This window comes from Tinamus guttatus, unplaced genomic scaffold (genome assembly GCF_059628265.1).
Source record: "Tinamus guttatus ecotype Peru unplaced genomic scaffold, ASM5962826v1 Tinamus_guttatus_pri_ptg000134l, whole genome shotgun sequence".
Taxonomy (NCBI): Eukaryota; Metazoa; Chordata; class Aves; order Tinamiformes; family Tinamidae; genus Tinamus; species Tinamus guttatus.
The window spans coordinates 512554-656732 of NW_028288668.1; the positions used below are offsets into that span (position 1 = coordinate 512554).

A 144179-nucleotide genomic window follows, 5' to 3' on the forward strand; every position below is an offset into this window, starting at 1 on the left:
GGCCTTGCAGAAAGGCACCTCTTGAGGGCATAATCCTGGGAAAACTGTCTTCTCTTTCCACAAGACGATTTCCTGCCCTGCCCCTTCCTCTGCTTACTGCTTACTTTCACCCACAATGGATTTAATGCTGGTGGCCTGAAACCTCTGGAAAGAGCTGAGCAGGAGAAAAGGATGTGCCAAACCAGACTTTACATGAGCATGAGGGGCGAGAGAAAAAAAAAAATCTAGTTCAAAAAGGCCGGGGCTCTTTCTTAGATTCTTCTGCACCGTACTGGTTAGAGCATAGCTCAATATCTGCATCTTGGCTAAAACCAGTGATTAACTCTATGTGCTTTCTCCAGCCCTTTTAACTTACGTTGGTTTTGATAAGACAGTTTGGGCTTGACCCTAGCAGTTAAGTGATGATGGTGTAAGTTGAAACATAGGAAGTTTAACCTCCATGTGAGGAAGCACTTCTTTCCTGTGAGGGTGACAGAGCCCTGGAACAGGCTGCCCAGAGAGACTGTGGAGTCTCCTCCTCTGGAGATCTTCCAAAGCCGCCTGGATGCCACCCTGTGCCACGTGCTCTGGGTGTCCCTGCTGGAGCAGGGGGGTTGGACTAGATGATCTCTAGAGGTCCCTTCCAACCTCAGCCATTCTGTGATTTTTTTTGTGATGATGCAGCACCAGTGAAAATGTTCTGTAATATCCTGCAAGAGGTCTTAAAGCTGTACGTTAGCATCTCCCTCTGTGTCTGCACAGGTTGCATTAAAAGGTAAGTAAGTTTTACAAACAAGGGGAATGATGGGCTCTTTGCATAATACAGACAGTATAGTTAAACTCATAGTCTCCCTGGGTAAATCATGATTAATTTAAGCTTAGGTACTGGTATACGGCTGCTCACTGTGCTCGAGAGTCTCCTGAATGTGACCTCCTATCAAACAGCTGCAAACACGTAACGTGGGAGGCAAGTATGCGCAGGGTCACTAGAAAAAATAAGCCAGCAGCCCCCGCTTTTTGAGTTATTAAACTAACTGTTACCTTTTTCTAAGCTCAGAATACTCTCAGTCACCTCCATGGTAAGTAACGTTAAAAAAACGATCACTCTTAATAATTAGCTTTCAGTTCCCTAATTATTCATAACAATATACTAGTTTTGCAAAGAGAAAAACATAACTGACTACAAAATTATTCACAACACACCAGTACTGTTTTTTGTTTTTTTAATAAAGGCTAATTAAGCAATTAATGCTCTAATACAAACACTTAGGAATTGATTTCTAAAAAATTTTCTATAGAACCCAGTTTCTCCTCCTCCACAGCTATTTATTATTTTGATAGCTGACAAGGAAAAAAAATGCCAGTCCAACTTCAAATGGCCACCTCAGCACTGGAATGCAAAGAAAGAGATTTCAAAGAAACACTCTTTTTTTTTTTTAAAAACATTTGCAGGCATTTAATCAAGTATATAAAATTTTAGTCTAGAAAAATAAGTATGGATTGTATATAGTTACTGTGCTTGCAGACCGAAGAGGGCAAAGCACCACTCAAATGGCACAAGTATGCTGAAAAAGGCAGATGAGATTATTTCTTAGAACTGTTGATTTTGCTTTTTTTTTTTTTTTTTCCTTTCTCAATCTTTTAGTCTAAATAGGTGGAGAAAAATACTGTAACTAGAACAGGAAGGGGAAGTCTAGTTGCTGGCCAGGGACTGATGAATAGGAGGCTGGAAGCAGCGCACGTGCTCCACGGGGGTGCTCTCTCCATCGCCAGACTTCAAATACTTGTCCAAAATAGCGATTATTTCATCATTCAAAATCTGGAACTTGCGAATTCTCTCAACCATCTTCTTCAAAGGCTGCAAGCATAAAAAAAAAAAAAAAGAATTAATTTACAGACAAAAAGCTTTAGTCAAAAAAATACACATCAAATGCTGTTATCTCACCCCTCACCACAACGTTATGTTCCCCTTCCACTGCTAATCTAGTGAAAAACAATGTAAAAAAATGCAGCAAGTATTCTGGTTTTTGATAGCGCTGCTTTTTGTACCCAAAAGGGCAATTTAGAGCAACCTTGTCCTATTCGGATGCATGTATGTGAGATGGGAAGTGTTAAGAAAATACCAAGCAAAAATTAACTGCTTCAAGCTCCAGCAGTAGGGCTTCATTTTCTCCTCAACGCCCCGGTGCTTTAATTTTCAACCTTCCACCCAGAAAGTGAGCGCCAGGAGCTGCAGTGCAGCTGCTCTCAAACAAGTCTTTTTTGCCATTGCTCCTGCAGTGAACGCAGAAGAGGCGTTTCCAACGTACCACGTTTTTTATGACCTCATCTTTGCCGTCGTGCTTTTGCACTTTGAGCAGGTGGTAGCAGAAGTCGAGCACGTCGAAGCGCCGCTGCTGCCCCAGCAGCACGATGATCATGCAGCCAGCCCAGTGCAGGCCGTCTCCAAAGCACTGCCTGCAAGAGACAAACACAGAGAGGCTGCATCTCCCCTGTTTTTCTCAAAAGCGTATCCATAGGAAATGCTGAATGCATCAGCCATTATGCTAAAATACATGCATGTGTCACCCTAGAATATGCTAGATGTTAACCTGTGACATCTCCAATAGATAGAGCTCTTTCTGCAGATAGTGCAAGTGCTACAAATAAATACTTAACAACATAGGGCTCCCCTCACCTGATTTTATATGAGTTACAGTTACTCCAAAAATATTTACTTCCCATCAGTCTCCATCAGCATCACCATTACAAAAGAACACCAAGCAGCAGTTTATCACCACTGCGCTCTCTTGGGCTGCAGAGATCAAAGGCAGCAGAAGTCCTAGGTTGCTGCCTCCATAACTGGGCAGGGAAAAGCACGTTACAGCGCAATGCTTTTTTCAGAAACAAGGATTTGCTAAAAACTAACAAAACTCAGAACAAAACTGCCGTGCTAACGCCTAAATGCTCATTCTTGCTCTTAACTCTCACAAGGAAATATCTGCAATAACTATGTGCCCACACTCTCAGCGTCCCGAGCGCGTTCGCCACCCCGAGGCACGTGCCAGGACCTCCCTGTCCCGGTGTCACGTGTTACGTGCAGGAACTACTCCAAGTAGCTGCCCCTCGTCTCTACGGATGCAGCGGTCCCGGTGCTCCGGCAGCGCCTCCCGCGGGGCTGCCCGGAGCTCCGGCGCCTGCGGGACCCGGCGCTCTCCCACGGCGGGAAAGCCGGAGCGGGCGGGAGGCGCGCGCGGCGGGGCCACCTACTCCACGGTGAACTCGTGCGTGCCCACGGGGATGCAGTAGACGAACTGCATGGCGCTCCAGAGGCGGTGGAACTCCACGCACTCGTCCACGTGCATGACGCCGTTGCTGGGCAGGGGCCCGCGCCAGATGGGGTCGTCCAGGAAGGAGCGGATCCTCGTCAGGATGACCTCGAACATGGAGAGGCCGCAGCAGAGGCGCTCCTTGGTCAGCAGGTCCCCCTCGCGCGCGATGGCGATTTGCTGGGGGTGAGAGGGAGGGAGAGGAGGAGGGAGAGAGGATGTTCACGTTGGGCATCGTCCTTCCAGGGAAATTCAGTTAAAATGACAGCTCAAAGAGTGTCTGGTTTATTGGCCGAGAGAAAAGGAACAGTATCTTACAAAAAATCGTTATGCCCCACACAAAGAACCATTACTCTTAGTGCACTAGGAACCCACAGGTTGCCTCTTGCTTTTTACGCTGAGGGAATCACCTAATATACATAAACATTAACATTTTCCCCAAAACATATCACCAAATATTCTAAATATATTCTCACATATTCTAAAATGTGGCGCTCTAGCACCTCTCCTGAATGCACATATCCAATACAAATCTTTTTACATGAACAACTCCGATGTGCAGGTTGAAACTCTGACACAGGCAACAGCAACACGCGAAAAATCGGGGGTTTTAGTGCTCAGAAATTTCCCGGACTGTCTCCGACACGAATGGGTCGTATTTACCTGGGGGGTTCCCAATCTCTCAATGAGAGGAACTAGGTGCAGCGGAGCGTACTTTGACTCTAGTCTCTTCATTTTAGCATCAAGTCTTTCACCCTCTGAAAGCAAAAAGGAAGAAAAACAGAGCCCTCTTTCATTGAATTGGTAGCTTACTTCATTTTTATAAATTGGAATTAATGGAAAAAATCCTTATTTTAATAGAAATTTTATTCAGTATGGAATAAAACTGGGCAGGCTGATATTTTAAGAGGCAATTTCCGCCCTAAGTAGCTGGTTACCCTTCAATATGCTTTTAGAAAAATACATAATTGAAAGATTACATTGTGCCTGCAAACAAAAAGAATTCAAGGATTTGTAGTGGGATACGTTAAATTAATTAACTGGATTGATGACAGAAAACAATACCCTCTTATGCTGCTGCTAATGCCTTTGACTCCCACTTGTGCTAAGCCAACTAAATTATCCTAATCGTACCCCAAACGCTTGACTCCATACAGCGGGCTCTAATGAGGACGGAATTTGCGTAGAGCAACAAAAGCTGCTCCAGAAAGCAGCTGGCACCACCTCGTCGCTGGCAAGCAGGGGATGTTCCCTGCTCCCTGTGCACTCCGGTTGAGGGAAAAAGCACGTGGAAAGTGAGCCTGGAGGAGCCTGGTGCTTGCTGCTGGCTCCAGAGGAGCCTCCAGACGCCTCTTGTGACCAAGTCTGCCCAGTGCCATGGAAAAGCGTGAGCGCCCAACGCCTCCCGCTGCTGCGCGTCGCACCAGGCAGCCCCTCGCCCCGGTCACTGCACTCGTGACGCCCGCCTGGCGCTGGGCACGCGCTCTGCCGCCCACCCCCGCGGCCCTCTAAGGAGTGTCTGGGAGGGAGAGGTCCCTGTGGAAAACCCCACAGCAGCGGCAGTGGGAGGGAGGGCGAGCGGGAGGCGGTGCCGCGGGAAGGGGGTTCCCTCCGCCCGTACCTTTGACGTGAACCCTCGGCAGGATGTTCTGGAAGGGCGCCGCGTGCAGCAGGTCACACACCTCCTCGAGCGACTGCAACGGGAAGGAAACGAGAGGCGCTTAGGCACAAACACCCCCTGAGTGCCACAGGTACCCGAGGGGCGACTGTGCAGGGGCAGCCAGGAGGCCGCGGTCGCAAGGGCAGAGGGCAGCAGCCCCCGGGGCCAGAGCCACGCGGCCGCCCCATGCACTGCCCCGCGCCGCTTCCCAAGGCTCCTGGATGTCAGCAGCTCCCCCTGCATTCACACCCAGCTCCAGCAGCTTCCCCCCACCCTCAGCTGCGGGTCTTAAGGGGCGGGATATTGGTCAGCAGGCCGAGTTGAGAGGGGGCGATGTCAGCGTGGAGGCAGCAGACGCTCTGGCGCAGGCAGCAGGGGCACGCAGGCCAGGACTCGCTGCTCGCATGTTCTCACCGTGCCCACGAGCCCTTGGAACATCACCCAGCAAACGGGGCCGAGACGCATGAGGGCAACAGCGAGTGGCCCGTGCGGAGCCAGGCCAATCCTCACCGGGACGGCAGAGACGTCGTCTCGGGCCCCTGCCTGAGGCACGTGCAGGGGAACCACGAACACAGCCCTGTGCTCCGTTTGGTCTGGGAGCACCAGCCGCTGCCTGTGTTAGAGGGGACCAGGGACAGAAGGGGAGGCCCCTCGCCAGGCAGGGGCTGGTACGAGGAGCGCCGCCACGACGGTGTCCGGAAGGGCCCCGCGGGGCCGGGGCGCCCGGGGGCTGGCAGGGCCTGCGCCACCCGGCTCCGCGCCGCCACCTCGCTGCTCTCCAGGGCGTCCGTGACCCCAGTGCTGAGCGTCGCCGCGCCGCCGTCTCCCGGCCCTCCCACACCCACCGAAACCCGGCCAGGCCTGCCGAAGCCAAGGAAAGGGCCCCGAGGAGCAGTCCGTCTTCAGCATCTTATCCGACACTGACAGTTCTAATACTCCCTGGGAAAGGGGGAGCCTTATATTCACATTTATTTGGGTGCAACTTTATTTGTTTGGCCCCGGGCAGCCTGCAGAGGTTGGAAGGGACCTTGAGAGACCATCTAGTCCAACCCCTGCTCATGCAAGGACACCTGGAGCACACGGCACAGGGTGGCATCTACGCGGGATCCATCGGATGGTCGCGTGCATCCGAGCTGGCTCCCTCGAGCCGGCCCCAGGAAGGAGGACAGCGTGCTCGTCGGCCCACCCGGCCCTCAGCGAGCACCAAGCAGCACAGGAAGGAGAAATCACAAGCGCGGCCGACTTGTGCGAACAGGAGATTGCAAAGACGAGACAGAAGAGCAGGAGAACACGGCAGCAGGGGGAACGGGCGGCCATGGCCCTGCGCCCATGGGAGCGGGCGGCTCTGCAAGGCGAGGGCAGAGCCAGGCCCCGGGAAGCAGCGGGAAAGCTGCAGGTGCCCTCACAGGCTGCTCCCACTCGGGGAGATGCTGCAGGCCTGGCACAAGAGCCGCCAGCAGCAGGCACCCTCCTGGGAACGGGGAGACCTAGGAAATCCCCGTGAGCTCTGCCAAGGCTCAGGGGACAACCTGACGGGGTGGGACGAGCCGGGCTGGGAGGGTCCCGCAACGGAGGCACAACTCGGTGACAGGAGCCCCGCTGTCACCCTTGGTGGGGCTGAAAGGAAGGCAGGGGAGGGCAAATCAGTCATGTTGGGAATGCCTAAAACTGTAGAAAAGAATACTGAGGGGCACGTAGGAGGGTGACGACGAGAGCGCGAGGGCAGCAGCCCGGTGGAAGCAGGGGGCTCCACACCCACACCCCCTCCGCTACAGCAACAGGAAAAACAACGTAAAGATTTGCTGCATCCTGGAAGGGCGCGTGCAGAGATGCTATTAGCTGAGTCTCCACTGCCTACACATGTCCCCTTCCCCGCGCTGCAGGTACCGGCCGGCCCAGCTGCGGGCCTGGCCCTGCAGGACAGGTAACCTGCCATCAGCTCCCGGCTGCCCCTCTTCCCTGGGACACTTCAGACAGGGCGCAGGCAGCCCAAGAAGATAAGGAACCAGGGAAGAGGGGGCCGGCAGGAGGCTGCAGCCTCCAGGAGAATCCAGAGCCCGTGGGAGGCTGCAGGAGGCTGCTCAGCGGGGACGGTTTCCTCAGCCATCCGTACACCTCCACGAGCAAACCTGACTGTGCCGCCCCTGCTACTCGCGACGCTGGGGACCAAAAACCAGGAGCCCTCTCTGAGACGCCGTGTGGTTTTAACGCAGCACCTACCAGGCTCTGTTCAATGAGCAGGCAGAAGAGCACAGCGTTCCCCACCTCCCGCAGGTTCTGGAAACACACGGTCTTCAGCTCTGCGTATTCAACAATGTCCTTCAGCTGATGGTGAAAAAATTCCAAGATACCTGAAATCAAGACAGGAGAGTGAATCTTGGGAGCCGGAAAGTAATTCTTCTGGTGGTATTCACATCATTTTATTTACTAACTTGAAAATGCAGGAAAAACAGAAAAAGATTCTGGTCATGTGGATAGCAGTCATACAGATTTGGACTACTTTCTCTTGCTGTCACAAAAACACATAAGTTTTGTAACTAATTTGATTATCCAAAGCTTTCAAGGAACACACATTAAGTACACTGCACCTGAGCACAGGAAACCAAGGGTGTGAGTTTACAGTCCTTTCTTTATGTCTCAACATGAGATCCTCTTTTTCACTTACACACAGGCAGCCTCCAGGAAATTGGATGGGGCAGTATTTAAATGCATCAAACCCAGGAGGTTCTTAGACGCCGAGCCAGCGGCGCGGGGACCTTAGCAGCTCAGGGAGCCATGCGGAACAGAGCGCCCAGGCTCCCCGTCCTGGGAACGGCCGTTGCTGTACGGAGTTAGAAAACAACCTCCAGAAAGCAGGGGGACAGACTAGGGCCCCTATCCGCTATTAGGACCTGTTGCAGGCCCAGACTCTTGATTCTATTTCAGTCTCGCAACCTGTCGCGCCGCCCGGCGCACTCGGCTCCCAGCTGCTATTTTTCAAGCAGGAAACAGAGCCAGCAAGGAGCTGAAGAGAGAGAGAACGTGGGGGACCCTGTTAACGCCACAGATGCTCACGGACACTCTGAAAAATATCCAACAACTAAGTACAGAAACCCCAAGGCAAACGCTGCTGGCACAGACGTTATGTACTGACGAGCACCTCCCAAGCAAGAGCGGAGCTTCCACCCACCCTGCTGCATTCTCAGCTCTCCCTCCTCACCCTGCAGAGCAACAGCCCCCAGACCCTTGGTTAAAAAGCCCAACCCGGGAATGCCGAGGTGCAGGCAGCCTCTACAGGGACACGGACAGGTCCCAGTCACGGAGACTGGAGTGACAGGGCGCAGAGAACTACCAGAGAACAGCAGTAGATCTCACAACTTTCCTGCTTTTTACAGCTTATTTCTGCCAGCATTTTGTTTCACGCACCTTCCATCTGCTTCCATAAGTCAGTCACTTTTAAAAAGCAACCCAAAACCTCAGAGCTGGTGAACAAAGAAAATACACAGGGCAGAATTCATGAACGGTACTAACCTACGTACGGCAGCTTCCTTTACAGTGAATTAAGAGGTCCTGTGGCTAAGTCTCCACAGGACCACATCCAAAGCAGGGCTGTATTTAAAACAAGTGAGAGGGGCAGAGGGGAGAGGAAACATGAATCCCGCCGACGCTGCCCGCCCTGGACTCGGCCCACGAGCGCCGTCTCCGCAGAACATGAGACTCCTGCGTCCACGCGAGAAGGCAGCAGCCCAGACACACAAACATAACGTAGGGGCTGCAGCTATGCCAAGGAAATCCCCCAAATTCAACGGAGGAACTTGGAAACTCTCAGTGAAGGAAGGAGCCATGCAGCTAACCCACACACTTCTCTGGAAAGCCACAAAACATTAAATTTAGTAACACAGCACATCAGTGAAGTGCGTGGCAAGGGGACACGGCGCCTGCTTTGCCACATCTCAAAGAACTATTTTATTTGTCAATAAAGAAGCGTCAGCAACGAGTCTTTCCATATGAATTCAGCAGTGATAAATTCTAAACTCGACGTTATTCCGTAGTTTACCGTAAGTGCCTCAACGGGAGGCCGCAGAGTAACGGCGACAGGTCCGCGGTAAGGAGCGCTCGCGGGCCTGGGTTCCTCGACAGGAAACTGCGTGTGGAAGGGAGCAGGTCGCAGAGCCCCCAGCAGCCTCCCCCCAGCGCCGGGCACGGAGCCGCTCCGCGCGGCAGCACCGGGATGCTCCGCACGGCTGCAGAGCTGCCGGGAAGCGGAGGCCTCGGGCCCGCGTTTGGAAGGGGAGGTTGAAAAGGCAGGGGGAAAAAAGAAGAAGAAAGTCACGTGAATTATTTCATGCTGGCAAGAACAAGGAAAGAGGCACTGGGAGAGGTCAGCTCATTAGGCTTTTCCATGTGCCCACATGCGACGGTTACACTGCTTAAGTCCTCCCCCTGTATCTTCCTGTCAGTGAAAAGTCTTCCAAAGCTAGAGAGAAAGGTCTCCTAAGGATCAAGTGCCAGAAGTCAAGTCAGATGCTGCCTTCGTCCCAAGACCGGATGCCCTTCTGGAAGCAGAAGGGCATTGAGTTATCCTGAGCTTGAAAAGCTTTGCTCTTCAAAACTGCCCTGTGCCAACTGCCCCAGTGCTCTACGTGCAGGGGGCACGTGAAGGTGAGCTGGGAATGGAAAGCAGAGGAGAAGATGAAAAAGGAGATAAGAAACAGACTCCCAGCACCGAAAACGAGGCTCCTGATCCTGCAAACGTTTAAGCAGCGGCCAAGCTCGACTTGGAGGAACAGTGCCCTGCTTGTTCCCTTGAGAACAGCACAAAATCACCCAGGTTCTTTAACACCGACAGAAGCCGCACAACACCAGGATCTGAAAGCATCTACCTATTACAAATTTAAAACGTGTTTTAAGCATTCTCCTAAAAACAATAAAATCCATTAGCATACTTAGGGTCCAATTCGTTGTGGAAAATTTTATACACAGATGAAGATGTTCCAGCACAACCTGCTCACACACTCAAAGGTGCATCTTCAGGAGCATCCAGGGATAGTTTAAGGATGAATGTGGCAGTGTTTTCAAAGCAAAACCTAACGGGCACGTACAGCAGGGCCAGAGGCAGTGTCATCTGTTGTTCTGGTGAACACACCACGAACTACGTATTCAAGCTTTGATTGTGCCAACAGGAGGTAGGGCCTCTGCTAGAACAAAAAGCCATTTTAGTTCCTTCCCTCTTTAACAGAGTCAACAGAACCACTCCAAAATACACTCTGAAATTCCTTTGGAAAGCTCCTTACGGTACTACAGGGCATGGCTTCAGGTAGGGAACTGCCCCTCTCTGCTTGCACTTGGGCTGCCCTACCCAGGGCTGCTGACCACCTTCATGCATCTCTACACGAATACCTGGTTATATTGGTTCTGTTGGCTGAAGACAAACATTAACTTTAGCAATCTGACAGAAAGAGAAGCAAAAAAGCAGCAGTCTACAGTTTAAGAAAGATAGGAAGATAAAGAGTTAAACTACAACAAATCATGCTTGAGAAGGAAGGATACTGCTTATAAACTGTGATTTCCTCCCCGAAAAGTTTGGACAATGCTGAAAAGAGCACCCTAAGCGCAGAGTAGCAGGACTATCTGTACCAGGAAACAGGAGATGTCCAGAAAATCCTTATCTCACCATACCTTCTTTGGACGTAGAAATAAGAATAAAGAGCAGGAAGGTCTATAGGACAAAAAACATTTCACGTGAACGAGGAAAGCCCCAGGTCACAGGAGCAAAGAGAAGGAGGTCCCTTTTGCTCTTCTCCTGCAGCCACTGCCATCATGACTATTATCACTGCTTGGAAAATCTGACACCTTGTGTCCCCCGCACAGTTGTTCCAAACACCAGTCCCAATATTGCCCTAGTTCTGCTTGGAAAAAACCCTTGATTTACTGGCAGAGCAGCTGAAAGTTTGCAGAACCACCTGGGAAAGTGGTGATGGTCTCAGAGATGCCACTGAAGGCATGAAGGGCTCCCCTTGGCACAGACACAGGGCCAAGGTGTCACTAAGGCTTCAGCAAGGGCCCCCCAGTGACGCTGGAGAAGTGCACATTTGGGAAAAGCTAGATAGACGTAAAAAAGCCCAGAAAAAAAAAGTGTCTCAGAAAACTTAGTTTAATTTAATTGCATGCAGGCTTCTGCCTCCTCATAATTGAATTGGTGGGTGAAATTTGTAAATGGCGGAATTAGCTGCATATGCACAGCACTCAAAGCCAAATGAATCAAGGCTTTTTGCTCCTTCTCTCTCAGAGAAAGCAATTTTAATTAAATCCGTCTATTCCTGCAGAAGGGATAAGGTTAGGTGCAAGAATAACCCAATATATAATCCCTATTTCTGATTTGCACATCTCAGTGGAAACAAATGCTGCTCATATAAAATAGATCTAGTAAAGTATGGAGGATTAATAAAGGATTTCACCCCACCTCTGCTTCCAAAATCCTGTCTCGGTGGTACTCCCAGAGCGGATGCCAGGTTGCAGCTGTGCAGTCTGCACACTGGCTAACTGAGGAAGCCAGACCAATCAACACACGGAGACACGAAACTGGCTGGGTCTCTTTGCTTTGGTCACCTTTCATTTTCTATAAAACAATCTCAGTTTACACCTACAGACACAAATCAAACACGTTCCAAAGCTCAAAATAGTTCTGGTACCTACCCAAAAGATCAGGGCAAAAAATGGCTATTAATTATAAGCCTAAACTTTAAGGAGGAAGAAAAAAAAAGAAAGGCAGCCTGGTTGTGTTACGATTCCTTTTCTGCATAGCACTGCCTGACTCTGCTTGGGCAGTGAAGGTTGCACTGGACATCTCCAGAGCTCCCTTCCAACCTCAGCGTCTGTTATCTGTGACACCAATTTGACCATTCTTTTCAACAGAAACATTTGTAATATTTAAGGATACACCTGTACCTAGGAGTGGTGCCCACAGAGCCTGTGCACTATACTTACTTTGCTTGAAAGAAATAGTCTATTGGTTTTCATATCTACTATATTGTTTACTGCCCTTTCAAGATCATCTAGGCTTTTGTTTTATGAAAACACCATTTAAGCTTCATCACTGCTTTGCTGACAGTAAACTGGGATTACTTCCTTTAAGCACTGACATTGAGGGCTACCTCCAAAGTCACTGGCATTCCTCAGCTTGCCTTTTATTCCTGCAGCCGAGTGGCACGTTCCAAGTATCAAAGCAGCCGGAAGCAAATACGGGAGGGGAAGCTTCAGAGAGCAGTGCCATTTCCCCCGAGTGCAGCGTAAGCACATGCTGTTTCACAAGATCGTAGTCTGGTTTAAGGTACGTTCTGCCCTGCACCAGCCATTTGCTCACTTCCCTTCAAAAAGGAGAAACTGGGAGATGCTGTACTCCAAAACAAACAAATAAACAAAAGGAAAGGCAACTGAGTTACTTTTTCTCCTAGCTTGTACCTCGATGAGCTCAGGGGTTCTCTTTAAAAGCTCCCTCCGGGGGGTGACGCAGTGATGGCATCACCCAAACCTCAGCCCCACAAACTCACTTCCTCCTCGTGTCCAAAGAGACTCCAGGCTGACAGGGCGCAAAGCACTTCTGCTTATCAAAGGCAGCAAGGCTGTAGTCAGACACTAGAAAAATATCAGCAGAAAACGTTACCTCCGAGATGAAATTTCATGCTTAAGCACTCGTAGGCCAATACCCTTCTAAGAGCTTCAGAGACCACGCAAGGCCCTTTTAAAAACCCCTGTATTTGCTGTATTTTTAGACAAACGTCTTCATGATTACAGGATGAGCGAGATCCCCCCTGCTTCCGGAGGATTGCTATGGCAACCGGCCCACCGGGGAGCCGGAGTCGGGAACACGGCAGGGCCTCGCGGAGCAGCGTCCCGTGGAGCAGCGTCCCGAGGAGCAGCGTCCCGAGGAGCAGCGCCCCGAGGATCAGCTCACCGAGGAGCAGCTCACCAAGGAGCAGCGCCCCGAGGAGCAGCGCCCCGCGGAGCAGCTCACCGAGGAGCAGCGCCCCGAGGAGCAGCTCACCGAGGAGCAGCGCCCCGAGGAGCAGCGTCCCGAGGAGCAGCTCACCGAGGAGCAGCGCCCCGAGGAGCAGCGCCCCGAGGAGCAGCGTCCCGAGGAGCAGCACACCGAGGAGCAGCGTCCCGAGGAGCAGCGCCCCGAGGAGCAGCGCCCCGAGGAGCAGCGTCCCGAGGAGCAGCTCACCGAGGAGCAGCGCCCCGAGGAGCAGCGCCCCGAGGAGCAGCGCCCCGCGGAGCAGCGCCCCACGGAGCAGCTCACCGAGGAGCAGCGCCCCGAGGAGCAGCGCCCCGAGGAGCAGCGCCCCACGGAGCAGCTCACCGAGGAGCAGCGCCCCGAGGAGCAGCACACCGAGGAGCAGCTCACCGAGGAGCAGCGCCCCGAGAAGCAGCGCCCCGAGAAGCAGCGCCCCGAGGAGCAGCTCCCCGAGGAGCAGCGCCCCGAGGAGCAGCGTCCCGAGGAGCAGCGCCCCGAGGAGCAGCGTCCTGAGTAGCAGCGCCCCGCGGAGCAGCGTCCTGAGGAGCAGCGCCCCGAGGTGCAGCGCCCCGAGGAGCAGCGCCCCGCGGAGCAGCACACCGAGGAGCAGCACACCGAGGAGCAGCGTCCCGAGGAGCAGCACACCGAGGAGCAGCGCCCCGCGGAGCAGCGCCCCGAGGTGCAGCTCACCGAGGAGCAGCGCCCCGAGGAGCAGCGCCCCGAGGAGCAGCGGCGCCTCCCCGCGACGGCCCGGGACGAGCGCGCGCGGCCGGCCGGAGCAGCCGTCGGCTTCGCTTTCGCACCGCCGGGCGAGTGAGCCAGAACGAGCGTGCTGCACAGGGGAGCGTGGCACGCGGAGACAGGGCGGCAGTGAAAACGAAGCAGCGGTTAGAGCCCTCCCTTAACGCGCCACATGAGGGCCGTGGTCTCCAGCGTGTGCCATCGAAGGGAACATTGTCCTTCGTCAGCCAGAGCTACGCCAAGGGCAGGCACCTCCGTGCCAGAAAGGCTCCAGACACAGCAACTCTGCTCTTCAGTGGCGTCAGAGGGATGAAAACGCACTGAACTTCCACGGCTGCCTTCTTTTAGTATCCTTAAAGGCTGGCTCTCCCACCGCTTGGAAGAGAAGCTCTGGGAAGATGTTTAAGAATGGGAAAAACATCTGTGTCAAGACAAAACCGCTGTCAGGAACAGAGGCAGCAGAGGAGCACAAAAGGAGGTGGTTTTTGTTCTTGAGATCCATTCCAACTCTACTGCTTTGATCTACAAGATCTAACAGCAAGAACTACTCTCATCTCTCAGTACTGTAGCATCTAGCATGTGGGATTTCTTTTGTAAGCGTAAATATAAGGCCAAAGTAATTTGCAATCTCTGCCAAACAGGAAACTGATGGAGGATTTTAAAAAGGTTTAGATCCTGCAGCAAGACCCGATCCTCAGGTCTTGTCTCAAATCTGTGAAGGCTGCCATTGCACAAGTAAGTTCCCCTTTCCTCTAGGAGAGATTGCCTTGAAACCTCAGGAGAAAGCACCTGCCTGGATCCCTGGGAATCTCCTGCCAAATGCCCTGTCCTTACAGGTGAGAAGTCCTGGCAAAGGACTATGAGCTTGCTAATTCTTGCAGGTAAGATTCCTGCAGCATGGCAGCCCCTGGCGATGCATCCTCTGTATTTTAGAGTACCTACTGCTTTTGGGTCAAGCCTTAAGGGGTACACAAAAACTTCAGATTGATTACTTTTATGTGGATAACCACCATGATTCATCCATTTCTATGCTCCAGGGAGCAAAAGAGGAAGGAAGCACTTAGCAAGTCCTTGATTGCGTTTAAGATTGGTAATGAATGTCAAGCAAGCTGTGAGAAGCAGAAAAAAACAGCCTTATTCCAGTTGGAGTGGCATTTAATAAACCTAAGAGACTCTGGGAAAAAAAGGAAAAAAAAGAGACACTCGAGAGGTGGGTGGCACATGGAAGGATTAATTTGTGTTAATTAGAAGTTGCGGAGGAGGAATATTTTGCGGGGTGGGGGGGCAGTTTTGAAATTTCAGAGAACAACGTGATAAATACTAATTGGCAATCATTTCTCTGTAGTGGCAACCAGCTTTCCAAGTCATTTCTTCTTCTGCAAGTGTCACACCTCCTGTTAAGTGGCTAAGATGCTCCTGCACAAGCCTCAGGCATCACCACTCTGGCAGGACCAGTCTGCCCCCACCAGCAGTATCACTCCTTCTATCTTGTGGCTGATAAGGGTAAAAGAGGGAGTTAAGATTTTTTTCCCCCTCAGAGAACTAAGGTTATCTAAATTACAGAGATTTAAATAATCTGCAATGAGAAGCTGCCTTGCAGAGAGAAAGCTCGACATGGTTATGAGCAAGACTAGAAATAGAAACTAATGTGAAAAATCCCAGCTCATAATCAATTATATCATAACGCTGTCATGCACAGATGTCACCCTTTTATTTGCCCTCAGCACGCAAGTTTTAAAAATTTCCAGTCCTTTCCAAAAGCCCAACACTTAATCATTCCTGTTATAAGGCTTACATTAAACATGAACTAACCTGGAGAACCATATTCATGTCTCGGTAACCTACAGATTTTAGGCATCACTTCCATGAGAGTCTTGACATACTGAAGAATCGTCCCTTGCAGCTAAGAGAAAACAGGTGTTTATTAAATTAGTGTTAATCATCTCAGAGACTTTACAACAAATTGTATTCAGACAGCATGAACAGGTTCTAAAGATCCTGCATATCACACTGTCAAGCAGCATTTTTAAAGGGGAAACTTTGAAAAAGAAAAAAACTTGCATTTTTACTTCATATAGCATTAGCTGCTTTTTGCTACAGAAAAATCACAACTACTGCCGGGAAGAAAAAAAGAAATACAAGGAGTTACGTATTTTATTGCAGGAAATATCATCTCTGTTGTCTAACCAATCTTTAACTTGTTTTCGTAAAGAAAGCTGCATTTGAGTGTTTTCAAAAGCTGCAGGACAAAAATCCTCAGCATTAGACATGTCTGTACCCGGTCAAACTGCCTATGCCAAATTATCTTGAATGAAGGTATTTAATTTGCTGTGCACCCCACAAGCCCACCCAACCAACCTTCCTGTCAAAATCTGCTGAAAGCATCTGTGTTTGCATCTTTCCTCTATGACTGTATCACAGGATCCCCTTAAGCAGCCCTCACCCTTTCCAGCATTTTAAAAGTTTACTTCGAATACTGTGGTAAAATTGTAATTTTTGTGTCTGAAGTGAGAATATTAATGCTAGAGCTGTAAGGTTTGATTATTTTCATCATATTTTCCTTTCAGGGAGGAGTAGGGAGGAGACCATTTCTGTAGCTTAAATTGAATTTTTAAGTGTAATTACATGATGACTGCATACGTAAGTATGGATAATACAGTGAACAAATAGTCCTGCAGTCTCCTCCTAAAAGTCCCTTGTACTCCAAGCCCCATCCTTCTCCTTCAGGAGCCCATTTCTAACACCAGATACACCAGACCATATGAGTAACTTGTTCACCACTTGGTCTGAGCTCTCTCCCAAATAAGCTTGATGGCATCCACTGCTGGATCAAGCACAGAGATTAGACCTTCCTTGTTATTAAGGGTCATCTGTCAATGACAGTATTAGTGAAAGCTCTGAAGTTAGAAAAGGCAGAAAACACTTCAGCTGTTCTCAAAAAAAACAAAGTAAATTTATCAGTAAAACTTTTAAGTAGAAGTGAACTCACTTGAAGCTCTTTTACCTGTCCAGAGAAGTTTACCAAGGATTTTCCAGCACAGCCCTGCACGGATTCAATTCATCTTCAAAACAGAAACTGAGACTTTCCAAACACTGCACGGATCACCCAGGCACTTGCTCTACTGCTTTCTGAAGATTTTGGGTTCTCTCAGCCATAGCTTATATCGAACTTAAGGGAAGTCATGTCTCAGTGAGTATTATCTGTGTCTTATTTTACTTAGAAACCTAAATTTTACATGTCATAAGACAATTCCTATCAAAAGTCACATAAGCAGAAAATGAAATACAGTCCACATACCAGGCTCTTGACAACTTTCAGCAGCTCCTCCATTACTACAGCAATGCCCTGATAGCCAAGAAGCCTACAGATGACTTTAAAGTGAGGCGGGCCAACGAAATTCCTGTAGTTGCTGTAGATGCTGGAATAGGCCAGATTCAAAGCCTAAAAAGGAGAGAAACAGATCTGATTAATGACAATTTCATCTGATCGCATCCTTATAGGAAACTCAAACAAGCAGTATTTTAAAATATGTCAAAAAATAAAAAATGGAAAAACAGCTTTATATTTTGCTGTTACATAGCTTCGCCTTTTCAAGTAAGAAATTCCAACGAAAATCTCAATTTTAGCAAGAACCACTTGTGAATAATTTTTGTTCACCAGCCATATTTCCCTCCTAGTATTTGTCAAGCCACGAACATTTCCTCTATTTCATATTCTTCTGCTTACACAAGTAGAAAGGGACAAAAGTAGTCCAGGCCAATGTTTAGATTTCTAAATTTACAACAAAGCCCCTCAGCTTATACAGCCCTCCCTCTTCATGTACAAAACATTTTCAAATAAATGACTTCACTTTTCATTTCATGACAGCCCTTTTAATTCCCTGAAGACTCAACTAAACGAAAATAGGCTTCTGCAGTGACTCCTCCCAGCACCTAATTAAGAAGGATCTCGCTTGCTCAAACCCCATTGCTGTCCAGGGGATCAAAGCAAACCTGGGCCTGGCAGGGAGCCTCTTGGAAATTATTCTGGAGCTGAATATATAGACCCAGGTGCTGGGCCATGTTATTATTTCTTCAAAGGGAGTGAAACGGTGCAGGCTGATGCTGCGGATGGATTGAGAAACTGGCTGCCTAAGTTGGGGATTAAAGGGGAGCGTGCTAACTTAACGTGCACCATTTGTGCAATGGGTCATTCTCCAAAAGCCCTGAAAGTTATTTTTAAAAGGGAATCTTGTCAACCTCCCTTGTAGAAGGCTCTGCCGCATTTCCTTTTCTTTTCCACGGTTATCATCATCTCTAATACGAGTACACAAGGCTACGAGACCTTCAACTCAGACGTCAGCTGTGACGCACAGAACTTCCCTTCATCAGTATCCAGGGAGAAGAGCACTGATTTTCTCTCCAGCGCGGATCCTACCCCAGTTACCCATGCAAGCCAGAACTAGATAGCTGTAATACGTACCACATGGCACCGAGCGAAGAAACTACTAGGAATTTAAGCCATGAAATTCTACCAAGCTCTTAAGAGTATTTTTGTCTTATAAAATAAAGGGATTTACAACGTGTGTGGGGGGCAAAGAATGGGAACTGTATCTTGGGCTGGCAGAGCGCTGCCAGCAGGACGAGGGAAGCGACCCGGCTCCGGGCTCCCAGCAGCAGATGGACAAGGTGCTGCAGGAGCAAGCGCAACCGAGGGCCACGAGGGCCACCGAGGGCCAGAGCCTCTCTCACGAGAGGAAAGGCCGAGAGAGCAGCGACTGCTCGGCCTAGAGACGAGGCCACCCAGGGCACCTTGGCAGGGTGGTGAAGTATCTGCAGGGAAGGTGCCGAGGGGATGGGCCAGACTCTTCTCCATGGTGCCCAATGACGGGACGAGAGGACGTGGCCCTGGGCAAGGCGCTCCAGGAGACCGTGCCCAAGCAGGATGTTTGCACCACATGAGCTCCAGAGGTGCCTTCCTGCTTCAGCCTTTCTGTTACGCCGCGAAATCCGTTCTAAGGATGGTGCACTTGTGTTGATTCTGCAGGGACATGATGTTTTGAAATTCTCAGCCATCTTTCCTGGGAACAGAAACTGAAATAGCTGTTTGGGAGATGATGAGAACCCATACGTGACGCCACGGCCTTGCTATGAGATCAGAGCTGACCAAGTGGCTAAATGCCAGACAAATACACCTGGCTGACTGCCTAAAGCTGCAGTCCCTCAAGTACAACATGTATTTATATAGCCTTCTGTTCACAGAAATGGTTCTGGGCTATCAAATGGGAAGAGAACTGGTAAAACCTATGAAAAAAATGTGTGGATGCCTTGTTATACTGAGAATTTTATAAAGTTACCCATGAAAGATGAGATTTCATCTTTTGCTTTTGGTGTTTCAACAGGCAACACAATACAACAAATGTATCCAAACCACCTATGCCAGCTACAGAAAGTTATAGTGTAAAGAGTATTTTACTCCAACAAATTAAAGAAATTTCCTGGCCTGAGTTCTTCTCATTCTACTACAACACAGATTAAGCGAAGGGGATGCCCCTTCACATACCAAAATTTGTCATAGAAAAGGAAACCCTTAAATCGCTACTTCAGCATAAAAAGTTCCCCAAACACAACAACAACTTGATGAATCTAAAATAAAAATTAAAAAAAAAAATCTTTCGTTAAAGTAACGTTACTGGGGAAGCATCTAAAAAGGTCTACCTGTGTAAACACTGGATTAGCAGAGCTTTATGAACAGTGATAGAGGATTTAAAAAACCACCAGCACAAGCCATCACTGCCTGCCCCCCATGACACCCAGAAACATAAAGCTCTCAGGGAAGGAGCCACTGACAGGGCTGGTGGGGAGCGAGGGAAGGAAAAGGAGAGCGAGCTGGCTATTTTTTAAGCTGTGCTTGCTCCCTCCCCTGCTTAAAAGAAAAAAAAAAAGACCTAGTTGCTAGTTGCTGATGTCACCGAAGTGCTAACATTAATCACTCACAGCATCACTGGCACACACAGAGCAGCACGTAGCGGGGATGCTGCAGCAGTACCGCGTCCAACAGGAGGTGAGTGAGAGGGGAGGAGAGGGACACTGTTTCCTCTAGGATTTTCTCTGGAAGCCAGGGCACCTTTAGGCCAGACGTGTCCCTGCACAAACAAGAGCAGAAGGGACAGAGCAGCCCCGCCAGCAGCAGCACCGCAGGGAGACACCGCGCACTGAGAACTCGGTCGAGGGAATCCGAGGGGAAACAAAAATATCGAGCGAACTGGCCAACACAGACCATGAAGGAAGCACCTAACGCAGAAAAGGAGAGGAAATCTGGTGTTTATTTCGTTTTCAGGGCAGCGCCACATGAAAATTCTGTTCTGAATTCTCCATCAGCAAGTGAAGGTGAGTACTGACTTTATCATCTATAAAATACCAAACGTGTTTCCCAAACATTAACTTGCCAATAATCACACATCCTCTAGCAATTTATGTTTCAGAATAAACAAAAATAGTCTTACTCTTACTTATTTAAAATCCAGACACTCTCTAACTCTATTTACGAAATGCTGTGAAGATGAGAGTATTACCATTTTTAGACAGTATCAGGAAGTGTTCCATAGGAAAAAAAAATATATATATATTTAAGTTTAAGTAGTCAGGACCTCTCAGATAAGAAGAGAAAGACAAACAAGAAAGCAGGTGTTCAGCTCTACTGGTCTACTAATGTGGCCCACTTTTAACATCTACACAAGCTGGTGTCAAAATGTGTCTGTCTAACAAGTTTATCTGACAGCAAACTCAATTCCTTTACACTGCTGCTCACCATAGGATTAGACAGACAGTCTCTACCTGGATCACTCTCATCTAAGATTTTATATTGTAATGAAAATGCACATACATATTTTTCTCACCGCTTCCCAGAAAGGGTAATCCAAAAGCCATAAGCAACATTTTCACATATAAATATCACCGAATTATTAATAACACAATATGACTACCAAGATCCTACTCAAATAACACAGATTTTGCCAGCTTTCTTTCTAGTTTAAGCACACTGATATTGTTCCAGAATATGTTATGAACAAATTGGATCAGCTTCCTTTATCAGAGAAAAATTCCATATTTGATTGTTAAGCCAGGAGACTTAACATCTTAACACTGATGATAAAAAACAAAAAAGTTATAATGAGTTACATAATTTCATAAACAATGAAATACTGTGTTACTGCTGCGGGCATTTATGTTCATTAAAAAGTAGGGAATCTTCACAGCGGAAAAAAAACTTGCATAGCTGTACCACTAGAAATAGAATTAAACCAGAAGAGAACCAGAATAACTTGCTTTTATATGCTTTTGAAAGACTTACGTTTGCATCAAAAGAAAAAAAAAACCCACACACCAAAATCAAATCTACTGTTTCTTGTTTTGTTATCAAACAAGAGTTTTAATTGTCTACTGAAGTCAAAGTGAGCCTTTTGTTCTGTAAAGGAAGATATTCATAACACAAGCGTTTAGGGAATTATAGAAAATAGGTATTTTCCTTGCACTATTTATAGTGGTAATAGGAAATGATAATTTCAAAACACTAATACTAAAATACTAGTATTAGATTTATTACAAGGAGTATTAGATTCATGCCTGATCATCTGGGTCAAAACCCAGGACTTTATCAAAATTTATCCCTAAGTACTGCACTCCTGCTGCCTCTCACTTGCTAATTAACAAAAGGAAATTCACTGTCTCAAAGCAAACTTCGAGATTACTGAGATTATTACGCAACTAAAAATACTAAGAATACTTAAGACTTTAGAATGACTCAGGCTTAAGCACAGGAGAAAAACCTTTCAAAAAAAAGAAAGGGAAGAAACACTTCTCAACACACTCATTAGGATGGAACTAGGAACTAGTTGGATAGGTAATCTGTCTGTCTTTAATACAAACCCAAAACAGAGAGTTTTTCAATTCAATTTAGAATTTAATGTCATTCTTCTCATGAGGGCTTGGATCAAAATTTTGTTAAATACTAAGTTTTCCCATTTAAAATGTTTATGTTATTAAACCAATTATTCCTACGTTGCTCCAAAGAGAGACTTATTAAAGCATCCCTCTCAGCTTCTGAACATTTGCTTTTTTTCCTGCGAATTCCTTAAGATAAAAACAGCCACCGACTTCATCCTAGGGATTGTACCAAGCGCGTTCGCAGGCGGGATGGCGAAAGAGGCAGATCTGGGGCGGGTCGGGGGGCTCCCCGTCCGTCCCGAGGGCGCGACGGCTCTCGGGGAGGCAGCTCCTCGGCTCCACGGGACGCGCCTCCCCTCATGGGGACGAGACGCACGCGGACACCTTGAGAGGCAGCAGCGCCTGCTCAGTTCCTGTCAGCATTTCCTTTAAATTGGAAAGAACTACGCTCCAGGCTTCTATCAACAGCCAACTCCTGTTTTTACAGAGCAGTGCCACAGGTAGGAGCGCACTTTCCTAACGAGCCCTGTCTCTCGGTTACAGAGCGCTACCGCTGAAGACCCACGAACCCCCTGAGGCGACGCCGCGGCCTCGCCGCTCCGAGGACACCGCTGCTCGCAAAGCGGCATCGCGATGGCGATAACCATCCAGAACGTCACGGGAAACACAGCCGTGGTGATCTGGCCCAAAATGGCCAGCTGCGCCGACAGCTTCTACAGCGTCATGTACCACCCCAACTGGAACAGCGTGCTGTCCAGCTACTCGCGGAAGAGCTTCCACAAGGAAGAGAGGGTGCCCACGAGCCGCTCCTCGTTCGTCTTGGAGAACCTCACCCCGCTCACAACGTATATTCTGTGCGTGACCTGCCAGTCTGCCAGCCCCTCCAGGGACCAGTGCAGAACTTTCCACACGCTGCAAGCAGACGCGGCCTCCGCGAGCAGCACCAAGAAGGAGCTGGCGCTGGGCATCTGGCTCACGAGCAGCGTCCTGCTCCTCGTCATCGCCGCCATCCTCCTCTACGGCTGCCTGCACCTGCTGTGCCGCAGGAGGCGGGAGCACCCACAGGCACCAAACAGGGCCTCGGAAGAGGGCGACGGTGGGAAGACGTGGGCCAAAAGCGCAGCGCAGGAGCTGGGCGCGCAAAGCCAGACCATGCGAGACACTGAGGGGACGAATCCCGGGGGCATCCAGCTGGCCACGATAATAGAGAATCCCTTAGCTTGCCAGGAGCCCATCGTGCGGGCTTCCAAAAGCCAGGAAGCGGTGCCGACCACAGGACAGTTTTCTGCCATGGACTAGAAATCTTTTAGTAGGAAGCTGGTTCACCACAGACAACGTCCCAGCTACTTCAAACTTCGTGGAGTGTTTCCTCTTTCCTCAGCTCGCACTGAGGAGCTCTCGTTGAACTCCTTGAACATCCCCATCTCCACACCTGTAATCCTCACGTCTCTTTCCAACAACCCATGCAGAGCCAGAGGTACTCAGAAGTGAAGGGTAGCGATTCCCAGGAAGCGAGTACTCCAGTTGCATCTTGTTACTAAGAAAAGCAAAGCATTTAGCAAGATTTTCAGAGGACTTTTTGGTTGCTTTTCTTTACTCTAAAACAATGAATGATCATAATACCAAATGAAAACCGGGAAAATATTTGTATTAAGACAAATTAAAATTGAACTGAATTTTTCAGACGGGAACCCAGACTGCTATTCTACAGGCAGCTAAAAACTACCCCGAGGATGAAGCTTTACCCATATGACTTTTATTCCCTTGTTTCAGCTTGCTTCCCAAACTGCACAATTTCCCAACTACAGTGCTCTCCACAGTTCCCATTTCAAACTAGTTCAGTCACAGTACGTAAGCTAAACTCATCAACATTTTAATGGTGTACTTTCATCTGTCTTTGAATATCCCCTCCGTCTAAAAATATATTAAAGGAAAGGTCTCTCTAAGGACACTTCTAACTAAACTAAGGCAATATCCTGGGTGATCTTTGCAACCTTTCACACCCACCACGAGCCAACTTCTGCACCACAGGGGAGAGAGTCCCTATAGAAGAAGGGAGCCCAGGGAAGCAGCTCCCAGTGCTTCTCTCCTTCTCTTTTACTTGTAATAGGGGACCTCACTCATCATCTGCAGATTTCTGTGCAGGCATAAAGTGACTTTTGTATGATTTAGGGCAAGGAAGTAAGAACATGTTGAAACACATTTTATTTTTAGAATAATCAAACTTGCTAATCATTTAACCTTGCCCTGATCATTTTGACAAAGTACCAAGAGAGGCCCCGAGACAGAAATCTGTTCACCCTCACAAAATCATGTGTCTTGTCTGGCTCATATGTACGAGACACCCATTTTTAAATCTCTTAGTTGCATTTGTATTCCATAAAAATGTACTAAGTCTTAGTATCACTGTATCATAGGCTATTTCTAAAAACAAATATATACTATGACTGCATGCATTTTAAATTGCTATTAACAAGAACATGTACTTCAAGTCAGCTCATTATAGTAACGAAGGACGGAGAACTGCTATTTCGACAGCTGCTGTGGGTCCTCACTGTGTTCTGGAGACCAAAGCACGTGCGGGCAGCTTTGGTAGGAGAGCCCCTGCTCAAATATTTCACAGGAGGCAGTAGGTATTTTCAGCTACTGCATTTTAGCAACATTTCCCACTGTTTGTCACTGGCTTCTACTGTCGCATTGCTAGAAATACATAAGCTGACCTAACTTTGATTCGTTTTCATTACTTTTTTTTTCCTATTAGGATAGATAAGATGCACAGAACAGAATTTATTAGAAAACATGTAAAAAATGTTCAATTGTATCAAGTAAGCATTCATGGGCTTGCCAACCCTACACAGCATTTCCTCCAGCTGACTTCTTGGGGGGCTTTTTTGTCTTTTACATCCTTCTTCAATAAACTGTAAAGATGAAAAAGGATTTACTATGTTTTCAAATGAATGTATCCTGCTTTCAAATTAATGTATCCTGTGAAACTGTTTTTCAGAAATACTGAAAAAGAATCACTTCAGAACATGATGCTAATGCTACAGATTTACTTGGAGAGGGGGGAGAAGGATAGAAAAAACATGTTTTAAAATCATCTTGCAATCAAACTGCAACATTTCTCTGACTAGCATATCATAAAAGAGATAAAAGGTAAACGTATAGAGCCAAGAGACTTAAAAACTCCCATTTCTTAGGCACCTAGAAGATATTATTCTTTTTTTTTCCACTTCTTAATGTGGGGTTTTAGGCAGCTCAATGCACCCATTCGTGTATTACTCAAACAGTCATATATACCACTCTGAGAAGTCAAGGAGCAGTTTGAGGCAATTCAGCTCCCTGATTTATTGTTATAGACACAAAACAAGCACATGTACAGAAACACACTTGTATGTATCATCCTGAGAAGGCAAGAAGCTATAGTGGAAGCGTTCCCAAGGATGAGATTTAGCTCATCTAAACATAAAGCTGAATTCCATCCAAGGAATTTACTGTGCACTACTTAGATAAATATTTGTATCATTTTACAAGCAATGACTGTCTTGAAGCCACTGTAAAATAGCAATATATAAAAAGTGTCATTTAGGGGCTTGCATTAGTTTTGAAGAGCTGATGTGATTGCACACACACAGCTACAGGATTCTCCTCCTATCTTGCTCAGAAAGTTTTATTATAGATTCCTAAAGGTCCAGACTCGAGGTTATGGAATTGCCTCACACCTTTCCATTAGCCTCCAGCCTCAGGTTCGTCTCGGCAATCCAGCATTCCAGGTACCCCACTCTCCACTTTTAGCTGATCTAATAAAGGGTGAGCAGTTCAAGCAACAACTGAACGGTTAACAAGAGTTAACGTAGTGCAACACAGTGCAAACTGCTGTTAGTACATACACCAGCACTAGATAAAAATCATCACATTCACATTGAAAAGCAGTCTTTTGATTTTTTTTCCACAGAATGAGTTAGCATCCCAAAATGTGGAAGACATTCAAACATGAAAATGTTGTATAAGCCAGAAAGCAAGTTCTTAAGCTGTCAGTCTACAAAACGTCAGTAAAAAACAGGTACTTTATTAACAGGCAAAGTTAGTTTCAAATCTCCAAAAGGGACTCTTTTTTACACACACATTACAAAGCATTTTATTCATCCACCCACTATCGCCTTCTCCTCTATAATCAAACTGCAATCTCCATTCATTATTAATCCTACACACATTTCAGGAAAGTACACGCATTTCAATGACCATGCTCAAAAAGCTCTCAAAAAATTCCGGCTCATTTAAGAGCCTGGCAGGTTTTTGCGGGCAGAGTTACAGAATCACAGAACGGCTGAGGTTGGAAGGGACCTCTAGAGATCATTTAGTCCAACCCCCCTGCTCCAGCAGGGACACCCAGAGCACGTGGCACAGGGTGGCATCCAGGCGGGTTTTGAAGATCTCCAGAGAAGGAGACTCCACAGCCTCTCTGGGCAGCCTGTCCCAGGGCTCTGTCACCCTCACAGGAAAGAAGTGCTTCCTCATATGCAGCAGAAACTTTCTGTGTTTCAATTTGTACCCATTACCCCTTGTCCTATCTGACACCTCTGCTCCAAATTATCCAATTCTCCTTTGCAGAATTAACTTCTCCTGACAGCCAGGAGAAATTCGCATCAGCAGCCTTCTGTTTTGCTAACAAGATAATGATACTGCTCGGAAAAATTTACTTAGAGAACAGGGAAATCCACGTTCTGCAGAACATGCATACAAATTAACACAGAAGAAACGCCTTGATTCACTTAGAAATGTTTGATATTACGTGAAGTCTTTGAGATCAAAGCTAGGTTTTTCTTTAAGTACTCTTAAGTAACACATCGCTTGTACAAAAATTCTGCAGAGAAAGTATTTAACCATTATAATCCCAAACTCGAATATACGACTGCACACGTGCAAAGGAAACCACAACGTCTTTATCTAATGATATACGATCAATACCTTGGACACCTCAAAGAGTTCAAGAACTTAAAAAAGATAATACAATAAAACAAAACAAAACAAACAAAAACACACGCACACAGCTACTGCATAAACCACTGTTATCCAGACACAAGGCAATTCAACACAGGAACAGCTGAAGGACTCAGATAATACAGAGAGTGGATGCATTCAGTGAGAAGCCTGGGCGGACAGTGCACAGAACATTAGAAGCACATACTGGAATTTCTAACCTCTGTCGGGTAAGAATTACAGGTCAACTCATTACTTGTTATATACGTTGAAAATGTCCTCTTAAAGTTCTACTCAAGATATTCTCAGTTCCAAAGTACACTAGGCTCAAGCACAAAAGTACAAAGAATATTTGGCAATACAGAAATAATCAGTTACAGAAGTTGCAGAATTGCTTCTGGGAACAGATTGTTGCTGGTCATGGCAATACAAAAGTAATCAGATTTCTGAAAATGTACAGCTTACAGAGTAAAGGCTACTAAATTTATTTTAATAATGTAACCTGACTGATGCAAAAAGGTTCCCTAGTTAATCCTCTCCCACTTACACTGCTGTATCACCACTTAGACAAATTAAGGTAGCAATCTCTACCAAATTCTGTGGATTTTTTTTTTGCTCTTTACGCTGCATCTGCTGAGTTCCTGAAATAGTAAAGAATACAATAACACTAATGTAAAAAAAGCTTTCCTATAATTTAATGTTCCCTAGCTATAGGAGAAGAATTATATAAACCCTAATGACAGTACCAAAAATAATTTATTAGCTTTCCACATTAAGAAATATGAATCTTTTCCATCTCCTTTACATTTCAAAGGCAAAGACCTTCTACTGTAGCAATAGATATATTAGAACTGAGATTTTTAACTTGTGAGCTAGCTCTTCAGCTCTTCCAAACACTAGCTAGCTGGGCAAATTACTTAACACAGTTTGCATTGTGAAAGTAGGATATGATATGTAGGAAAAAACAAACAAAAACAGTAGGATGAGATTTAAGCATATTATCATAGGAAGTAGATAATGAAGTTGATGGCATAGTCTACTTGTGCAAGTTACAGCTAGTGTTGGGTCCTATAATCATTTAAAGCTGTTTTTTTCTTTTTTTTTTCTGCCAACATTTCTCTAATCACTTTCCCTCCCTGACATTCAAAAGAACAGATCAAAATTAGAGTGCTATTTCTTGTTAAATACTCTGAAATGATTTGCTCAAGATACCATTGATGCTTTTTTCCTGATGAGTATTTCTGACTGGATATTAAAAATGCAGATCTATTCGTGCTACGCCTTTGGCTGTTGTTAAAACTCAGCTATTCAATTCCTAAGCTTAAAGAAATAAATCTGAAATAATCAGGGAGAAAAAGTCTTCTTCTCCAACCTCCAGTACTACACACAGTTCTCCAACCTCCAGTACTACACACAGGAACACAGCTTTGGTCCTGTAAATACCTGCTAATTTTCCTCACTTGGATAGTCCAATTAAAACTCCTTAAGTCTATTTTCTTGGGCTAAGTTCTCCCACAACTTACCACCATTATTTGTCACTTTCCAACTTCAGTTTTGGGTTGGCCTTAACCATACAGTTCACAGCTACAAATGAGGAGAGCTGGATGCCATTGCTGCCTCTTATATTTACTTCTGCAGAAAACTTCCCTTAAGGTTGTAGGCACTTGTAATCTCAGAGGAGGACAGATGATGCTAATGCAGCAGAGGAGACTGCCAGGAGGCCAAGTTCATCAGTCCCACTTTGAGACCCTCCAGTTGAAGATGGCAAAATAATGCTAAATTTTCTTTAAAATAATTTAAGAAGCTTAGTATTTGAATGATAGCTTAGGGATGGTCAGAATCTATGTTCCTTTCAAAGTGAGATTACATTTGACGCAGTTTTTCCTATTTATTCTGCTTTTCCTGCCGCCACAGCCCTCAGCACCGTAACGAGGGTGCAGCTGCTTCCACGACGGCCTCTCGCTCTGCCCTCGCCAGCTAATTCCAGTCTGTGCATTTCTAGGAGCCAGTTCTGCCACCATCAGCAACTGTGCAGTGCAAGGGGCTTGAAAGAAGGACCTATTTCTAGCAGTGTCAGATAAGACATAACATCTAACCAACCATTTGCACTTTGGCTGGAACATATGGTAATGTTCAGAGCAAAGTCAGAAAAGAGAGCATATGCCGATTCTGGAATACTCTCAATTAAGTAATTAAGCCCGTCACTGGTAATAACTTTCATATCTCCCACAATCTCTCTAATTAAAAAGACACCTTTTAAGATGTGCAAGCCACAAGCATAAAGGAATAAAATCCAACCTTCGATCCGTAGAGATACTGGGGCTGTGCATTGGGCTGCTTGTCTCTCTGAAACTCCTGAGAAAAGGGTAGCACAGTTCGAACAAATCTATAAAAACAAAAGAAAAGATCAATTAACTTGGTAGTAGGTGTGCACCTAATGCATCTAACCCGACATAACAGTGCTTTTATCAGCATATTAAAAAAAATATTGAGAAGGCCAATTTGAGAAAGGAAAGCACATCAGCCTGCATGGCCCCAAAACCCAGATGCAAACAGAATCCAGCTCTCCCTCGCTCACTGGCACGCTGTTCTTCCCAGCTGTGTGCAGGGTCCCAAGTAGTTCTCATCTCTAGCCTAGCTTTGCCCAGCAAAAGGAGAAACAACCAACAAAACTATTATAGTGGCGCATCAGGGAGAGGGAGGAAGTTCCTTGAAGTTCCAAACTTAAATCCTTAAGGATGAACAGCACCTACAAAGAAGTGATATGTCCATTTAAGGTCATTTTACAAAGAATATCACAACAGGATTTTCCTTCAGGCTAATTCCTGCACATAATTAAGATTAAGAGTATAACTCTCCTACCAAAATTAGTCTTAGTAAAATCTCACCATACTTAAGGGTGAACACGTACCACCACAAACCGTGTTGAGTGAACAGCTTTACACCTGTGTAGTGTAAGAGACAGGATGGTATGAGAACTACAGAGATGCAGAGTACTGCAAAAGACAGGATCAAACAGCCCTCTCCACAGTGAGTTCTCTGAGAGTCTGAAAAACAGTGTTCGAGTAAAACTCTGCACATTCCAATATTCTAATGAACAGGGTGTACCAACCCGGGCCTCTTGTATTGCCCGTTAATTTTGTATAATTTACATTTCACATTTCACCCAAACCTGCACCAAAGTTATAGCTGTTAACAATTGTGCCCACTGGACTTCAAGTTCTATTTCTGAGTAATCTGAATAATTCTTGGGAGATTTTACAGCTTCAGGAGAGGATTTTCTGTATTTGTTTAACAGTTTTAGCTGTCATTTATACACTATTTTATCCCTGTCTTCAAGATAATTTGTTCTTCTTATTTTTAATCATTGTTGATAAACTTGCAGCAATTTACCCATTGTAATCAAACGTGCATTATAAAGACGAAGCAGATGCAAAGTTTGGTAAGGCAGCAGGCTTTTCAGCAGTGATTGCTAAAACATTACACTAGCTCCCCAAAAAAGGTATTTTGGGGATCAAATCAAATTTGATGGTATTGCTGTAAGGGCTGCCAGAAAGCTTACAGTGAAGCTGAGAATGGTTGAGGCTGGAAGACACTTCTGGAGATCGTCTTGTCCAGCCCCCTTTCTCAAGCAGGGCCATCTACAACACATTGCACAGAACTGCATCCAGGTGGGCTTTGAACATCTCTAAGGATGAGGATATCACAGCCTCTCCGGGCAACCTGTTCCAGGGCTCTGTCACCCTCACAGTAATGAAGTTTTCCACATATTCAGGCAAAATTTCCTGTGCTTCAGTTTGTGCCTGTTGCCTCTTGTCCTGTCACTGGGCACCACTGAAAATAGTGTGGTCTCATCCTCTTGGCATCCTCCCAAATATTTCAACACCCAGCACATTTCAGTACTTCTGTATGGAAAAATCCTCAGCCTCTGAACAAAACCTGAAGGCTTTGTACACGCCTGAACTCTCTACGAATGTCTGAAATCAGCCACTGCAAGCACGCTTGGGGAAAAAGAAAGCTTCAAAAGTTACCGGGCACCAGGCAAGCTGACAGAAACATTAACTTTAAAGGAATGACCATTACACATAGGCTCCAGTTAAATTTAAAAATAAATAAATAAATCTGGGACCTTAATCCCTGCCTCTGCTTTCCAGCTTTTCTTTTTGCACCTCCCCAGAGCTCCCCGAGGAGCTTGCTCAAGGCAGCAGTCTGTGTAACAAGCATGCCTAGGAATGGTGCGCCGACTGTCTTTCCTCTTCCAGCAAAAATGCCCGTGGGCACCATATGGTGGCTGTACAAACACATAATCCTCTCACCACGCTGCCGTTTCAAGTGCGTCAGGGACCCGCTTTGGGCTGAAATTCCATGATGAAACACGTCAGGCTGCACACACGGTGCAGATGTTGCCTAAGATACGCCCCCCGCTTTATCATTCCTTTAATTAAGTATCCTGAATTAATCATCCCACAAGCTCGAAGCTCAGCCTAACTCACACTGAGCGTGTGTTCTTTACAAGTCAGCAAGAGGCAGCGCGCCGCAGCGGGACAGGCCACAGCGTCACATACACTTTGTCTTAAGGCACTGCCCACTGTCTGTGTGGGCAGGATGAGCGCAGATTCAACCGTTTTGGTACCCACTGGACATCCTTCATTAAAGCTGCCAGGTGACACATGGACATTTGATCAAAATGTTTCTTTTTATATTATGACTAGGCGATTCTTAACGCAGCACACTGCATGTTCTAATGTGCATCTCTACACATGTTGATAATACTCAACATGCAAAGAGGCTTCTTCAAAAATATATCAGTATGCTGTGCAGAGTGATTCAGGCAATGAAAAGCTTTTGCAGTAAAGTTCTCGCTCAAAAAGTCATTTTTTCTGCAGACAGAATCGGAGATCTAAAATGCAACACTGCCAGCACAGCTCACATGAGACAGGGAAAACCGTCCAAAGAGACAGAGAAAGGTAAGGACATTGGTCCTCCTTTTCCTAGCGTCCAATATTCAATACCACTGCACTGTCACTTCACCAAAATCCAAGCAAAAACTGATTGTAACACAAACCCTCAAAACTGAGCACAAAGCAAGAAGTCCAGAAATACAAAGTGCCAAGCACTGTGCCTTCCGCTGCTTCAGATTTTAGATTCTCACTCTCTTCTCTTTCCATCATTCCCTCTCCATAAGCACCACAACAGTAGGATTGAAGGACCCCTGGAACACTGAAGGGGCCTGGAACAAAACTCTCTTTTTCCTGACCTGCTCTGTCTTTCTGCTACCACCAGCCAAATAAAACAAGCAAAGCTTCAGAACAAAGAGACTAAGTTTCAAACACAGCACTAGTATCTGAGGAAACATATAACCTAAAATATAATTTATGCCTTCACTGAATGAGCACTGCAGATTTATGAGTCTTCTCTGTGCCTAAAAGGAGAGGAAATGCTTTGAAGTCACTCTTGCCTTTCTCTAGCTGATGAAGGCTCAGTTATGTCCAATTGATATGTGTGACAGACCCAGAAGGTCTACGGACATGGAAGACAGCAATAATGCAAATAAAATCCCATTCAACACACAGAGAGCTCTTCCCTTACACTGTAAGCCATCCTTTTTCTTCACATGAACACAGAATGTTCATGTGGAGAACCACAGAATCAAGAGAAATGTGATTTTATTTCCATCATCTCACAGCTGAAGATCTTGCTTACTAATTCTTGTTTACTTCCTGACACCCACTTGGCAATGGTTTTGGACACACTTTGTTTTCCAGCGCATCATAGCTACAACATTTAAATATCATAACACTTTGATGATGAGGTTACATTGGACTTCTTCCATAGAAAAATAATAGGCTTTCATACACCTGACAGTAAATCGACTCATTCTTCTTTGTTTCAAACAAAGCATAAGTAGTAAATACGCCAAATGAGTGGAGATGACCTTGGCCAGTGTTTGCTAGGAAAGGAGTTGCAGGAAAGTCAGAGAACAGCTGCCAACAAAAGGCTGCCAGGCTGACCTGTTAGTGGATCCATTGTAGCAGTAGTTTGGAAGGAAATCATAATTGAGTTCCCAGAAGACGTGAAGGGTGATTCTTCCATATGGGGCTGACACATTGTGATTAGCTTCTCTGAACATGGCATCAAAGCTGTCCAAGGTCATATACCGACTCAGAAGCTTGTGAGTCATTTTGTTTATCTCTATCAAGCCATCCAGCTCCTACAAAAAATAAAGAAAAAAAAAGAAAATCAAGCAGTTCATTTAATGCAGAGGAGAATCAAGAGAAAGTAGATAAATACCTTGTCCACTTCTAACTCGAGAAAAGAGTGAGAACCTATGATCTAAACTACACATTATCAGTGATTTCTGTTCACTTAGCCACATGCCAGGAAAATCGTGCACATTACAAAGAAAAACTACATTTAAACACTTCAAAGACAAACACCAAGCACTCAAGAGTCATGAAGATCCATAGTCCTGCCCAGCTCTGCAGGCCAATATTTGTTTTATGTTCCGTAAAGAAGGAAATCAACAAAGACACTTAAAGCAGCTACTGCATTACAAAATCTTACAGGTGAAAGACACGCTAAAGTAAGACCAATGGTAAAAGTTCTTGCTCAATTTTTGCCTTTTTTCACTCACACTGATCAGAATGACTATCTTTTGTCCTTTTTGACTGCCTATTTATTTGTCAAATATAGGCTGCCTGGAAATCAAATTTGCTCATTAACATTTTAATCAGGAAACTAACTCCAAAAGACATGTTGGCATTGCCCAGATGCTCTCCCTCCACAGGTGTGAGTCAGACCTCATTTCTTTACAAAAAAAAAATTCATTATTTTGTCAGTTCTAGAAAACCAAGCTGCTTGGTCAAATAAACTCATTTAATTCTACCAGGCACAGGGCTATCTTGTTTTGGTCTGTAACTTATATTTAAAAGCCCAAGTAAAAGTTGGCTTAAAAAATATATAAAACACCCCAGAATCAATAAATCCCATTACACTCTATAATGGCAAGAGAGGATTTGCCAGTCGAATTTACAGAGTAGTTGAAGCTGGATAACTACACTGCAAAGGAATTTCTTTTGCCAGAATTAGCTGCTTCGCCAGTAAGGGGTTTGGTCAGTCCAGACTTAGTAAATGAGACAAACTTCAGCCATGTTACTTGATTTCACACTTAAGGAAAAACAAAAAGCAAATAGAAGATTTGGGTTTTTTTGTTTGTTTGTTTTAAAGAATATAAGCAATCTTTTTAAGATTGCTTCATTCTTTTCCATTTGCGTATATTTAACTAAGCCTTGGAACAAAACAAATTGCAAATGGGCACATTAGTCATTCAGCCTTGTCTCCCTTCAGAAGAAGGGAATGACTCTCCATCTATTCATTAGAGAATAGTTGTATAGTCCAGAAAAAAAAAAAACAATAGAACTTGTTTGCTTCTGTTAAAAATGAGCACAGCTTTATAGTGCAAAACGACGAGTCTAGGTGTCAGTCAACCTCAATGAAAACAAAATCTTGCAGTCAAATAAAAAAGAAAAGTAGTAGCGCTCCAGAGCGGCACCGTCCCCGCCTGCTCTCTGGGACAGCAGCAACACGAGACTCACCACAATGGAGGTCAAATCCTCGCTCTCGAAGCGGCCGATTGCCAGCTCCATGGATCGATACATGGCTGCTGAAATCCGCTGCGTGATTAGTCGGTTCAAGTCTATTGACCTGCCAAGAAGCTGAAGGAAAACATTTATGAAGTTTCGAAGCGGATGTCAAGGTACGAGACCAGCTGCACAAAAAGGCGAGATTTCACATGCTAAGAGCCTCAGACGTGGTGCAATGGCATTTCAAGTACCCCAAAACAGAGCAGCTGGATAAAATCTCCACGAAAAAATACGGTACTGCATTTTACACTCCAAGGATTATAAAAAGAAAGTCGTAAAATTACGTGTTGCATTTACATCCAAGTATTTCTATCACCATTTTATGCTCCTCTGTCATTGTGCTGACAATTTTTAAAACACCATTTAAAAAATAGATAAAAATAAATCATCAGACAGACAATACTACCACATGTGACATTCCTATTTGGCTTGTGTGTGCTTAACCACAAAAGATACTCATTCACATTAAAAAAGGATCTTTCCAACTCGTTGTTCTTTCATAAGACAAAAAGAAATCTATCCCAAATATCAGCTATGCTGCTTAGATGACAGACTATAAAGAATACAAACTGCCTTGCATATTTACATAAATCAACAAAAAATTGCAGAGCAACTCAAAAGCAAAGTTGCTCACCTGCACGTGTCTCTGTTTCAGCAGCGTTTCGTAGCGGTTGGACTGCAGTAACTGAATGGTTGCTCCCTGGTTCTTGCATTCTGAACGCAACCGTTTATCCAGCAGCAGACTGTTAAGAGAGGAAAAAGGTGCTTAAATCACATTAAACAGCAAATGGGAAAAGAAATACACCAATAAAAGTTCTCACTATAGGAACAGCTACCTGCCAGCCATTGCCTTGTAGTATGCAAATATTTGGTCCGCCAGCTTGTAGACAAATTGATCAAAACACAGGTTTACCTTGAGGAAGAAAAAAAGTGTTTAGAGCTACTTAACACTAAAAGAGGGAGCTTCTTCAAGACTTCTATTGCTTAGCAAAAATAATTCAGGAAGTTAACACATGTTAATTTTCCAGCCCCTCCCACAGGATGATGACATTCAGTCTTCAGCTTTGGTGTAAAGGGTTTCACAGATCTATTTCCTCACAAGGTATCACCTAGAGTTGCCAGTCTTTTGTCTGTCCTCTCAGTTTTTTCGTAATCACCATGCGCTCCGAATCTCTCATAATAAGTCTTTGACTTCAGCATAGTTTTCACGTTCAAGCACAGACTATTTTCCCCCAGTAGGTAAGGTTACTTTACCTCTGCTTCAATTTCATCATACAGGAACTGCTTCTTAAACTTGGTAAGAGCGTAATGAGCACTGTCATTATAAAGGTCCAAAGAATACAGAACATACCTGAATAAAAAAGAACAGAAGGAGTTACCCACAGAAACTACAGTTTTTCAAGATGCTACGGTCAACAGATTGTGAGTTTGGCAATATTCTGAGCTACGTTTCATGCAAACAAGATTTTTTTTGGTTTGGGTTTGTAAAAAGGAGTAACTCTTGCTCCTTTAAGTCAGTCTTTTGATAGTTCATAAATTTGTGTAGATAATTTGTAGTGTGAAACTTGTTTTCCAGCTGTAGCTTTCCATCAAATGGAAATATGCTCTTACTACTATGGATTGTATTTGGTATCTTTGTTAGCAAGGAGGTGTACTGAAAAACAAACCTAGAAGAACTGATCCAAGGAACAACATATTTGGCTGCTGCAGTGACACTTTAAGCTTGAGAATTCTTGAAATCAGCAAACCTAAGCTGAGAACGCTCAGAGTGACTGCTTGGTGAAACCAACTAAAGCAGCAACATCATAATGTGCAGTGGCCATCATGCAGAATATTTATTCAGTGGAAGAGCACAAGTAGGTCTCTTACTCCATCATTGATGCCTCTTTGGTCTCCAAAATATGGTCCGTCAGAATCCAAGGCATGGACATCTCAATGGGAAACTGGATTCTTCTGCCCATGGTCAGCTCTAAGAAGAATTCCCTGAACCACAACTGAGACAGATCACAGCACTGCTGCAAGGTTTCTTCCCGAAAAAAAATAAGACAGAATTACACTTCTTGAAGAGGCACGTTAAGAAAAATACATTTGTGATTTTGATGATGTATTGCGAAACAAACAAAAAAAAAAGCGGGCGTGAATCACCAGAGCTATGCATAGGCCACGTGTGAACCAAATTCAAAATGTAAAGACCATGACATTTTTCAACTAATCCTGAACTCCATGTTGGTCCCCAAAGTGGTGTCTTATTACAGAAAATACTGTCTAAGTAGAAGAGACCACCCATTGCATGTAAAAAAAACCCTGCAAACACCATCACAGGAGGATTTCTAGCTTAGTTTCTCATTTGGAGCTGTGAAAGCTGTCTCTTGAGCTTGTGAGGTAGCAAGCCATGGAGACAAGATTTACTGGATCCATCAGTGCTATCTATCCTTCAGGAGGACTCCCTACATTCCTGTTGATTAGATGGGAAGGAAACGAGATACAGATTCATGAAGGCAGGGTTAGAACAAGACATTTCTAGGGGCACTGTCAAGGATGCAGAAATGTTCTTCCCATCTCTCTAGCAAACACTGGACTCAAGCCTTCTTTTGCAGAATGCTTGAGAATCAAAACAGGAATGAGCTTTTTGCATTAGGATCTTCTGAAAAAATCAAAGTGCTGTTTGCAAGTGTCATTATAACTGAAATTAAAAGGCTCCCCCTTCTTTGAGGGTTTAGGAGTCCAGTAACGAAACAAAAATGAAAGACAACACAGCATGGTGATGACAAAGACTAGACACATTCAATGTCAGTAGGTGAATTCTTTAGGACAGCATGTTTCCGATTACAATTAACTGAATAGTAAGAGTGGTGAAATGACATCAAATTTATCACAACAGAGAATTTGTTTCCTCTGTACTTAAAATGAAAACAACCACCTCCCCTCCAAAAAAAAACAAAAACACGATGATTCCCTTTTAAAATTTTTCAGTGTGTATGAGCTTATCTGTCCCCTGCATATAAATACATACATTAAAATATATTAAAAAAACGGAGGAAACAATATGAAATTCGACCCACTATAAACAAACATACAAAAAGGCAAAATAAAATTCCCATCACAATATGGAATATCACGTCTCAGAAAACGTTTGGACAGACCAAGACTTTTGATAAGAAAACCACAGGTAAGTTGACTTAGGCAATCGGAAACATTTCCCAGGTCGTGTTAGAGGTGTTAGGACATGCTAAGCTGGACACTGATCATCTATGATATGTATCTTACCACTGAAATTTATCAAATGAGTGTAGAAGAAAGACTCGCGATGGAATTTTTCTATGTCCAATATGGTGGGCCCCTCAAGGCTACTTCTCAAGGTTTTCTTGGAACCACTTTTGTCAGCAATGAGGGACTCTAACATAGTTCTCACCATGTAAAGCTGTATCATTAAAGGAGACAATCGTGGTGGAAAGGGAGGGGAAAAAGGAAAATACACATGGTACATTAGTTGAGCGACACCGAGCATTACTATCAGTAAGCGACTGCTCCGCTTCAAACTGAGAACTGGCCCCGCGTGGCCACGAGCCTCTGAGGCGACAGCGCCAGCCGACGCAGCAGCACAGCGGCCTACCCGTGCCGAGGGCACCTCCAGCACACCACTTGCATTGGAACAGTTCACATCACCGCAAAAGTAAGAGTAATAAGTAATGTCTTACCACCAAAGTTTAAAAGAGGCGGATAGATGTAGGACTGCCTCAGAAACTTGTGTGTCACATGCAAGAGCTTTTCCAGTCCCAGAGACTTGAGCTGCTTCAACAGCTCGGCAGAGTTCAAGGACTCTGTCATAGTGCGAACCATGTAGAGCTAAAAACCAACAGACAGGGGCAGGCAGGGGAGAGAGAATCCGTTAATAACAACACACGGGTAAATAAGGAACGGGAAAGAGAAGCACAGAAAATGTGTTAGTTTGTTAAAAATGAAAAGCAGTATAGCAAGCTTGCAGAGGAAGATATACCCTTCTGAAACAGAAAGGTTTCTTCTCACGGAATTATTATTCTGAGCCAGAGCTCTTCCAAGGGAATGGAAAAGTCCCCACTGATTCAGAAAATGCTGAAGGAGACTCTTGGCTCTTTGCTTCCCAAACTATTTCAAGACTATTCCCAAGTATGACCAACTCATAAGCAGCCCTTTTAGAACTGCAGGGAATGTTGTCTAGCATGGATGTATTTGACCTCCCTTCTTCCTCTCAGCCAAGACACACAAGTTTGCCAGCCCAAGAGCAGAAAAGGAAGACAGATCTGTGCGCTCCAGCTTGCTGCAGCCACTGAAACAAAGCCCTCAATCATACCAAGGACAGAAGAAACACATTGGTGGTATATTAAAAAAAAGGCTTTTTGCACAAAATTAAAATCAAAGTAATTTTTTCAACTCCCAAAACATTGTCTTCATTAAACTCATCTTAGTGCAAGTCAAGCAATACTATTACTCAAGATTATTATCCAATACGTCCGCTCCCCACATATCTTAAGTATTACAATATTTTATTGACAAATAACAGTTGCCTTCAATTTTTCATTCAAAATATTCAGTAACTTATTTTCCTCAGTTAAACTACAAATACAGGACCATACACTCATCGAAAAATATATATATAAAGAAAATAAAAAATTGAATTATATAGAGGAAGTAAGAATGAACATATAGGTACAGGATTTCAATGACTATTTCAGAAAACATACTTGAAATACCTGTTCTTTTAGAAGAAAATTAGATCTTTAAAAACAGTTTTGTCATTCATTATTGAATAATAAGACGGATTGTATCAGAACTCATATTTTATAGGCAGGAATTTAAATTTTAAATCTAATCTAAAATTAAGTAGACATCTACTGATCTATGGGATTTAACCAAAACCAATCCATCAGACACACCAGAGAGTGCCTAGAAGGAGATGAGACTAAAAATAAATCAAAGAGTCCAGAAATTCTTTTGAAAGATGTTAGCTCAATATATTTCCTCCGAGTTAATCAAATTAAAGAGTTGGAACACTTGGAAATATTTTGCATTTGAGCAGCAAGTGACAGCAGCCCAGACAGCAGATTACGATTAAGTATATATAATTTTGCAAATGTAAATCTAATCAAAGCAGATTTTGAAGTTTCCTCAAAGATTGGTTGAAGATTCCTTAAGACAGTTCAAGTCACAAAAATGCAGTAATCACTGACAGGCATCACCACCATCAGACAGGAAAATACCTGAGTACTGGAGGGTCCCACTGCGCGCCGTGGCACTTTGATGTCAAAGCCGCTTTTGGGGTCTTTTTCTCCCCTCAGAGCTGGGTCATTGAACGGTTCATGACCTGCCTCCCAGTCACAGACCGTCTTGCGGATGGCCTGCAAAACACTGAACACAACCCACGCTGCTCAGTGCTCTGCTCATCCCAGCATATTGGTAAGGGTTGCTTTATCCTGACTGTTCTTCCACAAGAGCAGCAGCTCCGTATCAGCACGCTCATAGCTCAGGATAACTCAGGGAAACCACCATCTATTTCACCAATGGCTCCTAAAGCGCTACATCTGCAACGATAATGATTGCTCTGCACCATTTCAGCTAAAGGACAGTCCAAAATCCTTCTCCTTAGTCAAAGAGAAGCTGATGGCTGGGACTGGCTCATCAAAAGGCAAAAGGCAAAATTTACGTGTCAAGAATTCACCCTCTGAGAGTCTTCTGCAAGTGTATCAGGTCATTTTGTACCCCCTAAGCCACAAAAAGCAGATTATTTAATCAAACTAGGAAGAGATGATTTGGGCTTGCAGTAGAATTTCTTATCAGCTGAAATTTCTAAAAACGACATCATAATTCTAACTTCAAGTACTGAACTGGACTTCAGACACTCATCAGCAACACAGTCACATCCTGAAGCTGAATGAAAACAACATCTGGTACCAAATCCAAACAGAGATGAAAGCAGTATTTTTCCCTATTTCATGAAACACCCTCTTTCATACCCACAAGACTCCACACTGCAGTGAATTTGTATAAAAAATATAGCTGGAACAACAGTAAAAAGACTCTCCTTGCAATTTTAATAGTTGGAACAATTTGCTTATCTTTATGATGAGCTGTATGTGACAGCCAAAGAATTTAGCAATAGCCTAACAGTCAATGACCCTAAGAGCCTTGCAGTGAAACATGGGATTAAACTAATGCTAAGCATGTGAAAATTAAAAGTGTGGGAACACAAAAACAAGCTCATGAATGACACCAACGAGGGCAAGTAGACAAAGCATTTAGAAGAGAAGTATAAGGCTGATAAGCCAAAAGTAGGAGTTGAGAAACAAGGGCAGAAACAATGTTATGAGATGCAAGGAGAGGAAACACAGAATTGTAGGAGGTAGGCAATACCACCTTTCCTTAAAATAAAAATACTACTCTTTCTTTAAATATTTTAGTACTTACCTTTTCTTAAAATAGAAATAAATAATGGACAACACAAAAGTTCCTGAGGGGGGATATGCTATCTTGCTCAAGACTACTCAAACTGTCTCACAGTAACCATCCTGGCATCCATTCATTTTTGACTCCCGGTTTTAGACTTTTTTGACTTCCAATACATATTCAAGAAAGACTCCAAGTGCCAGACAGACTAATGATGGAGGGCAGACTTAAGAGTCAAAAATTAATAAATGTGCAATAATGTACCAAGCTTAGTAGGATTTAGGGCACACAGTATAGGAGAAGATGAAACAATAATATTACCTCTGAATGACATTTTTCTTCTTTTTAATGGCTTGTCTTAACGGCTCTCTAAGTGTAACTTGGGCAAAGTCCTGCAGAGCTGCATAAATGGTGTGGCGAATGGCATGATTGAAGACACTTTCCATCCTTCCCATCAGCACCTGAAGACCTTTGATCATGGCAATCACCTGAAAAAAAAAGAAAAAAAAGAAAAAAGCAAGTGTGCCTTTATCTAAATACAGATAATGAAAAAAGGGGAATTTAACAAGTTCAATAAAAGATAAGGTCAAAGGAGGCTCGTTTTCTTGTGTCCCTTCTATACTGAACAGAAGAAAATATCCTCCTTCTAAGCCAGTACAGCACACAGTACCTTTTCCCACTGAGTACGAGAAAACGATTACAGAGAATGCTCTCCATTATATAGAATTAGCATTGAGAAAATGCCCACAAGAAAAGATTTATCTTACCTCAACCAAAGCAAATTTCTCCTCACTAGTATAATTGTATCTTGTTGCTCTTTCATACTCTTCTGCATTGTCAGGACAATCTTTATTAGAGTATTTGTCAGTTGGGTGTACCAGCTTCCAGGAATACTGCAGTTCATAGAGCAAAATGGGAGAGAATGGAAAGAAACATGCCTGAGAAACACAAGAACACTGACACAGTATACATTCTGAATACAAACAACTTCCTTATAAAAATTCCAATGTGGTCAAGAATATCTGAAAAATATGATCTGGGAGTATTCTCAAAAAGTTATGAAACTACAGTCTAATATAAATGCCAGGCTCAGTAATTTGCCTAACAAATCTTCTTGAAAGACAGATACTCTGTATTGGCTCAAACATTGTAATTCACACTCGGTAATGCACTTCAGGATATCTCTTCTGCTGAGGCAAGGTCCTCAAAGAAAGTCCATTCTGGAACTGAGAGGATAAAAGCAGAGCCAAGAATTGTATCTTGCTATAGAGATACACTAAAGTAGAACATTGCCACTGAAGAGAGTCTCAATACAGTAATTTGTAAAGAGATAAATAACAGGAGCGAGATTGGGAAGTGTAGCGGTCCGAAACAGAGAGCAGCAACATCTCTTAAGAAACAGAAAAGGAGAACAAGATTTACACCATAAAACACATTGTTGATTGAAACAGGAGAAACTATTACTCATCTGCTAGCTTTTAGAAGAGGCAGTTAAAAACACACAACAGGGATGTTGTGAAGGCCTAGCTATGCCTTCTGTGATGACAGACTCAAGCACTGCTCCCTCAGATGCCAGAGGCAAGGCAGGAAGAAGCCTGGCTTCTCCACTCATACAACACATGATCTGTCTTCCTCTCTTCTGGATCATGTTTTGGTGCAGGTTATGAAATGCTGCATTTATCTAAGTGTCTGAGACATGAAAAGGATTTTTCTCACTCTAAGTCTTAAGCAATTGCATACTGAAAAAAACAGGCACTTTTCTAACTGCCTCCTGTTTTTAAAATAGACTATTGAAATTAAAATACACAGAAACGAGACAAAAAATGTATTTCCTCTCCCTCTGCTCTGTTTTCTTATACCCATATTTAATTTCCTCATGACTCACCTAATCTTAAGCCAATGGGGAACTCACTAAGCAAGCACGCCTGAACACAGCCATCTGCCCGCTACTACATCACCTCCCTTCGGACTGTGTGCTCCTATGGATATTGCTAACAGAACAAAATTTAAAACAACTTTTCAGGGAAAATAAATTAAGTCCTATATCTACAAAATGAATGGCCCAAGAGCTCAACAGCAAAATAAAAATATGTGGTCCGTGTTCACAGACAGATGATCACCTATCCGTTAAATACAACAGGTTGAATATACAGCATGAGTTCGTGCCTGCTACTGTGTCTTCGAAACAGCACTGCTACCCAAATCGTGCTCAGCCTTTACTCAGACAACATACCACTTCCATGACGTGCGCGCTCCACTGAGAGAGAAGCTGCAGCCCTTGCAGGGAGAGATCAAAGAGCTTCCGATACTCCGCGTCCGTCTTCTGGGCCTCCTGGCGCCCAGAGCCCGTCACCACCTACCAGGTTATTGAGCAAAGACATCAGAACACGCCGTGCCCTGCACCTAGAGCCAAACTTCCACACGGCTCTCCAGAAAGCACTGAAACAGCATCATACATCATTGCCCACCTATAATACATTAATATCAGGTTTTTCTGCTAAAACTTATACAGTTAAAAATGCACAATTTTGGTCTAGAGATCAAAAGCACCAGTAGCCTTGATCAACAAAATGTTATTGCAGTTCAAAACAAGCCACCACTTATATACAATGTACTGTGTGTGTGTGTGTGTGTGTGTGTACACAAACATTCAAACTTTCTTAACTATGTTCTTAACACTCAGTTTTGTCTGAAGTGTTACAAGCACACACTTGGAATAAGGGCTAGACAACCTCTTACGACAGGGTCGGGCAGAAGCTCTGGCATATATAAGTAGAGGAATACTGCAATTCGTATCATGTACTAAAGATTCATATTTTAAATTGAAAGATCATAAAAATCATGCAGAGACTGGGCACCAACTCTGCAGTTAGTTCTTCTTGATTTGGATGGTCAAGTGTTGTTGTTACTTGCTCTTCAGATATTTAACAGCAGCAGCTGCTCTATCACACAAGCCCAACAGGCAGAAACAGCTCTAATCCCACACACCTCACTGTTGCTGTAACGAGCCAGTTCTGAAATGAAACGCATATGGTCCTCTCTGATCTGGATCATTTGCTCACATATATTATATTGGGGACTGCTGCTGGAAGACGTGCATGTCCATCTGTTTCAGAAGATGGAAAAAAAAAAGCAAAAAAAAAACACCTGAGTGAGTCTAGGCAATAAACAGTACAACTGGTAGGGCAAAACAAGAATCACAATGATTAAATTCTTTTTCTAAATCTTTCTTTTCCATTTGAGGCCTTTCCTCTCCTCAAACCTCTGCCTCTGTACCTGTACAAGGAAAATTAGCAATAAATTACCTTTCTCGGTCCAAATAGTCCTTATTCCAAGCCATTAAAAGCCTTTTTAGTTCTTTTAGACTGCTACTATTCAATATAAGCCACCATCTGTCTTCAGAAACATACAGGTATGGACAGAACGGCAAGTATTGAAAGGCAGGGTTGCAAGGTGTTTATAGGCCACAGGCAACATTTACCTTCAGATTCTTTTCCTCTATTCATGTTTAATTATCAATGATCTATAGTATGTATAAATGTATTATTAAATACTATTTATATATTATCAAGAGGGACACAAAAATCATGCTACCAAGAATACCATGTTAAATAGCCTTATGCTTTTAGTAGCTCAGTAGGCCCACTGCTGCTGTTTTTCTCTTAGCAATTACATGCAGGTTATATATTTTTTTCTACAGGAATTAAAATGCAAAGCACTGTATCCTAAGTTCCTGTAACTGCATGGATAGAAGGTCTCAAAGGAGCACAGAAACATTCACTAAAACAAAGCAATAATCAGAAACCATGGAACTATTTATGTAAAGACTGACTGCATTTTCCAGCCATTTCGTTGTGTTGCACACCTACTGGGGGGAAAATAAATATATAAATAAGACAAGCTAAGTTGCTGCTCTGTAATACAATATACACATGCCTATTTACCCATGCACTAGTGCTCACCTTGCTCAGTATAATCCTTCATTTCTTTTATAGAAAGTTTCATATTTAAAGGAAAAAATAAAGATTAAATTAGTGTAAGATAAAACTCATTTCCTCCAACACTGGTGATAAGAAATGCCTCAGATACAAGATTAACCCCAGTACCACAGAAAGGTCTCTTAAGAAGCTGTCCCTTTAGGTGTCAGGTACATTAACAGTGAAACATGCTTAAATACCCACACCATAGAGTAGACCAATGTGACAATCCTGTTAGAAACAGGTCGACAGAATTTAGACAGTTTATGAAAATAAATCCCAGAGGTCTCTCTCCCAGTCCCTCGCAGTATCTCTTTGTTTCCTTCCTCCCCTCACCTGGATTTATTTTCCTCATAGTGAGCACTGGTCTTAATGTATCTTGCGAGTTCAATCTGCATGTCACCGAAAAGTGGGACGACCTGCAGCTGCTGTAAACAGGGAATAAAACAGATTACACATGTTATTAAATGCCAATCTTTGTGAGAGGAACTCTTAATTTACTCATATGAAAGTTCATAACGATTTGCATTTTATTTAATAATATAAAACTGTTTGTACATTTAGAATGCAAGGGGAATTCCCTCTAGAATCACATACTGAAAATACCTCTCGACCAACCTTAAAGAACTTGTCTATCTTGGCCAAATTTATCCTCTTCTTTGCATCCAGCTTGTAGATGTTACTGACACTTCCATCCATCAGGTACAATCCAAAGCCCATAACCTGGAAAGGAAGGAAAACAAGCCTCTGCAAAACAAACTCAGAGGTAAAAAACTGCTGCAATAAAACTGTTCTTCATGTCATTAAATAAAAGTAACAGTTTAAAATATTTCTGTTTACAGAAAAGAAAGTATTTCAGGAGGTAATTTCAAAACTTCCTGCTCAGGAAAAACATACACTTAATTCAAATATATACATTTTTGTAGTGCTGTTCACTACAAGTACATTAAGAGTATGTTAGTCAGTAACATCAGCCTAATAGCTACCCCGATAGGAATGCTACTTATTTGTGTAAAAGTCCAGAAATCACACCAAAACTAGGATCTAGCTACTTTTAGACAGTTCTTTGTATTTCCGTTTCAATAGAATACTGTGTGTACAAACTGATCTGCAATTGCAGTCTAGGTCTAACATCTCTGGATGGTTACTTTTCATGAGTTGTAAATACAAAAAAACAGAAACATTCAGAAAAACACTCATTATGTTTCCTTCCTCTCTCCTTCCCCCCACAAGTTTACATAAAGCTATAATTCAATATTTACAACAGCAAGCTGACCTGCTGGCTACTTAATCTATTCTAAGCACACATTTCCTGAACAAAAGGCCTTTACATGAGAGACACTGGATACTCCTCCAGGTAGGATGCTCATGTTCTAGAGGTCATGTATTGTTTCCATATGCTTCAGTTTGATCATCATAAACATAGTTCTTCAGAAGCTAAATACTGAAGTGCTTCAAAATATTTGTCATAGGACAAATTTTCAGTCTTTAATCTAGGCATTTTCTTCCATTACAAAAGAATAGAATCAATAAATGTAATAAGGTACTGGAGAATATGAAATATGGTTGATGTTATTTCAGTTAAATTAACTTACTAACCACTTAAAAGAATAGACACTTGAGAGGAAAAAGAGTCACTAATTTCAGAACAAGAATAGTAATCATTTGAGTTATTTTATAATCTGGTTCTGGGAAAGAAAAGAAAAACACAAAGGGAACTCAGACATCTGTGTCCTGCCTCAACCATCCCTTTTTGATTTTGTAGTAGATAGGAACATACTTTTAAAAGCATGTGTTTCTCACTGGGTGTGAGATACATTTTGTTTTCATAGTAGTCCACACACAAATTCACAATATCTGCAAGCAGCTCCTCATAGCCAACAATCACTTCCAACTGCTGCTGTAAAGACTGAAAAAAAAAAGAGGGAAAAAATGCATCAGTCAATGTGAGGGGAGTCAATGTGAGTTCCATCTACTATGGAACTTAAGGGGTTTTCTTTTAATACTTTTGAAAAAGTATTAGGTATTTTGCAAAAAGATAACTCAAGCTTACCTGAGTTATCTTGTTGTGGTTAGCGAGGAACATGGAAAGATTCTGGGATTCTTGAATAGACTGAGGATCAGCCATTTTACGTAGGAACTGAGCAGCCCTTCAAAAACAGGAGAGAATTTCCCTTCAGCAGGAGAGGGTCTCAACAGAAACCCACCTGGCACCACCTTCCAGCTCTGGCAGAGCTCCAGAATTGTCCCCAGATCATCAATACACACCCGGTATCACTCACTGCTCCCAGCAGGGAGTCAACATCAGCACACCTTTCCCACCCAGGACAGGTGGCAGGGGCCTTAGAGTGCCAAGGCAAGACTCGAGAAAAGTCAGCCTTCCAGAACTCAGTTTGCCCTCCTCAAATTACATTTCCAAAAGGGAAAAAAAAAAAAAAAAAAGGAATAAATATAGGTGTTTTTCAGGGACAGCAACTACAGAAGGCAATAATCTGCAGAGGCAAAAATAAGCTAGCATATAAGTGGAAGCAGCACAGATAAAACTGGCTATCACTGACTGACTAATTATCTTTATGAATGACCTGGCACACACTTCTCAGAGACTAGGGATGTTGGAGCTGGCATAAAGATGCTCTTCCTCCTCTGCATCAGCCACTGACACCATCTGGCAGTGCTGGCCCAAAACCCGGCCATTGACGTCCGTCCCTTCATCCCTCCTTGCAACACCAGCATCCCAACAACCTCGAACAGCGACGCTCCAACACCTGAGGGACAGCAGCATTTCCCAGCTCTCCATATTCAATCTGAATGCCAAAAACAGCGGCAGCACAAGTGGACCGAAAGACAGTTCTCTCCAAAAGTTAAAAAGGAGAGCTTTATAGAGCAATGCACATTCAGTACTTTAGTGCACACCGACACAGGGAATTTGATAGTCCTGCGCTAAAAGAGCACAGAACCTTTTGTTGTTGGAAGAGCAGCATTAAAAAAATAAATATATCCAGCCGTTTAACTGCAGTTGCTGCACCTACAGAGTAAAGGCCGCCTGCTTGGCACCTGAAGGGAATTCTTTGGAGGAGAGAGCTGCCATCCCAGGAGCAACTGCTGCCACTTGGGGAGGTTTTGCCGCCTCCGCTCACCGCTTGTAGGCGGAATGGTCGTTCTTCACGCTGCACTTCATGTTCTTCAGCTCATCCAGCACTGCAAACATGTTGATGAACTTGCCCAGCGTGATGAGGTAGGCCTCGGAGACAAAGTCCTTCCTCCTCTCCGCGTGGCACAAGCGCCTCACCTCGCCACAGAAGCGTTCAATCGCGTTTCTCTGAGGGAAATAATAGAAGAAACGGGACATAAAAAACAGCTTTCCAAAAACAATTTTGTCACACAATGTTGACATTCATGTGTTCTCCCCTACAGGCAGGCTTTCACTTTACACACAGACCACTCCAGCACCAACTGTGTGGTCCAATAGAAAGCACCACCAGATTTTTTTTTTAAGCTTTTGAGCACGCTGCTAGTGATGCTAAGGAGGCACCAGCACAGGCTTTCCAGCTCCACTCCTGTTTGGTGCTTCATGTCACAGCCCTGAGCTTGCCTGCACGACGGGCAAGATATCGCTTTGCAAACTGAAGTCACAGAAAGTGAAAATCTCTTTGAAAGAAATGATTTCTTATTCTTTAGTGAGGAAGGACATACGCATTAAAAGTCAGATTATTGGCATACTCTCTTAACAGCAAAACAAAGCGAAGAACACCTAGTAGCAGCAGTACATGCTAAGATCTTGGCACATCTGTGTATGAAGGTAGAAATTTCTAATACAAATGGGAATTTCTTCTGAGATTTTTTTACAACATTTTACTCTCTTTCAGTGAAAGGAGACTGCCGCCTGCAGTCAGTAAGATCCACCACTTCTGGAAGAGGGCAGGAAATGCTACATTTCCTTCAGCCTCCTCTTCCTCTGTGCTGAGGAGGCTCAGCTGCCTATGAAAAATGCCTGAGCATTTAAATGCCAGCACAGGATGAGACAGCAACACGCGCTGCTGTTCTGCAATGTCCCAACAACCCACAGCAGCTGGGATAGTTCACCTCAGTTTTATGAATTTCTGCAACAGGGAGGCATCCGGTGAGATGCTATCCAGCCTTGTGGCTCCCCCACCCTCAACAGTGGCTTTTGGTGCTGAGATGCTCTTTGATATGCATGAGACACACACTGTGGCTCCATTTCCTTTCTTCTTAGAGTGCCAGATCTCCCCCTATGCACTATGTGAGGACCATAAGCAACTACCTTGCACTGTATGCAGGGAATCTTCACGGATGGAAGCTGAAGTTTTTAAGGTACACATTAGGAATTTTGCCCTTCTGTGAGACAGGGTTTTTTTGTAGTATTTCAAAGCTTAATAACCAGGTTCATTATCTGAGCACACAATGCCAAGCATATGAAGCAGGACTACAAACATACATGCCTACTGAAAAGGTTTTGTTTCCACTGCTTTTACCTGAAAGTACATAAAATTCATCAGTTTTGTGACTTCTGGCTCCAGAACTTCCACAGTTTTCTCATAGATTTCTACTCTGTTAGGCTGCTCGTTACACTTGACCTGAGGACAATTACAGACATCGTTACAGTCCAAACTCTCCCGGATAAAGCCTGAGAAACTGAAATCCTAAATGACAACTTCGGAGAATATATTGCAACGATAAAGATAAAAAATTAAGGTATAAATGGGAAATGAAGCAAAATATTTCTGTGGTTACTTTATCAAACAAACAAAAAACAAACAAACAAAACAACCACACAGCTCACATGTGCTGAAAGGCATTATTCATATTTGAAATATATATGAAAGACACGCCAAGCTTGCCAATTTGGGAGTCAAAGCAGACCATATTTAAGAGTTCATTAATAAAACAGCATTCATGCATTTCCATACAAAAAGAAAAAAGGGTACATATTACACAGTAGTTTAAGCTTCTTTACCTGAGGAATGGCTCTTGAACAGCTTCTCCATGTGTATAACATGACGGCATATTCCTGACCCTCTTCTAACATTTCATTCTGTAAGACAGACACTCAGCATAACGAGGCATTGCAGCACAAAAGAAGGATTAAACCCAAAGCCTTCCATCCTTCCAAGCAGTTCTGCTCTCTTAGGGGAATGTTTATGTATGAACACACACATATTGCGAATTGAATGATGTGTCATACTACTTCTATGTAAAATTATTTAATATTACCATACTATATGGGCATATTTGGCATATTATTTGTATCCAAACAACCTCTGAGTAGATCCATTACTGTAACACGGCTTGACTGTAATCCAGCAACCAAAAATAAATCACAATTAACAATAATAATAACAATAATAATAATAAATCCATCTGTTCTCAGATGTGTTTTAGCAACCACTGTAGTTTTGAGACAATTCACATCACCATCTTCATCCTACTTAATCCAATAAACACCAGAGCCCTAATCAACAATTCCAGCAATTACACTGCCTAATGACAAAAAACATTATCTGTCTGGAGCAAATCATCTTTTGTTTCATTCTTTCCGAATACAAGGCGCTAGGATTTACACATAAAACTGCTAATCTGGGAAAAGATTAGATATTTCACCTTCTAGAGGAGTTGGGAAAAAGGAAAAAGGGGCACAGGTGGATTTCAGGAAATGAAGTCAGCACACACTGCAACATGGTCTTTGATTTGCCAGGAAAGAAGGCAAACAACATGCAAACAACATCAACAACAGCAAAAAGACCACAAGCCACCAGATAATTTTAACAACAGCCTGCTGTACGCTCACATAACTTGTAAGTGGCATCTAATCATGGGTTCAACCTGTCTGCTCCACAATTTGTGTACTGGCTTCTAGGATTACAGCACGTATTACTCTTCAGTTTCCAAGATGCCGTGAAACCATCAAGAGCTCAGTACAGCCCAGCATCTATTGCAACACTGCAACACTACCAGCAGATAGTGCTAACGACATGACATCTCTATCTAAGGCTCTGGAACTGTTAAAAGACACAGAAGACCTTACACAAAAGCACGCCAAGAAACCTCTAGCACCCGTTCGGCAGTGAGAAAGCCAACAGAAACCCTTCAACACCACAAAACTGACAGAAGCAGTCGAAATCTGGGAGGACAGAAGGCAGTTCTTCCTTCAAGTCACAGCAACTAGCTGTCAGTTCAGTTGTCAACACGACTAATTCATCTGAGAACACTGGAGACACACTTAATGAAAGAAAAGAAAAGCTTGAGCAGCAACACTGGTTGACAACAATCAAGAAGACAGAAAATTCTAAAATTAGAAGTACAGTTAAGGGAGAAAAAAAAAAAGAAAAAAGAAAGGCACACACTTTTGCATCTTACTTCATCCAGGAAGTGCTGGAAGCAACAGAGTTTCCTATCTTCTGTGACCAAGATTCTTATAATAAAGGACACAGAGACACACTCCGCTGTTTTTATTCCAGTTCATAGAAAAGTAAATATCTGAACATCTACTTACCATGCTGGAATGCACTGTAGCTTGCTCAATGTATCTTGCAATGCCAGTGACAAATGCATTTCTGTCTTCAAAGTTAGTGTTGAAGTTTGGCTGCAGAGAAAGCAAAATGTAGAATTATACCCTTTGCGGGGAAAAGAAACTACATATACTGTAAATACCAACATGGGTTTGGGTATTTTTTTTTTGAAGAGCACATACTCTCTTCCTAATAGCAACGGGAACTGCAAAAACTCTTCTCTACAGTGACAACATACCTGGTAAAGCAGAGAGGATGGTGGAGGTTCAATGCATGGTTGCTGGTCTGGCAATGGTAATTCTTCCAAAAGATCCACATTGGACAAGGCATCCTCTAGGGTTACTTGAGCAGTCATTTTGCATCTGTGGTCAAAAAGTGTGTATAGGTGTATATACATAGATATGAAGATTGCTATACAAGCTCTCTGGTTAAACTAAAAGGAAAGCTATTCCGTGGTCTTCTTCAGCTGCAAGAAACTGAGAAAAATCCCATAACAAGCACAATTTAAAAATTTTCAAGTAAAATATGAGTTTTGTCCTAACAAGTTCTTCAAATCCTTCTCCAAAATTTCTTTGCAAATACTATTACTAGCCCATCTACAGGAGCCAACTACAATCTGGTTATCAACAAGTTATTCTGTGATCCAGTGCTTCCTATAGCAGATTACCCAAGCCTGCTTTGAGTAGTTAGTGATACTCGTCGATACCTCGATACAGAGGCCCAAAAAACCTCAAGGTCACAGCGAGCTCGGTTCATCCCCAAATGCTGCCATGCAATCTAGAACCAAGAAGGGCCATGAGAAATTTTAGGAGGAAAACCCAGAACAAAAAATAGCAACTTAATCATCTGCTTTCATATAATGTTCTACAAGGTGTTGCCAGAAATCCCTTGCTCTTATCATAGTACCTCTAACCTATTCAGTACTTTTTTTCTGTAGGGCTTTACAAGTTGCCAAGAGGTTGCTGTACAAGTTAGAGCCAGGCACAGCCCCGAGGTGCCTGACCCACCACCCGCCAGGGCCCGGCTCGACCGCCTCCTCACCAGCTCCTACCTACCCACAGCTTCTGGGGGAGAAGCACTCAGACACGGAGCAGCTTTAGCTTCAAGGAAGCATCAGCTGACAAAGGAAAACCAGAGCAAACAGGAGGAAAACTCACAGAGTTGGTTAGCTACATCTGCAAAAACATTATCTGTGGGTAATCAGTGGGGCCAGAAAAGAGAACACAAGGAAGGTATCAGCCAGAGAGAGAAGATGAAAGTGGAAAGGCGTCGGGCTGGCGGCTAACCTATCTCCCCCACCGCCAGGATGGGGGCAGTACAAACACGCCACACGCCACAGCAGTTCGCTGACAACTTCCAGCATCAACCACCAAAAAAAAGAGTCCACAGGCCTGTTAGTCCTTGAGACATCAGCTCAAAATTTGCCTCAGCTCAAGCATATGAAGCTTCAGCAAAATAAGCACATAAAGAGATAACACCCAGATTGCACAATTTCAACCCCTGCTGAAAGTGGTGCAGGACTGGCCTGACCGGAGCGCCCGCTGGCACAGCAGCCCGAGGAGCTCGCCCAGCCCACACCTGGGGCAAGCCCTTTACGATGATACTAGTGACAACCAAGGGAACTTCCTTCAACAAACAAACAAGTGCCAAAAATTCAACGTTTAGCCAAGAATCCTGTGTGCAGGTCAAACTCTAACAGTTTTTAGCCTAAAGGAATGGGGAGGGAGTTTGTAAGAAGCCAGGCTGTTTCAAAGAAATATTTTAATTTTTGTTGAAAGCATCTAGAGATCCAGCTTTAACTAAAGGAACACTTGATTTGGCTTAATTTAACTGAGAAGTTGCATCTGACTTGAAACTTTTTCTGCTCTTGGTTTCACTACAAAAATCACAGAATGGTTGAGGTTGGAAGGGAGATGACCCCCTGCTCAAGCAGGGTCACCTGGAGCTCATGGCACAGAGTCATGTTCAGGGGATCCTGAGCATCTCCAGAAAGGAGACTCCACAAAATGAGGTATCCGTTTGCCCATCTCCACTTGGGGTTCCTTAGGGTGGGACTGATCATCCCACTGGCTCTCCCCCATCCCATGGTAGAGGGTAGGAGAAGGGCCACAAAACTCCACCAGGTACAACAGGGATGTGCTACAAAGAGCTACTCAACCCATGCTCCAAAAGAACACAGTGAAAAACGGTCACCCGTTCTACACTAAAAGTTACCGTCCATATCCACGCAAAGCTAAGCTGCCAGTCAATAGCAAAAACTAACAACTCCCTCTCCCAAATCCATGCATCTTCCTCGTTCTCCTACTAAACAGCGCATTAGGGATTTAGTGCCCAGGCACAGGCATTTTTCTGCATCCACAAAAGCCAAAAGCTTGTGACCTGTGCGTCCTTAGCACTGCAAAAAAAAAAAAAAAAAACCATTCTGGAAGTCATAATCCCTGTTGTGCTTTCTGAAACACTGCCGTGTGTGTCATTTTTGGCACTCGTGGCTTTTTTTCTGTGGTTATTCTTCAGAATTTTCTATTTTCAAATTATCAGGCATTAGACTACCCGGAGATTTTTTTGGCTGTTTTTAGTAAGAGATATTAGAAAATTACTTTAAAAAACAGAAAGCAAAACACAAGCAAAACCAGGATCTCATCTTTCTTAAATTGCCGTCTATAAAACAGTGCGCTTTTGAGAAATTCCTTTTACCGGGATAGACAAAGAAGGGAAAAAACAAAAACAACAAAAAAAGAAACAGGAGTTTCCTGCTGCAAAAAAAAAAAAGAAATGGGGAAGGCACATCAAGCCCCCTCAGCATGATCAACCTGTTTGAACCAGGACAACATAAGCAACTGGGCTCAAGCTGTTTAAAAATAAAATAAAATATAAATAAATAAATAAATAAAAAGGCTTTATTGTTTTAAGATTGCTAGCAGCTTCACTTTGCAATTTTGCCAGCAGTATTGAAACTCTTGGTGTTACTTTGGCCAAGTTAGCACTCAAGGCTCCTTTCTTCAGATTTTTATTTTATTACCACGCGAGATGTGAAAGAGGAACGGGACTCCCTCCTGCCTGGCTTCTAATGGGCTTGCGGACGCCGGGAGGGCAGGACCCCCACGTCCCCTCCTGCCCCGGGGGGCAGCCAAGGCCGGACAAGGAGCGGGGCTGCACGACGAGGCCGCGCCAGCCCCGAGACCAGGGCCACGGGCACCTCATGGCACCTGGGCCACAGGGGCTCCTCATGGGGAAGCCGCAGGGCCAGCACAGAAAGGACTGTCTTGGGTTCTTCTTTTTCCTCTCTTGTTGTTGGTAACGAATCCAGTTCCAGAAGAAACAGATTATTTCTAATGTACAAAGATGAAGGTCTGGCAAAAAAAAAAAAATCTCCCCTTTTTTCCCCCACTACCTTTCAGAAGAAAATAATTTCTGAAGGCTCAAACTGCCAAGACACAAAGGTGGATGTTTTTGCTTAAGACGCTCAGAGCTCACTCGAGGAGTTCATACGGCTGCAATTCCCAGGCAAAAGTGCTGATACTTCAGCAGACTCCCTCTTGACAGAGAACACAAGAAACTTCAAAGACCTGCTTTAAAAATCCAGAAGCCACAGTATGATTAGCAGTTTACCTAAACGGGGACAGATTAAAATGCTGTAGTTAACAATAATGTCGGAATTACCAGTGTGAGTGAGTAAATGTACCCTAACTGTGAGAATTACTTTCTCACTAAATCCACATGAGGTCATGTATTGAGTTTTCCAGCTGCTTGAGATCTTCCAGGAAAGATATTCTCATGCCAAAGACATGCAAGAACTACTTTTTACATAATCTCTTTTTTTTTTTTTTTTTTTTTTTGGTCATTTTTGTATCCTGACCCCATCATTACAGCCCTAAGGTCAAAATGCCTTCCAAGAACAGGTTTTCCTGGATGCAAGCAATTAAAAACCATTCAGTGCTTCACCTCCCTTCTAGGATGAAAGAGACGATGGACTTGCCTTTCACATGATATAATCAGAAACAAGCAACCAGCTTTCTAAGCAAAAGACAGCAGTGTGTGTGCACTGATTTTCAGCTCCTGTAAGGACTTTTTCTGAATTTCAAAACCAACAGCCAAGAAATCTCTATCTCTGGCACAGACAAGGTTCAGTCTTGCACTGCTAAGTCCCATGGGACCCCAGAATCAGATCTGTGAATCCCAGGATTTATCCCAGAGTTTTTAGGCAAACTTTGGGTTATGTCATGTTCGTATGGCTATTAGTTGGCACATGTTAGCGGTCAGTTAGGTGACCAGGTTAAACTAGGACATTTCTCTTTTCCCTCCATCTTAAAGGAGGCAAGCACTGGACCAGCCTGACCTGCTGTCCCTACAACATCTTGGCCACAAGAAAAACAAATCAAAACAAGGCACCTGACCTTGAAGCTCCTTCAGTTTCATTTACATTCTCACCTACCTGCATAGCTGACTCAATACTGGACCATAACAGACACATCAAGACCTCTCCAAACTATTTGGAGAGGCTCTGCACCTTGAGACCATTGGCTGCCAACCGTTCCAAAACAACCTGGAGTCCTTGTTTGCAGCCTTGTTTGCCTGGAGTCCTTGTTTGCACGTGTGTGGCACAAGCCCAGCACCCTGCTCACAGCATCGCTCTGGTATTTAGAGGAGGCAACAGGCAACCCCGAGCACAGACCCCCTGTGTGCACGTCTGCATCCCAACAGAACCGCGTTGAAGGCTCTGCAGAAGATCTACGCTTCCAAGACCAAGGTATCAGAAAATGCCCTGCATGCTACAGCCTTGCCCTTTGAAGCCAGCTGAGGCTTCAGACATTTGGGAAAAAAAGGGAAGGGGAGCATCATCATGAAGGGCGAGTGACAAGAAAAAAACCTTGTGGGCAGAACAAAACAGAAGAGAGATAAGAAGCAAATAATAATAACGACAAAAAGGCCTGAGAAAGCAGATAAAAAAACCCACTAATTTCAAAATCACCGTGGAAGAGCAGACTTCCAGCTTTCAGCTTTCAGGGTCAAAGCTTAAAAAATAACTCTCAAAAATTCTAGGGAACTAAGAAATTTCTGAGTTTTAAAGATTTCTTGCAGTAATGGACTTAAGCAGATCAAATTATTTATCAAAAAAGATCTAAACACAACATAGGCACAGTCTATAAATAACTGAAACAGGAAAATGCTAGATGACAGGAGATAGTGTGCAAATGTGCAAAGGCAGCCAAAACTCTGACAGAAGTAAACTGTATCTAGCAAGCAAGTCTTAAGAAAAACGTGTAAAGCAAATGAACTTAGGTAACTGCAGGCTTCTCAGCACTTTTTAAAAATGCAGAAACTCCCAGGCAGTTCCTCTTTAGCCTCTGCACAAAGCATTTGCTCAAGACTTGCTCAGAAACGGCCCGTGGTAGCCTGAAGAAGCTGTTAGGCTGAACTTTGTAATACTTCTTGTGTTTCATGTTAGGTCTTAATGTGAAAAGTTCAAACTAGAAGAGTTGGGCTTGATGCTATCTACTTATAGACAAAAAAAATAAAGCCCCCCACTGTAAGAATTATCAGAGGAAGTACTATGGCTCTGTCAAACAAGGTCAGAGTAGATGAAGATGATGGTATCTTAATAATAAATCAAAAATTATCTTAGGTATGCAGGGATAGAATGAAAAGTAGCTCCTTAGAGAGGTACACGTACACTTAAATTCCATGCAAATTTGCATTGCCTTCTCGATTAGGATTTTCAAGTTCAAACTCACATAAGAAACAGAATTGTATAATTCAATCCTTAGGTTATAAACTACAACGTAGAATCAAGTCCCTCCCACAGCAATGCAAGAGCCCAGCTCAGGGCAGGCCCTGCAACAGCGCCCCGCTCAAGGCGCAGAGGAAGTCCCTATTCAGATGCAGAAGAGAGGACTGAGCACTGGCACGCTCACCAGCCGGGTCTTTTAGTTTTGGCAAACCACGCCAGCCAGACCACGAGATTCATGCACACCACATCCACCATATGTGCTTTAAATGCACATATTAAAAAACAAACCTAAGAAATCCCCCAAAGTGCACCCCCAAACTTCACTTGTTAAACCATGAGTTCCAAATTTAAAAGCCGCATAAATCCACTAAAAATGCACTTTTTTAATGGAGGGGAAGGGAGACAGGGGCACCAGGGGAAAGAGGGGACTGACTTCACAAAACACGTTCCATGACTCCAGTAGGTTCCGAGGAAGCTCCCGGTGCTCAGGAGGAGAGGCTGGGGCCTCCCCCGCGCAAAGGGCCGGATCAGCAGTCTGAAACCGCAGCGTGCGGCGAGGGGCAGCACACGCTGCACGGGTCCAAAACCGCACTCAGCTCGAACACGTTTTCCCCCCGCTTCTCCTCCGATGGAGAGGGATCGCAGCGTGTTGGGCAACGCGCCAGCGCGACCGCACACCCGAGCACGCTGCCGCAGCCCGGGCTCCATCCGCGCCCTTCTCCCCTGTCAGTGATGCGCCCAGAAAACACCCCAAACAAAACCAAACAAGCAACGCGCAGCCGCGGGTGTCCGCAGCTCGCGATCCCTGCGGCGGGCAGCAGGAGCAGGCGCAGCCGGCCGGCGGCCTCGCCGACGAGCCGCAGGCGCGGTGCTCCTCACACACGCTCCTAAACCCATCTCCTTCCGCATAAAGCCCAAAGGAGCAGCACGCCCACGCACAGAGCACCAGGAGACAGCTCCCGAAAGCAGAGACGTTCGGGGATGTCCAAGAAGGCGTTGGTTTTGATACGCCACGTCTTACGTAACCCAGAAAGATCCCAAACCCTGAAATTTGCAAGGGAAAATATTATTTCTTAACTTTTTTTTTTTAAAAAAAAAGAAGAATCATACCAAAGTCTGAGATATTTGTGCTTAAACAACTTATCAAAAGTACTACCTGGTGACAAGAGTTCTAGAATATTGTATTACTTTTTGTAGATGGGAGCACGGTTTCATCCGGCTGAAAACAGGTGTCGGGAGGGCTTGTCCTGGACCTTTTGGCAGGCCCCCATACACATTTTTGTTCCATTTTTTAGATGGATGCATTTGATCCCCAAGTGTTTGGGCAAGTCTCCAGGCTCTAAATAAGGCAAAGAGGAAACCTCTCGGGGTTTTAAATAGCAGTTCCTCTGACACTGGCTCTCTTCTCTCGGACGTTTGCAAAAGCATCTTTGGATTTTAAATTAAGCAAGAACCCCAAAGCCATTACCCCACTTCGCAGGACAGGATACGATGATGAAAATCAGGAAAATTTAGCTTGCAGCCATTGAAGAAGAGGAAGAGTAGCCTTCACAGAGGAGGAACAAAGATGTTCAGCAGCCCATCCATAGCAGGAGAGAAATTAAACCAGGGATAAACTTCCACAGCTGACTGCAGGCCCTCCTGCACTGGCACCTAGGGGACCAACCTCGGCAAACGCCGCGGGAATTAACGACACCGTTCCCACAGGAACAGGCCCGGGCTGCTCAGCAGAGGGACTCCGGTTTGTTGGGAAGTTAAGGCCTGTCCCTGTGGCAACACAACATTTTTGTGTTTCGTCTGCTCCACTGTGTCATTCCTCCAGGTTATCGGCTTAGAGAAAATAAATCAATTAAAGTCTTTTTTTCTGTGAAGAATTTGTTGTTTCAATATTCCTTATAACATTCCTACTCGATAACGCAGTCAAACTGTTGAGACTCCGAGCACAAAAGGCTCTTATGGGGGCCAGAGCTAACAAAAGGAAGAGATTTTCTCTTCGAAGAAGAGAACAGCAGTGACTGCAATCACTCAATGCTCGACCAACCCTCCAGAGCTCCCTCAAACCTTCACTTAAACATAATTTCCATTCTGCTCTAATTTAATTAAACCTCAGCAGCACCAGCTGATCAATGACCTGCCTATCAATTCAGGCTGAGCTGACAGCTCTCGAACAGAACAGTAAGCCAAGTGCTTCGGAGGACAGTAATATGCTGCATATTCTCAGTTTGAGTGCTCTTTCTCGGTGCCTTGGGTGACAGAACCTGTCTTTTTGAAAAGGGGATTAACCTACCCCGTTCTTTTCAGGATTTAAGCCTTCCCTAGTTTCCAAGCAACAGATCTGCATATGCTGAAACAACAAAGAAAAAAAGCTTCTCACATCTTTTATCAGCCTACATGATTAAAGTAAAAGACAGAAGAAAGCGAAGAGCAGCTGACAGCCCTCTGTGGGACAGAGCTGACAGGCAGCCGAGCTTTCAAAAATGAGAATTGTAACAGGAATTGTAACAGGAAGGCTCAATAGGTGCAAGAGGGAAAACCAAAAACTGTAGCACTGAATTACCTCATCCCAGCAACCTTGCGAAGCCCAAAGAACAGCTACATAAAGGGAAAAAAAAAAAAAAAACATTTAGCATTAGACTACTGGGGGATATCACGGCTCTCATTATCCGCCTGGCCGTGCCAGGAGAGCGGCCTGGGAGAAACAGCAGACTTCAGGGAGCAGATACGGACCTGAAGGAGAGCGTAAGGCACAGAAAAGCCTCATTTTGGAAACGTCCCCAGACCAGAAGTGTTCCACGTTCAGTCACACGTGGATTTCCCACATGACGTGGATTTCTCACGTAATTGCTCTTCCTTAACATCAGCTGACATTAACACCTAACTATTTTCTGCCCGCAGCAGGTAAGTATCCTACCAAATATGTCTAATTACACCAAGACAGACACACTTTCTTTAAACAAGCAGCACCTACAACACGAGTATCCCATCAAGGTTCAGAACCTCAGTGACGTGGCCATGTTACCACCTCGCACACAGGTTTTGGGCACCACAGGATATTCCAGCAGACAGGAATATCCTGTCTCCCGCTTTTCCGAGCCGGCATGGCCGTTCCTGGCCTCCCGCAGCACCCTCACGGTGAGGAGGACGCAGCTGTTCGCACTGCTCTCACTGAGGTAACGGGCGAGCTGCCGCACCGACCACAGCAGCCGGCGGGACACGGCCGTGCTGGCCGAGTGACCGAGGGCCTCGCTCTACCTCAACACCCTGCACAGCCTCGAGCACGTGTGCGTTCACCGGGAGGCCTCTCTCCACCCCAACACCCTGCACAGCCTCCAGCACGTGTGTGTTCACCAGGAGGCCTCGCTCCACCCCAACACCCTGCACAGCCTCGAGCACGTGTGCGTTCACCGGGAGGCCTCTCTCCACCCCAACACCCTGCACAGCCTCCAGCACGTGTGCGTTCACCAGGAGGCCTCGCTCCACCCCAACACCCTGCACAGCCTCCAGCACGTGTGCGTTCACCGGGAGGCTTCGCTCCACCTCAACACCCTGCACAGCCTCCAGCACGTGTGCGTTCACCGGGAGGCCTCGCTCCACCCCAACACCCTGCACAGCCTCCAGCACGTGTGCGTTCACCGGGAGGCTACGTATCCTGCCACCAACACAGCGGGTCAGGAACAGCAAAAACCTGCACTGAGAATGGGGAGACGAGGTTGGACAGAATGTTATTTCCCAAGGGCTGCAACTAAGTGCAGCCTCTGCTTTCTGAGAATATCCCTAGGCAGCTCCTCAAAGGAGCCGTCACAGCGGCATGGCAGAAGCTCAAGGCCAAAAAGCCCGATCCAAAGGAATCCCACGCGTGCAAACAAGGAAGGAGAGTCAGTAACTGCAGGACACAACTGCCTCCAAGGGCACTGGCGCTCTAAGAATTTAGAGGGGGCATTTTGTTCGTTAAATCCACGCAGCTAAGCTCAAAGCCAAAGTTACAATGCCCCAATATCCAAAAGATCTGCTCTTGGTGGGGCCTGATGGCTCTGACAGTTTGCACTGCCATGATGCAGAATTTAGGTTACTTCAATCAAAAAGGGACGCATCTGCTTACACGCTCCCAAGCAGCAATATAGGGTGGGAAGAGCATCAGTCTGTCACGTTACAGATTAGGCAGAGACTGAGAGAATGACCAAATTCTGACATCCTTAGACTGCAACCCAAACAAGAGTAATAACCCCCATGCTTTAGACACAGCACTTATTTAACCATGGGAATTCAGGCTATAGTTTTATCTAAAAGAAAAAGTGTCATATTTTTGTGTCGGGGGGGTTGCATTGGTCTGTCCCAGCAGCTGCCCATGGGGACAGGCTGCCCCAGCCGCACAGCTGGGAATTCCGGCCTCGCGGGGCCCCCGCCGCGGGCGCCAACGGCTCCGCACGGCCCCGCGGGGCACCACAAGGAGTAACTCGCTCCCGCCGCGCAAACCCACGCTTCAGACTGCGGCTTCAACACCCGCGTGTTCAGGGGTTAAAACAAATCACGGAAATACAGCAGCAAGGGGTGGAGGAGAAAAAGGAAACAGGCAGCTTTTAGCAGCACATTAAGCTTTCTTTTTTCTCTAAATGAGCTCATGATCTGCAAGGTCTTATCCTTTCATTTTTGTACAATAAATGGAAATACGCAACTTTATTGAAAATTCTTCATCAATAGCTTTTCTCCTGACACCACTTGACAAGTATCCGCATCTATGTAGCTCGAGCAACGTTTCTGAACTGGCATTCAGAACATAATATTCAGCACACTCTCCTCCTGCATTTAATTTATGCCAGTGAATCCACTCAAAGAAACCAGAGCTACACTCTAAGATGACCATAAAGCAATTTCAGGTTTACAGCACCAATTATAGTGCTACTGCTTCTTCCTTAATATTATACTCATTCAGAAGAGCACTGCAGACGTCCAGCATTGCTAACTGTTTGCAGAGACACCATCATGTTGCAAGAAAAGCTATCCCCTATCTGAAGTCTTGGGATGCCTTTTGGGGAAGGGTGAAAGACATTTTTGCTCCAAACCAGCAGTACTAGAAGTCAAAATATTTGACTAAAATTTTATATTGCTTCTTTTTGTATCGAGTGGACTGTAAATCCTACTATGCCTGTGCTTAAAGTAGCTTTTTTTTTTTTACATTTCCTCAGATAGAGCAGTGCAGCATTTTTGTGCAGAACGGCCCTTGAATGACCGTGCTTGGTCGTTTCATTGCCACCTTCATGCCTTATTTCATTACCTTCCTGAAGAGCAAGATCCTTCCCCTCCAAAGGCAGCCACGCTCCCAAGGGATTCCTGCTCCAAGGCGCTCTTCCAAGGGGGAAAAGGGGACAGTCACCTCCGGCCAGGAGGCTGGGACAGCAGGACCCTCCTGGCCCTCTCTGCATTCACCTCCATGGCATGAAAAAGCCAAAATCACCTCCCTGCTATGGGCCTAGCCTCGGTGGGCTGCCCAGCCATAAAATCTCTCGTTATTGAGCTGTCGGTCAGTCCAGGGCACGGGTGAACTTGCACCATGGAGGGATTTTTCTACTGAGATGACAAATAGGATAAGTCTTTGTACCATAACAACAACTCTTTGTACCATATCCACTTTTACCACCACCCTACTTTGTTTTTCCAGCTAGCAGAAGCCTGAAACTGCCTCGTTTCCCCAAAAACATTGAGTTGTCTGAAGACAAGACCTTTTCTACAATATAAACGCTTGCGAACATGCATCTATTTATAACACAAGTGAACAGCTAAAAATGTACATAGCGACATCAAGGAAAATCCTTTAAGCCCTGTAAAGAAAAATGAGCTTTGGGTTTTCCTGAGGGTGTGCTTAAGAAAGATAAGAAGCAACTACCCAAAAGTTTAGTTACAACATCTCTACAAAGATAGAAAGATTATCTGCCAGTTTGAACCTTCTGCCTTCCTCAAGCAAGTTTCATCAGGGCCTCATGTTCCTTTTACCACTAGGAATACAGAGCACGTGGATTACCACAAATACATTTAAAGCAAGCAGACCAATGACACACACTCTCACCTACCCATATTACACACCTGCACTACTGGATCCGAGCTACGCACATGCACTTAAAGAGACTGATACACACGGCTTTACAGTATTTGTTACGTATTCAAACAGCAACGCAGCAAAACACTAACAAAACCCACTGAGAGAATGAGGTAATTCAGACTGTCAGAGGTCACTTAGAACATGTTACAAACACCAAAAGTTTTGAAATTTGTTTTCTTTCCTACTTGCTGTTAAATCCTAAGCTAATATAAAATTGAGGGCATCTGTTTCAATGAATCATACTCCTGAGCACATGCATTTATATACAATTCATCTGAAACATTTCACCCTTGTGAATGGCCATTCACACTTAGTGGCGCAGGTCAAGCTTCTCCAGCATTCCTCATAGGAAAACCAGCCCTCCACAGCTTGCTTCAAGAATAATCACCTCCTCGGCTGGAACTTGTCATAGCCACAGTTATTTAAAAAAAAAAAAAAAAAAGTGTATCTATATTATACATATATATACACATACACACGCAATAAAAATCCAGAAACTTGCACTATCACAGTTTCAGGAGAAGTCAAATCAACCTGACTTCTGATTCACTACAATGTAACATGTTTGTCCAACATCAAAGTTTGCTTTACCTGGTAGTACAGTAAGGAAACCACATTAAGAACTTACCCACAAAATGCATAACAATGAGTGCAAAATGAAACTGCAAAATTCAAACAAATGTATAACTGGGTATTATCCTAAAACTACTTTTCTCTTGTGTAGCACTGCAAGTGATCCTAGCAGCTTTGGGGCAAAGAATGAATAAAACCAAATCTGAGAAAAAAGGGAACTTTGTGAAGGGTTTCGTTCTCACACAACTGTGTAACCCCAATCTAACTGCTTGAAAGTTTCAATCCTTTGAGCAAGGCTTATTCCGAATTTCTTTAAAAGCTTTAAGAAATGAAACAAAAAGACAAAAAAAATTAAATCAGCTGGTTTCTGAAAACAGAGTTCTTAGAAGATCGCAAATCCTGTCCGAGGGAACCGAAGTCACCTTCCAACCACCTTTCTCTCAGAATGAACAAATGAACAAAGCATTAACCAAAGTAAATCAGGCAAACCTTAACATAAACATAGGCCTGCAATCTTTTATTATATTTTAAAGACAATGTACTAGGTGAAGAGAGCATGTGGGCTCAAGCCCAGAGGCAGGTTTCCGCCTCAAGAAAGCCAAGAAAAGAAAGATTTTTGTTACTAATGCTTTTGATATTACACATGCATGAATACATTAAAGATCAACCAATTTTTGTAAAGTCAGAGTGTCAAGAGTCAAAAAATGAAAAGCTTGCATTGTTTGTGGAACATTCACTTTCTTTCAGCACAAACCTTTTTGCAATTTATGTAGTTTCACTCAGTAGGTAGTGCAGCATCTCAGTGCTGAGCACGGGGCTCTCACTGCTTCTCTACTCTCTCTCATGATCATGACCCTCAACAGCTACTGACCAAACCAAAGGGCAGTGAACAGAACACACAAGGTCTTACTCATCTTCAGCATGGGAATTTTGCCTATTTTTCTTAAAATTCTGGGCTGCTTCTTCCTTCTAAATAATAGTAACAACAATAATGACACAGGTCTAACAATCTGAAAATCACAAAGTACTAGCTTGCTGATGATACCAAACTAGGAGGAGTAGCCGATACCCCAGAGGGCTGCGCTGCCATCCAGAGGGACCTGGACAGACTGGACAACTGGGCGGTGAAAAACCTCATGCAATTCAACAAGGTCAAGTGCAAGGTCCTGCACCTGGGGAGGAATAACCCCAGACACCAGTACAGGCTGGGGACCGACCTTCTGGAGAGCAGCTCTGCAGAGAAAGACCTGGGTGTCATGGTGGACAAGTTGACCATGAGGCAGCAGTGTGCCCTCATGGCCAAGAAGGCCAATGGGATCCTGGGGTGCATTAAGAAGAGCGTCTCCAGCAGGTCGAGGGAGGTGATCCTGCCCCTCTACTCAGCCCTGGTGAGGCCGCATCTGGAGTATTGTGTCCAGTTCTGGGCTCCACAGTACAAGAGGAATGTGGAGCTGCTGGAGAGAGTCCAGCACAGGGCTATGGGGATGATCAGGGGCCTGGAACATCTGCCCTATGAGGAGAGGCTGAGGGAGCTGGGCCTGTTCAGCTGGAGAAGAGAAGGCTGAGAGGGGATCTAATCAGTGTCTATAAGTACCTCAAGGGAGGCAGTGAGGAGGATGGTGCTGGCCTCTTTTCACTGGTGGCCACCGACAGAACTAGAGGTAATGGCCACAAACTGAAGCACCAAAAGTTCCACAGGAACTTAAGGAAAAATTTCTTAACAGTGAGGGTGACAGAGCACTGGAACAGGCTGCCCAGAGAGGTTGTGGAGTCTCCCTCTCTGGAGATCTTCAAAACCCGCTTGGATGCAGTCCTGTGCCACGTGCTCTAGGTGACCCTGCGTGTGCAGGGGGGTTGGACTAGATGATCTCTAGAGGTCCCTTCCAACCTTAAGCATTCTATGATTCTATGATTCTATGGAGATGTTGTATCAACCGCATCCCTTTCCTTAGGGAAAAAAATCCAAGCTGCTTTTACAGAGAAACATTGCTGGAAACTTCTCAGCAGACAAGATGAGTGAGCTTCAATACTGAGATTAAGTCTTTCCGACTGTGCCCCAAATTTTCCAAAGGCCTTTTGCAAATACAGCCAGGAAAACAGCGGCTGCCTGTGCCAGCCAGACCTCCCAGGAAAGTTTGCCAAGAAGGCTTTAAGAGGCTTTTATTGAAAAGATCAGGAGGAACTCTGCATTAAAAACAAAAACAGTTATTAAAAGGGCCAAAGCAGGAGTCCGATGAAACCGAGAACCAGACAGGGCATCACCGTGAGGGCTAACAACGCAAGCGCAACCATATAGCTCAGAGACACTCAGCCTCAACACAGAACAGTTTATAAATCTGCAACTAATATAAACACAAACCAAAGATCATGAAATTGTGCCACAGCATTGTCAGAAGCTCCCATCTGGAAAACGCACCAACCAATAACACCCTATGCATAAGTTTTCGGTAAGGTTACTCTCATAAAGCTTTGGCAAGTAAGGAAATTAAACGCAATAAGGGCTAGAGATGCTCATCAGAGAACTAACCTTTATTGGTTTATAGTAAAGCCTTGTTAGACCTTCTAATTAAGGAGAATTTCCCCAGACATTCTCCAATATTTGCGTGTGAGCAACCACCGCGGGCAGCTCCGCTCCGAGCCATGGGGACGGCTTCCTCCCAACATCTCTCCCTGAGACACAAACAGCAATTTACATGTCTGAACACTAGGCAAACCTGTCATCAAACAGTGCAGGGATCAAAGGGAAGGCAGCGAAAGGCAGAAAGGTAAAAACTATTCACAGACTTCCCGATGAGCTACAGAAACACACGAAATCCATGTCAGCGCTGACCTGTTTGTTCATCGTGGACACACGCAAAAGGGAGAGGGTTTCCAGGAAGCCTGCTGCGGAACTAGGTATTCACGCTATTAACTCTCGCTACAGCCTAATTATTTTAATTAGGGGACACCCAACTTCCTCAAGAGTCCTGCTCTGGTTGTGCAGGCAGATGCTTGGTCGCCACCGAGCAGCAGGACGCTTCGGCGCAGGGATCCCTACTTGCCGCTTTCCACTCAAGCTGCTGGCCAGCATGGGCAGCAAAGCTTCAGCAGCGCAAAGGAAGATGCAGGTGCCGCATGAGAGAGGACAACCAGCAAACTCGCACAGCACGCAGGTCTAAAAGGTGCTACGGAGCTTGTGGAGTCTCCTTCTCTGGAGATCTTCCAAACCCGCCTGGATGCCACCCTGTGCCATGTGCTCTGGGTGTCCCTGCTGGAGCAGGGGGGTTGGACTAGATGATCTCTAGAGGTCCCTTCCAACCTCAACCCGTCTGGGATTCTAAAACCTCTTCCAAAATGCTCCCTGTAAGGGTTTACACCCCTTTTTGCCTGCCCCCAAAGCGGCCACCAGTGGGTCCTCTGTAGCTATCCTGCAGGGCAGTGTATCTATCTATATATATATGTATATATAACACACACATATACATAGCACATACATATAGTATGTACTTCCCATGTATATATATACATATACCCATGTTTATCTCCGCATACGAACCACGCCACACAAGGCAGCCAACAGCACGAACCGACCAATTCCGGCACCGGGAGGAAAGGAAAACATTCCTGCCGCATCCAAGGAAGCCACCAACAGCTCCGGAGCCGCGACCGCCCTGATGGGGGCGGCGGAGGGGGACGTTATTTTTAGCTAAACAGCAGAGTAAATAACCACCCCGCACACGCTCCCCCACGGAGCGCGCGGCCCCGCGGCCTGCGCCCCGCGGCGCCCCCCGCGCAGCGCCCGCCGCCGGGGACGAGAGGAGGCCCCGCTCGCTCCGTCCCGCTCCGTCCCGCCGCTCACCCGCTGTGCGGCGGCTCCCGGGAGGGCCGCCCGCCGCCGAGGAGGGGGCTCGGCCCGGCCCGGCTCGGCCCGGCCGGCGGCTGCGCTCCCTGGGCCGCGCCTGCCCGGGAGTTTCCTGCCTGAGTCACGGGCCGGGAGCCGCGCAGGAAACTCCCTTCCTGCCGCTCCAGCTCCTCCTCCCGCCGCATCCCAAACCTGCCGCCGCGGCCGCCGCCCGCCCTGCGCCCCGCCCGGCCCGCCGAGCCCTCGCTCCCTCGGGCCCCCCTTGCTTTTCCTCTTTTCTTCCCCCCTCCCTCTTTATTTTCCTCCTTTTTGTTTGTTTTTTTCCTCCCTTTTTTACTTTTTCCCCCTTTCTTATTCCCCCCCCTTTTTCCTCCTTTTTGAGTTTTTCTCCGTGTTTTTTTTTATAATGTTTTTCTCCTTTTTATTTCTTTTTCTTCCCTCCCTCCTCCTTTATTTTCTCTCTTTTTTTCCCCCTTCTCTATAATTCCGTAGGGGAGATGCTAGGTGCAGATACGGATATAAGGACACAGCAGCTCCTCCGTCGCTGCCCGTAACCCCGGCTGGTGCCGCACAGGCCCCGGGAGATGGTGCCACGCACAGGACTCGCACGGCCGGGGCTTCCCCAGTGGCAGGGACATTTCCTCACCTCACAGGTCCAGCATAAAGACCCAAGGCTAATCTTAACCTGTATAGGGATTCAATAGAAAAGCCTTTAAAATATTACCCCTGGAGGGTGCTCCTCTATGCCTTTTTCACAGCTGAAATGCTGTTAATTGAAACTTAAAATAGAAAAGCAAGAAGGCTCATTTCACTCTTAACCACCTCCAAATTTTATTTTTCTGAAACACAGTATCACATGTATGCTCTCTATCTTAAAATTAATGTGCCCTTCCCACATTTTATTTCACACCATTTTTGTTCTATTTCTTCAATTAAGATTTATCCACTTGACACAGAATCCCAAGAAACAAGCTCTTCCTTTATGAAGTTTGTCATGGAAGCTGGTCTATCCGCTCATCGCCAGACAGAACACACGCTTCCTGGATCATACAGGGAGCGCAGGGAGTTGAGAAAACAGGAAAACTATAGCTGTTTGGAAGCATCAGAAGAACCTCTTTTTTCTTTTTTTTTTTTTCCTTCATATTTTAAGTTGCATCCAGTATTTTATGTCCTTTTGAAAATCCTCCCTTGCTCATTAGCAACCCACATAAAATTGCTTTGCTACAGTGAATTTATCACCTCTGTTTTCTACAGCTGCTGGGAGCCACTGTGCTATTAATGCTTTCTGTGCTGAGAACAGAATAGATCAAGGAAAGGAACAATCATTGTGTTTTTCCCCAAAGAAATTTCCACTGTATTAAATTTCCTTAAATAGCCTTTTTTTTTTTTTTTTTTGGTAATAGCATGTACAAGAAAGCCTTTGGGAAGAGGCATTAAGTTGCTCAGCCCACTAATTCTCATGACTTCAGGCACCATTTTATCACTCTGTCCTACTATCAAGAATTTCAACAGTTCGAGGATAAATTACACACCATTTCAGAATGCTGTTGTTGCTACCTCATCATGTGGATGACGCAGCTTTTGGGTGCTCTGCAGTTTAGCCCCCTGGTACATGAAAAGTTTTGCTTCTAGGATGTGGCTGGTTATTCTCCCCTAGGTGCTCATGCACACACAGGATGTATTTTGAGTACAAAGATCAAGTGGAAGATTCTCATCCATCACCTTCCCTTATCACCTTAGCCTTTAAACCCCAGACAAGTGGATGCTCTAGGAGACTGCTACAGCTGGAGCCTTCAAGTTTCTAAAACTTGAAGGATCCAACGGATACTGTTCAGTGAGACCCTCCTTACGCTCTCTTCCCCAGTCAGTCCTTAGTGCAAACAGGTCATTACAGTGAAGAGTAACTCACCTTTGTGAGACAGGATCATGCTTTGTCTGCTGGTCCTGGATTAGTAGAAACTTACAGAGGCCTTATCTTAGGGCAACCTAAGAAGATATGATGAAATTTGTAAAACTCTACGGTCTTTGGAGACTGAAAAATAGTTTGGAAGAGAGGGTCAGGAGCATTGTCATTAGTATTATTATTATCTTTAATTAGCCTGCGATTTGGAGATAACTAGCTTTAATCCATGCTAGCATAGAAAACAGAATCAACAACTACTTCTTCTATTTCCTGATTATATCGGTAGCTTCACACAAAGGTCCTCAAGGACATGAGTTAGATGGAAGGTAACCAAGTGTTTAAGTTGAGCATAACCAAGCAATCACTAGGGAATTCAAGAACACTGAATGGCCCAGAGATGGCAGAAGTTTACAGGAAAGAAAGGAAAGCAAGGAAGAGAAAATAAAAAGATGGAACCAGGTAGGGAAGGGGCTCTCTCTTAGGGCTTCTGTGACAGAATGAACCTGAAGATAAAGCAAGCAAATGAGGAAGAACTTTTCTACTGTGAGGGTGACAGAGCCCTGGAACAGGCTGCCCAGAGAGGCTGTGGAGTCTCCTTCTCTGGAGATCTTCCAAACCCGCCTGGATGCCACCCTGTGCCACGTGCTCTAGGTGTCCCTGCTGGAGCAGGGGGGTTAGACTAGATGATCTCTAGAGGTCCCTTCCAACCTCAACCCTTCTGGGATTCTGTGAAATATGGAGATAGTCTAGACAAAACTGTGACAGCCTCCAGTGACGCAGTGCAGTGCAATTTCCCAAGTAATTTTAGAACAGACATAATATCATACCTTGAATATTAGAATTTTTTTCTAAAACCATCCAACCAAAATCTTATTTTTAAGTACGCAAATCTGTGTTTGCCCTTCCACCCCTGTATCAGTGCTGCTTGATGTAATTGAGAGAATTGAACATTTTTATGATTTCAACTACTTTTTCTCCTCTTTTTTCAAAAATCCCATGCAGGCGTCTTCATGCCTTAGCATAAAGTAGGATAATCTGGCTGAGAGTAGGATCTGAACATTTTTTTCTCCATGTGTTTTCAAGTCTTCTAGGGTCAGAATAATTGCCACATGACTATAGACCTGATTTTTTTCCTTCTCTTCCAATAGTTGATCAAAATCTTTCTGCCCATAATCATTCATTTTTAACTACAAAGTATAAATGTTTATTATTTTATACTTTCTAGACCAGAGCATTTGGGTCAAAGGACATACCTTTTCTCATTTAATATCAAAAGGCTAGTCAGTATGTATGAAAGTAGCAGCCATGAGTTCAGAAAAAAATAAACTAATAAAAAGGTCCCAGCAAAATAAGAGAAATCTGCCACCTAGTGGACTTCTTTTAAATATAGTTTTAAATTAGAAGATACCTCTTAAAAGCTTAGAATGTTCAGTTTTAACATGCTCTTCTGGGTATTTTTTTAAGCTTTCCTTAGTCAGTTCAGAAACAAAGACTATGACAGAGCCCACTTAAATCCATTAACACATGCAATAAATCACACCTGGTAAATCATACCAGTGTTCTAGCACTAACAAAATTGCTTACTTTAAATCCTGGAAGTATAAGAGAAGCACACACAAACATTAGGTCTCTTCCATCAAAGAGGAGATGATCCAAAGTCAAGATTCAAGTAAACTCAGCAACAACTAATAAAAAAAGTAAATTGAAAAGCAGGGTAAAAAATGCCCAGAAATAACAGACACAGAATAATAGACACAGGACAGAAGCCAAGCAGTGACACCACTCTGTGAAGAGATCAGAAAATATTCCACAGAAAATTGGGTGAATGAATAGCTAAAATACTCCTAAATAATATCCTCCTTTTTCTGACTAGGCATCAATTAAAATAGGCATTTCCCACAGATCCGGTGAGAAAGTCTTGGTAGCATCACAGGAGATGCACAGCAAAAGAAAGGATTCATTCTCCCAAGGCTTTGTGGAAGGAGGGCATAAAATAAAGCCAAAGATATTCAGCAGCTGAGTCTGGCTTCCTCACAGAAAGCCAAGCACCAAGGATGTCCGTGACCAGAATCAGCCAGTGCTCCTAGCGCCAGATTTTCCATCCTGCTTGTGTGCCCGTGGAAGAGCAAACGAGTACTGGAGACTGGCTGAGAACCAGCTCGCAGCCAAGAGCAACCTCCAAGACACACAAAGGCCTCTGCACAGACTGTGCAAGGGCAATTCCTAAGCTGGAATCTTAGGTAAACCAGCAGCACAGAGCTTTAACTAGCAAGGAGTTCCTTCAATAAAACCAACAGTCACAAGATAGGGGTTTCCTAGGAATTAGTGTTTCATGAGAAGAAGGATTTTTTTCCCTGCTATCCAGCTGACATTACCTAAGGCAGGTTTATTAAGAGCAGTCATTTCACTGAAGCTAAGGTGATCGGTGTATAGAAGGGAAAAAAAAATAATACAAAGCAACCACTTTTTACATTTTTAAAAGTACATGGTGCAAAATTTGTGTGTACTCAAAAGTAATGAATTGGTATAATTACTACTGTTAATAGTGGTCTACCTTTCACCTAAAGCATCCCTACATCAAGTGAATAGCAGAGGATTAAAGACTGTGTTCTCTAAAACAAAACCTTCCCTCAGTCATCAAAAAGGAACACGCTACAGGGCAGCAGAAAATTTACCAGTATTGCACATTAAAAAAAATTCATTTTACTGAAAAAAACCTAAATTGGGAGGACCTCCTGAGATCATCAGATCACATGAGAATCGCAACATTCATTTTCAGAGAAAGTAATTATTGCTACAGAACTGTAAAAAACAGTTTCAAAATCCGAGCCACAATCTCACAGTTGGCAGCAAGATATTCCACTTACGTAGCAGAAACATTTCCTATGTTTTGTACGTTCCCAACTACATTTCAGCAGAAACACATGCACAACAGTGAGATGCCAATTAGCAAGTCTTTTATTTATTCAAATAAATAAAGACTAAAAGAGCTATAATTCTTTTTTTTTTTTTAATGCATTTACACTAATACCAGAATTAGAGGAACTTCAGTGGGGAACACCCATCTCATGTAAACAAACTGCACATTTGCTTTTCTAAACAAAAACCCTTTTCTGTATCATGACCAGTAGGTTATGATACAGAAAATTTTCTGCACGAAATTAGAAGCACCCTGATAAAAGGTTTGAAGAAGGTTAGAAGCAGGAAAATGGTCAAGCCATGAATCTCTGAAATATGTCAATAACCCAATAGTTAAAACTAATATATTACCCACTGAGTTCCCGATCCTGCTTAAACTGCCAAGAGTTTACCAAGAAATCAGCAGGCATTTGATCATTTTACATCAAAAGTATTTGTGTTTTATAGTCTGCAATAGCCCATTTCAATAAATTATTCTTGTATCTTCTTTACATCAGCATTTACATTATAATGGTCAAAATTGTTCCCAGAGAGTTCTTAAGAACCATTAAGCAAATAAAATGAAGCCACTTTTTTTTTTTTTTTTTTTTAAAAAGGGAATCAAAAAAAAGGGTGGGGGGAGGCCAACATGAACTCAAACCAACCTTCGGGTAATAAAAAGAATCAAGTTGCACCACTTCACACTACCCTGTGGCCTCTGCAAAGACGCAAAACTAATGGAAACTAAACGACCAGCAATTACTCATAATGGAAAAAATCTCTTTTCACAAGATGAAATACATTTTATATATCTTCAAATCTGTTTTACATAGCATGAATTTTACACTGTACATGATTTTCGATGTTACAACATACACACGGAAAGCTGCAATACTAGCAATACACATAAATACCTGTACATCATTTACATATTAAAATATTTTACACTGCTCCAGAGTGTGTCATTTAGCTAGGCACATTTCAAAACACAGTGTAAAACCCTTACAAAAAAAGAGTGCAAGTAAATGTTGCTTTCAGTTCCTTCGCAATTCAATCGATTCAGGTGCTAACTTTGCTCCATGCCAGCCATCAGTGATAAAGCTAAAGATTCCACTGTGAATCAAATCATAATAAAAAGACAAACTGTTAGTATTTACATTTATATCAAAAATAAGATGGAGGGCTGCAATGAATACTTTAAAAGATACACTTTTATAATTTAAATTGTAAAGATCTAAGGCTTTAGGACTGTCAGATGTTTTCCAAACTTTTGGTATTTCTGACAATACTTTGTTTCCCTCACCACCTGAAATAACTAAGTTATAACTGACAAGCTGCTTTGTGTGAAATACAAAGTAGTAAATGGAAAAAAAAATCTAGTAAATGGAAAAAAAAGGATTTTTTTTAATATGGTAAGCCATAATTACAGATGATTCTTTCAGAGTGAATAACGAGGATTTGAAATGATGCCCCTTCCAGACTGGGGAATTATTAATTGCTCTTGTAGGTTCCTGCTCTCAAAGCAGGAACAGCTGAACATGCACATAAGCCCCAGCAAGCCCCATGCCGAGGTGGGCACCGTAGCTCACAGTGCCACTGGTCAGTAACTTCAGCTAGTACATGAGGCTGCAAGTAGAGAACATGAACATGTCCTCCTCCTCTGAGGCACTTAGTGCCAGCAGAAGGGCAGAGCCAAGAGCTCTGGATAGGTTCAGCTATGACATAATATTTACTGTGACTAAATTCTAGATGTTTGTGATATATCACAGCTGTCAGCCAGCAACACCAGTAACAATTCTCTATGTCCTGCAGGAGTAGGGGGCTCTATAAAAAGAAAATACTGCTACAAGCTAATAAATTTCTAGACAGAATTTAGTTTCATTTGTTTGTTCAGAAAACTACTCGTCGTTTTCTTGGCTACATTAGCCATCCTCTCCTCAAGCAAGCAGGTAAACTGTAGACAGCATGGCACAAATTGCTTAAAAGCAATGGAGTTAACTGACTAAGAAGCCAGTAAAGCTTCACCTTTGTGAATACCTTCATTTAGTACTTTATAAAATGAGACTTTTTAAAGATGCACTGACAAACATTAGAATGAATTCACATAAACACATTCCTATGACACTTGTGTTCCAGTAAGTGTAGGCACATGAAAATTAATCCTGACATACTTACAATGAGGAAAAGAGCCTCGACAGACAGCTTTGTTCAGAATAGTTACGAGAAACATGTGACAGTTCTTAAAATCAGATTCCATCTTCTCTATGGATTCCATCCTAAGAAACAGTTGAATAGAAATATACTTAACACACTCGTAACTATGTCATCCTCAAAGCAAGACTAAAAGCTTTTAATGACAAAATGCTCCCTGTACATCTTAAATTCACGCCAGAATTCTACTTCATTTATGTCTGTGTACACCATTTCTACAAAATTACAGCAATTTTGACGAGAATGCCTGATTATTGCAATACTACCAATATGATTTTCTCAGCGTCCTGACTTGGCTGTGGGCAGAACAAACTCTGTGTCTCTAAGTGACAGGCACTGTGCCACGTGCTCTAGGTGCCACTGCTTGAGCAGGGAGGCTGGACTAGATGATCTCTAGGGGTCCCTTCCAACCTCAACAATTCTGTGATTCACATATGTTTTTGTCTTAAGACAGCCTTTCCTAGTGCCTAATGCTTCAGAGCTCCTTGGGGGTAAATTTGCACTGATAAGAAAGACTAGGTCAAGAAGCAGACTCCCAATCACTACACTGCTTAGTTATTCACTGACTCCTGAGCTCCACTTTGGACTTTGCCAACTTGCTTGCACCAGAGAAGGAAGCCCGGACAGTTCACACCAACCACTCCTGCCCGTTTTCTCCTCTCCCAAAAGGCAATACCAGGTGTAGTTCTTGACTCAGGCTGTCCTCCCACATCTGAGAGCAGACAAGCTCAGATGCAATCGCAGGCTGTAAAACGACGGCTATGACAGTTCACAGCACAGCCTCCATAAATACTTCAGACATTTTAGAACCAGAAAAGCACCCCAAAATAATTTCCTTGTGTAACAAAAGACAGGGCATGCAGTAGAAACATGCCTAGTCTGTGCCAAAAGGAACTACTTTCAAAAAGTAGTGAGCGAGTCCATGCCATGTGGCCTCAGGGTCTGTCCTTGACTCTTAGATGCAACCTTGGAGATCTGCTCACCATTTGAGCTGCAGGTGTTACAAGCAAAAAGCAAACAGATCTTTTTAGCCCAGGCTACAGAACAGCCTGATGACAACTGATTTACACCCGTAATTTCTCAGATAATTTTAATGTACTGGTCTGTGAGTCTTCAATCACAGTCCTTAAGCAAGTACATATTTTTAAAAAACACTAACTATGACAGTTGCCTCTACAGAATAGGTATTATGGGAAAAGCCAAAAATGTTCCAATTTTACCAAAAACAAAATCCTAGCATTTAAGCAAAGGTAATCAATCATTCTCCACAAAAATCTTTACCCCACAAATTCAATTCTACTTTTCATAAACCAATTACTGAACGCCAGCTTCTACCTGCCTACAGTTTCATAGCATAGCCAGGAAACACAATTATAAACCCCAACTGACTTTTGTATTTTACCACAACTAACAAATAGGATGGCAAAGAAAACACTCTCTCTGTTGCCGAGATCTAGAATCTTTTCAGAAACTTTTAAAGTCACATATTGGCTACTCTTTTCCACTAGAAAATCCTTACTATACTATGACACAAGTCTATGCAATTTGTTAAGTTCTACCTAAAGTAATTTTCTTTTTAGTTAAGAAAACTATATAGCCTACAGAATCTGCCACTAAGCATTAATTGAATGAATTACTGACATTCAAGGTCCTGTTGCTTCATACAGAGAAACATATTCATAGCTCTCAGCTTCAAGGTTATGACAATACAGACCTTCAGGTTTAGATACTCACTTCCAAGCCCCCAGGCCAGCCTGCCAGCGATCTGCAAACATCAATACTAAATTTAACACCTTCATTATAGCTTCTTTCACAAAGCTCACCTAAAATAATTAAAATAAAAGGAGTAGTAATTCCTTGTTAATCATAATCATTTTCATTATCAAACTGCAAGGCAATAATACACTAATGTCATTAAATCTCATCCATCAAAACAATCTAAGTACAGCATGATTCAAAATATATTTTGCTACTTCACTCACTCTCTGATTAATTTGATGGCTATTTTGAGGAAGACCATCATAGAGATTATTTGGGGTAAAAAGCTACAGTGATATCCAGCTACCTAAGGTGCCAACATAGCAGAGCTATTGCAGGTAATGCATAATCATTATATTATCAAATATTGCTTTGTTCCAATTTCCACATCTCTTAAAAGCAAATAAATCACATAAAACCTTACATAAATAATTTCAAATTTACCCTCTTTTTCACAGAGCTGAGGTAAGACTTGCAATGCAAAGTAAATCTCAACGGTAACTCTGGAAAAGTTACTGTTTCCTCAAGAATACCTATGTATTGCTATGCAGGAACTGCAAAACATGTAATCAGTACTAAAATAGTTTATATCCTTTTAATTCACCTTTTCTCTCAACAGGCAGCGATCATGGATTGTAGACAGATATCTGTAATGAATTTTTATCAACTGATCTAAATCTTTGGCTTCTTCTACCTGATGCTGAAACTCCAAGCCTGTACTGTGAAGAATCTTAAACAAAGAAAATACAATAGTTATTAATTTTTATTTTTTACACCAGGCTTACAGCTCTCTCTCAAGACACTTTCTGGAGCTTAAAAATGTTCAATTAATTCACTCTTCCCTTTCCAATCTACATATTTAAGCTCAGCCTCCCAGCTACCATCATTACAGCATAACTTTGAACTCTTGATAATCAATTAGATGACACTCATCTGCCATTGCACAACGGACAGATTATCCCATTTCTCTATGAGTTGATTTGCAGCCCATTAGTTTCATTAGGGACTTTTTAGGATATTGAAGTCATGGGAACTAGACATGGGACACAGATCATCTTTCAGAATATGGAAGTGCAAAATACTATCATGACAAAAGAACATTCCCCAGCTTCTTCTCTCCTCTTAAGAGCAACATAAAAACTAATTCCATTATTAGTTTCAAAAAAGGCAGTAATAGAGCAGCTATAAATCTATAGGCATTACCTTATTGTTTAAGAAGGTAGCAACTTTTTGATCTCTTATTTGTGATTTCTGAGGAGGATTCATTTAAAGAACTAACATTTCTATAGTAACACTTCTATGGCCATAATAACTCTAGAGAGAATGACAGCTGACAGAAATCTATTTTGACATGATGGTTTTTCAATCATAGCATTGGAAGAAATAGCCCAAAAAAACAAACAAACATAAACAAACAAAAAATCAAAAAACCAAAAATATTAGTATCCACAGATGCAAAAAATTCTAAGGAACTCTATTTTTTTTTTAATTACTGACATAAGATATATAAGCTAAAACTGACAAATATCTTAAACCTCAATTTCAATGCACAGATTGGGCATTAGACTAATATTCTATTTGCATACATTTAGTCCAGGTTGTTTTAAATAAAAATGTGCAAATGCAGATAAAATTCAACATAAATGAAATTATATTATAAGACAAACCCTCGTCATGATATAGTTGTGCAGGCTGTTAACAAAATGCATAAGCTTCACTCTTAAGAGGAACATGCGATGTATTTGTTGTTTTATACATTCCGTTTGTGATCCAAATGGAGGAAGTGTTCCCTGCTCTAATAAATTTCCTTCCTTAACCTGAGGGTTTTCTGCAGCACAGAGTAGCTCTAAAAAAGAAAAGGAAGATGTATTAAAATGAAGAGTATATGAAAAATATAGGTAAAACTTATATTACTTAAGTAATGCGAAACTAGTTATTTCTTATTATTCTGCACAGAAAAATTTATCAGTTTAACTCAGATCAGTTATTAAAATATATTAATTTTACACTGAAATATTTGACTATGTATATATATATACGCACACAATGCAATTTAAGAAATACTTGAATAGGAAATGCAAAATAAGTGCGTGTGAATAATATGTGAACAGATTAAAAAGCTTACATTAAAATAAAATTACTACTTAGTTCATTTTTTTAGGATTTAAAGAGCTCATATTGATTATATATGGAAGAAGAGTAGAAGTATCAAACCAGTGAACTGAGATATTAAGAGATCTATTTATAGAATCCCTACGTATTTGAATTGTGACTTAAAGTGTATATTCCGAACAATGTATCTTAATGTTTTGATCTCAATTGAAGCATATTTTAAACCGTTTTCTTAATTTGTTTTCAAAATATTACTGTAAAATCAGGACAACAAACATTGTTTATAATTGCTCTATATACTATTTGCTGTAGAAATCAGCAGACATATGTACCTTTAAACTACAAAACAAGTTTTTATAACATCTGTCATTCAAGCAGTTTCTTACCATCAAATCGTAAAACATCTAGGCTGTACTTGGCCCACTTTATCTGTAGTAAGAGCAGAAAAACTTGATTGTAAATTTTTTGGCACTCTAAGCTTATAACTATGTCCACAGGCCAAGGGACCTAAGAAAGAGAGAAGACCATCAGGGCAGAAAAGGGAAGCAACTTTAATAAAACATTTCAATTCTAATCAAAAAATAACATAACGACTTGGGAATGATGCTCTACCTTATAACTCAATGTCAGACCATCTAAGGTGTGGACAGGAAGCTTCTTCTTCGCTGTATCGACATTTTCAAATGATATGGACAACCTGTGTAAAGAAGCAAATGCTTTTATTGATGATAATCTGTTTTAAATTAGTGGTTATCTTCCTTAAAGATTTTTAATTTCTCATTGTGAAATATCAACTGGTAGAGGAAGGTAGAAAAGATGAAAGAGGTTTTGAACCACTGTCAAACGGATGTAATGAATATGCAAGAATTAGTACTGCACTCTGCAAGTTTATTAATAGAGCTAACTATGAAGGAAACAGCAACTGTACTGTATTTTGAAGAATTTCACAATTTACCTTGAACTATCCTCTGGATAGCGCTGCCCAACTGCTTCTTGAAGTTGAACATTTAAGAAAGCAACATTCTGCCAAACTTCTTTTTCTCTAATTTTGTCAAAAATGGATGTATAGAAATCATACATGGTATCCCCAGCTTCGAGTAAGAAAAAGTTTCTCATGGCTTGCAAGTATTCTACCAGCCTAAATGGGAAACAATTATAGACATTTCCTCAATCTTCATGACACAACTGAATCAAATACAACTTTTATAAAAACAAAACCCTTAAAGAAGACTCTTCATTTCAATAACTCAAAACTGAACACACTAGAAAAAGTCTACCCTGATTTTTTTTAATCCTTCAGAAAGCCTACAAATACATTCAGATAAAAAAAAAAAAAAAATCAGTCCATGGTTTGCTGTAAGTCTGAGCACCCCCACTAACTTCAATAGAACTATTTGGGGTGGGGGCGGGGAGGGCGGTGGTTCAGACATCTTCTGGGTTGGGAATTCATAAAATTGTTTATAAGTGAGAAAGCTTGTCCCTCTCCGCACAGAACTTGGGAACAGCAACGCAACTGCAACACAACTGTCCTGTATAAGGAAAGATTTTAATATTACGCCCCCCAAAAACAATATTGATTCTTTCTCTGATAAAGTAGGAGGAAAGCTACCTCATCTGTCACCAGAATCATGAATAGAGATTATATTAAGTATGTGTATGGCATGGGAGAGTATGAGTACTTTAGGCAGATTAAAGTCATTGTAATTTTATGACAATCTAAAAAAACAAACGCCACGGGCTGTCTTACTCTGTGTAATACAAACATAACTCATAATACTGTTTTGTATATTGTACCTTTTATACTGTCATAATCAAATCTCATCTTAAATAATGCTAACTTCTTAAAATATCTCTAGCAGTTTCAAATGACAAGACTAATAAAAATAGTGTCCAAAAAATTCTCTATTGGACATCAACTGTAAACAGATCGGACATCAACTTTACTCCTGATTTAACCTCGACAAGGTTCACAGGATTATTTTATGCTATTTTTTCCCTTTTTCTTCAATGTTTTTGCCTTTGTTTATCAAGTTGGAGTAGAAGCACAACACTGTTCAAAGCTCCTTAATAAAATCTTTAAAAGAAAATTCCTGCTCTTGTTATATGGCATAGCTTTGGCAATTATTATCTTTTCAAGGAAAAACACAATTTATTTCTTACCTATAATCCTTCTTTAAGGTTTGCATTAGATTACCACAGCATTCCAAGTATTGCTTGTCAATGTGAGGATAAAGGCAAGATCTTAATGTTAGTTCAAAAGTCTGGCAAGTCACTGATTCTGAGGATCTATCCACACAAACATCCCCACCAGTAAACTTCTCATGAAAGTCACTTTGTTCCAAATACAACCTTCAAAATAATGCACATTAGTTAGTGAAGAAGGCATTTAATACACAGAACACATTAAAAAAAAGTCATACCTTCCAAGCTTTTAATCAAACCTCTTCTGCTCTCAAAATATGTTGCAAAAGTATTAAGACATTTCATTACTATAGCACTCTCCATTCCTTACTTGTTAGTTTCATAACATAATAAGGCTACTAAGTGATCATTCACACTGCTTTTATATGACCAAGTTTAAGAATATTGAAGAGGATGACATCCTGTAATCACCCAGTTGCCCCAGGAATAATTCAGAAAAATAATAACAAGCTCAAACACTATGTAGCTTGATAATAAACCCTTTACCATAACATCTTTTAAAAATATATAGTGCATCAATAAAACTGGTGAACTGAAATTCTCAGGACAGGAAAAAATAAAGCTAAAAGGGCAAAAAAGCAGAGTTTGAGACATCTCAAATATGAATTCACATATTACCTCTAATATTGTACCTTGGGAAGACACTTCATGTGGATGTACCATAGTTGGTGCACTCTATTTTGTCACAGAAAGGATGAAATTATTACAACTTGGAAAAAGTTACTCAGTTTAATCTGTTCTATGAGGAAGTCCATTTTTAAAAAAATAATTTCAGAGCAGGTACTGCTTCAAAAGACTGAGTTTGTCATTTTATCAATCATGCTATCAGCTTTAATTAAAGAATAGTCTCAACCAACAAGTGAAATAGTCTTATCCTCCACTGATTCCATTTTTTGGTAACAAAAGGTGCCTTTAGACCTATCTTATGAAAAAAAATCTGACTCTAATCATGTAGATTTTGACCTTTTCAATAACAGCTTTCAACTGAATTGTAAACCAAAAGACACTATTAGATCAAGAACAGTTTTGAGAAAGCGAATAGACTTAAAACCCAAATTCAGAAAAAAAAAAAACAGGAAAAAAAAGTGGCTGTTATTTAATACTTAGTAAGATTTTTAAGAGTTACAGCCTTTCCTACTAATTCTTAATACATTTATTACCTCGAAAACTCTCTTTCTTCATTATGAATGAAGAATCTTTACGCAATTAACGTGAATTCTGGAAGGTTTTCTTCAGTTGTCCTATAATTAATATGCTTGGTATAAATTAAAGATATTTTATACAGTACCAAGCAAGCACATTAAAAAGTCTGAATTTTACAATGGCATTCACTGTTAAAATACATTTTATTTGATCAAAACCTATTATGATAAAGACTATTCTATTTTCTACACTAAATGATGCTACCAGCAGGATTTCACAAAAGCTTATTTACTTTAACTTAAAAAAAATAGCACAAGGGTAGTGTTTACTCAGTTTTTGTCACTTGTTATCAATGCTGTCCTTTATTCTGGGCTTAATTGTGTTAAGCAACAGCAACTAAAATCCAGTTTACAAATGCCAGCAAGCAGAATATGGCTTTCCACAACACAGCAGTAAGAGCAGTGATCTAGTGGTTAATTCATTTACCTGGCAAAATTAATAGCCAGCAGTGGATCATGGACATCATCCAGTTCCAAGTGCCTTTCTGCTATGGACTGCATCTTTATTAGGCTCTGCTTTGTAGCCTGTTGTTCTGTAATAATATCTGGAGCAGATTCTTCCCCATGCCGCAGGCGAGACTGCACGGCTTCCAAGAACAGCGTATACAAACTCTTTCGCTCAGCGTCTGAATTGGGCAAGACGTTTCACAGTAAGATTCGTTCCAAGAAAAAGCAAAGGTTGAACTATAGGAGTAAGACCTTTACAGTCTAACAGCTACCTGATATGGTTCAACCAACATTATTAGGCCACTATTTGGCAAACTAATTAAGTGTGTAAGTGGAGCTCTGCTACAGCAGTATAGGGAGCCCAGTATTTAAAAACAAGCATATATTCAAATGCATTACTGAACATTGTCTGAAATATGAAGTATTTCAGAAGATGTTAGAGATTTCCTCCTTCCAATTGCAAAGGCAATTATTTACACCTGAAACAGCCCTGTACTTTTTACTAGAACAGGTAATATTCTCAAACCAAACGGAGAAACAAGCCCAGAGCAATTCCAAAATAATTCATACTACGCTACTTGTAAACATAACAAAAACAGCAAAAACAAAAAAGTCTCCTATGAAAAGAGAGAAAATAATAATGACTGTTCTATGTTTTACTACTGCTTCAGAAAAATACCCTAAATATGCATTCTTATAAAGTATGTCAAGATTTTTCATCTAAACATCAATAAGCTTTCTTCAGAAGTTCTAGAGCTGTCTCAAAATTATTCAACCACTTACTACTGGAAAATACCTATTCATTAAAACCAAGAAGTATTATGTCTGGAACATATAAACTGCTTCTCCTTGTCTCATAGCAAATGGAAAATGTCTTGCAAGCTTAATAAAACAGATCAGGCTAATAAAAACTGAAGTGAATATTTGATCTTTATTCACTTTGTTCATCATTTATTTGTGTTGGAAAAGTAATCGCTTTCAATCAAGTGTGAGGTTTCAAACCATATTTTTGAAGTGTAACTAGTATATTATTTTATGCATTAATGTTTTCAGAATACGTCTGTACTGCTAGGCACACTCAGGACCGGTACTAAACAAACTGGCATCTCACCTCTGGATGCGGTTTGCTGAGGAGAACCATCTTTGCATTGTAGGTTCTTCAACAATTGCATGGATTTTCCAGCCATGATGATTTGCTTTAGAACTGGCTTCAGGAAAGAGACCATAGTGTGTTGCCTGCTTGAAGGGGCCTGATCACTGCCAGAGCTGGCACTGGCATTGTCACTCATCTTCTCTTCATTCTCTGTCTTTTCTGACACACTATATAACGTGTAGGTGGCATACCAAAAATCTCTGTGATTAACTGGGACATTTTTGTTTCTACAAAGAAATAAGAAAGCTGTTAAATATTTTTTTGAAAGATGAATCTTCCTTACTAGATGATACAAATCATGTTTTTTTTTCTGCACTTTGCCTTTCATTACACTAATAAAAAGCACTTTCAAAATTATATAAAATAAGCTCATACACCTATCAAACTATCTAGGCATCTCCAGAATGGTGGAAAGTTTTAGCAGGATAAAGAAATCAGTTCATAGTAGATAAAGACAATTTCATACCCAAGCAAGACAAGGACAACTGGACTACTAACACTGACTTTATGCAAGAAGTTAATTATACATAGATCTGTTCATCCTTAGTAACAAAATGATTAGTGTGATTGTCAAATTAATTTAGATGTATTTAGTAAATGAAAAATACAACAAAAACACTACTAGCAAAGCAGAATAATTCTATATTAAGTGAAAATTAAATTCTTAATCCATACTCTTTTGTGCTGTTTATATCATACATAGTTCTAACTTTGAAGTCATGTAAAAATAACATAAAATAGATAATTAAAATTAAGCTCGATTATAAATATAAGCTGAAATCTCACCTGTTAGCAGTACTGAAAACAACTATAGAACCAAGGAAAGAAAGATCAAGTAGGGTACAAGAAGGATGGTAAAATCTCAGTAAGGATTTTTTTTTTTACAGTAGTATTACAGAGATTTTCTTACTATCTGCTCACTTTTGCATGTCTTACAAATGTACATTCAATTAAGTATTGTAGAAAGAGGGGGAAAAATCTTAATTTGTAATGATGAGCCAAAAATTAATAGTTTTATATTCTCTTTCCATTTCTAACTATCAAAAAAGCTAGCAATAAAGTATAAGATATAAGAAAAGAAATTAATAGACAAAGAATATTTAGGAAGTGTGTATGTAATCAAGACATTTTATTAGCTTGCACTGGAAGTCTAAATCGGTATTTAAACTCTAAATAACATTTATATTAACTACAGATTAGTAAAATAAGTGAAAAGTAAATTTTACATTTTTTCCAAGAATTTTTTTTTTTAGTAAGTAATAGCTTTAAAAAAAAGTTAGTAGAATTACCAATTCTACATTATAGGTAAGAAAGTTAAAAATAATTTATTTCTAATCAAAAAAGTAATAATCAATTGGACTAAGCAATGCAATTTCCCTAGCAGGCTGAGACAAGTCCTAAGAGAATGATTAATAAATCTACCTAAATAAAATAACCAACATGAAGCATTACTTTCCTTGCCACTATTTTCTTCCTGGGTTCTGCAACAACTGTTACGCTCTCATTTGCATTGCATTTTGTTTGTCCAGTATCACTGTCCCTACCTCTGAATGATAAATTCCTTTGCAGGATCAAATAAATTACCATGGACTATCCACTCATCCACTGTCTGTAAATATGGCCTCACAGTTTCAACCCAAAGGGAGAACAGAAGGGATACCTGGAAAAAAAATACTGGATGATTAGGCAAAGCCTAATTTGTTAATTGTCCAAAAATAATACGATGTACTAACTCTACTTAAGGATTTTTTAAAAGATAAAACACTGAACTAAAAAAAAAAACTACAGCACACACTGTGCATGCTTGCCTTTATTACATATTTCGTTGCCATCACTCCCAAATAGCAACATTCTTTTTTCTCCCACTCTTACAGCTCTTAAGCAGAAACTGTTAGTCATGGAACATTCTGTGGTTTCATAACGTGGAAAACTTAAAAACATGTAGACAAATTTTTACTAGTATAATATCCAGTAAGTGTAAAAAAGTACTGTAAATGTCAGCTTTATTCAAATTATACACCATGCCCAGGAGAGTTACCTGACAGCTCTCTCTTTTGTAACAGCCTTCTTGCCTCTTGATTCCCCATAAATGCTCACTGCCTCAATCCTCAACCTCAGTGCAACCTCCTTGTAAATCTGATTTTATCCAGGTTAAGTGAAGGTGCAAATAACTCATGTCAAAATACAAAAGCTCACTTGGGGCAATCAAATATTTTCTCAATCTTCAATCGACTAGCTGAAGGCTAGTGTACTCAGTCACCATATCACAGAGAAATGTTACTTATCAAGCATTCAAGTGTGTGTTCTATTAAACAAGGTTTAATTCCCCCTACCGTTTGCTCGGATGCTTCTCCCACACTGTCGTATTCAAGAATAGCTTTGTAGAGAGTATTAAGCAAATGAGATGCTCGTACAACATTTCTAGTGTCAGGGGGCACTTCTGCTACTCCTGTGCTGAAGACTTTATGAAGTACCTTCAGCTGTGCCAGTCGGGGAGACAACTTATCTATTACTATTGAAAGTGTGACTGTTTGATCTGGAAGAAAAAAGAAAATTAGAGTGTATATGTATATAAAGATAACATCTAAAAGAAAACAAAACTTTGGCAACATTATTCATGATTTTTTAAGATGTAGCATAGCATCTTTCACAGTTTCAGAATTTGTGTAATGTCTTGCACGCTTTCCTTGTAAGAATTCATGTACCTCCCTCTTATAAAATTACGCTTGCACTGTACCTTTGTTGATTATGCATTTTTCAATTTCAGTAAGTTCTTCTTTAAAGCTAATGAAATATTTGTACAAGGCCCACATAAAAGCTTGATACGTTCTGAATGGGGCTTCAGTAGTTTTCTTTGGGGTAGAAGCAGCTCCATGCATTAGATTTTCTGAACCGTGTCCCATCACTTCATCAATAAACTTCTGTAGTCTAAACACAACTTGACCATATGCTGCGATTTGCTCCAAAACAGATCTTAGGCAATTCTAGGGGAAAAAAAAATATATAGTGAAAAAGTTTATTTTGTAAAACCTAAAAATAAAAACGACAAAATATTTTTATTTTCTTTGAACTTAAATATAATAAAATTTAGCTATGTCCATCACTTAATTAGGTTCTCAAATACAGGAACATCCCATTCGACTTTATTAAATCAAATGTGCTTTGATTAACTTAAGAAAAACCACAGAAATAGGACATTTAACTTCTTGTGAAAAAGCTATTTGCAAAAAAACAAACAAACAAAAAAATCCATTTGATGACACATACATTTGGCTGAGAGTCACCAAACAACTCACATGTGTTAAATGAGTTACAATAATATCATTCCGCACAGTCACTTTTCCATCATTGAGTTGAAATATGAAAAGTTTTTTCACTCCTGAGAGTAACCTGGAATAGAAACAAAACAAGTAATCCATTTTTTTTCTTTTAATGAACTCTTGATAATTATATAATTAATATAAAAATTAGCTCTTGCTTGCATAAACGTGTATTTTCTTCAAACAAGAAAAAAAGAACTATGATACTATTGCTACTGTAACCTGGTGCTAGAACAAGAACAATAAAACACAGACAGCCTACAAATATCCCCCTAAAATTCCCCTCCAGTTGAGATAGTTTCAAAATAAAGGATTTTTCAAAACTTCTTTTCAAAATTGCACACTTGTTAGAAATCCACAGGGGCAAGATAAGAACAAATCGGTTCTCAACAGTTGGGCCTGAAGAATCAATACAGGCAAGATGCAGCAAGCTATACTTTTCTTTGTGAACTTGAACAATTAAACACATGTTAACAGCATCTTTATTAATCAGCAACAGTCCAACTTAAAGAAAGCTCAGTAATAAGCAGTTCCTCAAATACGACTTCAATGATAAATCTCTTCTCTATTATACCCTTGAATGAGAATTCTAAAATAAAAGTTAATATAAAAGCTTTTTATTTTTTTTTTGCGTTTCTGCTTACCAAAGAGTTTCCCGTATAACCTGAGTTTCGGTGACTAGCGTTCGCTCTTCTGGCACATAGAGAGGATTACTGGTGTACAAGTGGTGGTCCCTTAGAAAGGGGAAAGGGAAACAACTTAATGCTTATAACCACAGCTGATTGTATGCATCTTAAGGCTCAGTTTTCCTCAGTTTTCATGGCAGTGCCAATGAATCACAGGGATATTTGAAAAATATAAACAAGAGCAGAGTTTGTTTTCGTATTGCTAAGGAAAAGTGCATGGAAAAAGCATTCAAATTTTCTTCACACACAGCTTCACAGCAGTTTAATAGCAACTATTGAAGTATTGAGGATTTTTTTTAATTTCTGTGAGAAGATAAGTCATGCTTTCCATTCAGAATATTAGGCAAATTCCTATTTTATTTTTGTTTAATATCAGCATCCAAAAAGTTTGCCCATGAAATGGAAATGCTTCCTCATGATGTCATGTTGCTTAATTCTTTGTAAATCTTTCACCATATTTTATCATATTTTCGCAAAATAAACAGCGATTACTTATTACAAATTACATATTACTTCATATGTAGTATTTTGACTTGTCAATATCATCAGTGGTAATAGCTATTTACCACATTTAAAATTCAAACAATCCAAATTAAGTACTACTGGTTATACAATACATCTGCTAGCTAACTTGGAAGTGACAACAGAACAGTATAGCTTTATTTGCTATTGATTTTCTAATGTTTCTGTAAATTTTGGTTCATAATCAGCTATGTAACTATCTTACTCTAGAACAGATTTACTCCTTCATTAAGGAATGTAATAAATTATGGAAGCAAATACAAATTTAATGGACTGTGTTAGTACAATACTGATGCATCAGAATTTTCAAAGGGGGAGATAGTGGATTTTTTTTTTTTAAATTAAGCTTCCTTCTCATTTTCCTTCCAGAAACACAGAGGATTGCAGTTAAATATTTTTGTATGTACTTTCCCCGTAATAAATTTGTGTTTAATTCTAACTTCATAAGGAAAACACCAACATGAAAAAAATAGTTAATTTTAGGAAATTCTTTATTTTCAGATACCATGTAAGTAGCATGACTACTTACATTCCAAGTACATTAGTTCTGCAGAGATGCTAAGAAGGGTTATCCTAAGCAAAATTCCCCGCTGAAAAAGATGTGCTCCTTCTCCCTAACATACTAAAACTATTTTTAAAAGCAGCTATAGGAGAATCAAGTCTTGCTTTCTAATCTTTTTGTATCCACTTAACTCTAAATTCTGTTTTTACTGATCATTAATAACTGTAATAGTTTTATAACACAGTACGAAAAACAGCCAATAAAGTCACTATTCAGCATTATATGATGCTGATAAAAATGCAGCTGAGTGATCTTGCTTTCTTACCAGACTGCAGCCAGGTTGGAATGCAGGTGCAAACTATGGGAAAAGCGAGGAGCTCTTCCTGTCCAGTACTGGGGAACTACATGTTGTTCCAGCCAACTGCGGGCATCAGGTTCACCAACTGTGAAAGCATGACAGCAACTGAGGTATTTTTATTTATTTGGGATATGCTTATAAAATACAGGAAGCAGTTATTAATGAGCCTATCCACTCACCTGCAGACGCACAGGTCTTTCAAATACACCAGGATTTACAACTACTTACACTTTATTGCACTCACAAGTATGATAACATCACAAACAAATTCATGCATATATAAATGCCTCATCTCCTAAAGGTTCTCTAAGTCCTAAAAAATAAACTTTCAATTCTTTCTCTGTGAATATGCCTCTGTTTCAGGCACTTCTCAAACAACTGACTAAATTGCCAAATATCACTAACTTTATTAGCATGTCACTTCCTACTATGAACTCAATCCATTAACTAAAGTGTTTTTCTTTAGTTATGATTACTGAGAAAACATTACTTTATTCCAGTTAGATAGCTTCTTGTATCATATATCTATAGCATGCTGTCTTCTTATACAAAGCATCTTGTACCCTATACTATTTTATGCAAAAACATACAGGTGTCTGAATCTATTCAGAAGTAAACCATTAGTATTTTAATTATATAAAAGCATTTTTTTCAAAAACATTTCATATATAGAACTTGTTCAACTGTTTCTCATCACTCAGTTTCATTTCAGCATTCTGATATTTACTGGTAAAGAGATCCATACCACTATGTTACATTTACTGAATAGACTTTTATTCCTGTCCTGAAATATCCATGCACGCTTTCACCACAGAAGTTTGTTTCCAGAAATAAACAGAAGTCTTCTCCACTTACAACAACAGAAATCACATCAAGCCCTCTGTTCTACTGCTTTCTTACTGCTAAAATTTAAACAAGCAGTAATGAACAGTAATGCACATCTTTAAACTGTAACTATAGGTCTAAGAACCCGCTACCTCGCTAAAAACAAACAAACAAAAAAATCAGCATTAAATTGCTAAAGTTTGAGCATATATGATTACATTAAAAATGACAGCTCTTTCAAACTTTCAGGAGAAAATTCTAACCTTTCCAGGAAACATTAGGTACTGTTTTCTTGTTTGGATCATGGTCTTCCAAAGGTGTCCTATCCACTTGGATACCTGAGTCCTCTCTGCTCAAAGGCTGAGTGTCCTCCTCTTCGTCACTTTCTTCAGACCAATCCTACGATAATAAAAACGAGTATGACTCAATGCAACATAACAGATCTATAATCAGTTTGTACTGTCTGAGAAGTTGAGTGTTTCTTCCACTGTAAAGTCAATTCAAAAATTTAAGACTAACATTACTGTCTACCAAGAACTTAACTGACTTAAGTCAAATAAAACACTAAAATTGAAAGCTTTTGGAGCAAGAGCATTTCTGTTTGCCTGTAATGGTTCTAGTGCAATTTGATTTAGGTGCAGAATAAAGTTCAAGCTACTGAATTTTTAAAATATATTTCGAAAGGACATATTCAAATCATATATGAAGTTATAATGATATCAGTGTGCTGTTCAAAGTTTTCAATACCATTTCTCCCGAGTTTCAAAACTATAAACTCCACTGAGCTTTCACTACTCCTTACATATTGCTATACAATAATTTTTCACTATATTATACGTACATACATATTACTTACATATTATGTAACAAAAAACACTGCTCAACGTATTTGTTTTGCAAAGTTCATAGTCATATATTAGGATATGGTGAAATGTTACTTTGAAATCTGTTGTATTTTAAATCTCCTTTTCCCAATACGCATCATAAACTGATACTAAAAAACTGCTATATCCTTTTAGTCCGAAGACAACAATCAGTAATCTTATAATTCAGCTATGAAATAGGAGAGAGGTTAGAACAGCCAATGAAAAACATTCTCCTCCAAGCCTTTTAAGTGAATTAGATCTTGGGAGTGGAAAAGCGTTCAAATGAGAGAATTGGAAATGACCACAGGAAGTTCTGATTAGGAGCAGGAAGCCAGCAAGAGAAATGAGAAGTCAAATTAAAACATGAAGAACAAAAGCATTTTCTCTTAATATTATTCCCAATTAGCTCTCTCTGTATTTCATGCTATTAAGTATAGAAGCAAGCAATGTATTAGGGAATTAGAGAGTACAGAAAGCAGGGGAACTTAGCCAGGTCTCTAACATGCTTTGAACCAGTGTTTATGGCATTACTTACTGGTGAATCTACGCCAGGGCCAAAGTAAACTTCTTCTCCTTCCATCAAATACTTTCCCCAATCAAATTCTTCATCCTTTTCTAAGAGGAGTATAAATACAAAAACACTGAGGCTCATTTAACTCTGATTTCTTTCTCCTCTAAAGCCATTTTCAAAGGTAAAAATATCTTGGTATTCCACGTCTTTACAAAAAGAGGCATTCTCTTCCACTTAAGATCATGCCACAAGAAAATTATACACTCTGCATGTGAAATGTACATGGTAACTGCATATTCTTTATCATTTTTCACTTTTGTTGCTTACACACTCAAAATATACAATGTGGTGATCCTTCAGCATACCAATCCGTATTATGCTATACAATCCTAGGCTTCAATACAGGAAAAAAAAACATGCAAGGATGCAACATACTTATTATAACTAGTCCCACTTAGCTCAGTAGAAACATTCTAGACATATAATTAACATATGCATAAGGATCCAGGACTGTAAACAAAACAAAGCAAGAATTGGCTTATTCTTCAGAAAAGACACCACACATCCATGATGCTATGTGTATTACTTCAAAATGGCAAGCAAACTTACAATAAATTAGATCTTAAACATGAAGTTTACTCAACTGTAATTAGTGGTGTTTGAGATAACCTCTTCATATTCACATTCCTGGAATGGGCTGAAAGTGCATTCAAAACACCGCCGAGGGAATGTGCAGAGATCACTCAAAAAGGAATCTTAAGATGCAAGATTTTCTTTAGGTTAGTCTGAAATATTCTTCTTTCAGTCTATGATACAACACCACAAACAAACTGGGGATGGCACCCACTCAAACTTAAGCATAAGCCAAGATGACAGGCACTGAGTGAAACAATCCTGCTTTCTAAATTAGGGCAAGTGGGATCTCTGGAAGCCTGCAAAAGTATTGACCTGTCCTCAACTTCATAGGGAACAGCAATTTACATTACTGTTTCAGTAAACCCCCTACTGAGATGCAAGATAGTTGCTGAGAATAGAAAACATTTGTCTTTGAGCCTCTAAGTGCTGCTGTACAGGAGTTTTAGTAACTGATAGAAGTACAAATGAAAAATCATTATCCAGAAACTGTGCTGGACAAAAAACTTCATTAGCTACTGGAAGTACGGAAGACTTAAAGGGTGTTTTTTAGTGTATAAATCATACAGCAGAATCAATAAAGCACCCTGAAGTGAAGGTGATAATAAAACAGAGAGTAAAAATGCCTTTCTTATCAGATTGTGTTAACTGATTGTATCTGCTATTAGTAACACACAAATCTTACAAGCTTACCCGCTTCTTTGTCTCTTGGTTTTTCCACATAGTTGGTGTTGGATGGAGAATCAGATAAACACAACAGAAGAGACAGTATGGAATAGTGTGTATCTGTCTTTAAAACACGTAATAGAAGCAAGTTAGTAAGTGGATTAAAATATTTTAGCTAGGAACAGATGAAGCCTGTTATGTTTAGGAATGTTCAGCATTACCTCCCATTCTTCTGTCTCAAACTAGGAAAACAAAATCTGCACTGCTGGATCAGATGCTATCAGTTTCATTAGGTCTGCTCACTAGCCAATCAATATTCAAATACTTCAAAATCAGCCATAGCATAAACTGCCTCTTTCTGAGCTGATAATAAGAACCCAGAAATACAGCAGAGGTTAAAAAAAAAAAAAAGTCACCACAGGACAAGGGATAAAGACGCATTTTTAACTCTGATACTGCACTAATGCAGTTGTGAAACAGAAGCCTTCAGTCTGCCTACAACACTGTTACCAAGATTGGCATGCTGCAAAGATTTGTGTTATGATCTGTTTCATAGTATTTGCTGAGCACCATCACTTATCGAAGTAGCCTCTTTCTTCAGCCTGGTTCTGAGTTTCCACAGCATGCAGTTCACCAAGCATGTATTTTTCAATATAATGTTCGTACTTAATACTATTACAACAGTTTCTCAACACCAGCAGGTTTCGACAGAAACAAACATGTGAGCTAAAGTTTCACTTACAGTCATAAAACTCAGATACTGAGTCTTTTCAAGTTACATACCATTGCTAACACCTAAATGTAGCTTGATACTCCAAACGTGAAGAACCACACAACTATACTGCAGTTGCATTTTCAATTGCACGGTCAATTCTTACGATATTTGCAACATTCAAGTTCTTAAAGTGTCCCCTTGGGGGTTTTGGGAGGGTCTATTTTACTTAACTCTTAAAACAGTCACATCTAGGACTATGCATTCCTAAGTCTCCACAACACCGTATAACATAAGAAGCACAAACCATTGAGGGTTCTTGGGTTTCTCACAACGAATTAAAGGAAAACTTGAGAGGCAAGCATCAGTTCAGTATGAAGTAGTAGAATCAGGCTAAACTTAGAACAAACAGCTCTGTTAAAGAATGACATTATCACCAGTCAAATCATAATTCACAACAGCAGGAACTTTAAGTTTCCAAAGGTTAAATTAAATACGACACTGCCATACTGGAACCAGAGTGTCCAAGTGAGTCAACCTTTGCTGTTTCCCTCCATCCAATGCCCTAAATTGATTTTTAATGCAGAAAGCATCCATGATAAAACATATGCTGTAGTTTCATTATTTGGACTATGTTTAAGAGTGCTCCATTTGGAAATATCATGAAACTAAAATGCCCACCTGATGTAGGGTTAAAAAAAAAAAAAAAAAAAACACTTCAGCTCAGCTAGCCAGTGTTTCAAACAGAGAATCTAGTTATAGTATTTGTACAGTGTTGACCATAAAATATCTCTGCAAAGAGATGTAATTTAAGTCATGAAATAGTGCTTGCTGAAACCCTGAAAAGACCAGAAGCACATCTCTAAAAGAAATGGAGAAACTACAGAATACAACCTTGAGGATCCACATAAACAACAACTGCAAACCCCATGGTAAAATCATCTATCATTTCCAATACAATATCACTACAGTAAGCCCCCATCATCACAACAGACATAAGAGTGCTGGAAAAAGGAACTACCAGAAAAAAAAAAGAACGAAAAAAAAAGCCCAACACACATACCTTTGTTTCTTCAACACCTGGAAGTGGTGAGTTCAGAAATTTTTGCGTCAATCTTTTCCAGCTTGCAGCTTTTCCCAGGTCAGAATGAACAACCAATTTTTCATGTATTCTAATAAGAAGATTTTTTTGAGCACTTGTTCATGCAACACACTAACAACATTATTAAGCCATAAACATAAAACTTACCCATCTATTGTCCTCTCTACCTTGTGACTGTTCACATCAAGAAACCGGTGAAACCTGTGAGAAATCTGCATTAGAAATGTTTGAAAAATAAAACTTAAGTGAGGAAAAAAACAAAGCTGGCTTACAAATAAGATGACAACATATCAGTAATATGTTTTCTGCTTAATAACGCATGATTAATTCAGCAAAATCATTAAGCAGCAGCAAAATTTAATCTCCGTGCCTCTTATCTTAAGGAGGACTAACTACAACAGACTTTAAAGATGGGAAAATGTAATTATACTTGATGCACAGTTTAAACTGAATGGAGAAATACCACTGTAGCAGCAAAGCAAGTAATTAAATTAACTCGTCAGTTCAGTCAAATGTGTGGAACTCAAAACTACGACTGTCAGATATTCCTGTTGAAGGAAGAAAAATTACATGGGACTTGCATCACAAGCACAGGGAAAATATCCACATGGAAAAGCCTCTAAACCTTAATGAAAAACCTTTATTAAAAGTAAAGGACAGTGACAGAAAGAAAAATGAAAGCCCGAGTAAAAGAGGGATGAACTGCAGAAAGCATATGTAAGGGCAAAGTAAGAGCTGATGAAAGGTAAGTTAGGCTTTACAAAAGAAATGAGAGTAGGGCAAAGTTCTTCAGGTATACATAGAGGAAAACCTGGAAATCTGATAGAGCTTTTGCAATCCTTGCAGTTTGGATTGCATCAAGATTAGAGATACTCTCTATGTAGCCCTGAAAGTCAGTTTAATATTTTGCCTCAGCTTCCAGCACCAATTGCACAGAACAAGGTGAAACAAATCATATAACCAAAAGATGGAAAACTGCAACGTTTGCACGGGAAGCATAAGCTAAGTTTAGCGGACTGAATTTAGAGAAGCAATCATCTCAGTGTCAAAGTAATGACCTAGAAAAGGAAATTGCAAGCCAAGTAGCAAAGACATTTAATAACACTACTGCAGGATAAAGACATACCTGCATTTAAGAAATAAGAAAACAACTTAGTTAACCAGAGACTGATTAATCTGACTTCAGATGTGTGTAAGGCTTTGGAATAAATGTTGGAAAGAATAACTAAGAGATAAAAGTAAATGGAAAAAGCATGATAAAATGTAATATTAAGTAAGCTGCTCAGGCTAAGAATTTTATCTCTTCTGTTTCAGCACGTCATCTTACACAGGAAATCATGAGCTCAACTGGAAAATGGTGATAGGTAATAGAACACAAAAATAGACTAAAAGATGACAAAAAAGCTGCATGAAAAGGGAAAACTAAGTCAAAGGAAAGTTATTAGCAAAATTGAACTGGTTGATACTTTAATTAATTACCCTAACACATTAAAAAAACATTTAATGCTTTAGACAAGTTCAGACAATCATCAGCAGAAGAGGACTAACATATCGCACTGAGAGAATTAGATGAATCTGAGAACTACAGTATAGAAATGTATTTAACTCTAGTAATGCAAACCACAAGTTTCACAAACTTGCAACTAAGGAGAAATTCTACTTTTATCTAAGGGGCTCAGCAGCTGGAAGCACCAGAGCCCCTCACTACAAGAAAGACACTGAGGCACTGGCGCGTGTTCAAAGGGCAATGGAGCTAGTGGGGGCTGGAGCACAGACCTTATGAGGAGCAGCTGACGGAGCTGGGGCTATTTAGCCTGGAGAAGAGAAGGTCAGGGGAGACCTTACTGCTCTCCACAGCTACCTGAAAGGAGACTGTAATAAGGCAATTGGTCTCTTCTCCAGAATAACTGCAGATAGGACAAGAGGAAATGATCTCAAGTTGCCCCAGGGGAGGTTCAGGTTAGACATTAGGAAGAATTTCTAAACTGAAAGAGTGGAGAAGCATTGGAACAAGCTGCCCAGGGAAGTGGTGGAGTGACTGTCCCCAGCAGCATTCAAGAAAGGTGTAGACAAGGCGCTTAGGGACATGGTTTAGCAGGCACAGTGCTGACAGGCTTACAGTTGGATCTGATGATCTTGAAGGTCTTTTCCAACCATTATGATTCTATTTCAGGCTGACATTCCTCGTTGCTTGGACAGCACTATCAGCATAAACACCTTCCTCTTCCCAATCCTCCCACCTCAAACTGCTTGCTGTAAACCCTGCTTTGCCCTCCTCCGTTTTCCGCCCAGCCACCCACCAACAGATATTTAGTTATCCCTTGGTGCAGAACAGCCTTATTGGAGCCAGTGAATAAGAGGCGCAGTCTGCAGAGCGCTACCCAATGCCGCAGTGCAGGAAATGCGACAGCGCCCCTAAGCACTGGACGCAAGCAGCGCAAGCAAGGCGAACGCTACTGATTTTAAACTGCGGGACACGTTATGCTGCTCCCCGGGGCGGGCACGGGGCGGCACCGGGCACAGGGCGGCGCCGGGCCCTGACCTGAAGTTGGACCAGGCGAAGTTGAGCGCCATCTGGAACCGGCCGCCGCCGGGCTCCGGCTCGTCCCGCTCGTCCTCATCGAGGCCGGTGACCCGGCGGACCAGCGCACGCACGTCGCGCTCCTGCTCCCGCTCGAACCGGCTCCGCGGCCCCGGCGAGAGCGGCGACGCCGCCATAGCGAAACCAGGGTGGGTTAACGGCCCGAACGGCCTCTCGCGAGACCCTCCCTCCCTGGCGCCGCCCGTGCGCATGCGCACGGCGGGAAGGGGCCGTGACCGTTGGCGGTCACGTGAGGGGGGGAGGTACCTCCTCTCGCCCTCCCGCCGCGGCCGCCCGTTGCTGCTGGGGGTGGCAGTTGTGTCCGTTGCGCTGAGGCGCTGCCGCGCACCCGCCATCGCTCAGGGCTCGCAGCCCAAACGAGCGACGGGCTGCTTTGCAGTAGCTCGGATAAGGCTCGACACGGCGCTGTTGGCTGCAGCAGACCCTTGGGCTCAGTCCTTCGATGTCTTACAGCCGTGTGCTTTTTGTGCCCTCCTGCCTTGCATTACCCTAAGTGGCACTTGAGTAAGGAACTGCATTTCACCTTCTTTTGAGGAACATGCCACACAGATCAGCTGTGCTGCAACTGAGTTGTCCTGAAGCATCTGTTTGTGCTAAACCCCTACCTGTGCTCAGTGGAATAAAACGTTACCGGTGGCTCTTCTGTAAGATATAAGCGACTAGTATACGTGAGGATGAGTAAGAAACTGAATTCAGCTTTCTCCGCCTTCTATGTCAAAAGCCCGCAATTAGGACATGGAGCAACCTGCCATGCGTTTGACCCTTGGCGCAGTTTTAGAGCATGGCGGTAATAACACCCTGGCAGTGATTTTTCTTGTAAGAGAAATGAACCAAATCTGCTCTTAGTATCGGCACATTTTAGTGACAGTCCCTGCTCTACTGCGCTTGTCGTATCCTTTCTGTATTCTTGGGCTTTGCCTGGCATACTTGATTTTGCTGACAAATATTGAATTGTGACCACCATCCCTCTCCCCTTCACCCATCCCAAATAATCTTTTATTCCTTTTCACTATAAAAATGTTGATATTGACACAACTGAAGCAGCAACCGGCAGGATCCAAATGAGCTGCAGAAACAGAGGCCACAGAAAGAAATGTCCTTTTTGAGTCGCCCCTAAATATCCATCACTTAGAATGGCAAAGGATGAACATAAATTGCAGCTTCCCACAGACCAGTTAAATTTAGCCAGTCAAGAGGCAGAGACACTTCACATGCAACCTAAGTTAATTTGTGATAACTTTTCCATAGCTCTATGCCCTTGGTTGGAATATACATCAATTCAAAATCTCTCAGTAAGAGAGAAATCCTGAAGCAACATTATTCCTTATTTTCTTTGCCTTGGGCGAACTCTTTGCTGTCATAGATTCAGTGACGATACTGACTTAAATTATTCTTGCTTTTTTGCATGTCCTTACTGGACAGTGCAATAATTGTAAGAGGTTGGAAAGGCAGAGGGATGATGAAAGTTTAAATCCATACTGCAAACAAGAAATAATTTCTGAAAATTTAAGTCAGATTGTTTACATCAATTTAGGTTTAAATTAATTATATATAAAGCCTGGAAAAGATTTAATGGTTCCCAACCACTATATTATGTATTTTACATATTTTTTTGAAAACAAATTACATTATATACAATTTTATTACAGTCAGTTCAACAAAACAGCTCTAGGCAAAGAAAAACAAACAAAGCCTTTAAAATAAATTACCTGAAAAAAGAAAAATTTTCAAAACATATTTAATGTACCAACACATGCAAAAATATGTAAAAATAAAGTACTAGTATGATTTTATAATTGTTAACAGTACTAAATTTGAAATTTCTGTAAGTTTTAATAAGTTAAGGAACGCTAGTATGCTTCCATACTGGTAGGCTAAATCATACCTTAAGCTTCATGTGTAAAATTGCAAGGCAGTGATGGTCTGAATGCACATGCAGGTGGGAAATTTAGCATGACCATCAGCTCAGAGGGGCACTGCTGGAGATATATTATTTATAAAGCATTTACTAAGCATTCAAAAAAAAAACCTATAGAACTTTACTGATATTTCTCCAATATTCTCTGTTTGTTCATTTCTCCTGTTTGTTCTTTACATTAGATTAGAAACACAGATGCAGTCTTTTTACTTTGATTTAGAACAATATTTAGCCAAATAGAGTTTGGGTCATGCCTTGTCCTGTGTGTTTTCTACTCAAGATCTACGCAGTGAACAGTGGGTAAACACCATGATGGCATTTCTGGAATATTCTGAATGGCTTTTAAACAAACTTACTAGGTATTACAGCTTTGGTGAGGCCACACCTGGAGTATTGGGTGCAGTTCTGGGCTCCCTAGTACAAGAAGGACGTGGAGCTTCCAGAGACGGTCCAGCATAGAGCAACGAAGATGATTAAGGGACTGGAGCATCTATCGTGTAAGGAAAGACTAAGTGAGCTGGGCCTGTTTAGTCTGGAGAAGAAAAGATTGAGAAGAGATTTGATCAATATGTTTAAGTACCTGAGGGGAGAATGTAGGGAGGATGGGGCCAGGCTTTTCTCCGTGGTGGCCAGTGACAGGACAATCGGTAATGGGTACAAATGAAAACACAGGCAGTTCCACCTCCATGTGAGGAAGCACTTATTTACTGTGACGGTGACAGAGCCCTGGAACAGGCTGCCCACGGAGGTTGTGGAGTCTCCTTCTCTGGAGATCTTCCAAACCCGCCTGGATGCCACCCTGTGCCGCATGCTCTAGGTGTCCCTGCTGGAGCAGAGGAGTTGAACTAGATGATCTCTAGAGGTCCCTTTCCAACCTCAGCCCTTCTGTGGTTCTGTGATTCTGTGTTCTCTTTTGTATAGTGGCACTGCCATTTCTAGCCTATCGCTTCTGTTGACACGAGCATTCATGTGCCATCATTCTGGTTGCTCTTCAGAGAGCAAGTTCCAGGCTTTGTAGTGTCATGGTGGAATGTGTGTGTCTCCTGAGCCCTTCGTGGTGTGGAGGCATTGCAGCTACCCATTTCGGAGCCCAATCAGGAAAAAACATCTTAGTAGTTGCCTTGTGGCAAGCAGAGTTACATGAAACAGAGCTTTTAATGACAATGCTGTCTGAAAGATTTCCTGTTTCCAGGCTCCTTTTCCTCTCACACCGCACCCTCAACTGTGCTATTTGTGAAGCCACACAAGGAACTGAATCAGGGAACTAAATCAGGTTAAAAATAATCTGTTTAAATAAAGTTTTTTTTTTTTAATTTGAGATCAGTTCACTGATCCATTTTATTGGAGGTGTCAAGAAGTGAGGAGAGAAACTAAAGCCTAAAATGAAAACACGATGTGAATGGGTGGTGAATTAGCGGTAAAGCAGCAACTTCACAGCTTGCAGCTGTAGTTCTGCCTGTCTCCAGCCTAGTTTTGTTTTCATGTTTCAGTTTTGTCTTCTTCCTGATCACAGTCCTGTTTTTCCTACATGGAGTTGGAAAATCACTAGCCCAGATACCATCACTAGCTAAGATATAGCTAAGATGGTTGCTATCAATATTGGTTTGTGTCTAAAAGAAAGAGGCAGCACTGCAGACCTGAAGAACGGAGATTTGAGATCCAGAGGAGAAGTGAAAACTGAAGTGCTGCAGGTTGAAGAAAAGCAGCCAAATCAGGGCTGGGAGAGGGGCCTCTGGGCTGGACACAAAACGCTGGAGCTGACAAAAACTAGCACCTGTGAAAAATGGTCTTTATCTGACAGGTTCAGACTAAACTTTTTTTAGCAAAAGCATGGTTTAACTACAGGCCACACCACTATGAACTGTACGTATCTCGGCTAACATCTTCCTCGATCACAGAACTAGGTCATGTGTGGAGCAAGTGCATGTAATATCTCATAGATGTTTAGATGCAGTCACATTCTGAAGGAGGAGTCACAACCTAAGTCATGTTTTGCTGAGCAGTGAGATGGCTCCGAGCACGCTAACGTCAATCTCTCTTACCTCCCGGCTTCATTTGACAAACCAGTACAACCAGTGGGATTGCAGAGCTGGAGAAGGAATCCATGAGACGATGGAATGTGTAAGATGAAGGCCAGGTTGCAGAGGACGTTTGGACAGGTCAGCTATGTGGGATTCACACTTAATGCCCATGGCAAGTCACATCGCCCATCACTTTCATTAATCATCTCTTGCCAGCACAGCACAGCACAGAGTAAATTCCACAGGACTGATGGAATACACATGCAAAATACTGTGTTTAAAGAAATATTTCACATATTTTTTCTTTAGTATTGAGGATATTTGCAGATATAATTCTTTAATACTGTAAGGGTTTACAGAAAAATGATACATCCATTTCTTACTAAGTATAACACATGAGACTAGTGCAGAGGCACCAGTAAAAGGTAACACGTCATTAAGATACAGCAAAAAAACAATACAAGTAATTTTGAATATAAAAGCAGACAATAATATCCTAAAATTTACTTGATGATTTACACTAGAGTTTAAGAACTAGTCTCAAGCAACAGGAAGATGATGTACCTGATCTTTATCCTTAACAGGAAGGAGGGTACCCAATAGCTTTCTGCTATAATAGCTTTTGATGTACACCATTTTTCTGCTTAACAATTCACTTTTACTCTCAGTTCTTCATCTGCTAGAGTTTCACAACTGAATATCATGTAGGGCAGATTTAGAAAACTGCTGAGACCAGCTTTTTTAAAGTCACGCTTTACAATTGTTTGCACTTCCCGTTACTTGCACATATATTCAAATAGACTTTTCAGGGCATTAACAAGAAAATCATTAGTTGCCTACCCAGTTTTCACTTGTGCCGCACTGATGAAGAAAAACTTGGTGTAGTCCAAAAGAAAAAAAAAAGCTTTGTCAGTCTAAGCCATCAAAACAAGATAGATGAGTACTGAGAAAAAAACTGTAAGGATTCCAGACTGACTGAAAAAAAGACAGTAGGGCTAATATGAAGAATTTGCTGTTGTTAGTACCCAGTCTTAAAAATCAGTATTTAATATACAAAGTTAACTTTCTATTCACGTACATATTATTTTGTACTGAAAGCAATGCATACTGCCAGCCTGGAGCATGCTCATCGCTTTCAGCAAAGGTCATTGCCCACTGCTCATACGTTTGTATATTGTGTTCCTTTGAACGGCACCTAAACATTATTTTTGACAACAGTGTAGAATATTAGATAGACTTTTGACTGTAGGTGAATTATTCTTACAGGCTCTGGAGCACAAGAGGAGGCAACAGTCACTCTTTCAGATATATGTGTTGCTGAACCCAAATCAGAATCATAAAGTTTTTGTTTGTTTCTTCACAAATCCAAACCATCCTGTATTGTGTGGCTAAATCAAGAAATAGAAAACAGATTATTTGAGGCACAGTTCTTTCAATCACCTAGGGGAACAGGGCTTGACCTTTATAAGTGCTAATCATTACTCTAATTTGCACAACCTATCACATTCATTTATGTCTGGCTTTCCTTCCCTTCCTACCCATTCAAGCCTTCAAACCTTCTTAGGCAATTTTACCATACGTTGCTTTCGCTAAATACCCTTGCAGATAAAAATACTATGTTCTTCCATGACTTTCTTGACATTTCTTTCATTGTTAAGCCCTGACTTAAGTTTCCTTCCATATCAGTTCCTTCTGTGGGGATGTTCTGAGCATGTTCCTATGTGCAGAGACAGTGCAAGTTGGGCAGTAGTGTGCGTGTGTTGGTTTTGTGAGCTGAAGTGATGTGCAGTCCCCTCATGTTAGTAGGAAAACAAGAATGTAATGATTTTTTCCCCTGTACAGAAAAAAAAAAAAAAATCTTATGCCTGGGCTTTCCACCCAATTGAAGTATCCTATGTCTGCTCAGATTTAAATGCCGACTCCTCTGGTTTACATAGGGACCTGGTCATACAAGCTTCCCTTATAGAACTCTCTAATATATAAAATAACAGAGCACCCAGCCTTCCCAATCACCTTGATCAGAAGCTTCTTCAGGCATGTGTGCACTGTGATCTCTATGTACCACTGGTGTGGACACGATACGGGCCTGGAGCATTGCTCACAGCGTTTGCTAGGCCGCTTTCATGCCACCACCGTTTTTATTTGCACTCCTGGTACTGCAGCACTGTGCATGAGGGCATGGCCATGGCAGAAAACGTGCAGTCACCCCCATGGGAAGAGAAAAAGCAAGAGAGAGATCTTCAAGTGCTGTAAATTGCTAAGCTCTGTGATCCTAACTGCTCGTATTAACCTCTGCTGGTACCGAGTCCTTAATCATTGCCGTACGGCAGACTGGCCTGACGTGAAGATCATGGTGGAGCAGTCTGGAGACCACGGGTCCATTTTGGGAATGCTCTGCATTTAAAAGGAGCCTAAGAGCAAACGAGGAAAACTGGTAAAAGGAGTAGGCATGGATACTGTGGCAGTGCTGAGAGCTAACTGCACGAAAGCGCTGGAGCCAAACACAGGAGCAGTGTCCAGGGGCAAAGTCTCTGCTGCTGCCCACCTCATATAGTCTCTAAACTGCTGTCTCCATAGCACACTGTAGTTGTCTTACACTTCTTGATAACCTCGGAAGTTTTCCAGACTACCTTTTCAAGAGGTTCTGCTTGAATTTCTTACCTCTCTGGAAAATTCTATACAGTTTTTATTTCCAGACACTATGGTTAGATGGGTTTATTACCAACTCTTGGGTGCACAGGCAATCAGCAAATCTGAAACCATTTCACTCTGTTCTGTGCTGAAATGACAAATGCTCTGTTTTTCTGGAGATATTTTTTATGTCAAGCTGTGAGAAATTGAGTATCGTTAGGGGCATTTCTTCCTTATCCAGCTGAGCAATGGAATTATGGTCTGTAGCTGGAGTTTCAATGAAGTTTTTTAACTGACTTCCAGGCACAGAATGGAAGACAAGTATTATGAAGATTGCTTTCAAGAATAAATTAGGTATGAATAAATAATTTGCACTTGTCCTTGAGCTGAAATTTTCTAATGAGTATGTGGCAAATTATGTAATTGCTATATAATAGGCTGCATTGTGAACCATTTTGTTTGTTAGATCACCAGTAATTTAACACGATTACATTAAAGCAACAGAAATAACTTTGTTTTTCATGTGAGAGAGTTGCAAGAACTCAAAAGAGCTCCTGGCAGTAGAGATTAAGGCAGTGTTCGTATCCAAACACAAGTAATGTTCCTGCCTAAAAGGAAGAAGAATGCCAGCTGCTCAGACAGTCTCACAAATTACCACTGCCTTTACTAAGAACTGTTTTGATCCAGTGGCGTCTGCGAGGATGGGAGAGAGCCCAGAAGTGTAAGAGGGAGACAGAACTCAGAGCAGTTTCTGCATACCTAGCAGTTTAGCCTGAGGTGAGATCTTTGTGACCTGCTGGGTGAGAAGGAGCTTGGTGACAAAAAAAACAGCCTCATCGTGTCTGCTTCTCTGTGCCCTCACAAAAGCAGAACCCTCGGCAGTCTTGTTAGTGTGGAGCGCTGTTCTGGAGATAGGGCGTCCTCATGATTTCTCTTTTCAAATGGACTCACCTGCATAAGCCGTGTTATCCACTTGGGTCAAAAATATAATTTTAACTTGGCATCAATTCCACATTCACACACGTCATGAACCTTCCATGCGCCTGATGGGTGCAGGAACCTGGTGGGTGCATGCAAGCAGTTTAGCCCCACAGCTAATGCAGTTAAGACATCAATCTATATGTGAAGGAGTGTGTGAATGGGATCATGACTGCAATTGTAAAGGCATATTAGGATTTTCCATGTACCTTACAATGGGACTAGCTTGTTCATTTTGCTGGCACTATTCTGAGCTGACAAGCATACACTTTGAGGGATGCTAAGCAAAAATTGCCTTTGAAGATGAAGGATGAAGGTTTTACAAGCCCTTTAGTTTTTTATCCATGTGATCTGGGCACTGGGATTTTCATCCAGCTGATCCATGACTCAGATACCAAAAGTGTGGAAATTTTAAGGGGGAAGGGTTGTTTGTCTGGTTGCTTGAGTAGTTTTCCGTGAGAGTTGTTGGACTAACTGAAACACATACACCGTGACCTCTTACAGCATTCCCAAAAGTGCGCAGTCAAAGCAGGAGGGTCTGAAGGTGAGGAACAGCGCACGTTCAGGGCATCATTCCCAAGCGATGCACCCCTTGTTGCTAGCTTAAGTTTTCATCTTGGCCCAGCAGCTCCAGCCGCAGAAGATTCCCGCTGCGTAAGGCAAGTCCTAATGGCGAAAGCCGCGCTGGGGGCCCAGCCACCCTGCTGCTGGCCTGGACCAGAGATGAGCCTCATGTGAGGGAAGTGGTGGATTTTTGCCAAAGCACAGAAGAAAGCCAGACCAAATAAAGTCTTTTAGAATGATTAATCAAAATTGAATTGAAGAATGTGAGTTTTATGAAGAAAACTGGTAGAATGTCTCAACAGTTAAATAACTGATTGAGAGCTTGTAATATCCTTAAAATTACTATTAGCAGATGGCCCAGTTCACGCCAGTTACACAGACCCAAAATCGCTGTTGCCCACTTCCAGAATTTCAGTGACAAAAGCCTGGCACAGCAGTCTCAGGGCGGTGTGAAGCACAGCAGACAGTGCCTCAGTGAGAAGCACACAGGGAACTACTGGGGCTTATTTTTAGATCAGAAAAAAAGAAGGAAACAACACATGGTATTATAAAGAAAAGGAAAGAACTTGCTGTACAACATTACTCACTGAAACATCTGGGCATGCCATCAAATGTCTGAGTAACAGTTTTAATCGGGATAGCAATGATGGCTTGAGTAAAATCATGGGCACGTTTGGGCTGGTTTCGACTCTAATCAGCATGGTGAATAATGGAGTCAGACTAGACTGTGTGAATACAGGAGCAAATACATAAAATGCCATGAAACTCCAGAAATGGAGAGTTCCAATTTCAAGCAAATTGTGTTATTTTAAGCAAATATACCTGCCCTGTTAGGGTACCCCAGGCATATGGTTGTGACATGGAATTAAATGGAAACGTATTTAAATGGAGACACTCACCAACTGGACAACTCACCAACAGTTCTAAGTAAAAGACACAAACACCCAAGGATGTCTCGGCCAAACAGAAGAGCTGCTTCACAGCCACAGCTGCCAAAAGCAGGGCTCCGTGGAAAACGTGAGACATGGTGAGAGCACGTTAATAACAACAGCAGATCGGCTTAGCAGGAAGCAGCAGAAGAAAGAAGAGCAAAACAAGTGTCATGACTGCAAAGACAGATAAAGAGCAAAGCAAAAGCCAAAACACACCTGGAGCTGTGTGGAGAGCAGCTGGCCAGGCTGCCAGACGTGGCGGAGGGTGCCCTGCCAGCCTGCCGCTTCCCACGAGGGTTCCCATAGCACGGGAGCGCTATGGGCACAGATGCACGCGGACGGGTTCGTTGTGTTTCCTATTAGCCCAGGAGCCAGATCACATGAATGCAATTTACTGCTTCCCCACAGTCTAGTGGCCTCCACATGGCTAACCCGAGGCTAAAAATCGGGAGCTGTCAGGTTCAGACTGATTCCTGTTCCCAGGAATCGGCTGCAGCGGCAGGAGGGAGCGCGCGGCCGCGGCGCTGAGGAGGGCGTGCGGTGCCCGCCCGCGTGTGGACTGGCTCCATGTGGAGCAAACAGCTCGGCTGCTGGTAGGAATTAGGAGCTCAGGCCCAGGGGGAAGGTGCTCTGTGTATTCACAGAGCACGGCACCTGCTGTAAATAACCTTCCCGGAATTAGGAGTGGGACGCAGATCGCCCAAGCTGCTGCAGCATTCCTGCTCTGCAAAGAATAAAAGAAAGGAAACTATATTACGAGGTATGCGGAAAGCAACCACTAGGTGTATAGAGAAGGATTACAGGATGGAAATCATTTTACCTATCTACACAGACAATGAACAAGGAATGTCTAAGACGCAAACAACTTCATTAAATTAAAATTTTATGTTCCAGAAATACATATTTTCAAGGTAGATCTCATGCTTTGTGGTGAGGGGGCACAGAAGACCACTAGGGAGACTGATAGATTGACTCATTCCAAAGAAAACACTCATAGTAAATCCCCAGAGAGGGATCTTCCTGCATCATCAGGAATTCTAACTAGGACAAGCCCACATAAGCATTAGGCGCAGCAAGAAGTTGACAGACATATTTAGGACACCATCAACACGACTTCCATAACAACTAATGGATGCCAGCTGGAAATCTCAGAAAGGGAGTCAAAGTTGATGCCTTTTTGTCCAGGTTTCTGGCTGTGACTGTTTTCATATGATAAAAATCCTCTTGTTTATGCACAGACTTAGCATATTTATGGATGGGGGAGTTCCAATAGCCAAGGGCTTTGGCGGAACAACTGTTTAATTTTGTGAGATTTCAGGACAGGGATTTAAGCTGGCTTAAGGTGGCTTTGCCACCATTTGTCATGATGGACTTTACCAATTTGAACCAACCTTTTTTTTATAGCCATGAACAGCAGAAAAGCTGTAAAAAGGCTGTGGGTACCAGAGCCCAACGGGGTTTGTTCTAATTATCCTATATTCATTTGTAACTTGGACCCCTTTAGGTCCCATCATAAAAGTAGTTGACTTGTCTGAAGACAAGTCCCTCCTGCCTTGTACAGGAAACATTTTTATGTATGACCTTCCTTCTAAGATGGGAACACCTGTGTAATTTCATTGCTATCAGTGCATTTATTCCTGGTTTGTAACACTGAGATGAAAACCTAGTCACATTAAGGAAGAGCAATCACACTTTATCACCTCCTAATTCTAACAATCCCCTCCAAACCTGTCATCTCTTTTTTTGCTGGTAAAAATGGGATACTGCTGTAATTGGGGTGATCCTTGAATTATCATACCCACTCTTTGTCTAAAGCTAGTAATGTAGCTAGCTGTATTTCTTGTTAGCACTGAAATGGATTTAAAGTAAGTAGCTATTGATTTCTGCGCTGTAGAAAATTTATATGCTTGGATTCTCATAAATTAGACTGTTAATTAACCTGTTTGTCAAAAGGGACACATTTGTGCTGGGTTAGTTAACTGCCTCTTGGCAGATGCGTTCGTTACAGAGGGCAGCCCGAAGGCCCAGCGCGGGCCTCGTCTCAAAAACTAACGCTGCATGAGACTGTCTCTCACAAACACTCGTAAATTAATATCCTATTTCAATTAATTATTGCTATTGAGGGATACTGGAAGTCTCCATAACTAAATTTACATTCAGCTGAATTACCGGTGCATGGGGAGGCTCTGAAGAAGAGCTTTACTGCGGGCGGTGGGTTCCAGTAGAGGGGACACAGGCTCCAAGGGCACCAGGTCCCAGTGAGCTATCGGCCTGTCCTGCCAGCTCCCAGCTGAACAAAAACCAGCAGAAACATTGGGAATTGGTCCAAACGCAGATACCAATAAAGTTTGTTATATCTTGGTTTTTCTTTGTTTTCACCTGGCCTGCTACCTTCTCGGAGAAGGTGGCTCAAGAAAAGAATGACGGAAGAGGAAGAGCTGCTTTTTAAGCAAGTCAGATCAGTACAAAAGCCAGCCTAATACTGGCTAAATATAATATAGAACCTCAAAAATAAAAAGGAATGAGGAAAATAAGCAGAAAGTGAAGAACTATATAGAAGAAAAGAAAATCAACCAGCAATGCCATGAAGTTGTGACTAAGAAGCAGAAGGCAGTAAATGAAGGCAGCATCCAACTGTCGTGAAACTAAGGTAGGAAAGGTAAAGGCTGAAAAATAGCATGGATTACATCTCTCCAGACAGTTTCCAATATTTGAATAAGTTCTTATTAAAAGAAAATCAGTGTGGTCACTTAGCAAAGTGCTCAAATTGTACTAGTGTGTCCCGTGCAGTGAAGTTAATAACGTAATAAGATGACACTGAAAAAGCCGTCGGCAGCACAGAGCAGTTGGGCTGAGGATGGATCCTCTTTCTTTAAGGTGGGTCCCCAGAGTGACGCTGCGGGGTCCAAGCTCGGCATCGTCCGGGCTGTGACGTCCGTGCCCGGCCTGGGGCCGCACTCTGTGGGGACGGGAGTCTGGAGGAAGCACAAAGGGATCTCACATCCTCCGGACTCGGGGCATCAGCCCAGTGCGACCCCCGGGGCCACAGAAATGCTGTGGACTTGCTCACGTGCCAGCAACCTGCGGCAAACACGCAGTTTGTGGAACATAAAACGGATTCTTGGAGGAGGTTCACGGGAAACAATGATTCGCTGAAGTGCAAAAGCTGTGTCTGGGATGGGGATAAGCGATGGTGACAAAAGGAAAAGTGATGGACTCTGTTGTTTATTGCTTGGGGAAAAAAAGTGGCTTAGTTGGAAGAGGCGAGTGAATTCTTGAAGCTGTGATTGAGCGCAAGTAGGAAAGCACATGTTTGGGGAGTGGTGGGATCCCGTTTCCTCCTTGCCTACCAAGAGGTTTCTTGCAGTTGGCTCTGCTTGTGCTGTTTGACCTACGGACAATAGTGAGAAGCCCCTTTGGTTTCCTTGAGGACTTCCTGGAAATGAACACTGAATCCGAGGATGTATGGAGAGGGCTACCTTTATCACTCACATGGGGTTTCAGAGCACTTAACACGTGAACTAATTAGAGATGATAATTAAGATTCAACCCAATCCTCATGGGTGAAATTTTCCAGCTCAGCAGCAAGCAGGAGGAGCACAGTGAGTGCAGAAACTTCTGTTAGGAGACTTTAAGATACTAGCATAAAAATCAGAGTGGGGAGGAGTGGGTAGGTTAGACGTCTCCAGTGCAGGCACCTGCTTCTGCGGAGAGTCCATCTTAGGTTCTTCTATAGTCAGTGGGGAGCAGCAGCTGTTCCTGGGCATGTTTCATCCCGTTCTAAAGCTGGTATTTGTAGTAAATCAGACAAATGGAACCATGAAATCGCCCGTTTCTCTCCACTGACTGCAAAGGGCAACCAGCTCAGCTGGGAATGCTTACAGCAAAGATGAATAAAACCAGGAAAGAAGCAGCCCAGGAAAAGTGCCCACGTGTAAAACTGGAGCCGCCACAGGCAGCTTGCCTCTGAACAGTGAAGTCCATCACAGATTGTCTGTACCGAGACTGGATACAGGTGCAAATTTTCACAGGGATTGAAATTTTTATCAGATGTTTGTGAGAGGTCATTTTGTCACTGCATTTGCTCATCTAGAAGGAAATAGAAGCTTTGACAAGACAGTAAGCACACAGGCTCCTTAAGAGAGTGTCAGGAAAACCTAAGAGAACTGAAGTGCCCTATTTGGCCAGTCTGAAATTTGCTAGTTATATTGATGTGTGCTCATGTGCTATTTTCAAGAACAAATAGAAACTGTGGCCCCTAGAAATTGAATAAACAATATAATGGAAGATAGCCAGTTATTAAATGTGCCTTTTGTGATTCCTGTGTGACCAAACTGATGTCAGGGTTACTGAGGAATGTAAAATACGGAATACAGGGATACAGGAAAAGATGAAGGAGTCAACCAAAATGACAGTTTTTTTGAGAAAACCATGATGGTCAAAAAGAGTTAATTTGCAAAAACTCGCTTTATTTGCCTGGAAAGTCTCATTCAGCCATTCATTTCTGAAAAAATAGCTTACCTCTTGGCCCAACAACGTACTGACAAGCTCACCCACACCCTAGGTACCAAGCCAATATTCCTGTGTGAAGAAAAGTGAAGGAGAAGAACAGGCGGCACCTTTGGAAATGCACTGTTAGGAGAAAGGAATACTGAAAGGAACAGGGACATGATCGCAACCACCTGAATAGGAGCCATTTGAATAGGTGCTTCCCTCAAAAAAGTTTTATGACTGAGGAAGGGTTTACCCATAGCAGGGTGCAAGGACAGAAAAAAGAGCTTTTATTCCTTTTTGTGCCCTTTGAGTTTTCAAAAATCTTATCAGTGAGCCCAAGGAAAATATTTTGCAGAAATGTGATAATGAATAAAGAGTGTGTTTCCCAAACCCCCTTCCCAGTCAAACAAACCTACCATAAGCAAGAGCTGCAGCCCCTCTGGGCTGAAGGGTGCGTGTGCATCTCCGTAACAGAGGTTTCCACTTCGATGCTGATCGTTCTTCTCTAATTCATACGAGCATCAGGAAGGATGAGGTGGGGCAGCAAACACTTCCTAATGAAGTCACATACTCTGCAGAATATCTGCCCCGGCCTTGAACAAGCACCGTGTCTCTAAATGCGGCCAGGGAATTTTGTGGGATGTGGTGTCACTCGGGTCACCCGCAAGTAGCACACACACACACACACACACACACACACACACACACACACACACACGCAGAACCCAGGGAAGGCGTTGCAGCAGCTCCGGCCGGTGAGGGCACTGCTAAGGTGCTCACAGCCTTCCCACAACTGTGAAGGCAAAAACTTTGCCATTAAAATAAGCATTATTTTCCTGCATGCTTTAATATGAGATGATTCTCCATCCCGTCCTGAAACTTACTTCCATGTTTGGTCATTTCTCTCCCTCTGGGCTTTCCTGTGGTGCTGTTAGCAATTATTTGGTTTACGGTGCCAGGCCACGTTGATGCATTCTCAGCATTCCAGCCCTTTTCAGCTTCTGAAAGTGGGGCCTTTTCCCCTTCTTCCAGGATTTGCCATGGATTTTCCCCGAGCCTGCAGGGCCACTGGCTTCCATCCTCTTGGCTAAGCTCAAATTTACTCTTACATCCTCTCACCTCCAACATGATTCCCTGTTTTCTTTTGTAATTCTGTTTTCTGTGTTGGCTTGAGTTACTTAAACTGCTGACCTCCATCACTTATTTAAAAGAAAAAAAAAAGTACTTTCAATGAAGTGCCCCCAAATTGGACACTAAGAGGGGTTCTGCAGGGGTTAACCAGCGCATCTGTCCTGAATGCAGGGGCAGCCCCAGCAGCCAGGGCCGCCAGCCGTGCGGCCCCTTTTGGACACACAATCATTGATTCATGGTAGAAATCTCATTATGGGCTTCCATTTTTTGAAGAACTGCTGAGCAGTGTGTAAGACCCTACCTTCAAATGAAATCCAGTTCAATAAACAGCACAAAATTAAATCATTCACTGTCTAGTCTGCTTTGAGCTATTCTTAAACCCTGTGCATGATTAACAGATTAGAATGAGAAAAAGAAGCTTAATCTGCTCACTGCAGAGATACTTTTATTATCCAGTGCTGCAGATTGTTCTGTCTCCAGATTCTCCATCCATCAAGGCCCGCCGTTACGTCCCAGCAGCAGATGCTGTGACTAGGGGAGCACTGAATTTTCAGTTTATCCTAAAACATGGATATTTATGTCATGTCTTTTTAATGACCTAGAGATAAGTGACATTCTCAGTTCTTGGGAGGAGGTACATACTACCGTTTTTATTATTTTTCTTACAGTGGCAAATTTGGGGGGGCAAATACTATGCCAGCACACAGTAAGACACAGTTTATTATTCTAAAGAATTTATAATACAGATGAACAGGATAAACAGACTCTGAGAGTCTCAACCATGGGAAATAACTTGATTCAGGCCACACAGCAATTCAATATAAGAAAGGAATAAATGGTATCCAGATATCCTAAGTCCTACTCTTGTGTCCTATCTGTAATAAAGCACTGTCTGCCATGTGATTATAGGTTATCCTTTATATTAGCACTTTATACTCACATATACTCACATTTTCAGCAGGCATGGTGTTGAATGGTTTACAATTGGACTTGATGGTCTTGAAGGTCTTTTCCAACCCTAATGATTCTATATCTAGACCCTAAATGCTCCTCACTGGGAACTAGAGTTAACAGAGGTGATTGCTCTCTACCTTGATTTTCTTAAAACGGCCTGTTTTGATTAATACGTAACCATATGAACACACTATTACTCTTAAAATAAAAATATTAGACTAATACAGGACTGAGTCCGACAGAGTACGAGTTCCTCCAGTGAGACAGCAGCACATTCCACTTTCAGCAGAAACTGAGGTGAGGGTGCTCAGCATTTCGTAAGGTGAAACCTTATGGACCTGAAATATTATGTACACTGCATATAGCACTGACAGCAATTGAATGTCAGACACACCAAGAGGTCATACTCAAATGCCTCAGCTATCACCACATGATTTTTAGCACCTCAACAGCCAAACATTGCCAGCCTCATTCGCATTTTGTAACTGGAATTCACATAAATGTAGAGGCAGGCCAGAGTAAGGTAGACTGGCCTCGTCGTATATTCTTAATAAACATGCAAAAATCGCCCTCCTGCTGTTCCAGGAGGTGTTTTGCACAGTCTGCCCTGACACCCACCTTCACTTATGCCGCATACTTCTGTCTGCTGTTTTCTGACAAAGGACCCGAAAAGTGCTGCTGGCACAGAGGATGCTTCACGCTGGGATGTTCATTTGGTAATTCATTAAAATGGCCCGTGTAAGACCATCAAACCTCCTATACGGAGGAGCTGTAGAGCCCAGTTGGGGCTGTCCCTCCTGCACAGCCGATGGGTGAATGAAGCAAGGCCGGCTCCGAAGGTGCCGTGAGCCGCTTAGTGCTGCGGGGGGCTGAGGCGCGGGCTCGCGTGAGGAGACAGGCTGGCCTAGGAACAGGGTGATGTGACACACGGTTTCCTTTTGTGAGCTTCCGTGTGATTCTTCTCTGTCAAGATTTCAGAAACGAGTCAGACGGTCTATGACCCAGTTTTTAAGCACGAAAGTTACCCTGGCTGCTTGTTAGACAGTCATCCACTTCTGGGTGACAAGAAAACAGCAGGTATGATTAAATTAGTCACCCATTATCTAATGAAGTTATGTTTGAGAAAGTGGCTTTATCACACTATTTTTTTTTCCGGTGGGAACTTTTCTAGTGACTTACACTTAAATTTTCCGTGAAATGATGGCTACATGTTCTTAAGGCCATCCTTAAACATGGTTCTTAGTTCTTCGGAAAGTTCTTGCCGACACCAGCAGGGCCGGACTAGCGCTCCTGGTAGCCACCGAGGCGACGGGTAAGGCCAAGAGCTTAATGCACAGATCAGTTGGGCTCGGGCAGTTGATCTGCAAGCATGTGCCCAAACAACCACTCTAGGTTTGTCCAGGATGCCCAGACAGGCAGCACATGCTTGACAGCCCAAGGTAGGTGGTTTTGTGGAGCCAAAAGCTGTAGGACTGTGGGGAAAAAAACAACCGTAAAGCCCGTGATAGGAGCGTGTCGGCCTCCTACACTCTCCAACACCAAATTTTAACTGCTCCAAAGTATTTTCATTAGGACAGTCTCTAAACTGTTCTGTGTACCTAAAATTCCCAGATTTGAGACTGTTGTGTCCTTTGATTAAGAGTTGTTAAAATTCCTCCTGAAATGACACTGCTGTTGTTTATATTTTAATGGGAGTAATGTGAGAAAAACAGGGATAATCCCCTCAGCATAACAAAAAACAAAGAGTGTGCTGTAACTGGTTCTGAATGGTGGTTCAAAAAAAGACGAGTTCAAATACATTTTGTATTTATTTACCAAAATTTATTTAGTATGTAAAATGCCAAATACTAAAAATACTAAAATGCTAAATACTAAAATATTAAAATGCTAAATAAAATTTATTTAGTGTGCATTTAATTAGTAAAATTCTCCAGCCCTAGTCTCTCTTTCCTGACTCAAAGTCATTTTCTGGTGCTTAAATAAGGAAAAGATAACTTTGTATTAACTAATTAATTTTGTTATTGAATTTACTATACTCCTCATGGCACTGTAAAAAATGATTTAAGACCTGATTTTAATTTCATTTCAGCTTTAATTAGTTTTATTTCAGCCTAGTATTATGTTATGTGCAGTGTGGCTTTGGTGACATCTTTCCTTGATTTCATTTAATTGTGTTTCAACCTCCAAATATAATTTAATACAACAGAAATACATAATGAGTCACATTTCTGCCAAGGAGTAGCAAGAATAACATGAGGACAGGAGGGCTGGAGGACTAGAGCAGACAACCCTCTACCAAACCAAAAATCTAACTAACTCCTTCTTGTTGATAAGTTTATAGTTCTTCCATCAGCACCAGAAAGGGAGCAAAAGCCCCCTTACAAGGGCATTGCTTTTGAACTGGTGCACACTAACAAAGTGATACTGTGAAGAGCAGAGCTAATACCAGCAAGAGAACTGCAAGGTAAAGTCCTTTCCATTCTGAATTTGTTATAAATTATTTTCTGTAATTTGTTATAAAAGCTGTGTTATTACAGGAGACAGAGCAAATGCAATCTTTTTCATTCCGACACTGCTAAATTATGCATCTCAGAATGGCAATAAAAGACATAGTCCAAGTTTGATTGGCCTGTTAATTGGGGTTAAATATTAGCTGTGTGCAGTTTGGTTTTCTTTTTTCCAAACTACAATAGATACATACATTTTGAATCTTAAAGTCCTTTCATGCTTTTAATTTCCTGCAAGTACCGCTTGAGGTGTTTTGGATTGCAGCAAAAGCCTGTGTATTTTTTCAGCTGAGAAGCTGCTACTTCATTACTGAGGAAGCGCTGTGAAAGCTTGAAGGGGTATCACTATCACCTACTAAAATCTATTAAACTGTTTTTAATTTTCTTGACTATCTTTCCATGCAGCAGCAGCAGCAGCATGACTAGACACAGACAGAATTCAGCAAAGCTGAAGTCATTGTTGATGCCAACAATGTTCAATGTTGATGCCAGTTTTACTCTGATCATGGTAGGGAGAGAGAAATGAGAAAAGAAGAGTTAGAGGCAAAACTAATTAAATCGGGAAAGATGTCTAATGCTTTTGCATTTGCAAATGTGCATTTGAACACTTGTTTGAACAGAAGGAACTGTTGCTGAGGCAGTCAAAATTAATCCTCCAAACTGTAAGTCTGGAAATCGGATCACAGGGAATTCTTATTTGGGTCATGTAGGGAAAGAAAGCAGGACTCCTAACACAAATACAGATAATGTTAATTAGTTCAGCTGTTTTTTCAACAGCTGTTTAAAGAGAAACTATTTTTTTAGGCCTCCTGAGGGGATGAAGATAAAATAACCAAGTAAACAACAGTGCATCTTAGATCCCAGACAAAACATTTAAGCAAACTGACCTACTTGACTTCCATGCAGAGAACCTGTCCAGTTCCCACAGGGGAAGAGGCTTGGCATTAAGCAATCTCTAGAGACAGTCTGAACCCCTGCAGTCAAAAAGAGCCAAGCTCTGTAAAAAGCAATTGAAATTACAATACTCTGTTTCTGTAAGGACCCTTTCCTTAGCACCAAAAGGTGTGATGCACCAGAACCCGAGGTACTCTTGGATGGAGAGTGCTCATGCTGTAAAGTAGAGAGGAAAAAATAAGTTTTGTAGGAAGAGCAGCAGACAAAATAGGTAAGAATGAGGAAAATGAGATTAAAGAAATTGAACTCTGAAGCTTGATTTCAAGAAAGGTCCTGAGCAAAGTTCTCTTGCTTGAGTAATTGTTAGAACTTAGATAGAGATAGGAGTGGGAACATTTCAAAGTCCTAAAAAATTGGAAAATGTTACGAAATTTCCTAAAATGTGTTGTGTGTTTTTCCAATAGCCATGTATTGTTTTCTAGGGGTGCTTCCCAACAGCAGATCTCTTGAAGGGGAAATCACAAAAAAAATCCCCCAAGCAGTAAAACCACAAACTATGGCAATCTGTCAAAACAAGATGCTAAATAGGAGCTTCCTTCCAGTGCCCCCCATGTCAGAACAAACATCCAGAGCTGTCCCTAGCTCCGCACCTTCGCAGCTCAGGACCGTCCTCACCCGGGAGACTGGGTGCCTGGACCATCCAGCAAAAGGACAAGCCCAAGAAGCCGTGCGTGAGCAGACTGAAGACGTGCAGGCAGCAGTGAAGGCTGGGAGGAGGGAAAGCCAAGTATGCAGCAGGAGAAGAGACCGCCAGCAGGTCCCTGTGGCAGGTCCAGAGGGCAGGAACACGTGGGAACGGCTGGGGAACGGTGCAGCCAGCACCGTTAATCCGATCAGCCCCGCGGGCAGCAACGCCTGCGTGCACAGTTTAAACTCCTCTTACTTGAGGTGGTTTGCAGAGAAACTGCAGCTGCAAAAACTCGCGTTCCTGTGCAACTAGAACATTAGTTCTCTCGCACTGGTAAATCAGGCGCTATATCCTGTAGTGACCTTCTTCTGTGTGGTTTTCTTCTGCTCAGCCAGTTGCCTGGTGAGCTGTGTTTGTGGGTTTTCTCTTTATTTTTGTAGCAGATATTACAAGAGTGAAGACATTCTGAGAGCAGGAGAGCTTGGGATTACTGTACAAAAGCCCTGGTGTATTTGGGGAGCCAAACCTCAAGAGTGGCACTAAACCAAAAAGCTAAATAGCTAAAGCAGCTAAGAGGCCAACAATTTAGGTTTGCATATCCAAAACTGCCCAGAGTAAAAGAATCCCCCCCGCCTTTGCAGAAAACTTGTCTAGGCATCTTGTCCTCGTCACTTTTGTCTGCCAGGGCATGGGTCACTAAAGCATCTTTTATTTGGTGTTTTCCACCCAGCTAAGCTCAGCCTGACCTTGACAGGTGCAGTTCCTGGCCTGGGCCTGCAAGCCAACATATCCTGTCCTCATTCTGCACCTTTCTTACCTCTAAGAACCACAGACTTGCTAGAGTGCTGTATGGGAGTCACATATTTGTGTGGTAGCTGAAGGGCACGTTAGGGCAACTGTATCTGTTAGAGAGCTCCACGGGTAGAGAGAGCCTGCCCACATTTGGGTATGCTCTGCCAGGAAACTTCATGTCATCCTCACCTCCAGGTTTTCATACAATAATTTGTACCATGTGAAGTCAACGTTTATTTTAGACCTCGATTCTTCAGATTTCCTCTTAAAAGTATCAAGGCCTAGCAGCCCATGATAAACTACGTTGAGCTCAGGAATGGATGGACACAGCAGGCCCCAGTCAGGAGCCACTTACGAAATGGCGGGCCTGGAAACCTAACACAGTTGTCCTGCAGGGCTTCAGGAATGATGTTTGGTCAGGGTGCAAGATTTGTGTTGTGAAAGGTTGCAGCCAAAATGTACTAAGCATCTGGATACCTCAGTAAATAGGTGCTGTAAGCTCTAAGTGTTTGTGTGTGGAAACCGCATGGCTGCGCTTTGAACCCGTTGCCCAGTCTTGCAAGGCTTGTCCTGAAGGCCTAAAGTGAGAGAGAAGCGATAAATTGTAAATGTGTCACATTCATTAGCTGGGAAAAAAAAAAAAAAAGGCAACTCTGTGGCCCACTGACTACCTCCTGAGTTGGGAAACCCCAGTTAACAGCATAACAAAGACAGGGAAGACCCCTCATTAAAAACCAGCGAGGACATTGGGGAGCTAGAGTGGTTCCCAGCAGTTCCAGGAACCAAGAAACTCCCCAGCCATCTACCTTCTTGCTAGCAAATGTTTTCCCCATGAGAGTTAGATCATCTGGCGTACACAAGAATAGATCCCAAGTGAATTATACATTATAGTGTTTTTCTCTCTCCCATGTACAGGCACAGTAATGTCTTCTGGAAACTATTTACATCAGAAGTTCTGAGTTTATAAAATAATCTTTACAAAACTTTATGGGACAAATTTAAAAACTCCCAGAATTGTCAGTGCACACACAAGTACGAATTCATGCATAACACTGAAATGAGTGAAAAGGCAGAGAAATTCTCAGCGCTAAATTGCATCTGGTACAAGGAAGGGTTGAGTTATCAAGGCATAGTTCAGCAGTATGTATTTATGCGGCAGTGACTGTCAGATGTTTAATTTTTTAAAAAAATCCCCTGTTAAAAATAGATAGCAAATTTTCTAGTACATTTCTTCGCTTGACTGAACTACAAAAGATTTAGTTCCCTAATTATAAAGACACAGTGGTTTAACTTACTGATTTGCTTGCTGTTATTCTTAATCAGCATCTTTAACGCAGAAATAAAATATCTCAGACAATGAAACAGGAAAAGATAGTTGGTTTCTGACATTAAAATATGTTTTTCACGTGCATTTTAAGTGTTGAAACATTCGTTTTACTTGGAGCTGTGAAACTTAGAACACTTTGTACAGAGAATAATTTTTGTTTAGCAACTAGTGCAAATTGCCAGACAAAAGGGGGTTTAAGGAAGAGCTGCCTATTCATGTAGCATATGCCTGTTTCTGGGTTTTCAGACCACTCTATCACTGTTCGTTATGGGATAAGAGAATGGAAGTGAAAAGCCTTAGATACTTTGAATTAGAGTATTCCTTCGTGTAACTTGAAAATACTGCACTTTCATCAGCGGCAAATCACTGTATAGATGTTTTCTTTTCTCATTCTCTCATTTCTTCTCTCCTAATTGATTTGCCTCTACTGTTATAAATAATAATAGATTTTTCTTTCTGAGTTTCCTGTTGAACACCAACAAATGCATTCACCTCCTGCATTTGCGTGTTGAACTTCCTAGCAACATTTTCTATTACTTTCAGTGGGGGCATGATCTTCCTTGCCTAAGGGAAGTTAGAGACACTAACAAGATCATTGATAAAATAAAAGGCACTAAGATTTAAATTAAATTTTAAAGGCACTTTTTTGTTTTTTGGCCATTTCAAGTTTCATATTCTTGAGAAAGCTGTGTCTTGAGAAGTCAGAGAAGGAAGGTAACAGACAATCCCCACTCTGACATGGTGTAGTCTATTAGCAGTCGGTTCATCTTTAAATTCTGAAGCCAAAAACAAAATGTATTTGCCTTTTTCAGCCCCAGAAGTGCTCACATAGCCGGACCCTCAGCAGACTACTGCAGCTGGTTGGGTTGTGCTGGCCTGGGATGTTACACAGCCCCTAGCCCAAAAGCAGTTTGCCTTTGGCTTCAAGCAAACACTTGCTCAGCCCACAGCCTTTATGTGGCTTTAGGTTTTCATGTGGGGCAGGAAGAGCAGCAAGGGGCTGCTCTTGAGATCTCCCCAGTTCTCCATTCGTGGTAACTGGAGAATGTAGAAGAGGAAAGGGGGTCTCTGATGCGAGCCCCCAGCTGTCCCTGTGCTGCGCTCGGCAGCGCCTCCGAAGCCTCCTGCCTTCCCCTCCGGCAGGGCTGTCAGCCCGCAGCATTGCCCACGTTTGCCCAGGGCTGCTGTGCACTGGCACAGTTTCCACAGGGACGACTGGATGACGCTGTTACCGCAGGCCGTGCAGCTGGACTCACATCATCCCACAAAGAAACTCTGTATTTGTGCTGCTTTAGTTAGCTGCAGGAGCACAGAGATCAAGGGAGTGATGAATGCCACGCTTTTCCTGCCTCATTTCCTCAGCATTACTGCAGGTACTGACGAGCAACCTCAAATTTTGGTGCAAAGGGCAGAATTACCACCTTCTGCTTTGCATCTGAAGACTATTTTACCAGATTTTTGTCCAGCCCCTTGGTTAGAAATCTCCCTTCCTTTCAATTACTCCTTTTCCATGTCCAATTTTTCACGGATTTTGTATCTCCTGTATTCTCAGTGAATGTCTGAAAACGGCTGCGATTTGTTGACCTTCTATCTGCACTCACTCTGTTCTGCTCTGAGGGAAATTCCACTGCGGAAAAAGCCTTCTGTGCAGACAGACTGGATTGGATGCGTTTCCCAGACCATCAGCCGTCCCAAAATGTTCAGTCTTGAAAGAGGCTGATCTCACGTGTGAGATGTGGCATTGCACACGTGAAAACATCCGATGACAAAGCAGCTTCAAAAAAAAGACAAACAAAGAGAATTACATAAAGACGAGTTGTCTTGGTTCATTACAAGGCTTCTTTAAGATGTTAAAGCTGTTATTAATCATGAACTTCCTTTTGGCTAAATCTCTAATTGTCAATATGTGCAAGCACAGAGCATATTTACAGCAGGATGTTTGAGGGCAACACTCCTGTATAGAACATATTAATTTTATCAGCTAATTAGGTTATTTTAATCACAGAGCTCTTTGAAAATGTCAAGAGCATGCTTGCATGCTGGAGATAAATAGATAAAGAGGAAACTATTTCTATTTTAAAACCTCTGCCAAGAAGATAAAAACGATTCTGAGGCTCAAAAGCAGCGCTCCAGCATTCACTGCTCTTCTTGTCATTGTAAGTGCTGGGGCAGACGGAAGAGCAAAAACTAAGTTAGAGAGATAATACACAGGAAGCCAATGTTATGTTAGATTAAAACCAGCCAGTACGTTTGGGAGCTATTTGGAAACCAGAATGAAAATATTACTATACTGAACTGTGCAGAACATAAATATATCTAAAATGTATATAGCTATTAAATTATAATAAAATAACAGAGAGTCCAGAATTATCACCAAGAAATGACACAAACTAGATGACAAACAGTTAAGTTGCTTAGTATATGAATGAAGAAAAGTCTGGCGCTTTCATGGGCTGAATTATCACACATAGAATCACAGAATGGTTGAGGTTGGAAAGGACCTCTAGAGGTCATCTAGTCCAACCCCCCTGCACACGCAGGGACAATCTGAGCACGTGGCACAGGGTGGCATCCAGGCGGGTTTGGAAGATCTCCAGAGAAGGAGACTCCACAACCTCTCTGGGCAACCTGTTCCAAGGCTCTGTCACCCTCACAGTAAAGAAATTCTTCCTCATATGGAGGTGGAACTTCCTATGTTTTAATTTGTACGCATTACCCCTTGTCCTGTCACTGGCCACCGAGAAGAGTTTGGCCTCATCCTCCCTACATCCTCCCCTCAGGTAGTTGTACATATTGATCAGGTTTCCTCTCAGTCTTCTCCATGCTAAACAGGCCCAACTCACTTAGTCTTTCCTCACACAATAGATGTTCTAGTCCCTTCATCATCATTGTCGCTCTACACTGCACCCTCTCTAGAAGCTCCACGTCCTTCTTGTACTGGGGAGCGCAGAACTTCACCCAATACTCCAGGTGCGGCCTCACCAGAGCTGAATAGAGAGGCAGGATCCCCTCCCTCGACCTGCTGGCAACACTCCTCCTCATGCAGGCCAGGATCCCATTGGCCTTCCTGGCCACAAGGGCACACTGCTGCCTCATAGTTAACTTGTCAACCAGGACTCCCAAATCCCTCTCCGTGGAGCTGCTTTCCAGCAGGTCGACCCCTAATCTGTACTGGTGCATGGGGTTATTCCTCCCCAGGTGCAGGACCCTGCACTTGTCCTTGTTGAACCTCATGAGGTTCCTCTCTGCCCAACTCTCCAACCTGTCTAGGTCCCTCTGAATGCACAGCCCTCTGGAGCGTCAGCCGCTCCACCCAGTTTGGTATCATGCACAAACTTGCTCAGAGTGCACTCTGTCCCCTCATCCAAGTCATTGATGAGCAAATTGAACAGCACTGGGCCCGGTACTGATCCCTGGGAAACCAGGGGCCTCCAACTAGACTCGGTCCCATTTATCGCGACCCTCTCAGCTCTGCCATCCAGCCAGTCCTCAGTCCACCCCACTGTCCTTGCATCTAAACCCACACTTCCTGAGCTTCCCTGTGAGGATGCTATGGGAGAACAATTTACAATTCACAGAAAAAGCTCAGACAGGGGAAATTCACCCTCCTTATCACTGCTATTAGTGCTCCAAACATAAATTAACACAGAACTGAAAAACAAGAACAGTAAGAGCCAATCTCTTCAACTATACAAATATTAGCAAGCAGCTCATGAGCCTTCAGATTTGATACCTCCTGTGACCTGTTGTGAAGGCCAGAATGAAGGGATATCAGTTGTGGTTCAAGCACCTAATCAAGGCCAGAATGGACAGCAGCTTGGCTGGAGTTTTGTACATGCTCCACACGCATCCCCCAAAAGAGCCAAAACCAAAACAACCAAAGTAAACCTTAAAAGGACACTTGGAAGCTAATCCTCCTTCAGTAGAGTAACTGATTTTATTGTGATTTTTTTTGTGATAAACTTTTTAAAGCTTCCATGTTTTTATGTTAGTAAGTATGTAGCCTGTGGTAAAGTAATTGCAAATTTTATTTTTTTCTAGAACAGTTGCCATAGAAGTCTGTAGTTTTATAGTCTGAAAAAAAAATCAGTGTAATGTGTATTTTTATTCCTACGGTTTTGCATTTTGTCTGTCAGGCCATCTTACTTTGCAAAATGTTTCTTTTTCTTTCCAAGCCATCTTTGTTTTAGTTAGGCAATTTTAAGAGTTTGATCTGAGTTTTTAGGCAAGTGTGTATTATATATGTCACCTAGGTAAGTATGGTTTGGTACATCCTCCAACTGTTTTGCTTAATGCTACAGAAGCCAAGTGCAGTGCAGATTCATTTTCAGCAGACTAGATACTTGCATCTTGTTTGTACAGGTCAAGGTGCTTTGGCAGCTCTGTGACCTGGTTTTGGCACGTGTGTTTTTAATCCTTCTTTAGCTGCCCGAGGGTATAGTGATCTCCATGACTTCCTGGCCTTAACTGACTCGATGTTGAGACTCACGGAGTTTTATCCGACTGTTTAAAACCCCCAAGCGACAATGAATACAAGCAGAAGCGTATGTTGGGGCACAGCTTCCTCTGGGGTGCCATCGTTTTTATCTCCTCCTGCCAAGGAATGCAGAAGTCTTCCTTGGCACCATCTACTCCCTCGGCATGCCATAAACTGCAGGAAGACGAATCTTTTAACACTTACTTGACACAGGTCAAGGAGAGGGTTGAGGGCAGGCTGCTGGCTCACCACCTGGACAGAACAGAAATATGCTTCTTCTCTTACCAAAATTTCTCTGCAATTTCTCTGCAAATTCCAGTATATCTGAAATGGGATAATTGCTTTTTTTAAATTGTCTTTTATTGTTATTTAACAGCAATGCAATCAGACAGAAAAAATGCACAGTAATTACGGATGCTATATCTTTATCTCTGTACTACACAAAGAGCATTTTTACAATCCATACAACTATCTACACAACTTACGGATCATTTCTGCTGTTACACATGGTGTTGGTGCCTAATGCTGTATCACAAAGGAAACAGAACCCCGTAACCCTTGCTGAATTTCGGTCCATGCAGTGCGTGTAGCTACTCATCCCCCCTCCAAAGAAGATGCTGCCCACAGCCTTGGGCCAGGATGCTCACCAGCCCCTGCTGCGTGGTCAGCGGGGCAGGGGCATCACTTGCTTGCACGGCGGATGCCTGAACCGGGAGCACAGGCTCATGAACCATGCGCTGCTTGAGTATCTTGTACAGCCCAGCGGGGGCCGAGCTTGTGATTTTGAGGCTATTTGAATTTAAATACCTGATATCAACCATTTTTTTTGCCTCTCCATCTCACGGGTGGAGATGGGTTCCATCTAGCTCTGACACGTGACAAAACAGAAGGCTGCCAACATTAGGCTTTGGGCTACAGCTAACCGAGGAAGGGCTGTCTGAAGGCAACAGGGCTCCACCCCAAGTCAGACGTCCTGCTGCGGGTACCGCAGACGGGCAGGAGTCCTCAGGTTGCACAACCCAAGGAGCGATGACGCACAGGCGGAGATGTCCCTCTCCGGTCACTGCGCAAAGGGGAACAGAAACTTGGAGTAGGAAGTTCCTGGGCTCGCTGCAGCATTTCTGACATCCACCACGGATTTTACTGGCCGTCAGAGGTCCAAGAACACACTTACGCCTCCCTCCGCTCCGAGGAGCGTTGCTTTGGGAGAGCGAGGCAGGAACGGGGCTCGGAGGCCTGGGAACGTGCACGGGCAGCGCACGGAGGCTGGGCCGCCCCACACGTCCCTCTGCCCCATCGCGCCCCGCACGCCTGCGTGTGGCCAGGCAGCGCGGGCGAGGGGGCAGCGCGGGCGAGGGGGGCAGCGTGGGCGAGGGAGCAGCGCGGGCGAGGGAGCAGCGCGCGCGGGCGAGGGGGCCCCGCGTTTGCTCTGGCAGCCGCGAAGCGGCGCAGTGCGAACGGGCCGCCGGGCAGGGCCGCCCCGGCGCCAGCAGCGGCGCCGCCCGCGCCCGCCGCCCCTGTGGAGCGCGGCCGCGCCCGCCCCGCGCGGCGGCAGCAACAGCCTCGTCCCGCCGGCCGCGAGGCGGGGAACGGCGGCGGGGACACAGACGGGGACGGCGACGGGCAGGTGCGGGGGCTTCCGCGGCGTGAGGCGGCGGCGGGCGGGCGGGCGCGGGGCGGGCGCGCTCGGGGAGCGCCGCCCGGGGCCACCCCCATCCCTCCCTCCCTGCCGCCCGCCCTCCTTCCCGCCCGCCCTCTCCTCAGTCGCCGCCGCCGCCTCCAGCTCGGCCGGGCGGCGCGGGGTCCGCGGCGGGGCTGGCGGTGCTGGCGGCGGACATGCCGTCGCGGCGGCGCTGGCGGGGGCGGCGGCGGCGCCTCGCCGCCCTGCTGCTGCTCTACACGCTGCTGCTGCTGCTGCTGCTGCCCTACGTGCTGGACTACGGCGCCTGGAGGGGGCGCGCGGACGAGGAGCCGCTGCTGCGCCGCTGCCCCAGCCTGGAGGCGGCGCTCAGCGAGTGGGGCTGGGAGCAGCGGGCGCCGCTGGAGGAGCCCGGCGAGGACGAGGCCGACGACGACGCCGAGGGCGGCGGGGCGGCGGGCGGCAACGGCAGCGCGGCGGCGAGGAAGCGGCACATCTACCTGCACGCCACGTGGCGCACGGGCTCCTCCTTCCTGGGCGAGCTCTTCAACCAGCACCCCGACGTCTTCTACCTCTACGAGCCCATGTGGCACCTGTGGCAGGCGCTGTACCCGGGCGACGCACTGAGCCTGCAGGGCGCCCTGCGCGACATGGTGCGTGCGCTCTTCCGCTGCGACTTCTCCGTGCTGCGCCTGTACGCGGCGCCGCCAGCGGCCCGCGAGTCTCCGGGCGCCGCGCCGCCCGCCGCCAACCTCACCACGGCTGGCATCTTCGGCTGGCGCACCAACAAGGTCATCTGCTCGGCACCACTGTGCCCGGCAGCGCCACAGCCGCGCCATGAGATCGGCCTCATTGACGGCGCCGCGTGTGAGGAGCGCTGCCCGCCGCGCACGCTGCGTGAGCTGGAGGCCGAGTGCCGCAAGTACCCCGTGGTGGTCATCAAGGACGTGCGGCTGCTCGAGCTGGGCGCCCTGCAGCCGCTGCTGCGCGAGCCCGGCCTCAACCTGCGCGTCATCCAGCTCTTCCGCGACCCGCGCGCCGTCCACAACTCGCGCCTCAAGGCCAAGCAGGCGCTGCTGCGCGAGAGCATCCAGGTGCTGCGCAGCCGGCACCGCGCCGAGCCCCGCGGGCCGCCGCGCCAGCACCTGCTGCTGCCGCCGCCGCTGCTGGGCGGCGGGCGGCCGCCGGGCCCGCAGCACCGCGCCGAGCACTTCCTCGGCGGCGCCCTTGAGGTCATCTGCCAGGGCTGGCTTGGCGACCTGCTGCTGGCGCGCCGCGCGCCCCCCTGGCTACGGCGCCGCTACACGCAGCTGCGCTATGAGGACCTGGTGCAGGAGCCACGCGCCCAGCTGCGCCGTCTGCTGCGCTTCGCCGGGCTGCGCGTGCCGCCTGCCATGGAGGCCTTCGTGGTGAACATGACGCGCGGAGCCGCCTACTCCTCCGAGCGGCCCTTCCTGATCTCGGCGCGCGACGCGCGGGAGGCCATCCACGCCTGGCGGGAGCGCCTCAGCCGCCAGCAGGTGCGCCAGGTGGAGGCCGCCTGCGGCGAGGCCATGAGCCTCCTCGCCTACCCGCTCAGCGGCGGCGACGCTCGGTGACAGCCCTGCGCCCGCCCCGCCACCCAACGGAGGGGAGAAGCTGCCCGGGCTGAGAGCCGGCAGTGGCGGCGACGCTCTTCCCAACGGCCCTAGGGGACCCGCCGCTTTGTCCCCCAAGCTGGGCCAACCGCCTGGCATGGAGCGTGGCCGCTCGTTGAGGGAACGGCCCAAAACGGAGGAGGAAGCGTGAGGGAGCCACTCGGAGAGAGACTCCCGTCGGGCTTGGTTGCAAGTTTCGCCCAAGTCACTTCTGAAGGGCCCCGGCATGTCGCCATGTGGCAGCTCCACAGGGCTGGAACAGCGTCTCCTGCAGAGGACACGGCTGTCAGTGGGAATGGTGGTGAAGGACGTCCACCCTCCTGCTCACCGCCAGTACGCACAGCGCCACACGTCTCCAACCACCCTGTTCTCCTCGTTGGCTTTTCTCTCCCCGACAAGTTTGCCACAGGCGGTAAGATTTAAATACCTGCTTCCTGTCGGGGAGGGAAACCTCGTGCGGAAACGCTCGTTGAAAAGTTCTCAAGGACTCCAGGGATTTTTATTACTGTTTTTAAGAGCTGTAGAAACGTTGGGGACACGATCAAATTCTGAAGCCTAGTTAGCATGAAACTTCTGACTGTATGAAAAGTGGAAGTGTCCTTGAAAAGTTGTATTAAATTAAAAAATAAATCCCCCAAGTAAAAAAGTGTTAAGTAAAGAATTAGAAAGGTATTGATGTGAGAGGATGACCTTCGCTGGAGCACTAAAATACATTCAGAGCTATTGCACCTTCATGAAAAGGCTCCTTGCGGGACACCCACGCAGGCAGGGCCTGGCATCTCCTGTCACATGTCCCGGCCACTTGGCAGGGCCGGGCTTCCCTCCTGGCTAACCCAGTGACCTAGTGACTGCGCCGCAGAGGATCTTCCTCCGTGCGCGTTACGGAGACAATGGGGGGAGCGGGGAGCCCTTTCCAACCGCGGAGCGCTGCGGCCAACGGCGGCACCGCCGGCGTGGGCGCTTGTCTGCTGGCCTCGTTAAGACGGTTGTGTTGGAGAGCTGCTTTTCCAGAGAAATCTTTAATCCTTGGCAAAGTGGGGCTTTGTGTCTGTTGGTACAGTTACCTGGTGATATTCACATGGGGTATGTGCAGCGTGTGTCTGGTGGACACCCGCAAAGATGACTGTAACTGGAAAGTGAGAAAACGAGTTTTTTTGGTTTTGTTTTCAATGTTGTTTTCTCCATGAAACGAGAAAATCACTTTTCTTCCCTAACTTCCTGGCTGGTGCATTGTGCTACGCACAGGAGCCTCTCGGTCACATCCCCTCTGAACAAAACATCCTCTCAGCTGGTAACCCATGCACGCGAGCAAGAGCAAGTGTTTCCTAAGCAGGAGGAGGTAAATTGAGCTTGGCAAATGAAAGTTCCCAAATAAAAGCGTGCAGTTCAAAACAAAACAAAAACAATGTCTCCATTTGGGTTTTAAAAGGGCTTTTTTTTTCCTTACAGCCTCCCAGGAACCTGTATGAGTTTGAGGCATAGCTGTGATTTAGGGCCACAGTATTTTAACTTCTTCCAGACTGCTTGTGAATAGGTTACAGCCTGACAGCATTTGAACAGCACTACCAGAGCATATTGGGTTACAGGGATGTTTACATGCAATCCTCAGTATAAACTGAGAACATGAATTTTAAATTGAGGATACTCCACGATCAAAAATAAATCTATATTCATATGACGTGCTGGAGATAGAGACAGTTTAAAGGAAGTTTTTAATGGTATTATATTTGAAAAAAACATTTGAATTACATATTGTAGGTTTTTATGTTTATATTGAGCTAGAAAAAAAGTCAGTGAGTCAGGGTGTACCTTAATTTATTTTAGCTCTTCCACTGCTTTGTCCCACCCCACCCAGAGTACAGTTGTGCTTGAAACAGGCTGTTATCCGAGGAAAAGCATAGTCATAAAAATGCTTTTTAGTAAATTTTTAATTTCTTGGTAGCATGTGTTACACTGTTCTGCATCTTCAAGTGTCTGCATGAAGTGAAAAGTGCAGGGACTCATTCCTTAATAATAAAACCTCTTATATTATCTAAGGGGTGTTTCTGTGTTCAACTACGGGCACTCTGAGAGCAGCGTTTTTCTCTGCTTGTTCTAGAGTTATTTAATGGTGGTATTTGGTTAGATTAACAAAGTCTGTATCGATACCTTGATAACCTGTGCCGGGTACTTAATTTGGAAAACTTTTCTGGGAATATACCCAGCCTTGCTGGTTGGGAGGAAAATAAGATTTGATTGCATGCCAAAAGGTGATGCAGTACTTCTTTTCTTGTGTCAGGCAGGAGACTAAAAGCCAGGACATCTTGCTGGTATTTTTTAACAAGGTGCAGACACAGATTTGTTCTGACATCTCATCTCATTCTTTCAGGTTGTAAATATGTTTCACAAAAAACTGTTGAAAATAAACACTTAGTTTCACTCACTTATGCCAGTTTATCATGGTAAAGCAGAAAGAAGTGTCGTCTAACTTAAGTTGATGCTTATAACTGGGAAAAAAAAAAAAAACACTAACTGTAAACTATTCAGTATTTTCTGAAACAGTTCCCAAGTTTGACATAGGCACCCTCTTCTTTGGTCTTAATTATCACAATGTCTTTTTCTCTGCTGAAGTTATTTACTAACACAATTGATCTTTACTGCCAATTAAATCAATTTTTTCACCCCAAGCTGTTCTTCTAAGACTTACTGCTGTTACAGCTTTTGAATGCTGTGAAAAGGGCTGCTTTGCAAAGCCTATGGAAACCACAAGAGCAATTCATGCTCCCCATTCAGGGCATCTGAAGATTATTAAAAGGGTCTTTAAAAGAGTCAAAGGGGAGTCTACAAAAACTGAAGAAGTCAGTACCGGTGTAGAGTGGGTAGGGCTGGATCACTACTGTTTTAGTGGCTGGTTTGTGCACTTGGGTAAGTGGTGGCTTTCTGAGGGTCCCGGCGCAGGGAGGACAGCTGAGGCTGGCAAGCCGATGCATTTCCCTTTCTCCTTCAAGGTGTGCTGTGTGTGAACGCGTCACCTTTCATGGTGCTTACAGCAGATCCTGACTGGCCTAGTAGCTCATATCGAGAGGAAGAGAAACCAAAACTGTGATGTCAAACGGAGATATTGATACTTATCTGAGGAGCCAGCGGCAGGTACGAATTCAGATGAGCGCTTTCGAGTTTTGCTGGAAAAGACCTTAACTAAACAGACCCCACTAAATACTGGATACAAAAAAATCTGTGGTTAAACTGTGTTTTTGAGAGCAGCTGGGCATTTGTGCCATCGGTCCCATCGGTCCGTTGTTTATTCTGCTGCTACTGGGCTTGCTCGATTACTTCAGTTCTGAAGTCCCAACTAACTAGTGACTGAGGTGGTGAAACCAAGTGTACCCCTGTGTTCCCAGACTGAGGGGTGGCTGATGAGCAAAGTGGCCATAAACACGTTGTCTTAGCACTGAACTGAGCCAGGCATGCTAAGAATCATCGTCTGGTGCTGGGCCACAGAGCCCCAGTAGCCTGAAGGCTGAGATTAGGAAAAATAAACCTGTATTATCTTATGTATAGTGAATTAATAACCTTAATTTACTAAAAAATCCTAATGGGAATGGGAACAAAAACTGTAAATGCTTGCAAGACTCGTCCCTTCCATCTGTTCTAACTTAATTTTGATCCTCATGCATTTGCTTTAAGGGAGACGGAATCTTTAGTGCTATAACCGTAAGCAAAACGCTGTGTTCCAAGTGTGGCATTTCTAAGCTGGAATCAGTAATGCTGTCCTGTTGCACAGTTGTTAGGTGTGTGTTTAAATTGTTGATTTGGGGGATAACTTAAATGGCATAGCTGTGGGAAATGCTGAAAGTCCGAAGCCACCACAAAATACTTAGTCCTGTTTTCCCTGGCTTAGTAGTTCCCAGAGCGTTACTGGTGGGATCCTTGTCGATATACCTGGTGTGTATGGAAATACTGCGGATGCAATGGAAATCATTCCGTTGTTCAGAGATATTTACTTAATTTTTTTTCCCTTGACGGTGCAAAGCTGTCCCCATTGCAGTATCCTTTGAGAAGTGTTGGAGTGGCAGTGAGGTTGCTTATCTGGCAACTTTCAAATTGCACTGCTCATTTTTAACCGTCCCCTCATCAGTATATTGCTGTACCAAGGACAGCTGAGTTGATGCATTAAGTTTTCTTCAGGCATCTATGTCACAACTTTTCGTGAACATAATTATAAAGATGGGTGCAAAATTTCCGGGTTCATTACAGAAATGTGGCTGAACAGAATTTCAGTGCAGACCCCTGCTCCTGCATGGCGCTTGCAGTCGGCAAGCCTGGTGAAAGACCCTTTTTCTTTCCTTGACCATTGCCACTGCAGCGCTGCGGCAGGAGGGCACGTGTGGTGCACGTTACCCAGAGTCACCTCTCAGCGCAGACCGATTGGATTTACAATGCAGCGGTCTCAATGGGATGGTTTTCCCTGATGGAAAACCATCCTTGTCACTGAGTCCTGCCCCGGCAGCCGTGGCTCCGGAGCGACCCGCCGGAGGCTGAGCAGCTTCTCAGTACTGCGTCTCTCGAAGTGCCCAGCGCCAGGAAGCTCGAGCCGCCAACACCGGCATGTTTTGCTCTGCTATGGCCCTGTATCATCTGCAGCACCATTTCTTGGTGTCGATACATAGCACTCACATCCTTCCCTGTTACTCCCAAATTTGTGAACATTATCATTCCTCATTGTCTCACTTTGCCAAACCTTAAGGACATCTAGGTCATGCTTTTCCTGTTGGGTGCCTGTGTGAGGTTCAGTTCTGTTTCAGAAGCTTCATTCCAAAGAATACAAGTTCTCCCGTAACAACGGTTGGGGGTGTACGCTCTGCCTCATTCAAAATCCTCTTGGAGATGTTTCTGTGAAATTGTTTTGGCATTCCAGTACTTTGGGACAGGAACTCCAACTTGGGAAGGGGAAGTGAGCTCCATGTAGAGGATGTGTGTGTTTTGTTTTCACCGTTGCTGGCTACTCCAGTTTGGCTGAATTCGTTGATATTTGAAAAATAGCAGTTAGTATGAGCTCAGTAAAAGTAGCTCTGATATGTGTGTGTGTGTCTGCATTTTTTTTTAACCAAATAAACCCTGTGTTGGTTTTACGTTCAGCGAGCTGGCTCCAGCCTCTTTCTTTCCCATGGGAAAGCTCAGCGCGGTGTGGTGCACACAGCAATGGGAATCAAAGGTGCGTAGCTACTGCCTCAGCCACGGCACAGGAGCTGCATGCGGACACAGCGGTCCCACTGACACCCTCTGCTCCAGCGGGCTGGAGACACTTCTTCTCTGTAAGACCCATGAAGATTCTTCCTGCTGCAGCTGCTCCTAGGGAAGATGCCTGAATCCAGCGCTTGCTCTTCTGGTACTTACTAATGGAAAGGGCTACAGGTGAGAGGAAGAGACACTTAAAATGAATGAGGTAAAGGGGTGGGGACAGGAGAAAGGAAGGAGAGAGGGGTCTGTTGTCCAAGGTCTTTGGTGAGCAGATGCACGACAGGGACGAGGCGCTGGGATTCTGGGAGAGGGGGCAATCGGAATCTGGGACTGGTTTGAGAGGAAAGGGCAGCTCGGAATCTTCGGGAGAGGAGGAAGGGAAGCAGAGATGGAAGAGGCAGCAGGGAGGGGCTGTAGGGACCAATAGGGGGCTGCAGTAGCAGGTGGGGATTGCCCCAAGTGCCACTCTGGGGTGAGGCGCAGGGAGGTGGCCCTGTGGAAGCACAGCGGGCTGAGGCTGAATCCAAAGTGTCGATGGGAAGCTCTTGGAAAAGTCAAGTTTTCCTGCTTGTCTGCTGACGTAGCTCTGAAGAGGAGCAGCTGTGACCCAGTCCCCGCGACGCGCCAGGGATCCCCGCCGTGCCGCAGCTTCCTCGGCCGGGCGCTCGGCCGCGCAGCCCGTCGCGGTGCCAGCCGGGCTGCTCCCTCCTGCCAGCAGCTGGGGGCCCAGGCAGCAGCGCCGGGTTTGGCTTCTCTTGCGCCCCCGCTGCGAATACGCAGCTCCGCTTGTGAGTGCAGGGCATGAGGCGAGAGAGGGGGCTCGTGAGGCACACGTTGCCCCAGGGCGCCTGGGAAGGCCTCCGCCATCCTGTCTGTGGCGCTGGGAGCGTGTCCGCCATCCTGTCTGCGGCGCTGGCAACGTCAGCAGGCGGCCTTGCCCACGTTACACAGCCAGCTGCCCCAGGAAAGCTGCTGCCTCCCCTTTCCCTTTCAGCAGCCCTGTATCACAGAAGGGGGGTTATTCCCTCCACAGTGCTCGGCGCCTGCAGGAGGGGGAGCCACACAGGCGGCACCTTGCAGCGAGCCTGGCAGCGGCGGCATCGGCAGCGCCTCCCTCGCTCGCGGCTGATGGTGGGACGTGGGCATGAGTGAGGCGGGAGCCCGGATAGGAGGAAGGACGTGGGCAGCACCTCATGCCTGAGGTGCCCAGCAGCTGATGGAGCCACCTGGGCTCGGTCCTGGCTCCAGATACGGGGCGAGTGCCCCAGCTTTGCCGAAGAGGCTGGGCCAGCTCCAGGCCCGCTTGCAGGGCAATACCGAACCACTGAGGTGAGTTAGCTGCGAGGAAAGGCAAACATGCAGGGGCATGAACACATTCTGCCTTGAACGCTCTCAAATGCTGGCAAAGCTTCCTCTGGAAAGCAGTGCATCTAGTTCTAGTCACCCAGGCTAGAGGCGATTAATTCGCACTTTAATTGGCACAGAGCAAGGTCAAGCGGGAGCAGAGCCCCTGTCTTGGAAAAGCCGGCGCCGCTTGGCTTGCTCCACCTCACAGGGCAAAGCGGGAAAGAAGCCAGCGGCGCACGGGGCAGCGAGCGTCCATTTGGGAGAAGGGAAGAGCTGACCCACTCCCGGCAGCACTGGAGGAACCACAGATGTGTGTGTGAGCAGTGAGTCACACCGGCCTGGAGGAAGGGTGTTTTTAACCATGAGAACAGAGCGGTTCTGGAGCAGCCTTCCCCAGCGGGAAGGGGAGGTAAAAAGGTGGGCAGTTTTGAGAGGCCACTTGGTTCATTTAGAAAAAGGTGGACAGGGTTTGATGGCAACCACACTGCTGGATAACACATGAAACTGTGTGATCCAGGACGACCTGTGAGCACTGGGGAGTTCCATATTAGAGGGCCTAAGTCGAAGGAAAAATCAGTCCTTATGCATAAAAAGCAGCAAATTCCCAGCTGAAAGATGCTTTGTACGTTTTGTTTGTGCTGACCTTCACAGAAATGCTGTGAAAACAGTTGTTATGGAGTCCCCCTCAATAAGGAAATGTCGTGTAAAACTTCCTATGAGGAAATCCGATAATTTTGTATTTAAGCAAGTAAGATGTATGAGAATTCTGCACACACACAAAAAAAAGGCATAAATTCAATATTTTTTACCTTTTTTTTTTTTTTGAGAAGACAGGAACTGAGGGAAAAGGAAAGCTGCTTGACACAGCTTTAGCAGAGGCCATCTGGTTATGTTTACCTGCAATGTGTAAAAATTGTGGCTGTCCAGGCAAAGGTACAGCACGTGGACTATACAACCCTGTTAATCCCCTAGGTGTCTTAAAGACAGCCATTCTCTCTCTCTTTTTTTTTTTTTCCATTTTTGTAATTTTTTTTTCCGTTTGTTCTAAAAACTGGACACCACACTCCATCTGAGGTCCAATTCTGACAGTGCAGAAAAATATGTGCAAATGAGTGTTTCTTACCTTACACAAGTACTGTATATTCATCCCATGTATTTTGCTTTCCCAGTCGTGCCATATTGTTGACTCATTTTGCCTGGGATCCACCAAATTTCCCAGCCTTAACAGTAGCAAATAATTGCAAGGGTTTTGTTTGTTTGCTTTTCTAACAAAGCAAAAGAAATATAAATCAGCTTTCTAACCTCCTAATTTTCAGGCTTTATTCTATATACTTGTTTTCATGAAGCAGTCGTTCATTTATCCTTTAAACTACTTCCATACTCCACACAACCTCTGAGCACTGCTAATGCCAGTACAGCAGACAACCAGGTAGGTATTTAAATTGGTTGCAGAGCCTCAGTTTCTTGAGCGAAAAGGGGTTTCTTCTGTTTTGTGGCAGGACTAATCTTCTCACCTAAAACTTGGCCCTGGCAGTTTGCAAAGGCTGCTGTATTGTGTTGCCTTTTTAATCTAAGACGTAAAAACTGAGACAAAATAGGAGTCTGTCTGGAGTTGTTTTTTTCTGATCACACAATTGCTGATTAGATCCCATTGCAAATGAGTCGCTTGCTTTAGTGTGAACTTTATTTGGCCATATCTTCCTACTGATTCTCAATAAATTGCTGGTAAAATATTTGCAAAGGTTGGCCGTTCTGAGCAATTATAATCCGAAATTGTGTTCAGATTAAAGGTAATCAAACAGTTTTTCTTAAACTTAATTTCCCAATGGGAAGTGAGTTATCCTGTCTCTCTTGTCAAGGTCTTTGGCACTCCCAGCCCGAGGGTCTCCTGCGAGAGGTTCCAGACGCGGCGAGATAGCTTCAAGGCAGGCACCTCACTAGGTGGTTGCAGAGGAGGAGGAATTGTGATGAGGCTTTGACCTCATGAATGCAGCAGTGGCGCAAAGGCCTCCAGAGCAACCCTTGAAAGAGCCAGTGGCGCTGGTTGCTTGCCCAGCTGCCCCGCGGTCGCGCAGCGTCACCCCTCTCTCCAGCCAAGCTCTGCATTGCTGCCTGCCACGTCCCGCAAGGCCTTCCCAAAGGCTGCTGGCCAAGGCCCCGCTGCCCCTTCCAGAAGGGCTTTCCTCACTGCTGCAGGTCAGTAATCAGCCCCCACTGTCACTGCCCCGCGTGCAGTTTTGTCCAAAAATGCCCGTGATCTCCTCCCTTTGGCTGCTTTACAGTCCTGAACATCTTGGCTAAGGTAGGGCCTAAATCTGAGTCCCAGCTGTTGGCTGAAATGTCTGATGAAAAGCATGATGCCGTTCGAGTCCTAGTTTTCCTATAAAGAAACAGGCACTGTGTTTTTTGCCAGTACTGATGACAGCCTAACTGCTATTACAGATTGCAGGCAGGATTGAACAGCGCCCACGCTCTTCTGCAGCGCCTTCGCCTTCCTTGTTTTCTCTGCGTGGAACTGCAGCATCTTGGAAGGTGCCCCCAGAGGTGTGTAACAGGTCGCGGCCATTTCCTTTGGGGGACATCCAGCTCCTACAGCTCTGCAGGAGCACACAGCCTCAGGGGGCAGAATGAGGGGCGCGGGAGCGCGTTGCTGCTGCATGGCCCAGGGCACGGCCGCAATGACGACTGGAGCGAGTCCCTGCGCACGGGGAACAGCGTGCACTGGAAGCAGCAGCAGGGCAGGACGGAGCACGTAGAGAAGCCCCAGATGCCCTTTCTTTTTAGTAGGAAGACTAAAAACACTGTTGGAAAGACTATTTAGGAGGTTTTATATGGGAGCTGAGGAGTTCTACATTCTCCTACTTAAAATTTCACATTCTAGACCATTCCCCAGCTGCAGCATCTGTTAATAACCCATCATTCTCCCAGTAAAGAATGTTTGCTCGAGACTGTCACCTTATTTTTACCTCCATTTCCCAGAGGGTAATCATTTAGTATTTAAATACATTTTCTTGTCCCGGAACAAGAAAGCAGACTTGTTTTTGTTTAAGTTTTTTTTTTTTTTTTAATAGCGATGGATTTGATAAATTTATTTCATTATTAAGATGGCTTAGAACACTTAAACATTGTTTTTGGGGAAAATCACAGTTCCAAGCATTACACCACACAGATTAGAGTGAGCACTGACATTTTACACTTTTTTTTTAAGAATAGTTTTGTTCCTAGTTTTAAAACCACACATGGCTTATGTTACTTAAGTGCGTTGTAGAAACCACCTTGTCGCAGAGCATGGATTAGTCTAAGCAGGAATAAACTGTTGTGATTTAGGGATCCACTCTTACTTAGGGAAAACAGGAGGCAAATGATTGAGAAAAATAGTTTCTTTGAAAATACTGAATTCAGAGTCTAATGCACCTACGCTTTCTTGCAGAAGATACGTTTATTTGATTAAAAATTTAAAGATTATTGAGTATATTAAAGAATACAGAGAATGCCTAGGAGAAAGAAAGCCCAAGACTGTGCACAGAAGTTCGGTAGCTTTTTATTCATTTAAATCACCATTTCATACCACTGCTTCTCCCCGCCTTGTTTGCTTTAGTTCCAGCGTTCAGCTGACGCCAGTGTCCTGCAAGTTCATTATCTCGAGTCCCCTTAAAGGCTCTTTCTTAGAGAAAACTGGAGAAGGAAACTCCCAAATCTTTGAGGAATAGGTTTTACCGAGACCCTGCAGAAGGATGGTTTATTTGGACGGGACATAAAATATTGAAAGCAGCGTTAAGAGCATCAATTCTTACTTAGGCTTCCTGAAGAAGGAGCGCTGCAGTTGCAGGCAGGAAGCAGCTGTAATTTTAGGCCTCAGGTCTTCATTTTCCAAGATAACACTCAGTATTATCACCACCGTGCAGCTGTAACTGCGTAACTGACCCGGCTGCAGGCCCTCGAGTGTTCCCACAGCACCAAACCCCGCTAGCTACCACGGCCCCCAGCCCTTCCCGCTCCAACGTGCCGCCGAGCTGCTCCGCTCGCCGCCGCGTCCCGCGGGGAAGGGCCCCTCCTGCTCGCGCTCCATGTGATGGGGCTGGTGCTGCTCCGGCGGCAGCTTCCCGCTCCATGCGATGTGCCCGGTACGAGCAACTCCCGGTTACGCTCTCAATGCCGAGTGCCCGCGCGCTCCAGCACAACGTGGCAGCTGTGAGGGCTCAACGCCACCTCTTTCTAAAACGTCTTCCAGTCGCATTAAACCTTGTTTGTTGAACGAGATGGACAAGAAGTGCACTCAAAACATGGTAACTCTAATGACAGGAAACTCTGCTTCCAGTTAGTCTTTCCTTTGAGCAAACGAGGCAACAAAATAGCACAAAGTAAGTTTCATTTCCTTTGACTGGAACTAAGACATGACATGCTCGCGTGTGCAGGCTCTGGTTGCTGCTACCTCCAAAAACTGCTGTGGTGACTCACTGCATGCAAAGTGCAGGAGAACCTTGGCAGGCCAGGGGACGAGCAGGAGGCTCTGCTCAAAGCGAGGCCGGACTGGCTTCAGGGGACCGCGACTTGGCAGTGAGTTGGCAAAGCCACATCCACCATCTTCGACGCTACCAAGCAGCGGGAATTTCTAAGGGGTCTTGTGGCAAAAAAATGAAGGGGGGAGTAAAAAGAAGTATTGGAAGTTGTGAATTCAAGTTTTCATTAAGCTGAAAAGTAATTCCAGAACTACCTGGTCACTACAGTAACCCACATACTCCGTGTGCCCGAGGCAAGCGTGATTTTGCTGTAAAAGGCATAGCTAAGGAAAAAAGTGTCAGGCACCATCCTGCACCACAGGCCTCACGTCAGTCACCTCCCAGCCAGGCAGCCAGAGCACCGGCACCTCCTCCCTTTGGGCCCTGGTGGGCAGAGGCGAAACCACAGGCCCTGGTGCTGCTCCGGCTGCGCGGGGGCGCCACGGCAGAGGCTGCGCTCAGGGGGGTTTATCTGCTGTCCCCGCGCCGGCTCTTTCCGCAGTGCGGAACCCGCTGACCGGCTCTCGAACGCGCAGCCCGGGAGAGCAGAGAGACCCCTGCGGCCGGGGCTGCCGGCTCGCGCCACACGTCACCGCGCGCCTGCGCGGCGAGGAGGGAACCGTCCCTCCCTGCGGCCCTGTGCGGAACCCTTTGGGGGTCCTTCCTTCGCCCTCCCTTTTACCAGGCTGAAACACCCGGGTATTTACTCACCGCCTGCAAAGCGCGCCGCCTGTCTGGCCCCCTCTCTGTCCTGCGTGGGCCTGTTCACCCTATGTCCTTTCCAAGATGACCACAACAGCTACACGGGCCGCAGGGATACATGGTGGGCTTAGAGAGGAGCCTAAGGCTTTCAGTTATGACTTACACTTCTTTTCCCAACATTAGTTCTTTTAAAGCCATTTCTGATCTTTTCTGGAAACTGATCAGAATGAGCTCAAGCTCTTTCTGAAAGAGAAGCAGCCATTAAGAGGCCATGGCATATATCTAGCTCGGGGCTTTTCACTAACCTCTAACCTGGAATAACAGAAACATTTTTTCCCAACACATTTTTCATCTTCCTGCTTACTCCCTTCTCTGGATCCAGCAGCAAAAACCTCTGCTAGCACTGCTAGCAACTACTTTCTACTGTGAAAACTGCTAGAAAGCTAAAAAAACAGAACCAAGAATAAATGGTCAGTTATTAAGCCATATAGATTTGTCCTCCTAAAGCCACTAAGATGGCATGAGCTAGGAGTTCTTGGGGACAATCTTTCCAAATAGCTTATTGGAAAAACAAGTTTACTATCAATATCTCTGTGGTCTGCATGGTCATTCACTTGTCATTCACATTCACTATGAACCAATTAGATTTACAGGTTATAACTCCCCTCTACCACAGCCACCTCAACATAGATTTACATTTTATACCTGAATATAATAGTTTTTCCCTATTTGCCTGGTATGGAGGGGAGAAGTGTATTTGCTAGGTTTAAGCGCTTATAGTTGTAGGTTGCAGCACTTCCTAAAATAAAAGGATGTCAGAGCAATTGTTGGGTCCTCTCATGTGGGACCATTTTAATCCCCTTTTAAGGACCCCATCAGGAATCCAGACCCTGTTCTGTGAGAAGATCACCACGTTGCTGGCTTTGCCTCGAGGACATCGCCTTGCCGTTATCAGCCCTTCTCACCTCTGAGCTGAAATACTGCAACGCAGAATTTACAAGTGTGTGTCAAACCACAGCGCGTTCTGCGCTATTACTGACTCTGAAGGGATGATATATTTCTGACTTGGGTAGAGATAACAAACACGACTGTATCGTTTGTTTGTTCCTTAGGTTTGGCAAAACAGCGAGCGCTACAGTAGTTAGTAAACTTCTGTGCAAAAGGAGTGAGTATTACAGAGGAAATTTAAAAAGGAAGCACTTTGCTGACCTAGAACAGGTATCTTTATGGTCACACCTCACTGAAACGCTTTGTTACCAGGGCAGAAACTCCACAGAGCGCTGGGATTGCCTATTTTTAGAAAAGAACAAGTGGATGAGGCCTTAACGGGCACGTTCAAACCTGGATTTACAGCAGTGCCCACACACGCCACTGGCTACTTTGGGGGCAGGGAGCCCTTCCATTCCTGTTCCCCCACACTACTCCTGTTCCCAGGACACACGGAGCTTTCACAGTATTATGATTTTGCTCTCTTCCCCATCCCTTTCCTTGGTTGAACAACGATCCCCTACTATTTGATGCTGCCAAAGTAATGAGCTTCTGAAGTAGCGGTTCAGAGCATCAGAGTTTTACAACCACGCTCATACCCCAAGAGCAAGAAAGCAAACCCTGAAGCTGCGGCACTACGGCCCCTCTGGAGTCCTCAAGGGCAGGGATGGGGAAGGAAGGCGCCCGCCGCGTGGCGCCACCAGGAGGAGGACACTGCACCCACGAGACTCTCCTGCTCCCATGTCCCGGGCCATGGTTCCTGCCACCGGGCAATGGGGAAGGAAAAGAGTAGCAGCACAGAAGGTAAGTGCTACGTGTGGGAAGGATAAGACTTACTACAGCCCTCCTCAAAAAGGCTCTTCCCCCATCCCAACTTGAACGCGTCCTACAGTGGTGGCCAGTGACAGGACAAGGGACAATGGGTGCAAGTTGAAACACAGGAAGTTCCATCTCCTTGTGAGGAAGAACTTCTTGACTGTGCGGATGACAGAGCCCTGGAACAGGCTGCCCAGAGGGGCTGTGGAGTCTCCTTCTCTGGAGATCTTCCAAACCCGCCTGGATGCCACCCTGTGCCACGTGCTCTGGGTGTCCCTGCTGAAGCAGGGGGTTTGGACTAGATGATCTCTAGAGGGGATTCTGTAGTTGCCAAAACTACAGCTACCATACAGCTCCCATAGCCCTTCTTCTGGGGACCATCCCATGCTCTGGCCACCTAGTGCATTTTTAGTATAAGCTCACCTCAAACCCCTCCCACACCTTGCTGGTGCGTGTCACCAAGCACAGCAGGGTGACAAGCCTGGGAATGGCAGACACTGATAAAAGTCAGGTGAGAGGTGGCTGCTACTTGTGCCTCTGCCCATGAGGAAGGCGCTGGGACTGGATGCAGAGCACCAGAAACGCCACGTCCTGGTGCTGTCAGTGCAACACACTGAGCCCCTTCCCCTCAGCACCAAGGGGAGAAAAGCAAGTCTGGGTCGTCCTTGGGCAGGTTCAGCTCTCCCTGCTCCGCTGAAGCCCGTCATGGGTCACATCCCTCTTTGCAATTCTGACAGGCCAAACCAAAACCAGGCCCAAACTCTCTCCCGAAATGACCCCTGTGCCAGGCCTGGGATTTCACAATGATTATGGTTAATGGATCTTGTGATCTGGAGGATATTCTCTGCTTTCTGCTATTAAACCACTTCGATATTAAAACATTCTGTGTGAAATTTAGGACTGAAATTTTAAAATCAGAAAAGTGCCTAAACCAAAATCTGGAAATAAAGTTCAAGGATATGTTTTAACACGGAAGCGCATGACCTACTTCTCCCTGCCTCTGCAGTAACACTTTCAGAGACTTTCTTTCTGAGGGAAATTAAGTGTGCTTCTTTTACAATAACCACATCACAGTGATTGGAAAGTTTAGTATTTCAGATTATTTCAGGCTATTTAGTTGAATGTGCATCAGCTAGTGCTGTAGCACAGTTCTGATACTGAGCTGAGGCACAAAAATGATGAAGTCTAATTTTTTTCCTCTTCCTTAAATGCATGTGAAAGTTGATGCTTTCAAGCTATCAAAGGTTAAAAAAGTAAAGTGCAAGAAACTGGGGCCTTACAAAAATAAATAAAAAGCATTAGGTCAGTAAAAGTTAGAACCAACTCGAACTTTGGAATTGTCCCCGAATGAGGACTGCTACTCGCTGCCATACAGTGAGTGAAGCCTTCTCCCGGCTCCATGCGGGAGAAGCAGCAATTGACCCCTTGGCTGCCCACATCCGTGGGGCTTCAAAAGGAGGCGCCTCCTCTGCTCCCTGCGGGTGCCAGCAGGGTCCCCTCAGGGGACAGAGTGGGCAGGACAGAAAAGCCTTTACTCTGGTAAAAGCACTGGGACTGTCACCTCCCCTACAAGGAGGCACAGAGCCTAATTTCACATTGCCTGTTCAGTTGCTGCCTATAGACAAAACTTCAAACCCAGTGGTATTTTGGAAGCCTATGAGTCTGCGTTTAGCAGTGCATCATAGATCATGATTAAGAAAGTAGCATAAGATAATAGAGTATTGGATAAAGCATCCAAATGGAAGGGCAATGTTGTTTTCTGAAAAAACTGAACTGTTTCCAGCACTTAATTGCTTTTCCCCTCAAAACTAAGTTCCACAGCAAAAGCTTACATAAATCAAAGCAAATTGCCATACGGAATTTCATGTCTGTGCAACAGGTTCAGATATGACTGCCCTACCTTTACATCACATTTGTCTGTATACATTTCAGTATTTGCCAGACTACCGTTACCATCAAATTAAATTGAAATAGATGAACACCTTTTATTGATTCAAAAAAGCATAGGAGTGTGATTATTAAAAAAAAAAAAAAAAAAAAAAAAGTTCAAAGTCACTTTCCAGGCTCTGAAGTATTTTTTTCCCCCTGTAAAAGACTTTTAGTTTGTCATAAAATTAGGATGGGGAAAGTTCTCACTACTTTTGCAATATCCATTACCTGTATTTTAGGAAAAGGTGTGCAGAAGTTCACCGAACCTCTCAGAGTTCAATACTTCAAGATTAAGAGCATAATTGTTCGCAGTGCTGTTCCCACAGTAAAGCTGCCTGTTTAAACCATTTCCTTGCTTTGTAATTCACTATTTCCTCTGGAGTTTGCTTCTCTTTCACTTCACGGGTGTATTTCTGCTGGAACTTTATTTTACAGAAGGGCACTCCCAGAACTTCTAGGCCAGGAGGCATCCGTGATTTCTCTATGCACAGTGAGAAACTCTCCTCCTCAGGCTTTGCAGACAGATCCTCCTACCACACTGCAAACAGGGTTTGCACAAGCTCTTTCTTGCAATGACAGCATTTTTCAATATAGGAACACTTGAAGAAAACCAAACAAAATGAAGACTGCATATTTTTCTTTTAGGAGTATGTTTTATGCTACTGATCTGCTCTTATGTTCTCTGACTTAGTTGTGACCAAGCCTGTACAGAGCGAGCCTGGGCCTTCCCTGCTGGGTATTCACAGCCTCCTGGGGAAGGTTTCGCCTCCCTTGCTTATATAAGTGTCAGTGTCTTGAGTCCAGTGGTTTGGAGAGGATTACGCCCTGCTGATGGATCCGTAAGTGCTCTGGTTGTCCCATGCGAGGTCATCCCCTAGCCCCCATCTCCAAGAAAAGCACACGAAGTTAAAACTCAAGAGTACTCACATTCCTTTCCCACACTCGCGCAGAAGCAGAGACCCTGTCTGCCAAGAAAGAGGTCAAATGTGGTATTCCTGTGGACGACTTCAAACAGAGCTAAAAGAAACACTGAACCTTACTTAGAAAGGCATGTGAAGGAAATTAGTGGAGAGTGCTTCATCTTTCAGAATTAAAGAAATTTCTCTGCCTGAAGAGGCTGATGCAGTTCAAATGATGTTAAAATTATACAGAAAGTGCAAGCTTGCAACTCCTGTGCACAAACAGCTCCCCCGCCCCGAAAAATGGCAGCTACAATAAACTGCAGGATAAGCTGCTCACGCTCTGTGTTAATGTCACTGGCAGTTTCCTACCACGAGGCTTTCCCCCATGTAAAAGGCCCATGTAAAAAAGTGGTAGTTACCATTTTAGTCTTAGCTATCATCTTAACCATTACTAGGTATTTGCCTCCAGCCAGTTCTTAGAAGATCAGGCAAAAAAAGTTTAGATTTTTTTTCCTTATTTAGATTTCTGCAATCCTTTTCCAAAAGGGAATTGCTTCAGATTCAAAAATATTATTTTTGGCACTTCCATAGGCCAAAGAGCCCCTGTGTTTGAAAGAGCACCAAGTGTGGCCAAGTACTATGTCTTGTACATTTTACTCTTGCTACTCTTCCAGAGAAGACAGCTTATGTTGCTGCCCACTTTCACCAAAGCAGATGCCTGTGCACAGCCCTGGCCTCGCACGCACGGGCTTGTCTGCTCTGCTCCTTTCTCAGGAGCCTGATGCTCAAGATGAGGATTTTGGGAGCTGGCGCCGGGGCAGCTCTGCTGCTTTGAGCAGCTCTCACAGACGGCCCCCAAACCCCGCACTGCTCCTCTGCCTTTGCAGAGGATGATAGCGCAGTGCTTGCTCACGGCTAACACTCAGAGCAAGGCAGACTTGTGCCTATGGGATTTCAAGGGAGTCCTGCTTCACAGTATTAGCTTCTATGAGGTACTGAAAATACTAAACACCTGGTTTGGCCCATCTCCAGACACAGGCATTGCTCTTCACTAAATAAACATGTTTCTTGGCCACTTCAGGACCAATTTTTCAGCAGCAAGTTCATGAAATAATAAGCAAAAACCTACAGGTCCCTCAGTCCCAAATACAGGGGACAGCCTTGTAAGCTGGAAAAACCTAGCCTAGTTTAGCAATATTTTCCCAACTAAGACCCTTGTCTTTCAACTCTTTCATTTGAAAGGAATACTGATAGTTATTGGTTTCTTTGCTGTTCATTGCAAATTTAAGCTGTGTTTTCACTGCAAAAACTCTAAGTTAGAAGAAATATGCCTGCTATGTGGTTAGGTCAAGTTCTAGTCTTGTTATCTTGTTACTGTAAAGGAATTAAAAATATTAAATCAATTTTGAAACGGATATATGCAAAAAAGATCTATCAAAGAGCACTAGTCAGTGAATTTATACAGTGTTCAAGTACAGGGTTTTTTATTTCTTTTTTCAGTAAAGAATCTCTCAGGAATTTTGCATAAGGATCACTGTCATTAGGAAGAAGACTAATGTTTACCTTTAGCTCAAAGCCCAATTTTGGATTTAAAATGAAAAAAGATTAAAAA

At 43.6% G+C, this 144179-nt stretch overlaps 4 protein-coding genes across 7 annotated transcripts; 2 read left to right on the top strand and 2 right to left on the bottom strand.

Moving 5' to 3' along the window:
• Positions 1-1405: 1405 nt before the first annotated feature.
• On the bottom strand, positions 1406-67402 carry CYFIP1 (cytoplasmic FMR1 interacting protein 1). Of its 3 annotated transcripts, none has more exons than XM_088521825.1 (31): positions 67388-67402; positions 51393-51516; positions 51139-51228; positions 49603-49680; positions 49121-49222; positions 47765-47946; positions 46681-46777; positions 46408-46536; positions 45246-45350; positions 44964-45055; positions 43639-43756; positions 42884-43006; positions 41418-41543; positions 40972-41138; positions 39468-39615; positions 37498-37651; positions 36100-36256; positions 35485-35581; positions 35067-35143; positions 34865-34973; positions 34183-34302; positions 32599-32798; positions 28886-28973; positions 16980-17123; positions 15494-15584; positions 7168-7298; positions 4909-4981; positions 3951-4045; positions 3229-3467; positions 2289-2436; positions 1406-1837 (listed from the first exon to the last, which is right to left on the bottom strand). In XM_088521825.1, the coding sequence occupies exons 2-31, from the start codon at positions 51507-51509 to the stop codon at positions 1673-1675; spliced, it is 3762 nt and encodes a 1253-aa protein (XP_088377951.1). In that variant the 5' UTR covers positions 51510-51516; positions 67388-67402; the 3' UTR covers positions 1406-1672. The 3 variants fall into 3 exon arrangements, with proteins under 3 accessions (XP_088377951.1, XP_088377952.1, XP_088377953.1); XM_088521826.1 differs by lacking the exon at positions 37498-37651 and adding an exon at positions 37929-38076; XM_088521827.1 differs by lacking the exons at positions 39468-39615; positions 40972-41138; positions 41418-41543; ... (10 more) ...; positions 51393-51516; positions 67388-67402 and adding an exon at positions 37929-38106.
• Positions 22231-22906, top strand: LOC148595242 (fibronectin type III domain-containing protein 9-like). The gene has a single exon (XM_088521815.1). The coding sequence runs from the start codon at positions 22241-22243 to the stop codon at positions 22904-22906; it is 666 nt and encodes a 221-aa protein (XP_088377941.1). The 5' UTR covers positions 22231-22240.
• Positions 67403-73211: 5809 nt separating the features above from the next.
• TUBGCP5 (tubulin gamma complex component 5) lies at positions 73212-96697 on the bottom strand. Of its 2 annotated transcripts, XM_010221268.2 has the most exons (24): positions 96522-96697; positions 94127-94180; positions 93941-94049; positions 92193-92289; positions 91511-91621; positions 90891-90970; positions 89753-89888; positions 88632-88749; positions 87241-87330; positions 86573-86666; positions 86014-86260; positions 85610-85812; positions 84821-84936; positions 83235-83503; positions 82104-82302; positions 80433-80621; positions 79228-79410; positions 78885-78969; positions 78659-78779; positions 77828-78006; positions 76765-76890; positions 76137-76225; positions 74367-74467; positions 73212-73304 (listed from the first exon to the last, which is right to left on the bottom strand). In XM_010221268.2, the coding sequence occupies exons 1-24, from the start codon at positions 96695-96697 to the stop codon at positions 73258-73260; spliced, it is 3219 nt and encodes a 1072-aa protein (XP_010219570.2). In that variant the 3' UTR covers positions 73212-73257. The 2 variants fall into 2 exon arrangements, with proteins under 2 accessions (XP_010219570.2, XP_010219569.2); XM_010221267.2 differs by lacking the exon at positions 91511-91621.
• A 28028-nt stretch (positions 96698-124725) lies between these two features.
• On the top strand, positions 124726-126126 carry CHST7 (carbohydrate sulfotransferase 7). The gene has a single exon (XM_088521816.1). It carries the CDS (start codon positions 124726-124728, stop codon positions 126124-126126), a length of 1401 nt encoding a protein of 466 aa, XP_088377942.1.
• Positions 126127-144179: the final 18053 nt, after the last annotated feature.

Excerpts from the sequence above, each read along its gene's own strand:
- LOC148595242 (XM_088521815.1), top strand. The coding sequence starts at position 22,241 with ATGGCGATAACCATCCAGAACGTCACGGGAAACACAGCCGTGGTGATC.
- CYFIP1 (XM_088521825.1), bottom strand. The coding sequence starts at position 51,509 with ATGACTGCTCAAGTAACCCTAGAGGATGCCTTGTCCAATGTGGATCTT. Across the intron at positions 34,303-34,864 it reads TGAAACAGAGACACGTGCAG|CTTCTTGGCAGGTCAATAGA; the intron begins GTGAGCAACTTT and ends GTTTTCCTTCAG. Across the intron at positions 4,046-4,908 it reads GCCGAGGGTTCACGTCAAAG|AGGGTGAAAGACTTGATGCT; the intron begins GTACGGGCGGAG and ends TTTTGCTTTCAG.
- TUBGCP5 (XM_010221268.2), bottom strand. The coding sequence starts at position 96,697 with ATGGCGGCGTCGCCGCTCTCGCCGGGGCCGCGGAGCCGGTTCGAGCGG. Across the intron at positions 84,937-85,609 it reads GAGAAGCATCCGAGCAAACG|GTATCCCTTCTGTTCTCCCT; the intron begins GTAGGGGGAATT and ends TTTTTTTTCCAG. Across the intron at positions 78,970-79,227 it reads TATCCAGAGGATAGTTCAAG|GTTGTCCATATCATTTGAAA; the intron begins GTAAATTGTGAA and ends TTCTTTACACAG.
- CHST7 (XM_088521816.1), top strand. The coding sequence starts at position 124,726 with ATGCCGTCGCGGCGGCGCTGGCGGGGGCGGCGGCGGCGCCTCGCCGCC.